Raw genomic sequence first — 130,948 nt, 5'->3', positions numbered from 1 at the left:
GGATAGTGTGTTGCTTTGCCAAGTGCACCACCCAGGTTTGAGCCTGGCCCCCACTGCACTGAAGGAAATTTTGGTGCTGTGATGTCTCTCACACACTCTCTCCCTCTGTGTCTCTCTGCCTTCTCTGTCTATCTAAGCAAAAGTAGAAGAAGAATTCCTGGGGCCCAGGCAGCGACTCACCTAGTTAAGCATACACGCTACCATGTCGAAGGACCCAGGGACCCAGCTTCAAGCTCTTGCTCCCCACCTGCAGGGTGGGTAGCTTCACCAGCAGTGAAGCAGGTCTGCAGGTATCTATCTTTCTCTCTCCTTCTGTAACTCCCTCTCCCTTCTCATTCTCTAATAAAAAATTATATATTAGGGGGGAAGGAAGGGGGAAATGGTGGCTGGGAGCAGTGGCTTCGTAGTACAGACACAAAGTCCCAGTAATAACAAAAGCAAAAAACAGAATACCCCTGGATGAGTTGTCTGGCCCCCATGGGGGCTGTCTGGCTTCCACATTTTGCTAACAGGAAGACTGAGTTGTGCAGGAGATGGGGGTGGTACGGGACCTAACCAAAGTCAGTAGTGTTTCGTGGGGACCTGGGGAGGTTAGCGTGGGCCAATGTCCCTTCCATGCTGGAGCAGGGGCTGGAGACTGTCCCCGTCAGGCCGTTATCCACCTGGGTTCACATCCTGCCTCATGCTTAAAACAGCCTGGCAACCAAGCCTGCCTGGGGGGGGGGGGTTTGCTCTATGTTAGGGACTGCAGTTACCTGTGGTTTTGTGGTGAAGGAGGGAGGGGATGAGTGGCGTGACCCGGGGAGCCCTTGTGCTGAGAAGGCATGTGTGAGCATGCGCAGGAGCAGGCAGGCGCCTACGTGTACAAGCGCTTGAGCTGCTGCATGCCAGCCCCGCCCAGTCACTCACATTCTCTGCTCGCAGAAAAGCAGCGGAGCTCCATACTGGTGGGGGTGGGGTGGGTTGTCAACTGTCGTCTAGCCCCTTAGCTCAATCTCTGGGGCATTGCTTGGCCGAGAGGCCCCCAGCCAAGAACCACCAGTCCAAGTGTGGGTGAGAGGGTGACCTGTGGCAGTAACCACCAGCAGTGTTTGCGTCTGTGAGGTCCCATTCTGACCTGCCCTCATCCCAAGCCTGTAGCACCCAACGGTGGGGCTGCTGCCCACAGTTATTTGCTCCCTCAAGTGCTTGATCCACAAAGGCCACTGCTGCCAATCGAATCCAAGTCAGTGTCAGCGCCATCAGAGTTCCCACTGAGTATTTTGTGGGTACCAAGCACTGTGCTTTATGTACATTCTTTATTTTTCATTTTGTTTTTCAATATATTAATAAGAGAGAAGAAAAGAGAAGGAGAGAGGGAGAGGGAGAGGGAGAGGGAGAGGGAGAGGGAGAGGGAGAGGGAGAGGGAGAGAACACCAAAGCATCACTCCAGCACATGGTGATATCTGGATTTGAACCTAGGACTTCATGCTTGAGAATCCAAGGCTGTATCCATTCTGCCACCTCCCTCCCAAACCTGTGGAGTGTTTTTCTTTTTAAGTATTTCATTGTGGTAATAATGCTAAACATTGGATCTACCCTCTAAATACACCTTTTACAGTTATTTTTATGAAACAGATACAGAAAGACTGAGAAGCCAGAGAGCACTATTCTGCAAGACCTCATGGAAATCTTTTGAAGAACTATTATGCTGTCTTTCCAAATACATTTGCAATCACACAGCATAACATTTGTTCCCTTTGCCCTTACACCCATTGCCCCCATTTTAACAGTGAAGGAAGTGAGGGAGGTTCACAGAGATTAGCATACTTGCTCAAAGCCACTCAGCAGGGAAATGAAAAAAGCAAATCAGCCAGAGGCCTCCAGAGCCTGCTCTCTCACAAAAGGGCAAGTGCTATGGTCCTCGCCATTTCACAGATGAGAAAACTGAAGTTCTTCTGGGACCTTTTAGCTGGTGAGAAGCCCAACTAGCATTCTTCACCCCACCTTGCTTCCCCATGGCTCACCCACCGAGGCCTTAGCTTTTTGCTCCTGGGCTTCTGGAAACAGTGGGGCGCAAGAAGGCCCCAGTGCTTGGCCAAGACCAGCTTGTGGGCCTTTCTGCCCAGGACAGCTCATGTGCTCATCTTGGGTCCCAGCTCTGTCTAGTCTCCTCCCCGTGCTTTGACTGCCCCTCCAGTCTGTCATCCTTGGACTGAGAACCCTGATCTCAGAAGCATGGCTGAGAGGGGACTGCAGCCACTCTAGCTCCTAGACTACACAGGAACCCATTCAGAAATATACAGCAAGGAGCTGGGCATCAGTGCACCAATACAGACCACACACTGCCATAAGCTAGGCTTCAAGTCCCAGTCTCAGCTGCATAAAGAAAGTTTCACAAGCAGTAAAACTATGCTGCAGGTCTCTCTCTCTCTCTCTCTCTCTCTCTCTCTCTCTCTCTCTCTGCCTCTGCCTCTCCCTCTCTTTCCCTTCCTTATCACTTTTCTCTGTTCTTATCAAAAAGAAAAAAGAATAATAAGGAAAAGAAAAAAATGGTTGCCAGGAATGGTAGAATTGTCTTGCAAACACAGGCCCAGCAAAAAAGAGAGGAAAAGAAAAGGAGGAAAGAAAGAAAGAAAGAGGACAAGGAAAAAGGAAAGGAAGATCCTATTTTGCCAAACTCCCTTCCCCACCCGGCCTGCTGATTGCCATAGTACAATGGGTCATTTTGAAAAGAAAAAAGAAAATTCTTCTCCAATGAAGTAAGATTCTGTGCCAGCTGTGCCACTTAAGTTCTCTGATCTTCAGTCATCCTTTCTGGAAACTATGCTTGTACCACCTCCCTCATGAGGTTATAGCAAGAGGCCCTTAAGATCCGGATGTGGCAGCTCTATATAATCCAGGAAGTCACACAAACAAGAAGTTATCATGTGAGTGTTCACCCAGCATGAGTTGAGCCCTTGCCTTACCTTTGGAGTTGCATAAGGAAAAGGTCTGAGGAGCCAATATAACCAAGTGATGAAAACTAAACAGGTTTGGAGTAAGTTTTTTCCAGCTATGCTCCTGAGAGCCTGAGATTCCTCAGAAATGTCACCAGGGAAATAAACTAGCTCCAGGGGGAAAAAACGCCCATAGGGGCTTCCCAGACAACTACTGAAAGAGCTGCCAGGTTAGCTTCCTGGGTGCAGGACCTGTACCGTCACACCAGGTCTTGTTCTTAGCAGAGCCCTGCCACTGCTTTAATGATCTGTTATTATCACCATCTGGGAATTTCTATTTTTTAATATGTATTTATTTATAATTTATTCCCTTTTGTTGCCCTTGTTGTTTTATTGTTGTCGTCGTTGTTGGATAGGACAGAGAGAAATGGAGAGAGGAGGAGAAGACAGAGGGAGAGAAAGACAGACACCTTGCAGACCTGTTTCACCACCTGTGAAGTGACTCCCCTGCAGGTGGGGAGCCGAGGGCTCAAACCAGGATCCTTGCTCTTTGTGCCACCTGCACTTAACCCGTTGCGCTACCGCTCAACTCCCCTCTATTTTTTTAACAAGGGGCTTTGTGTTTACCTTATTTTCTTTTGTTACTGTCTGAGCATCACCACTCTAGGCTAACTTCTTCAGATAGAAAAAGACAGACAGAGGGAGAGAGAGGATAAGACACCAGAGAACCCAAGCTTCCCCCCATGCAGGAGAGGCCAGGCTCAAAGCTGAGTCAAAGACATGGCAGAGCAGCACACTATCCAGGGGGGTTATTTGGCCACTACCTTGGTATTCATTTTACTCCAGGTCCCGTCTACACCTTAGCCAACTCTAGCCAAGAGCTCCCCATCAAATAAGCAAAAAGTAGGCATTCATTGATGCTGCACAAATAGGAGAACTTCACCAGTAGGCCCCCAAAAGAGGAAGGGACTTGTTCAAGGTCCCTGGCACCCTGACTCACTTGGTGCTGCCTCCTCTCTCACTCACTGCTGTTCCCTTACTGTCAGGCTCACAGAGGCCCCCAAAGGAGCTGCTGGAGGACACCACAGTGTGACAGCAGTAGTGACAATGGAACTGAGCTATATTTCCATTCATTTACTTAAGTATTTATGAACCTATTTTAAAGATTTTTAAAATGTTTATTATCTTTATTTATTTATTAGACAGAGACAGCAAGAAATTGGAGGAAAGAGCTTGATAGAGAGGGAGAGAGACAGAGAGACACCTGCAGCACTGCTTCACCACTTGTGAAGCTTTCCCCCTGCAGGTGGGGACCAGGGGCTCAAACCTGTGCCCTTGAATACTATAACTTATACACTCAGCCAGGTGCACCACCACATGGCCCCTTATTTTAAAGATTTTTTAAAAGATATTTATTTAATTTAACAGGACAGAGAGAAATTGAGAGGGGCTGGGAATAGAGAAGGAGGGAGAGGGAGAGGGAGACACCTGCAGCACTGCTTCACTGCTTGTGGAGCTTAACCCCTACAAATTTGGATTGGGGGCTTGAACACCAGTCCTTGCATATGATAAGATGTGCACCTAACCAAGTGTGCCACTGCCCAGCTTATTTATTTATTTATTTACTGCATGAGAGAGAGAGGGGGAGAAAGGAAAGAAGAAGAGAGAGGATAGCAGACAGAGAGATACCACAGCACCATTCCACCATGCATGGCGCATCCTTAGTGCTGTCCATAGGGCTCCCGTGTGTTGCCAAGTCTGAAACCCACACACAGAAAAGCATGTGCACTATGGGATAAGGTATTTCCTAGCCTTCAGTTGCAGGTCTTGTCATTTAAATTCTTTATGCTGAGCCAACAAAATAATTCACTTGTATAGTGTGCGACTTTGCCATGCATGCAACCCAGGCTTGAGTTCTACCCCCGCTGCACTGAAGGAAGTTTTGATGCTATGATCTCTTTCTTCCTTTCTCTCACCTCTCCTTTTCTGTGTCTCTATCTGAAAGTAAATAACTTAATCAATAAGTATCCTTTATGCAACAGGAAAGAGTGAGGGCATGATGACAGGTACACATGTACATATTTACACATGTACATAAGAAATCTAAATAAGACCAGGAAGAGGATTCCATGGTAGAACTCCCACCTCGTGTGTGTGATGCCCTAAGTTCAATCCCCCAGCACCATGAGAGCAAGAAAGACAAAACAAATAGAACTCCGTGGATGGTAAAGCAGTGCTTTGGCTTCTCTCTTACTCTTATAAAATAGTTAACACTGGGCCACGGAGGTAGTTCAGTATTCTAGTGCACAATTCAAAAACATTAAATCCTAGGTTTAATCCAGGCATCACATTTTTGTTTTAAAAGTGTCATGGGGGTGTCAGGTGGTAGCACAGTGGGTTAAGTGCAGGTGGCACAAAGTGCAAGGACCAGGGTAAGGATCCTGGTTTGAGCCCCCCAGCTCCCCACCTGCAGGGGGGTCGCTTTATAAGCGGCAAAGGACGTCTTCAGGTGTTTATCTTTCTCTCCCCCTCTTTTTCTCCCCCTCCTCTCTCCATTTCTCTTTTTCCTATCCAACAACAACATCAATAACAACAAAAATAATAACTCCAACAATAAAACAACAAGGGCAACAAAAGGAAATAAATAAATATTTAAAAATCTTTTAAAAAAAGTGTATGGGGGAGGAGACAGCATAATGGTTCTGAAAAAGACTTTCATGCCTGAGGCTCTGAAGTCCCAGGTTCAATCCCCTGTACCACCATAAACCAGAGCTGAGCAGTGCTCTGGTAAAACAATAACGATAAATAAATAAATAATCTAGATGGTTAATTACTGTTTTATAGTAATTTATGTTTTTTATTTTTTAATATTTATTATTAATGAAAGAGACACAGAAATAAAGAGAAAGAGAGATAAGAGCACTGCTTAGCTCTGGCTTACATTGGTGCTGGGGATTGAACCTAGGGCTTGAAAATCTCAGGCATGAGGGTCACTTGCAGAATCATGCTGACTCTCCAGCCCTAATATTGCTTTTAATTATAGCAAAGTCAGTGTTCTCTTGTTTGTCTGCGGGCTGACTCCAACTCTTCATGGATCAGGGCTCAGGGAGGGGCTTGTGTCAGCTGCACTCCAGCCACCCCCCACTCCCAGCTAAACCCCCTGTCCACTGTTCATTTTACCAGTTCACAGGGCACTTCCTCAAATTAGTGACTCAGTGCCAAAAAATATAAGTAGAAATATGAAAAGATTCAGTATCAAGGGTTTCCTCTCTGCCCATCAGTGCCCTCCACAATTATCTCAGCTGAGAGTAGGGTGGCCTCCCCCAGCCCCGCCCAGCCTGCCCTGCCCTGAGACCTGACCATCTCTACTTCCTCGTTTCTTTGTGAAACAGGAACTGAGAAAGCAGCTTGAGGAGGGTAGGATGGGTGGTTGTGAAAGCCCCAGTGGTCCATGGGGAGACTGCGATGCTGATGGACCTAGGCCCTCTTGTTTGTGACTTTTCCTATGTTCTAGAATATCTTGGGCTGAAAGACCCTGCCTAAGAGACACAGAAGATTTAGATCAGAGAGTCAGAAGAGATCGGGCATTGTTCAGGGTGGTATGGCCATAGACTAGATCCAAGATTCAAATGAGATCCAGGTGAGAACTACAGGGAAATGCTAAGAACAAGAGGAGATGCTCTGGATAGCCCCTGGTGTCAGCTGATATAGTCACCTAGCAGGTACCAAGTTGGGCACTGGGCACAGGGCACACTTTCTAGATGTGTCATCTGGGTAACTGAACACACACACACACACACACACACACACCACTTCTCTCCACAACACTACAGTCATTACTGATTTAATGGAGTTCACTGTCCAGGTAAATGAGAGGTGGTGGTCTGAAACCACTTCTACCTGACTACTTCTAGAAAAGAACATTAGAAGTGCTCACCAATGGCATAGTCATCAGCCTTTGTCTCTGTAACCTTGGGACAGAGCCCTGGGCAAGGCGGCTCCATCCTTCCCAATTACCCTTGTGAGTATGTTTTTACCTGACCCCCAAAGCCCCGCCTCCTTTTCTGGAGTAACCTGTAGCTATTTGTATGTTTGTCTGTTTGTTTTTGGAACCAAGACCTTATCACGAGTTCCCAGCTCAGAGATTCAGAGATGACTATCTTTCCTTCCCATCAGCCCCCTATTGCCCTCTCCTCTGCTCTCCTCCCCCTCCCCCACCCCTGCACTTGTGCACTTCTTGCCCTCTCTGCCCAAAGTCACCACCATGAACTCTGCTAACCAGCTGAGCTACCCAGATGGACTTCACCTTGGAAATGCCCAGGTATTTCCAAGCAAGTGTGTGACCTCTGCTGGAACATTTCCAAAAGAGGCAGGAAGTTCACTTCTTATCAGGGCTGAAGCACTACCACCTGAAGGTAGAAAATGGCAGAGCCAGGTGGTGGAACACACACATTACCATAAACAAAGACTTGGGTTCAAGCCCCTGGCCCCCAACTGCAGGAGGGAAGATTCCTGAGTGAGGGAGCACCCCCTGGTGTCTCTTCTCCTCTTTGTCTCCTGCTCCCTATCTCCTATTTCTCTGCCTTTCATTCTCTAAATAAATAAATAAATAAGAAAAAATGGTTGCTGCAAGCAGTGAAAACATTGTGTAGGCACTGAACCCCCTGACAAACTTCTTGTTGAAAGAGAGAGATATGAAGAAAAAGAAAGGAAGATGGAGGGAGGGGAGATGGGAGGGAGAATAAATGGAGAAAGAAAAAGAAAGAAAGAAAGAAAGAAAGAAAGAAAGAAAGAAAGAAAGAAAGAAAGAAAGGAAGAAAGGAAGGAAGAAAGAAAAAAAAAACATAGTGGTTATTCAGAGACTCTCATGCCTGAAGCTCCAAAGTCCCAGGTTCAATCCCCAAGACCACCATAAGCCAGAGCTGATCAGTGTTCCGGTATAAAAAAAAAAAGATAAAATAAATTAAAAATAAAAGAAAAAGAGTCTCCCTTGACATGAACTTAAGCCCTGTATGTGTCTGTCCCCATCATTCCTGTTCACTAGAGCACATCCCCCTCCTCCACATGACACATTGATGAAGTCAACTTGTTCCCCTAGCCAACCCTCTTAGCCAAGCCAATTATTACAAGTGTTGAATTCCCCCACGTTCACAAGGGCCCCCATACACTTAACCCCCCTTAATTATCCCTAAATTTCCTGCAGTTCTGCATATGATGCAATTATCAGAAGCCCCCACCCCTCAGCTCTCCTCTGAGCACTGGAGCCAGGGTAGGATGTCCAAGTTGTCATTCCCTCACTCAGAACCTCTGAGTCAGGGACATTTGAGCCGGTGGCTACTAGTCTTATACCTGGACTGAGCCCAGACTTGTGTTTAAAGCATTATTCCTAGGGCCAGGTGGTGGTGCTCCTTGTTAAGCACACACTATAGTGTGCTGGGCTAGCAAGGACCCGGGTTCAAGCCCCTGGTCCCCATCTGCTTCACGAGTGATGAGGCAGGGCTGCAGGTGTCTCTTTGTCTCCCTTTCTATCTCCCTCTCCCCTCTCAATTTCTCTGTCTGTATACAATAATAAATAAAAAAAGAAGGTACACTCCTGACATCTTATAAAAATCATTTTTTTAAAAAAACCTTATTCCCACCACTTTCTGGCTGTGTCATCTTGCATGGTTTGCTGAACCCCTCAGAGCCTCAGCTTTGCCTTCAAGAGTTTAAAAAAGGGAGTTGGGTGGTAGCACAGCAGGTTAAGCTCAGGTGGCACAAAACCCAAAGACTGGCGAAAAGATCCCGATTAGAGCCCCCGGCTCCCCACCTGCAGGGGAGTCGCTTCACAAGTGGTGAAGCAGGTCTGCTGGTGTCTATCTTTCTCTCCCCCTCTCTGTCTTCCCCTCCTCTCTCCATTTCTCTCTGTCCTATCTAACAGAGACGACATCAATAACTACAACAACAATGAAAAACAACAAGGGCAACAAAAGGGAAAATTTAAAAGAGAGAGAGAGAGAGTTTAAAAAGGCCCGCAAAATAGCTCATTTGTGTAGTCCCTTGCTTTGACATATATGTGGCCCAGGTTCAAACCCAGCCGCCACCACATTGGAGGAAGCTCCAGTGGTGTACTCTCTTTCACAAAGAGAATACAAAAAACAAAGTTGTAAATCCTACCATACATCACATTATTAACTTCAACTGGGAAAATGAGACTAAGAATCAGCTTGGGGAAAAGGGGGCCATAGGGAGAAGGTGCCCAGAGGTGGCATAATACATAAAGCACTGGATTCTTGGGGATGGTGTCCTAAATTTGATTCCTGTTATCCATGTGTCAGAGTGACACTCTGATGCTCTCTCTCCCCCCCTACCTCTCTCTCAAAATAAATTCATAAATCGTTTTTTTTTTTTTTTTTTTTACTCCACAGTAGGGACAGGAAGGGGATTCAGCAAGTAAAACTCTTGCTGTGTGTGTGTGAGGCCCTGCGTTCAATCCCTGGCACTGTATAAAAGGGCAGAGTGATAATCTGGTCTCTCTATCTCTCCTTGTCTCTCTCTCATGAAAATAACTATTGTTTTTTTCTTTTTCTTTAGAAAGTTTTTCCAACTGCGGATGTCCTTCAGTTATCCAGACTCTTCCTGTCTCAAAGCAGAATTGTCCCCAGGTGCAGAGTGTAAACCACTGTCACCCATCATTACCTGCCAAATTTGAATCTCTTGGTGGAAGAGGGTTGGGAGGGGGCTGCTCTATGACTGTTACCTCTCATGAACTCTGTGTTCCTGATAGCCTTGTGTCTGCCCTCTGATGGCTCAGAAACACCCCATGAGCAGTGGACACCCCCTTCCCACCCTTGGTGTACACACACACACACACACACACACACACACACACACACACACACTCCCTAATACTGGCAATAGTACTGCTAGAGGTCACCCTGGGTATTTATAATGAACACATCTTCATGATATTTATCCCAGATTAAATATCCTTTCTGAGGTTCCTAATGCAGTGCCTGGCATTAAAGAAGTGCTGGTTGGGGTTCGGGCGGTAGCGCAGCGGGTTAAGCGCATGTGGCACAAAGCCCAAGGATCGGCATAAGGATCCTGGTTCCAACCCCCAGCTCCCCACCTGCGGGGGAGTCGCTTCACAGGCGGTGAAGCAGGTCTGCAGGTGTCTGTCTTTCTCTCCCCCTCTCTGTCTTATCCCTCCTATCTCGGTTTCTCTCTGTCCTATCCAACAATGAATTACATCATCAACAACAATAATAACCACAACAAGGCTACAACAACAAGGGCAACAAGAGGGGGGAAAAATAACCTCTAGGAGCAGTGGATTCATGGTGCAAGCACTGAGCCCCAGCAATAACCCTGGAGGCAAAAAAAAAGTGCTGGTCAAATGCCACCCTGCCACCTCATCTAATAGGCAGGCTTCTGAGGACAAAGGGTCTTGGACCACTCTGTATGTCCCCTTCCCATCCCTTCCTTCTGCCAAAGCTGGCTCTTGGGTGTTGTCTGGCAACCCAAGGTCAAGTTCATGGGAACACTGATCAGGATCATGCCTTTAACCTGGGGCTGTCTACCTGGAAGCTATCAGATGGGCACATGTGGCCTTGAAAGAGAACCTTATAAGAATTTTTGGGGGGTCACAGATTGGGTGGTGGCACACCTGGTTGAGTGCACAGGTTACAATGCACAAGAACCCCGGTTCGAGCCCTCTGGTCCCCACCTGCAGGAGGGAAGCTTCATGAGTGGTGAATCAGTGTTGCAGGTGTCTCTCTGTTTCTCTCCCTTTCTATCACCCCCTTCTCTCTCAGTTTCTGGCTGTCTCTATCCAATAAAAAAAGATAATTTAAAAAAATAAAGAATTTTTTTAGTGTCCATCAGCCAGTTATGGCCCCGAACATGAACAAGGGCATCGACTAGGAGAGAAAAATTGGAGGGAGAGGCAAATCCATGTGGGAGAATCCTCCCCTCCCCACAGATCCACCAAAGGACTAGAAGAAAGTTGCCATAAGGCAGGAGCTAAAAACTCTGGCCCCCTTCTGTGCCCAGGCCTGGTGGCTTTTCAGCTGCTCTCTGAGGTTTCCTCTCCACCACCACCCCCATAGTCTTTTCCCAGGCCTCTCTGCGAAGCAGCTGCCCAGCGCCCCGATTTGCTGGCTGCCTTTGAAGACTGCGGTTAGTATGTGAGCTCGGCATGCTGCTGTGGCTGAGCAAACAGGAAGCGGGGTACATCCTGCGCACTCGTCGTGACACAGACCCCAAATGTTCTGTGAGCTACTCTAGTTGGTCAATGGAGCTCAGAAAGTCCTAGATGCCCCAGTCTGGGCAGCTATGTCCTTCAGCCAGCATCCCACAGCACTGCCCTCCTTCCCAGGTTAGCACACTACACCAACTGTGCCCTACATGCCCCATGCTACAGAGAGGCTCCTTCCCATGTATCCCCAGGTGGCTTGGGAGGGGCTTGATAGCAAACTGGAAACGGTGGCCTCCAAGGAAGCAGGTGGGGGCAGAGCAGCTTGTCATGAGTCTGCCTAGCTGACTGAGTAGTAGTAAAAGAAGGAAGGTTTCAGCCCAGAGTGGAAGGGTCTCATCTTTCCTGCACTCACTCCACAGATGGCTGGCCAGAGGGTATGGGGGCCAGGGAGAGGAAGTCACGAGAACATCTTGGGAACAAGGGAGGCCCTGCCCAGGATTTCACAAGTGCCACAGAAGGGGAAAAGCAAAAGAGATACAAACCATTTATCTCCAGAGATCCCCTTCTGGAAGTCAGTCCTGAGGGAATCGCAGAGTATGGACAATTTACCTTAAGGATATTATTCAATGACAGGGAAAGAAGTTGAGTTAGAGCAAGGTCTGCCGGAGGGACCTGGGGGAATGCCAAGAATCCCTCCAGACACCAAGCAAATCTCCTGCACGGAGGACATTTCAGAGTACATGCTCATGGCCTATGTTCAGTGGGGGCAAGCCAGTGCCAGTCGTGTGTGAAGTGGAACTTTCTTTAATTTCAAAAAGTGCAAAGGTAGGCAGCTGAGGAGGTGATTTGGCAGGTGGAACACATTCCTTGTGTGCACAAGACCCTTTGTTTGATCCCCAGCTCTACATATGACCAAATAATGCTCTGGTTCTCATAAAATAAACAGCTCTTAAAATTATGGAGAGATGGGTCTATTTCTTTATAACTGACCTCCAACAGACTGTACATTGTTGAAGTGTATGATTTAAGTTTTTTTTAATTTCTTTATTGGGGAATTAATGTTTTACATTCAACAGTAAATATAATAGTTTGTACATGCATAACATTTCCCAGTTTTCCATATAGCAATACAACCCCCACTAGGTCCTCTGTCATCCTTCTTGGATCTGTATTCTCCCCACCTACCCACCCCAGAGTCTTTTACTTTGGTGCAATATGCCAAATGATTTAAGTTTTTAAAAATGTATTTAGTTCATTTATTTATTTTGGATAGAGACAGAGAAATAGAGAGGGTAGAGAGAGATAGATGATAGATAGATGATAGATAGATAGATAGATAGATAGATAGATAGATAGATAGACTGACTCACAGCACTGCTTTGATGCTTATGAAACTTCCTTCCCTTTTTTATAAGTGGGAGCCAGGGACCTGAACCCAGGTTTTTGTGAATTGTAACGTGAGCTCTACTGGGAGCGCCACTGCGCAGCCCCCAGTTTAAGTTTTGACATATGCATTTACCCATGAAACGGTCACCACACTCAGGATGGGGAGAGTATGCATCACCTCAAAATAAGTACCCTGGCACCCCCCCAACACACACACACACACACACACACACACACACACACACACAACCTGAGCTCTCCTTCCCCTTCCCAAACCACTAATCTTTCCATACAGATTTTTTTTTTCAGAAAGAAAGGCAGAAAAGCAGAGAAAGAGAAGTACCGAAGCTTCCTGTGGAGCTGAGGTTAGAACTTGGATTACGGTGGAGGCTGAGCTTGAACTTGGATTACGCACATGGCAAAGCAACACACTATTGAAGTGAGCTAAATTTCTCCAGGCCAGCAAAATGATTTTTGAGTGCATGTTGATAGAGAGGTAGATAAATGCTCACAACCAGAAGATGCTGATGCGGGGGGTGGGGTAGCTCAATTGATGTCACCTGCCTTGTCATGTACTCAACCCTGTTCAAGTCCCTGTCACCTCATGAGAGGTATAATGGCAGGGGGTGGCCTGGGGGATGGGGTTGAGGTGGGGAGAGGCTCCAGTGCTGTGGTGTTTCTCTTTCTCTCCCCCACCAACCCTCTTTGGTTATCGGAATAAAAAAAGAAACCCAGAGTGGTAAAAATCACACATGTGAGAGACCCCACGAGAAATGGGGGGGAGTAATGTACTTGGTAAAGCACACATATTACAGCACAGAAGGAGCTGGGTTCAAACCCCCTGTCCCCACCTGCACTGAGGAAACTTCATGAGTGATAAAGTGATGTTGTAGGGGTCTCTCTCTCTTTCCCTTTCTATGTCCCTCTTCCCTCTCAGTTCTTCTTATCTGAGTTTGCTAGGTCATATATGATGAATAAAAATGGTTTTTCATAGGTATAAGTCAAGATTTTTTTTAAATACTTGCCACAGCTAAGTCACAAAGGACACACTCTAAACTTAGCCCATGGGCCTTTAGTTAGGAAATGCCGTGGAAGGGGACATTTCCTGGTGGTATGGAATTATTGGTCCATGCCTTCCAACAGTTGTGGTAACAAGTGTACATGTGACTTCATAGTCACTTTTGGTAGGTGGCAGAGTAGGTGACTGAGGGTGTTGAGTGTACAGTGTCTGCTCCATTGAGGCTGTAGTTGGGCTGATAGCAGGGGGGTGGTGGCTGCTGGGTTGACGGTCTCAAGCTATTGGCAGTTGGCTCGAAGGTGTTTGTAGGCCCACAGGCTGTGGAGACCAGAGTTGTAGGCATAAGAGTGTTGTGAGGTTGGCGGACTGGAATGTCCCTAAGAGTGGCGGATGTGAGGAGGGGGACTGTCTGGGCTGTAGCAGCATGGTAGTGGCTGGTGGCATGGGCCGCAGGGTGGCTTTCCTGGCTATAGTGAATGCAAGTGATATGAGGGTACTGAGGACAGCTGCAAGGAGGGAGGTCATCGGGATGGTGACAGCAAGGTGGTGATGGATGACAGCAGTGACAGTGATGGCCCTAATCACACAATGTGACAGGGACCAACAGAGAAAGGGACCCACCTTCTGATTTCTGGTTCAGATGAGAGAAAGAATTTGGGGGAGGGGTGGGGTGGGTTGACTGGCCACCCTCGGGAAGATGGTGCAGAAGGACTAGGGATGAGGGACAGGAGACAGAGCCAGTGGAGTGGAATTACTGGGACTTTTTTTTCCTCTTTGCTTCTTGCACCCTTAGAGCCGTGTGCATCAGAATCTCTGGAGACTGAAGCTGGGACTTCCTTCCTCCCCAGGGGGTGGTGGGGACCGCGATTGCTGTAAACTCAGGTCACGTGGCAGGGCTTCCTGTACGCCACCACCGCTGCTGTAGGGTGTCCATGGCCCACACCCCCAAGCTGCCACTGCAGCATTCAGAGTGGCAGCCTCTAGCTCAGTCCATGCAGTGCCACCTGGGTGGTGCCGGCCAGGCTGAACAAGAGGTCCCCCGCAGCCTGACATCCAGGAAATCAGAGACGGAGTCTCCCTAGGGGGCAGAGGACCATGTTGCGCCGTAAGCCCTCCAATGCCAACGAGAAGGAACCCACGCAGAAGAAAAAGGTAAGGAGCCTCTCTAGGGAGTCTATCAGCCTCCCCTACACACACACACACACACACACACACACACACACACATTGATCCATACCCTTGGAGACACTAAGAAGCGCTAAGAGCCAAATGCATGCTGTTGAGTCTGCAGGCCAGGTGTCTTCTCACATGGGCCAGGGGAGAAGCTACTCAGCTAACGGACAAAATAGATAAGACTTTCCACTATGGAGAAACAGACTCATGGGCTCTTAGAAGTTGAGTGTTATAGAATACAACCCGAGAGGGATGGAAGAGAAGCTCAAACTCAAGGACTAGAATTCTCACTTCCAACTGAAGAACCACTAGAGAGCAGGTCTGCTGGTGAAACCTCGCTGTCTTTCGTTCTCTCTCCTCTGTGTTAGCCCTGTCTATGCACTGTCTTTCAGAAGCCACAGAATGTACTGGAAGGCCTTTCAGGGCAGCCCAGCTGGGAGCCTCTGTATGCTCCCAAGGTTCTAGCTGATCCTGTAACCTGAACTCTTTCCACTGAGCTGGGCATGGGGTCTGAGGTGATTTCCAGGATGGGAAAAAGATTCTGGGAACCTGCAATGGAATTTGAGTATCATTGTTGTGTACAGACTCTGTCCAGGTGGGCAGATTTTATTTGTGAAGAAAGAAGGATGGAACTCATGTATCCGAAGGAGTGAGGACTGAGAAGGAACCAGTTCTGTTAGAGGGAGCCTAAAGGCCAGACAGAAAAACAGCTCTTAAGGACAAACAGAGCAGAGGTCAGACTAGAAGGTTCTCTGGGATCTAAGTTTTCCTAAATGAATTTAAAGGCTTTGAGACTGGATTCTCTCAGGCAAATAGAAAATATACCCCACACTTCCCAATGATTCTAGAACCTTCCCAGAGCAGGACCAAAACAAAAGGGCTCCCAGGCTGACAGCATGCTGTGTGGGTTTCCCCCTGGAACTTGGCCCAGGTGCCCAATGGGGGACTCCCCCCATGTCAGGGGGACAGCTGCCTGACTAGCCAATTGAGAGGCCATGCCTGGGCCACTAGGATATGCATCCTGCCCCATCTCAGGTCCCAGGGTGGCTGTCACTTCCGGTTCTTCTATCCCCACCCTGGCTGCTTCTCTAAGGGTGCCGTGGAAGTGGGTGAGGAGCAGGGAGAGGTCTTCACTCTACACACAGGCTTTGTCACCGTGCTAGGCCCTGGTGGCCTGCCATTGGCTGCCAGGCCTACGTGAGTGGGGCCTACTTCCCCCTTGCTCCCCGGCTGATGCTACTGGGCCCCAAACCACAGGGGAGCTTAGCTGGAGGAAAGAGCCTGAGAAAGAGCTGACACTTTGACTCTGGGGCCTTGTGCCAACTCAGGCAGAGCTGTCCAGGTTCAAGAGAAAGCCAGGAGACCTCTTCCAGTCTACCTTTGATTACCAGGAGTTAGGGTCTACCTGGACTTCTGGGATTTCCCCCAGGCCTCTCCCTAGATGAGCAAGGCTAGTGTGATACCCTGAGGGAAAGTTGGTCTACCTGTCCCTGACAGAGCTGATCGTTGAGTCCATCTCCAGTGCTGCTGACTCCCCAAGCCCAAGAGAGAGCAAGCATCTACCCCAGGCCTGGCTTCGACACTGCTTTCTCAGTAACCTTGAGCTGTCATTTGAGCTAGTCCCTTTGCCTCAGAGACCAAAGGGGGGTGGCAAAAAATCCAGTTGGGGTTCTGCTTTTTTTTTTTTTATTGCCACCAGGGTTATCACTGGCTCTCAGTGCTGGCACCATGAAGCCACTGCTCCAGGTTGAGATTTTTTTCTTTACTTTTTTTTTCATTTCCTTCTATTGTTTTTCATAAGACAGAGACAAATTGAGAGGGGAAGGGAGATAGGAAGAGAAAAAGAGAGATGCATGCAGACCTGCTTTACTGCTCGTGAAGGTGTTTCTCCCCTGTATTTGGGGAGCAGAGGCTTGAACCTCAGTCCTTGTACGTGGTAACATGTGTGCTCAACCAGGTACATCACACCTGGCCCCCAGTCAGGATTCTACCAGCTCCTAACAGTAGAACATTAGACAGTTCATTAACCTTCTCTGATCTTCAATTTTTCTTTCTTTCTTTTACTTCTCCTTCTCCTTCTCCTTCTCCTTCTCCTTCTCCTTCTCCTTCTCCTTCTCCTTCTCCTTCTCCTTCTCCTTCTTCTTCTTCTTCTTCTTCTTCTTCTTCTTCTTCTTCTTCTTCTTCTTCTTCTTCTTCTTCTTCTTCTTTTTACCAGAGCACTGCTCAGCCCTGTTTTATGGTGGTGTGGGGGATTGAACCTGGGACTTCGGAGCCTCAGGCATGAGAGTTTCTTTTCATAACCATTATGCTATCTACCCTCTCCCTCTTTCTTCCTTTTTAAAAGTCTTTTAATTGTTGTTGTTTTATCCTTTACCTGGATAGAGACAACAATGAGAAATTGAGGGGGTAGGAGATAGAGAGGAAGAGAGAAAGAAAGACACTTGCAGACCTGCTTCACCTCTAAAGAAGCTTCCTCCATGCAGGTCAGGACAAGGGGTTTGAACCAGGTCCTTGCACATAGTTAGTTACATGTGTGTTCCACCTGGTGTGCCACCACTCAGGCCTGAACTCTTTGTTTCTTCGCGTGAGAAAACGGACAGTCTTCCCATCTGACTACTCCAAGACATTGCTTAGACCCCCTGGAATGAAGAATGTGACACGCTAAAATGTGAATGATGAATGTGTCACATACACACACACACACACACACACACAGACACACACGTATGTGTGTACGTGTGAACTGGAGAGAAGAACACATAGCAAAGAAGAGTGAGCACTGGCCCCAGCCCAAAGTGGAGGAAATAAGAGTTGGTAGCACTGTGTGAGGGCTCACTGGTACCATGTTACTGGGCCCTGAGCTTTACTCGCCTCTTAAGTCTTTGCCAACCTTGTGAACTAGGAGCAGGTACTGTCTTACTTCCTGGCTGCTACCCAAGGCTCAGAGTGCTGTAGTGACTCACTCAAGGTCATGCAGCAAGGAAGCTACAGAGACCCAAGTTGTGTCCTTCTCCAGAGTCCTAACCCTTTCTCTCTCTACTCCTGTGTCCCATACTCATCTCAAGAGCACTGGCAAGATCTGATGAAGGGGGCAGACATCAGTGGCTGTGAAATGTATAACCTTCCAGGAAGCAGATCAAGGCAGGAACACCCCCCCCCCCCGACGGTGAGGTCAAGATGTGGCATCATAGAGGATTGGGGAGGCCCCTGAGTTGGGACGGGAGGTTGCAGACACACCTCTGGTTGCCTTCAGAGATCTTCACTTTCTTTGGGGTCCCTGTGCACTGCTTTTGATGGGCTGGGATGTAGGAAGTCAAAAGTAGTTTATGTGGATTGGTTCTCACTAACTCTGGTCCTATCCCATCACATCCAAGAACATTCCACCTGGGGAAGTGGAGAGGAATCTGGACTCTCATCCAAGTGCTCATGTCTCCCTTCTTCTGGTTTCTCCCAGATCCTCTCTCACCCACTCCTAATGCTTTGCTTCCTACAATGCCCCTCTAGCTTGGCTACCCCCCAAACGCATACACACACACACACACACACACACACACACACACACACACACACACTAGTGGCCCGTTGTTTCCCACAAGCTAACACCCAAGTTCCTGGCACGGCTGGGGATCCCTCATGGCCTTTTCTGCTCTTCCTGCTACCTACCTACTATTTCACTCGAAAGCTCAGAACATCCCAGATCAACCTGTAGAAATGTGGGCTCCCTTGTATGGACTGATTGAAACATGCCTCCTCCTACATGAAGCCCTCCTGAATCTTGCTCATCCCTGAGCCCACCTTCTCTGATGAAATCCCTAAATATTCCCTGCAGGTGTTATTAGAGGTGAGCCACTTCCATCCTGGATGGGAGAGTGGGTGTGACCACTGAGCAACGTGCATGGGTTAGAACCCCTACTCTTCCCATGGCCAGCTGTGTGACTTGGCCTAGCATCTTTCATTTCTTCAAATATCAGTCTTTTCAACTGGGAGGTGGTTTGTAGTGAGGTCAACAGTGAGCTGAGACCCAGAAAATTCTTGCCATGTGGAGGAGTTCAGCCCTCATTACTAAGTTCCCATACCCTCAAGGGCCAGTGCCTAGACCCAGAGGGTACTGGGGCTATAATCCATACAGGAAGGGGCATAACAGGTGCCATAGAGACATCTGGGCAAAGTCAAAGTTGTTCAGGAAGCAGGCAGAGACGATAACAAGAGAAGTGTGAAATTCTCGGCATGGGGGGTGGCCAGGGGAGGTTTCCTGTAGGAGGTGGTACCTTGGAAACTGGATTTGTAAACAGGCTCTTATTGGGGGGCTGGGTAGTGGTGCACACAGTTGAGTACCCACTCTACCCAGGTTCAAACCCCTGCATCTCACCTGTAAGGGAGATGATTCATGAGAGGTGAAGAAGACTGACAGCGTAGTCTGGGAGGTGGCGCAGTGGATAAAACATTGGGCTCTCATGCATGATGTCTTGAGTTCAATCCCCAGCAGCATGTACCAGGGTGATGTCTGGCTCTTTCTCTCTCTCCGCCTATGTTTCTCATTAATAAATAAATAAAATCGGGAGTCAAGCGGTAGCACAGCGAGTTAAGCACACATGGCACAAAGCACAAGGACCAGCCTAAGGATCCTGGTTCTAGCCCCCGGCTCCCGACCTGCAGGGGAATTGTTTCACAGGCAGTGAAGCAGATCTGCAGGTGTCTATCTTTCTCTCCCCCTCTCTGTCTTCCCCTCCTCTCTCCATTTCTCTCTGTCCTATCCAACAATGACGACATCAATAACAACAATAATAACCAACAATAAAACAAGGACAATGAAAGAAAATAAATAAATAAATAAATAAATAAATAAAATCTTAAAAAAGAAGAAGACCAACAGCTGTTTGTCTGTCTATCTCTTTCTACCTCTCTCAATTTCTCTCTGTCCTATCTAATATGAAAAGGGAAAATAAGCAAAACATTTTTTTAAAGAATCTTTTATTGAAGTGTATTATCTGTATAAAGAAGTGGATGGATATTAAGTATGCCACTCACTGAATTGCCATTAAGTGAACACTTCTGTGTCAGCAGCCCAAATAAAGAGACAGAGCACTTTTTCTAATACTCTAGACACTTCCTTCAGCTCCTTGCCCATCAAAACACAGGCACACACGCCTTTCCTCAAAGATCAGTGTAAGCCTGGCTAACTATAGCACAGGTTAAGTTTACGTAGGTAGCAGGTTTTGAACTTCCCATAGAGAAGCCAGATACATTGATCTTTCAACAGTATGGGGTTAAGGGAGCTAACCCTTGGGCAAGCAAAATAGCTCAACTGGATAGTGTGTCTGCTTTGTCATGTACAGGACCTAGGTTTGTGCCAGACTCCCACTACACTGGAATAAGCTTTGGTGCTGTCGTGTCCTTCCCTCTCTTTCTATGCCTCTTTCTTTCTGTCTGGAAAAAAAAAACTTACATAAAAAAGTCAGCTTGAAGGGGGTCAGGCAGTAGCATAGCGGGTTAAGTGCAGGTGGTACAAAGCCCAAGGACCGGCATAAGGATCCTGATTCAAGCCCCCGGTGAAGAGGTCTGCAGGTGTCTGTCTTTGTCTCCCCCTCTCTGTCTCCCCCCCCTCTCCATTTCTCTCCGTCCTATCCAACAACGATGACATCAATAACAACAACAATAATAACCACAACAATGATAAAAAAAAGTCAGCTTGGAGGTGTGAAACCCTAGCAATGACAAGGGGGGGTGTGTGGTGGATAAAAAAAGGGAGGAAGTACTAACTCTCATGAAAAATAATAAAAATAAAAAATTTGTGTAACTTTGGGTTCATCTAAGCCTTAACTACTAAGATCCTGTTATTGACCCAAAACCTTACCTATAGCATAGTCAATAAACACATATTTTGCATGTGATATGTATTATATTCTTGCAACAAGTAAGCTAGAGAAGCGGACATGCTAGGAAAATTAAAAGAAAGAAAGAAAAGCACAATTGCAGTTCTCTAGTTATCAATCCTGTAAGTCGACACTGTATGTTTACAAGTCAGTCTGAGTGGATGGACACAGTTGAGATTCATGTTGTTCCAGACTCGGCAGTGGTGTGACTGCTTCCTTTGAGGTTACCATGTGTCTGTGAACTTCCTTCCTGCCGTTGGGGAGAGCTGAGCTCTGCTCACTACATTGGTGTACTGGTCCCTGGCTTGATTCTGCTACCCTGTTGGTGCCCATCCCACTGCTGATGGGCATTTGGGATGATTGTAACAAAGCTGAACATGAAAGGGTGGGAGCATGTGTCACAGACACACACACACAGAGAAGAGCAGAGTATAGCAAGTGGAGAATGCCCTGTTTTTGTTTGCTTTTATTTTGTGTGCAGGGGTGTGTGTTTGTTTTTTGTTTTCTGACAGGACAGAGAGAATTTGAGGTGGGAAGAAAAGACAGGAAACCTGAAGCACTGCTTCACTACTCTGGAAGCTTGCCCCCAGCAGGTGGGGAATGGGGGCTCAAACCCAGGTCCTTGTGCCTGATAACCTGCACACTTAACCAGGTGTGCCTGGCCAAAGAATGCTTTAGAACAGAGGCTGGATGAGGGAGGTGGGCTCTGAGAAGAGGTTAGGCTGACAGGACAGCACATGAAGACTGTTGTGTTGGACATTCATTTCTTTCATCTTCGTAACAACCTGGCAAGGTAGGTAGGTGCCTTTGCTGTTACATTGCACAGAGAAATGGAGGGACTCGATCAGCTTGACAAAGCTTGGCACAGCCTGGCACAGCTTGGCACAGCTGGCATCTACATTTACCAGCTGACTCCAAGTGCAGAGACTAGAGTTCAGGATTTTAAAAACCTCATCATAGAATGTACATGTTACCATGTGTGAGGACCCAGGTTCAAGCCCCTGGACAAGACCTGGGGGCACAGGGTTTTGAGAGCAGTGAAACAGTGCTATAGTTATCTCCCTCTTTCCCACTCTGCCACTTTCCATTTCCGTTTCTCTCTGTCTCTATCTAAAATAAATAAATAAAGGGGAGAAAGAAAACACAGTGCAAATCCCTTAACTAAAAATATTTTATAAACTCTGACCCTAAGCCAAAAGCCTTGCCAAAGGACTAGGGAGCTAGCACAATGATCCTGCAAAGACATTCAAGCCCGAGACTCCAAAATCTCAGGTTCAATTACCTGCATCACCATAAGCCATATCTGAGGAGTGCACTGGTTAAAAAATAATATAATCATGAACAACTCAGCAAAGCTCATGCATCCCAGAGTTGAACTCTGCATTGTCTATCACCAGAAAAGTAGCTCTTTGGTCAGTGAAATAGCTTAACTAGATAATGGCTACTTTGCCATGTGTGCGACCCAGGTTCAAGCCAAGCCCACACCTCATTGAAAAAAACTCTGGTGCTGTAGTCTCTTTCATTGTCTCGCTGTGTCTATCTGCCTCTTTATAAGTTAAAGGGAGGGAAAAAGAAGGAAGGAAGGAAGGAAGGAAGGAAGGAAGGGAAGAAGTTAAGAAGAGAAAGAAAGAAAGAAAGAAAGAAAGAAAGAAAGGAAGGAAGGAAGGAAGGAAGGAAGGAAGGAAGGAAGAAAGAAAGAAAGAAAGAAAGAAAGAAAGAAAGAAAGAAAGAAAGAAAGAAAGAAAAAAAGGGATGGATGAAAAGGAAAAAAAAAGAGAAGGGAAGGAACTTTTTCTAAGAAGCCTATATGCTCCCTCTGAAATATGAAAAATGACCCACTGGGTCTGACACCTAGGGAAGTCAATAGAAAATCCAAACAGGCTCAAGGATTTCAGCTTCCATCTGAGGAAGAGGCATTTGCGAGTCTCCAAAAGGCATTCAGGGTAGGTGAGGCTGCCCCTGAGGCTGGAGGTAGGCCAGGAAAAACTATCTGTGCTGCCCTTTCCCTGCTGCTGGGCTGAGATGAGTCAGCTGGTCCAGAGTCATACCCCTCAAGGTCCATTTGGACTTCCTCCTCATGTTTTGGATTCAAGCTGGCACAGAAAGATACCCCCAGACTTGAGTAATAACCAGAAAAACCTTGCCTACTTCCGGCCCCACACTGGCCCTGCGGCCTACTTTGCATACTTGCCTCTCCCTGGGGCTTCAGGCCTAAGGACCAGACTGCAGGCTGGTGAAGAGGAAGGCCACAGTAAGCCCCAGTGACCTATAAATAGCAGCCCAGCCTGCCCTCCTTGGGTCCAGGCCAACGTGCTGCCCACCCTCTCTCTGTTCCCTCTTTTCCAGGCAATCAGAGGAGGAAGTTCACCAGGCAGCTGCATCCTAGCCATTCAAGAGGAGGAAATAAATGGAAGATGGAGGAGAGAATGGGGGAAAGACAAGGAGAGAAAGAGGAAAAAATAGTGGGTGGGAAAAAACAAGCAGAGAAAATGGAGCATGGGAACTAACATGGTCACCCTCAAGGTCATGTGTGTCCCCTCCCGCTCCCTATCCCCATTCATAGCCCCCCACCCCCTTTTCCAGCTGCCCAGTGTAGCACAGAAGAGGTTTTCTGAGGTGCCTGTGGTGGTAACATTTGGTTGACTTGAGGGATAACCTAGTTTCTGGTCAGCAGCTGCATGCCACCTCTAGGTGTGGCCTTGACACAGGTAGCTCACTGACCCTTGGTCCAGACCCACCAAGGGGGCTGAGAAGACAGCTTAATGGTTCTGCAAAAGGTTTTCATGCCTGAGGGCCTGAGTTCCCAGGTTCAATCTCCAGCAACATAGCTGAGCAGGTCTCTGTCTCTCCCTCTCTCAAAAAAAATAAAGAATCTTTTTTAAAGGTTAAGAAAAAAAGACCCACCAAGGGAGTTCAGATGCCCCCACCACAGTGTTCTAGAATTGGGGGTCAGTTATATTTATGTTGGAGGAGGCGGGGGTGGGAGGTTATATTGTCCCTGCCCTGGATGGGGGGGGTGTCACTGTGTCACTAGACTCCCCTTTCTGAGGAAAGAGGATGTGAAACCTTTAGCTCTGCGCAGACTCAGGACTCCGCTTCCTCAAGCCCTTATCTCCGATGCCACTCTATCGGTCTGGCCATCTGCGAACTCCGGTTCCTGTGTGGATCTCTGGTCTGGACTGTTGAGCTTGATTCAGACCTGCCCCCCACTGCTCATGTCTGAGACCTCCTTCCAAACCTTCCCAGCTCTGGCTTCTGACTGTTCTCTTGGCAAGAACACACATGCACTGTTCAGAAAGCTCATTTCCTGAAATAGGTCTCATCAACCCTCAACAATAGTTCAGGCCTCAAAGGCTGAACATGAGCACACATCCACAGGGGCCCGCTCACCCTGGCAACAGTGGAGGTTAAAAGTGGAGATAAAGGGTAAGTGAAATAGTTCAATTGTGTGACCTTGGGTTCAAGTCTGGCCTCTACCACCGAAGGAAACTCTAGTGTTGTGTTCTCTTTCACACAGACACACACACACACAGACACACACACACACACACACACACACACACACACACACACACACACTTAAAATAAAGAAGGTAAAGAAAAAAATGGCAGCTTTCTGTTTTACTGGATTAGCCCCAAGCATTTGCACCTGCAGACTCCTTCTCTGAATTAACTTCTACTATGCTTTTCTAGAGAACATTATTGCTAAAACTTCCTGACTCCTGGGAGGAAGTTGTCCTAACTTCTTGGGACACAGATTCAATAAGGTGATAGCTACCACCATGACTGAAGAGCATATTTGGAACAGACACAAAGGACAGAAACCAAAGCACAGGGTACTCGAAAGGGTTTGCTCTGCCATGTAGGAGTGACAGTTTTGCAGCACTGAGGTATGTTTCTTGTAGCAGATAGGTGGTCTCTTCTGCTTATTTGGGTCTTTGACTCCAGGATTCTGGGACCACACTTCAGGTGCTGGTAGAAATGTGGACTTAGTCTGAAGCTTAACTCAGGTCTGAGGCTCTTCAAGTGAGGGGTTGGCTCTATGTTCAGAGATGGTGGTTCTGCTAAACTGAAAAATGGGAAAAGCCAGGTGTCCCCTGAGGACATTGTATGGAAGCAAAGAATTTCCTCCTACCCTACTAGGTTCCTCTGGCAAGTGGAATAATTGAGTTGGAAGAAGGCAAACTAGTAGGATAAAAAGAAGTTCAATTCATTACACCCAGAGACTACAAGAAGACATGAAGTTCTTCAACAGTTAGGCAAATTGGGCTTATAAGTCATCCAGAGCCAGGGGTAGGGGACCAACCAGACTTAACACAATTGACAGGAAGATGGGAAAAGCAAATATTTGGTATACAAAGGTTTGCAGAAACAACGGGCCATTGAGAGGACTTTTAACAATCTAACATGCTTAGCTTAGATGGGGATGATTGCCTTTCAGGATGGGCAAGTTATCTATCTAAACAGTTACAGGCAGGCCAGTGAAATAGCTCACTTGTATAGTGTGCTACTTTGCCTTGTATGCAACCCAGATTCGAGCTTGGTCTCCAACTCATGGAAGGAAACTTTGTTGTGGTCTATTTGACTCTCTCTGAAGGAAAGGTGTCAAGACCTGTCTGCCTCATTTGTTTCTCACTTTTCTAACACTTTCATTTTAATTTAATGTATTTATTATTGGATAGAGACAGAGAATTTGAGAGGGGGTAGAGAGAGGGAGTGACAGAGAGACACGTACAGCTCTATTTCACCACTTGTGGAAGCTTTTCCCCTAAAGATGGGGTTCTTGCGCACTGTAGTGTGCGCACTTAACCAGGTGTGCCACCACCTGGCCCCTCTAACACTACTTCTCTCTCTCTCTCTCTCTCTCTCTCTCTATATATATATATATATATATATATATATATATATATATATATATATATATATATATGAAAAATAGGGGGAATCGGGCGGTAGCTCAGTGGGTTAAGCACACTTGGCGCAAAGCGCAAGGACCAGCGTAAAGATCCCGGTTAGAGCCCCTGGATCCCCATCTGCAGGGGGGTCGCTTCACAGGCAGTGAAACAGGTCTGCAGGTATCTGTCCTTCTCTCCTCCTCTCTGTCTTCCCCTCCTCTCTCCATTTCTCTCTGTCCTATCCAACAACGATGGCATCAAGAACAACAACAATAACTACAACAATAAAACAACAAAAGTAACAAAAGGGAATAAATAAATATTTTTAAAAGGAAATAAAAATAGAAGTATATGAATGAATGAATGTTTTGAGTCAGTTAAAGAAGAGGTAAAGAAAACATTGAGGTTTTTGTTTTGTTTTGTTTTTTGTTTTAGTAGTCAGCTCCAAATAGTTCTTCCTTTCAGGAGACAAATTTTGTTTCCTCCTGGAACATGATGGCAGAGGAGGACCTAGCGGGAGTTGAAGTGTTATGTGAAAACTGGGGAATGTTATGTATATGCAAACTATTGTGTTTTGCTGTCAACTGTAAATCATTAATCCCCCAATAAAGAAATTAAAAAATATTTCCCCCACAACATCCATGGCCCTCAGTACTGGTCCCTCTGGGCACACACAACCCTGCCCAGGCCTGAGACCTAAGACCTAGGAGTTCCTCTCACTGGGTCAGTCATTTTAGCACCACTGATGGCTTTCCCCACCTCTGTTTCTTCTTTCAGCTTTCACTACAGCGCTCCAGCAGCTTCAAGGACTTTGCCAAATCCAAGCCCAGCTCCCCTGTGGTGAGCGAGAAGGAATTTAATCTGGATGATAATGTGAGTTTTCAGTGTCTCCTCAGGGGATCTGACTGCAGGATGAAGGCGAGAAGGGAAAGTGAGGTGGAAAGAGCAAGAGAGGGAAAAGAAGGTTCTGAAGAGGTTGGTGGCCTATGCTTACTTAAAGCCTAAAAGCCCACCTTTCCTACCCACCAAAATTCTGAACCCCATGAACTCACTGGCATCCTTTTCAATAACAAATTAAGTAATTAAATGACAAATCAATGACAACTGACAGAGGTGGGGGGGGCTGTAGGAGATGGGAACCACTCCGGTGGTGACACCCCTCCAGTCTAGCCCCCAAATCCTAGAGGCCAGCAGGGTTACCAGGGTCCCTGGACATCCTCCTTTGTTGTTACAGATTCCAGAAGATGACTCAGGTGTCCCTACCACGGAAGATGCTGGGAAGAGCAGCAAAAAGCTGGGGAAGAAATGGAGGGCCGTGATTTCCCGGACCATGAACAGGAAGATGGGCAAGATGATGGTGAAGGCCTTGTCAGAGGAGATGGTGAGGCCCAGGGAACCGAGGAGGTCTAGAGGGTGGGGAGGACAGGCAGCACTCTAGCAAGGTGTGTGAGCATGGCTGTCATATGGCCCAAGTGACTACAAAAAGAAAGGTCACACAAAGGAAGTGCTTCCTGTTGGCCACAGGTGTCCCAGCAAAGGATGGTCCACAGGGAACCAGCAGGGAGTTGAAAGGAGAGTGACAGAAGCTTCCTGAGAAGGCAGGCTTGAGGAGACAGGGCAGCAGTGGATGAGGCATCCACCCACACCATGTTTATCTCGGAACTGGCCTCTAGAGTTGAGAAAGCCTGATTCAGAAAATGTCCCCAAGCAAGAATGGAGAGACTGCCTTGGGTCCAGGAGAGGGCAAGATAGACAGAGGTGGGATGATGCACCCTAAGCAGCTGGACAGCACAGAAGCTGCTGAGTCCAGAGCTCTTGTAGGAAAGGCCAAGATAGTGGCATCCTGACTCATTCCAAGCCTGAGGCAATAGTCAGTTAAATTTTCAAGAATTTTCTGTGTCAGGTGTTAAACACAGTTACTATTTTTCAAGTAGTTAGTTAGTTAACCTGTATACTGGTCAGCTCTGGCTTATGGTGGTGCCAGGAATTGAACCTGGGATCTCAGAGCCTCAGGCAGAATCACTGTGTTATCTGCCCAGCCCAATACAACTGGTATTGGAAGTTGAACTTTATGAATATGAGATTAGGTAAATGAAGTTTGGAGACCTAGAAGGTAGTACACACAGTAGAGCACACCCATTATCATGAGTGAGGACCCTGGTCTGAACTCCCAAACACCACACAGGAGCACCCAAAGGAGGGAAGAAAGTTTCACAAGTGGTAGAGTACCACGACTATATCTCTCCTCCTCCTTCTCTCTCTCTCTCTCTCTCTCTCTCTCTCTCTCTCTCTCTCTCTCTCTCTGTCCCCATCTATCCCTCACCCTCTATCTTTAAAATAATAGCTGACAGAAATGATAGAATTGAAAAAAATTTTAAAAAAAGAAAGTTTCAGGGGCTGGGTGGTGGAACACCCAGTAGAGTGTACACATTACCATGTGCGTGGACCTGGGTTCGAGCTGCAGGGTGGAAGCTTTACAAGCGGTGAAGCAGTGCTGCAGGTGTCTCTTTCCTTTCCCTCTCTATTTTCCCCCTCCCCTCTCAATTTTTGTTTTTATCCAAGACATAAATAAAAGATTTAAAGGAAAAAAAAGAAAATGAAGTTTCTTCCGTCTAGTTTCAAAGCTCATCACTTCTTATTTCTCTCAGACTCTTCCATTAGTTTCCCTGCCCTGTGGGTGTGATAGTGAGTAGCATGGGATTGAGCACTTATGGTGATGGTGTCTGAGGTCAGTTAGTGTCTTCTCTCACAGGGACTAGCAGAAGAAGAAAAAAAATCAGTTGTGTAGGTATGGAACATGAACATAAATGAAAATCTTAAAGCAAATGGAATCAAAACTAGGTGACCTGAGGGGCTGGTAGCACACCCAGTTGACACACACACTGCTTTGCACAAGGACCCAGGTTTGAACCTCACTCCCTATCTGTAGGGGGGTTCATGAGCAGTGAAGCAATGCTGCAAGTGTATCTATCTATCTATCTATCTATCTATCTATCTATCTATCTATCTATCTGTCTATCATCTATCTATCTATCTACATATCTCCCCCTTCCCTTTCAATTTCACTCTGTCCTATCAAATATCAGGGGGGAAAAGGAGAAAAAAATAGCCACCAGGAGTGGTGGACTCATTGTGCAAGTTATTGAGCCCCTGCAACAACTCTGGTGACAATAAAATTTTTTTTTTAAAGATTTTATTTATTCATTGATGAGAAAGATAGGAGGAGAGAGAGAAAGAACCAGACATCACTCTGATACATGTGCTGCCGGGGCCCGAACTTAGGACCTCACACTTGAGAGTCAAGCGCTTTATCCATTGCGCCACCTCCCGGACCACGACAATAAAATTTTTTAAAAACAGGTAACTTAAGGTAATGTTTGCCTGCCAGACACACTGACTTCTCTGAAAGAAGAGAAATTTGGAGGTGGGGCAGATAGCTCACATGAGAGCACACATATTTAGTCACACCTGAGAATTCCACCCCTCACTGAACTGTGTTGTCGTGTCATTCCCTCTCACTCTCTCTAGCTCTTTATTTCTGTCTAGAAAAATTAGACCACAGAAGTAAAGCGCCATTGATAATAGAAGAAAATTAAAAGGTTATACAGAGAGATAGTTTAACCTGTGGTGCATCTACTTGGATGCATGAGACCCCAAAGACCACAGGTTCAATCACTGGCACTATCTTGTGCCAAAGATGAGCAGTGATCTGCTCCCCTTCCCCTCTCCCTCCTTTTCTCTTTTATTTATTCTTTATCCCTTACAATAAATGAATAGATAATATGTACTTAATTTTTATCTTTATAGAGACAGAACACAGAGGGGAGGGGATAGAAGAGAGATATCTACAGCATTGCTTCACTGTTCATGAAGCTTCCCTGATGCAGGTGGGGAAATGGGGGCTTGAACCCCGGTCATTGTGCATAGTAAGATGTGCACTCAACTAGGTATGCCACCTCCCAGCCCCATAATTTTTTTAAAGTTAATTATTTATTTATTTTTTATTTTTTACATCAGAGCACCACTCTGCTCTGGCTTATAGTTGCTTTGGGGATTGAAGCTGAGACCAGTAGCTCCTCAGGCATGAAAATATTTTTGCATAACTGTTACCCTCGATTCCCAACCCAAATAACAGGGGTTTTTTGTTTGTTTGTTTGTTTTGTTTGTTTGTTAAAAAAAGATTATTTCTGGGGATAATTCCAAATCGTGATGGTATTCCCCATTTTTTCTTTCTAGGTAGTTAAGGGAGTGAAGAAAATTTTCTCCTGAGCCCGGAGGGTCTTGATTGATATCAGCTCAAAATAATCTGTATGGCAGAGCTACACGCCTTAAAAAGGCCTAGTTTGGACATGCTGGGGAGGCCTGTCCTTCAGTCACTTGCCATTGATCCTAGTGGGGTATGTCTGTAGCTCAGGAATTGGCAACTGCAACATATCATGGCTTTTCTTAAATTTTCATTAGTAATTTAATATTGATATACAAAATTATGAGTTTCAAAGGAGGTCTCGAAACTTTACATCAGGCTCAACCTGACGCTGTTGACTGGCTACGGAAGAAGGGCAAACGCTAGAAGAAGAATGAGTTAACATGAGTTTAATTCCACACTGTTCCCACCACCAGAGCTCTGCATCCACATTCTCTCCGTCGGAAACTGCAGTAGTTCTCCCATAGGTTGACTATTATTTTTATAACTATCTATATTTTTATACATTTGCCCTTTTTTTCTATGGTCCTACCTTCTTTTTCTTTCTAAGTCACTCCTATGCCTGTTAATACTTCCTAATGTCCTTCTTTTTCCCCCTCTTCTCTCTCTGGGTCCTGATGGAGTTCAGAGCCTTCCGGTGGTCTTCCCCTAACATTTCTTCTTCTCTGAGAAATTCTTATTTTTTACTTCTTTTTAAAATTTTATTTATGTGTTTATTTGACAGAGACAGAGAAAAATTGAGGGGGAGATAGAGAGAGACAGCAAGACACCTGCAAACCTGCTTCACCACCCAGGAAACCTCCCCCTGCATGTGAGAACCAGGAATTTGAATCCAGGTCCTTGAGCACTGTAATGTGTGCACTTAACCAGGTGCACGACTTCTTGGCCTCCTGGATAAAAATTGTTTATGGAGTGCAGGAAGTGAAAGGTGTGGCTTCTATAATTACTCTTCTGCTGGACATGGACATTGGTAGGTGGTCCAAACTCCCAGCCTGTTGCTGTCTTTCCCTACTGGGGTAGAGCTCTGGAGAGGTGTGATTTCAGGACACATTGGTGAGGTCATCTACCCAGAGAAGTCAGAATGAAATCATAGTAGCTTCTGCAATTTGGTGACTTGAAAGGCAGTGAGATATAAAACAGGACAAAAAAGTTTACTAAATAGGAACTAACTAAAAAGTAGGCATAAAGCACATGAGAATAGGGATCTTAGGGTGAAGAGATGCTAGGAAAATCTATTTTAGGTATGTTCCTAGGAGCCCATGACTTTAGTAATTTTTGCTTGAGCTTGATAGCTAACATGCAAGTGAACTAAACATATTGTCTTGGAAGATGGTGTCAGAATAGGACTAGAAAGTTGGATTAGGGTAAAGAGTAGCTAAATAGTAGCACCTAAACTTGAAGAAAGTATATAAATACAATTAACTGTTTACTCCATCAATTTGACCCAGGGCCCATACACAGGAGCCTGTGTAACCTCTGAGTCCTCAGCAATCTGAGCCCACAGTCCATAGTCACAGCTAAGAACATTCTAGGCTGTACTCATTTCAGGATCAATCTTCCTCATGTGGCAGGTCAGGCTGACCCAGCCTCCCTTTAGAGAGTGTGGTAGTCCCTACCATTACTACTTTGTAGCTGAGGGCAAGGTCCTGAGCAGGTCCACAAGAGAGCTTATGATAATGTTCCTGATGGAAGTGACCAGTAATGGTGGAGAGAGGGATCTGTTAGAAGCCTAGACCCATATTATCTATGTGGGAATCCAAAGATGCCCTGACTAGGGCACCAGATGATGGAGTGGCCTGATCTTGACCAAAACAAAGCTATCATTAGGTGATCCAGTCTCTTGAAGGGCTTTTATTCCCAATGATCAAACTATGGAATAGTTACCACCTTATACCAAGGAATCGTGAGGCAGAGAAGCTCTGGAGTCAGACAGACTTAAGAGTGTTCTCTGCCAGGCTCCCAGAGGTGCACACCAGCACAGGTCATACAAGACTTCCTGCTTCCCTTGCCCCACAGGGAGACACACCAGAGGAGGGCTCAGCCTCCCCGACATCACCAGACTACAGACTAGACAGTCCAGGCCCTGACAAGATGGCGCTGGCCTTCTCTGAGCAGGATGAGCATGAGCTCCCAGCCTTTAGCCGCCAGACCTCCACTGGTGAGTACGGGGGATACCACCTTCTACCAGGTCTAGAAAAGAGGACCAAGTGAGAGACCTGTAAGGGTGCCCTCAGGGAGGGGAGGGTAAGAAAAATGGACCTTTACAGCTGGCCTGCTGGGAACTTCTCCACCCCTGTCCACACTCCATCTTAACAATCGTCACATTCATTACTGTTTTTTTTTCCCTCATTTCCCCCCTTTTTGGTTGAGATAGAAAGAAATTGGCAGGCAGGGAAAGGGGAGATAGATAGGGAGAGAGAAAGAGAGAATATATGCAGCACTGCTTCACCACTTGTGAAGCTTCCCTCCTGCAGGTGGGAACCAGGGGCTTTGAACTCAGGTCCATGTGCATGGCAATACGCTTGCTCTACTGGGTGCACTGCCACCTGGTCCTTTATTCAGAGGGTTCATAGCTTTCAGTGATCTGCCTATAGCCAGTCTGGACCTAGCTCTGCCTTAAAGGAGCCTCCACTTGCTGTCCCTGGCCCCAAGGGGGACAAGAACAGAGAAGCAGCTCCCACAGACCTCTTGGACCAACCCATTCACACTCAACCCAGGGGAGCCAGAAGCCCAGCTCCCAGAGTGACTGGCATCCAGGCTGGGACCAGGGGTGTGGGGTCTCTGGTTGTGACTGCTCAGCTCCTGGCACCCCGGCCCTCAGCTTGGCAGCTTCCAGAGGCCCACAGGGATGGGCTGGAGGTTTGGGTAACCATTCCTGCAGCAGTAGCTGTGGCTCTGGGCGGCAGGCCCCCCGCACTGCTTTTCTTGCCCCTCCGGCTGGTAGTGCTCAGCTCTGCGCTCTTGCTTGGGCTCCACAGGCCTCTCCCCACTTGCACTGAAACCCCTTTTAGATGCTCCTTCCAGAGCTTCACTGTGATGTTGCAACTAGACAGTGAGACTCACCAATCAGACCATGTAAGATATTCATGCAGGGCATGGCTTCCCAGATCACTGGGGCCAGAGTCAGAAGACCTAGAGTCTAAGGGACCCTGAAGGTCAGAGAAGTGGCCAAATTGGTAAGGAGGGTGCCTTTCCATGCTCTCAGCCCACATTTGAGTCTCAACACTGCTTAAGAGATGCTTTGGCAGGGGGACAAGGCTCCAGTGCTATGGTATCTCTCTGTCTCTCTCCCCAAGTCTCTGAATGGAAACAAGGAAGTCCACAGCAGTGAAACCACACATACATGGGAACCCAGCTCTAAAAAACAATGCTCAAGGACATGGCATAGAGGGTGGAGTGCAGGTCAAGGTTCTGAGTTCAATTTTCTGGAATTTGCATATGCCAGAGATCTCTTTCTCTCGTAAATCAAGAAATAATTTGAGGGGAGCAAGGCAGTGGCACACCCAGTAGAGTACACATGTTACAACCGACAAGGACCCAGGTTCAAGCTAGTGGTCTCTACCTGTAGGGGAAGCTTCACAAGTGGTAAAGTAGTGTGGTAGTTGTCTCTCTTTCTCTCTCCCTCCCTATCTCCTCACCTTCACCTCAATTTTCCTCTGAATCTATCCAAAATAATAAATAAATGTTGACATTTTTATACTGGGGGCTGGGTGGTAGCACACTTGATTAAGCGCACGTTACCATGTGCAAGGACCCAGGTTTGAGTCCCCTCTCCCCACCTGCTGGGGGGAAGCTTCATAAGTGTTTAAGCAAGTATTGCAGGTGTCTCTCTATTCTATTTTCTCTCTATCTTCCCATCCCCCTCTCAATTTTTCTCTGTTCTATCAAATAAAGGATAAAACAGGTGGGTGTGGGGGTTGGGAGGCAATGGCTCCCAGGAGTGGTGGATTCTTCATGCAGGCACTGAGGCCCAGTGAGAACCCTGGTAACAGTAAAATGTATTTGTTTGTTTTAAGAAAACAAGGGGTCCAGAAAACTTTTTATCACAAAGTGTGCAACCTGGGTCAGGTCCCCTGACCTGTCTAGCCTCAGTTTATACCATCTGTGCATTGGGCTGCTGGCACAGTTGGTTTGTGGAGGCCTTGATAGTGTGACCAGTCTTTGATATGTGAGGCACTTCCCCTTCTGTGTTCTACAAGTCTCACACCTGAGCCCCTTGGGGTGAAGTTGCACCCCTGCACTGTGGCCAAGGGCATGGGCCAAGCTTCCTTATTCCTGGAGAGACTTACAGAGTAGTTTTTCTCCCTAGCGAGCACACATCCTTGAGGTTTCTAGGAAGCCACCCCCCCCCCCCGGCACCTACTGGGTACTGACTGCCCCAAATGCCCTAGACTAGGGTGACCCTCTTCCCTGACTATCTCCCACAGGTAGTGAGCTGTGTAGCCCCAGCCCAGGCTCGGGCAGCCTTGGGGAGGAAGCACCTGCTCCCCAGTACACAGGGCCCTTTTGTGGCAGGGCGCGAGTCCACACCGACTTCACCCCCAGCCCCTATGACCGTGACTCTCTGAAACTGCAGGTAAGCTTGGTGCCCTGGCCCCTCCTGAGTCTGGTATGGTACCCTGGATGGACTGAGCTGGGGCAAGAAATGGGTGGTCAAGAAGGGGCAAGGGATGGGGCCAGGTGGTGGCACAACTTGAGCACACAGCTTATTAGGCACAAGGACCTGGGTTTGAACCCCTGCTGCAGGGAATAAGTTGTATAAGTGGTGAAACAGATCTACAGGTGTCTGTCTCTCTCTCCCTTGCTGTCTGCCCCTCCCTTCTCAATTTCTCTGTCCTATCAAATAAAAATAGAAAGAAAAAGAGGGGGGAAGGCCACCAGGAGCAGTGGATTTGTAGTGTTGGCACCAAGCCTCAGCGATATGTGGTGGCAATAAAAATAAATAAATAAATAAGGTAGTGGTGCACCCAGTTAAGTGCACATATCACCAAGCACAAGGACCTAGGTTCAAGCCATGCTCCCCACCTGTAGAGGGAATGCTTCACAAGTGGTGAAGCATGTCTACAGGTGTCTATCTTTATCTTCCTTTCTCTAGCTCCCCTGCATCAGTTCCTCTCTGTCCTATCTAATAAAAATTTTGAAAGGAAAAAAAGGGGGACAAAATGGCCTCCAGGAGTAGTGAATTTGTGGTGCCAGCACTGAGACCCAGTGATATCCCTCATGACAATAAATAATAATAATAATAAATTACTCAGCTTGTGGTCCAGGAGGTGGTGCAGTGGACAAAGCACTGGACTCTCAAGCAGGAGGTCCTGAGTTCAATTCCCAGCAGCACATGTACCAGGGAGATGTATGGTTCTCTCTTTCTCCTCCTATCTTTCTTATTAATAAAAATAAATTTAAAATATTTAATAAAAATTTTAAAATAAAATATTCAGCTATTTAAGAATGATGAATTTGCCCTCTTCACCCCATTTTAGATGGAACTTGAAGGAATCATGTTAAATGAGAGAAGCTAGGTAGAGATGGATGAATATGGAATGATGTCACTCATAGACAGCAATTAAGAACTAAGAACAGAAAGGAGAAACACAAAGTAGAACATGGACTGGGTTTGGTGTATGGCACAAAAGCAAAGGACTCTGGGAGAAGGGGAGGTGCTTTCAGGTCCTGGTGCAGGATGGTAGAGAAAGACCTAGACTGAGGGTTAGTGTTATGCAGAAAACTGAGAAAGTTTACACATGTGCCAACTATTGGGTTTACTGTAAACCATTAATCCCCCCCCAACAAAAAATGAAAGGTAATAATAAGAAAATAAATAAATACAAATGAAATTTTAAAAAGGAGGGTCAAGGGATCACCTTATCCATTAGGGGATAGGCTCAGCACTACTCTTCTCACACAGAAAGGAGATGTGATCCAGATCATTGAAAAGCCCCCAGTGGGGACGTGGCTAGGCCTGCTCAATGGCAAGCTGGGCTCTTTCAAGTTTATCTACGTGGACGTGCTGCCAGAGGAGGCCACCGGGCCTGCCCGGCCCAGTCGCCGCCAGAGCAAGGGCAAGCGGCCCAAGCCCAAGACACTGCACGAGCTGCTGGAGCGCATCGGCCTAGAGGTGGGAGCAGGGACCCTCGACCCTCTCCAGAATCTGGGCACAGGGGTAGGGATAGGGGGGAGCATGCCCTGGGGACCAGGGCTGAGCCCACAGCATCTCCTCTGCCCACAGGAGCACACATCCACTCTGCTGCTCAATGGCTACCAGACACTGGAAGACTTCAAGGAACTTCGGGAGACGCACCTCAACGAGCTAAACATCACCGACCCTCAGCACCGCGCCAAGCTGCTCACAGCTGCTGAGCTGCTACTGGATTATGACAGTGAGTGGGGGTGGGTTGGGGCAGGGTGGGGTGGGGCGAAGGCTGCCAGAGTCATTTCTGTTGGCATTCCAGGAAGAGGATGCCTGGCCTGTCCCCCTGCCCTAGTCACAGGCCCTACTCCATCCAAGTGGGAGGGCCCTAGCCAGAATGGAATGCCAATGTCAGGTTAGGTCTGGAGGTGGTGACAGCAATTATAGGGGTGATGAAGCCCAATTCCTTTTGGGGCTCAGAGTGGACATTTGAGGCCCAAGAAGGTAAGACATTGAACTGGTGCAAGTCTCAAAGCTAGGTGGGTATCAACCCGATTCAGTCCCTGGATAAGGGATGAGGAGGATCCAGGTGGGGATGGATTTTGACCTCCCTGCCCCCACTAGGGGCCTGAACTCCCAAGTTCCCTTTACTCCAGAACTCCCTGACCCCCAAGGACCCAAACCCCCAAATTCCCTTTGCCCCCAGAGCTTCCTCACCCTCAAGGCCTCCAAATTCCCTTTCCCTTCCTTGCCCCTGGTAGCTGGCAGTGAGGAGGCGGAGGAGGGTGCAGAGAGCAGCCAGGAGCCTCCTGCACACACAGTGTCAGAGCCCAAGGTCGACATCCCCCGAGACTCCGGCTGCTTCGAGGGCTCAGAGAGCGGGCGCGACGAGGCAGAGCTGGCAGGCGCAGAGGAGCAGCTGCAGGGCCTCTCCCTGGCTGGGGCGCCTTGAAGCTGGAGCCGAGCAGCACAGTCTACAGCGGGGACAGGCCCAGAGAACTCACCCTGCTCCCCAAGGGTATCCCTCAATACAGGCTGGAGTGGACAAGGAGCCACCAAGGGCACAGCCCACCTGCCCGCCTTGCCCTCCACTGATGGCACCCCCTGTTGGCCACAATGACAGCAAGTGGAGCACCACAGGGCCACCTCACCTATGCCCTTCACCACTGTAGCCCCCCTAAGCCCTTCTTGCATCCATGCCACCTGCCCCTGTCATGCTGCTCCTGAAAAGGGGGGTGGGTCAGCTCTTAGGGTCACCCTCAAAACCCCAAGGAAGGCAGCTCCCTGGTCCTAGATTCAATCCCAGGCACCACCTATACCAGAACAGAGCATTGCTCTGGTTGAAAAGCAAAAAACAAAATATTGAGGGTGGGGGAGACAGACAGCATAATGGTCCTGTGAAAAGACTTTCATGCCAGAAGCTCCAAAGTTCCAGGTTCAATCTACCAGCACCACCATGAACCAGAGCTGAGCAGTGCCCTAGTCTCTCTTTCTCTGTATCTTTCTCTCTGCATCTCTCTCATACTCGTTAAAACAAAACAATGAACATTGTATAAGAAAAACCCCAAAATATTAATATGTCCCTAGTACATTAACAGGAAAAAAAAAGGCAGAGAGGGTGAAGAAAGAAAGAAAGGAAGAGAGAAAGAAAGAAAGAAAGAAAGAAAGAAAGAAAGAAAGAAAGAAAGAAAGAAAGAAAGAAAGAAAGAGAATGGTCACAGAATGTCAACTCTAATACTTTCTGGCATTCCATGTTTGCTCTCCTGTTGTTGGTGGTCCAGGACACCAGTGAGGTTCACAGAGGGGACTGGCAGGATCTTAGCTTCCCAGTGAAATGGTTCTTCCTGCTCACTCATTCCATACCTCCCTACATAGCTCAGGCCAACTTTCAGCTTTGAACAGTGCCCATACCTCATACAATCCACACACTGCCCTACCGTTCCACAACCCCTCCACTTCCACCAAAGCCCACAGGCAGATTAAGTCCAAGCACAGACTTAGCCTCATATGTTAGTCCTTACAAGCAAAGAAACCATGCTACTGGGAATCCACTACCTCAACTTTCCTTTGCTAAAGGTTTTGATGTATCTTGATTCCCAGAAAGGAGGGAGAGTATTTTTTTTGGGTGGGGGAGCAGACTTCCTTTGACCTCAGTGACAAATCTGTACCCCAAATTCCCAGAGAACCCTTCTGTGAGGCCCCTTTGGCCTGGAGACACAGTTCCTACCATGTCTAGGTCTGCCTGCTTAGTGGACACAATTCTGGACCTGCTACAAGGAAATTTGGTAAAAACTAGCTTTGGGGAAGGGTTTGAGTGTAAATATGGGAAGGGGCCAGAAAGATAAAGGTTGGCAGCAATAAACATTTGAACTTGAACTGTCTCAGGTTGTCTTTTGTATGGAGAAGGGGTTGGGGGAGGGACAGACCAATGTTGTTAAAATTCGGAAGGCTCCAGCCGGCCGGGCTAGCTTCATGGGTGGGTAACAGAGACGACCAGAGACGTACGGCTGGGCAGGGAAGCTGTATTTCTTTATTCAGGAACAACGATTCATAAACTAAACCAAACTAATCACCAAACAGAATTCTGCTGTCTCTTTGCGGCGGCGCAAGCACTCTCTCTTACTCTGCAACTCTGGAACTCAGGAACTCTGTCGGGGTTCTTAGGGGCGGGGCCAAGCGGGCCTGCGAAACTAACTGGACTGATCCAATTTTCTTGGCGGGGGAGGGCTAGAACAAACCAATGTAAAGCATACAACAAATGGCGCCCACGTGGACCTGACCTGCGCATCTCTCAGATAAGTAAAGACAATTTGGCTACCTATGCACTATGGCCTTCTCTTCTGCTTGTGAAGAGATCTCCAAAGGCCTCTGCTCTTTCTTCACGAGACTGTTTTGCTGTTTCTGGAACATTTATCTCTGGACCACTCTGTGGTTTCCACTCACTCGGGCGAACTCAGAACAGCCAGCGGGAATAACCAGCGGGCGGGAGGCGAGGCGCAGAGCTGCTGTTTCCACCTGGTTAAACAGCCAGCCAGCCAGCTGCGCCCAGACAACCCCACGCACTGCGCCAGCAGCCCCGCAGCCCGCAGGAGGCTGACTCCAGCCCGCAGGAGCCCGACGCCAGCACGCAGGAGCCCAATGCCAACACGCTGGAGCCCGATGCCACCACGCAGGAGCCCGATGCCAACATGCTGGAGCCCGATGCCAACACGCAGGAACCCGATACCACCACACAGGAGCCCGATGCCAGGACGCTGGAGCCCGATGCCACCACGCAGGACCCCGATGCCACCACACAGGAGCCCGATGCCACCACACAGGAGCCCGATGCCAACACGCTGGAGCCCGATGCCAACACGCAAGAGCCCAAGGCCAGCCCACAGGAGCCGGCTCTCCACCACGTGGCGCAGGGCACTGAACGTGTGATCCCTCCACGCTGCTCGGCCACTGCGAGCAGAGCAGCAGACATGGCAGGGCCATGGGGCAGGGCCGCAGCGGCCTATCATGGCCGCCACCCCTGGGCACCTAGGCCCACGCCTTCTACAAAGCTGGCCCGCCTGCCCTCTTGCTATGAATTCTGGAACAATCCCGGACCTCCTGGACCCCCGGGCTCCCTGCCGAAACTGGGCACATGAGATCTCCAGCTGCCGGTCCGGTCTGAAGGCAGACAAGCTGGAGTACACAGAGATTTGTGCAGAGATCGCAACCTGCAATTCCTAGAAGTGGAGCTGCGCGGGAAGCCACCTCCGGATGGTGAACCCCCCCCAACAACTAAGACAGTACATATCTAAATTCGTGTTTGAAATGACATGTCTTCGTAACAAAGTTTCTCTCCTTGTGTATTAATGACCATGTTTATGTGTATGTTTAAAGTTTGGTAAACAGTAACTTTAAGGCTAAATTCTTACTAGTCAAAGTTAAATGAAAAAGGTTTTCAACGTAATTCTCAAAAAGATAAAATTAACTTACATTTAAAGTCTGAGATAAAAATTAGTTAACAAGCAATATATTTTAACTAAGTTGGTCTAAACAAAAGGTTAAATAGACTTGTTGATGTGTAAAACTCTCAATTACCTTCTCTATTAGAAATGGTAGATCGCACAATGGCTATGCTAATTATTCTCATGCCTGAGGTTTCCTTTCCTGACTCCATCTTGAATGGGTGTAACAAAAGGTTAAAAGACATTGTTGATATGTAAAAGTCTCAAATTCCTTCTCTATTAGAAATATGCTAATAACAAGTTTTGTTTCATAGTAAGTAAATTGCAGCCAGCTGCCTTTGGGACTCTAGGCCGTTCCCCGCCCCCATGCAAATGCCCGTCGAGGCAAGTACGCCCCCCAGAGGCAAGAAAGTACGCCCCCCAGAGGCAAGAAATGTTTTTTAAGCTGATAAAGTTTTGCCCACAGAGGCAAAAATGGCCGCCTCAGGCCTTCCCTTGGCAGCACACTGGTTCTTGTTACTTGCTTACATGTTTCTCCATGTTTGTGCCAGTTTCTTTTTTAAAAATGCCTGTATGATAGAGGTTTCTGTTCACCCCACACCCTTGATACTATAGTCATTTAGTTACAAAGAAAAGGGGGAATTGTTGTATGCTTTACATTGGTTTGTTCTAGCCCTCCCCCGCCAAGAAAATTGGATCAGTCCAGTTAGTTTTGCGGGCCCGCTTGGCCCCGCCCCTAGGAACCCTGACAGAGTTCCAGAGTTGGAGAGTTGGAGAGTTAGGGAGAGTGCTTGCGCCGCCGCAAAGAGACAGCAGAGTTCTGTTTGGTGATTAGTTTGGTTTAGTTTATGAATCGTTGTTCCTGAATAAAGAAATACAGCTTCCCTGCCCAGCCGTATGTCTCCGAGTCTCTGTTACCCGCCTGTGAAGCTAGTCTGGCCGGCTGGAGCCTTCCGAATTTTAACAACAGACCAATCTTCTTCAAAGATGGACTCAGTGAAATGTCCTCTATTGGCCATTCAGAGCCATCTGTCTCTTCCCTGAGGATGCTCAGTGCCCTGTGCCATTGGAACCATGCCATCTCCTGGGGAGAGGGGGGAGGGCAGGATGGAGGCCTCTACCCTTAGCTTTTGTTTCTGCTGCCATTAGAGAGGCAGGCTGGATTGAGAGCTGCCACCAGAGTTAAGTCAAGGTCACACTCAGCTTCCAGGCTTTGTTCTCAGGTGCACTTGACCCACTGTTCTCAGTGACTGTGGGCGTCAGAGGACTGCAAGCATTATCCTCACCAAAGGAATGTAGAGAGGAGCCCAGACATACTCAAAGCCCATTGTCATTAAGAATGCATCACTAGGGTTAGGCAGCAGTGTACCTGGTTGAGCGCACACATTACTATGCTCAAGGATCCAGGTTTGAGCCACCCTCCACCCCTTACTCAGCTGCAAGAGAGACACTTCATGAGCAGTGGAGCAATGCTGTAGGTGTCTCTCTCTCACCCTCACCACACCCTCATCCTCTCTCAGTTTCTTTCTGTCTTATAAAAAATTAGAAAGAAAAATAAATGGAAAGAAAATAGCCACCAGAAGTGGTAGATCATGGTAGAGCATGAAAAAGATAGGTGGCAAAGAAACAGAGGGAGAGAGAGAAAAAGAGAGAGAGAGAGAGAGAGAGAGAGAGGGAGAGAGAGAGAGAGCATCTGCTGACACATATGACAGGTTTCATATACAGCTGAGCCTGGAACAAGGCAGGGGTTAGGGCCACAGTTGAAGACCCTTGTGTAATGTTTGAGTCCCCCAAAAGTTAACCAGAGCTGTGCCTTGGTAACCACAGGAGGTTGGCTATGAGTCCCTCCCAGAACACCCTCCCAATCTGCAGGTTCCACAACTGTACATTTGCTCAGTCAACATCCAAGGTTGGAGCTATGAGTGGAAACCACACTCGGAGCGGAAACCATGTGTGGAACCATCACGGGGTTCAGACTTTGTCCAAGAGTCAACTGCATGTGCTTCTCTTGTTCTCAGTTTCCCCCTGGGGCAGGGTACTGTGGTCCTTCCAGTTTATAGAGGAAACTGAGGCTCAGCCAGGTTGAAGAGGTGGAAATCCAGCAAACTCTCAAGACCCGCTGGTATCTGGAGGGCAACTCTGACCCTCTGTAATGTGCACAGTGTCTGACTCAGCCAATCCCCTTCTGGGATTCCATCTGGAGTTGAGTCACACAGGTGAACAAATACATGAGCAAGGATATTCATAAGAGTTTGCTCTGCAAAACACTGGGGAATGAGTTCAACACATTAGCTGCATTATGGTTCACTCACATAAGACTACACAAAAGTATTAAATAGGTTGTGTTCTAGCAAAGTAATGTCAAGGAGAGATCATCATGATTTTGATTTTGTGTTTAAAGAAATTTCTTATTTGGGGGTCAAGCGATGGTGCACCTGAGTAAGTGCACACATTATAGTGCACAAAGACCCAGGTTCAAGCCCCTGGGAGTAGGTTCTGGGAGGAGCCCACTCTTGTGAGCACATATTCTGTCAGATTATGTTTCCTGCTAGCCTCAGGGTTTGCATACTGTTACTTCCTGGACTGAAACCCCAACTTCCTCACAGCCCATGCCCATGTCAACCTAGTGTCTGCTGAGTATTTTTGTCTCTGAACTTCTAGTCAATAGTTTGATTCAACCTCAGTGTTATATTCTCTGCTAGGCATTTATGACTGCAAACCCCTTTACAATACCCATGCTCACTAAAACATAAGTCCCAAGCTCACATAGTCATGAAGCATCAAGCATACTAAGAAGACAGAGGAAATTATCCAGAGTGGTAGACCAAGACAGCAACTGGATGAAAACTAGTTATTGAAAAGATCTATGTAAATGTCTTAAAGAGAGTGTCAGAGCTATGTCAGACGCTAAGGATCCTCACCTACGTGAGACATTCATTATCCTACTGGATGGGTGGGAAGCTTCACGAGTGGTGAAGTACGGCTACAGGTGCCTCTCTGTCTCTTACCTTCTATAGCTCCCCCTCCTCTCTTAATCTCTCTCAGTCTTTATCCAATAATAAATTAATTTAAAGATAATGAGAAAGAAATTTCTTATTTTAGATCAAGGGGCAGTGAGGGAGGGAGGGAGGGGGAAAGAGAAAGAAGGAGGGGGGGGAGAGAAGGCACCTAAATTTCCTTCAGCATGGTGAGGGCTGGTTACACACATGGCAAAGCAGCACAGTATCCAAGTGAGCTATTTCACTGTCCTTAAATTTTTTTTAATTACATCGAATAACAGAGATTTTCTTCTTGTAAAAGAAGCCCATGCTTTACCATGGAGTGAATGTGAATACTAAAACATTGTTAGAACCAGAGAGATATAATAATGGTTATGCAAAAGATTTTCAGGGGCCTGGTGGTGGTGCAACCTGCTTAAGCACACACATTACCACGCTCAAGGACAGGGGTTCGGGTCCCCGATCCCCATCTGCAGTGGGGACACTACACAAGTGGGGACACTACACACATGGTAAGGCATGTCTGCAGGTGCTTCTCATTCTCTCTCCCTGTCTATCTTGTACTGCCCTCTTAATTTCTCTGTGTCCTACCAAAGAAAAGAAAAAGAAAAAGGTGTGGGATAGTCTCTAGGAGCAGTGGATTCCTACTGATGGCACTGAGACCCGTCAATAACCTTGGTGGCAAAAATTTAAATAAATAAATAAAAACTTTCATGCCTGAGGTTCAATTCCTGGAACCAATATAACCACAGCAGGGCAGTACTTTGGTTTAAAAAAAATGTTGATTGAGTGATTCCAACTTTAGAAAAGGAGAACATCCAGGGTGGGATTAGATAGCATAATGGTTATGCAAAGAAACTCGACTCTCATGCCTGAGGCTCCAAAATCCCAGGTTCAATCCCCCACACCACTATAAACCAGAATTGAGCAGTGCTCTGGTGTAAAGAGAGAGAGAGAGAGAAGAGGGGAGAGGGGAGAGGGGAGAGAGAGAGAGAGAAAGAGAACATCTACATCAAGAATGTGGTCTTATGAGAGACATAGGGTGGGGTTGTGGTGAAAGAAAGAACTCTTCACTTTCCATGTTTTCTCTGAATTCCGAAAGCATTACTTTATATTTATTTAAAGAACAGTACTTCTATTTTAAAAAATATTTTTATTCCCTTTTGTTGCCATTGTTATTTTATTGTTGCAGTTATTATTGATGTCATTGTTGTTGGATAGAACAGAGAGAAATGGAGAGAGGAGGGGAAGACAGAGAGGGAGAGAGAAAGACAGACACCTGCAGACTTGCTTCACTGCTTGTGAAACGACTTCCTTGCAGGTGGGGAGCCTGGGGCTCGAGCCAGGATTCTTCCACCGGTTTTTGTGCTTTGCACCACTTGCGCTTAACCTGCTGAGCTACCACCTGACTCCCAGCACTTCTATTTTTGAAAGTCATTAAACTAAATTTAAAAAATAGGCTCAATCCCCTGGCCTCCAATTTGATCATTATCCCACTCCCTCAAGCATGGGCTTCTGGAAAGATGTCCAGTGTGTGTGTGGGGGGGGGGTGAGTAAATAACATGCAGGGGGCCAGACCCCACTGATCGCACACATCCTTGTGAGCAAAGACCATGTTCTAACCTCTGTTCCCCACTCAAGGGGGATGCTTCACAAGTCATGAAGCAGGGGGCAAGGGTAGATAGCACAGTGGTTATGCAAAAAGACTCTCAAGCCTGAGATTACCAAGTCCCAGGTTCAATCCCCTGCACCACCATAAACCAGAGCTGAGCAGTGCATTGGTAAATAATAATAATAATGTGGTAAGTAGGTCTGCAGGCGTCTCTCTCTTTTTTTGTAAATTTATTTATTTATTCCCTCTTGTTGCCCTTGTTTTATTGTTGTAGTTGTTGTTGTTATTGATGTCATCGTTGTTGGACAGGATAGAAAGAAATGGAGAGAGAAGGGGAAGACAGAAAGGGGGAGAGAAAGAGAAATACCTGAAGACCTGCTTCACTGCTTGTGAAGCGACTCCCCTGCAGGTGGGGAGCCAGGGGCTTGAACCAGGATCCTTACGCCAGTCCTTGCACTTCCTGCCACCTGCGCCTTAACCCTCTGCACTACCGCCCGAATCCCTGCAGGCTTCTCTCTTTCTCTCTCCCTCTCTGTCTACTCCTCCCTTCTCAATTTCTCTCAGTCCTATCCAATAAAATATAAAGAAAAAAAAGGAAAAAAATGGTCACCAGGAGTGGTGGATTTGCAGATTTGCAGTGCCGGCACTAAACCTCAGCAATAACCCTGGAGCAACGACTAAAATTAATTAATTAATTCCACACATACCAAGAAGACCCTCCCAGAGGTGATTCCTTGACCTTTGTAAACCCCTGTGTAATACCTGTTGGTTAGGTCTAAACTGGAGAGAAGAAAATAAGAAAAGAGGAATGACTGAGAAAATAGTGGTTTGCACTTTGCCCTGCCTCAGGCTATGGGGCTCCATTTCAGTCCACAGGCTGACTATGGCCTGCAAGACAACAGGAGCTCAAGGTTTACAGTGATGACAGCACTGGGGGATTTCAGGTGCAGAGGCAAGACCAGGAAATGTAGACTTCTCTCTGGGAAGGGCAGGGCAAAGGACACTTCCTTGATTGTTGCTAACGGATGCACACCATTGGTTTCTAAGCTATATAAATTTCAAGAATAGAGTTTCAAACCTCAGTAAATGTGGATACCACACCACAACCGGCATCACCACCAAAGTTCTTGCACTTGTCATTACTATCCCAACAACCTCCTCTGCCAACTCTTCCCATCCCCTGTCTCACCCTCTCTAGTGGCCACCATTTTGTTTTCAGAGTTTGTTTTTAGCTTTGCTTGGTTTGTTTGTTTTCTTTCTTTACCATCTACAGATGGGTGAAACCATTCGATATTTATCTTTCAGGGCCAGGTGATAGCACAATGATTAGTCCTAAAGACTTTCCTGTTTGAGGCTCCAAGGGCCCAAGTTCAATACACAGCACAGCCATGAAGCAGAGCTGAGGAGTGCTCAGTGAGGAGGAGGCTGAGGGGAGGGATGGTTTCAGGTCCTGGTGCCTAGTGATGCAATGAGACTTAGACTGGGGATGCGTGTTTTGCAGAAAACTGAGGAATTTCACATATGTACCAATAACTGTATCTACTATAAACCATTAATCCCTCGATAAAAATGTATTACCATTATTTTACATAAAATATTTGTCTTTCAGTTCCTGACAGATTTTACTTGGTCCAATCTCTTCCAGTTCCATTCATGTTGTTGAAAAAGGCAAGATTTTGTTTGTTTGTTTTTTAATATCTGAGCAGTTCAGGTTTCAGTGCAGGTGGGGAGAGGCCTGTGGAGCCCAAGCAAGAGCCCAGAGCTGAGCATTACCAGTCTGAGGGAAAAGGAAAGCAGTGCGGGGGCCTGCCACCCAGAGCCACAGTTACTGCTGCAGGCAGGGCTAGCAAAACCTCCAGCACAGCCCTGTAGGCCTCTGGAAGGTGCCAAGCTGAGGGTCAGAGTGCCAGGAGCTGAGCAGTCACAACCAGAGACCCCACACCCCTGGTCCCAGGCTGGATGCCAGTCACTCTGGGAGCTGGGCTTCTGGCTCCCCTGGGTTGAGTGTGGATGGGCTGGTCCAAGAGAACTGTGGGAGCTTCTCCTCTGTCTTTGTCCCCTTTGGGGCCAGGGACAGCAAGTGGAGGCTCCCTTAAGGCAGATGGCCTGGTCAAATCTTGGCTTTGTCATTCACTGGCTGAGTCACCTTAAACAAAAGTCACTTAACTTCCTGGAGCCTCAGTTTCCACATGAATAAACTAAAGACAGCAATTTGGTCAGGTCCTGCTTTTAGTTTCCCTTTCAGATCTTCTTGCTCAACTTCTGTTGATGAGTGGGATCATCCCATACTCATCTTTATCTTTCTGACTTAGCTCACTTAACATAATTCCTTCTAGCTCTGTCCAAGATGGGTCAGAGAAGGTGGGTTCATTGTTCTTGATAGCTGCATAGTATTCCATTGTGTATATATACCACAGCTTTCTCAGCCACTCATCTGTTGTTGGGCACCTGGGTTGCTTCCAGGTTTTAGCTATTATGAATTGTGCTGCTATGAACATAGGAGTACACACCTCTTTTTGGTTGGGTGTTATGGAGTCCTTGGGGTATAACCCCAGGAGAGGAATTACTGGATCACATGGAAGGTCCATGTCTAGCCTTCTGAGAGTTTTCCAGACTGCTCTCCACAGAGGCTGTACCAATTTACATTCCCACCAGCAATGTAAAAGGGTTCCTCTGTCCCCACATCCTCTCCAGCATTTGTTGCTGCTGTCCTTTTTGATGTATGCCATTCTTACAGGAGTGAGGTGGTATCTTAGTGTTGTCTTAATTTGCATTTCTCTGACAATCAGTGACCTAGAGCAGTTTTTCATATGTTTGTTAGCCTTTTGGATCTCCTCTGGAGTGAATGTTTTGTTCATATCCTCTGCCCATTTTTGGATGGGGTCATTTGCTTTTTTGGTGCTAAGTTTGCTGAGCTCTTTATATATTTTGGTGATTAGTTTCTTGTCTGATGTCTGGCATGTGAAGATCTTCTCCCATTCTGTGAGGGGTCTCTCTGTTTGTTTAATAGTTTCTTTGGATGTGCAGAAGCTTTTCAATTTGATGTAGTCCCATTGGTTTGTTTCTGCTTTAGTCTTCCTTGCAATTGGGTTTGATTCATCAAAGATGTCCTTGAGGTGTAAGTAGGGCACCAAAGTAAAAACCCTGTGGTGAGGGGTAGACATGCAGCTTCCTGGGCCAGTGGGGGGTGGGAGTGGGTGGGAGGGATGGGTCACAGTCTTTTGGTGGTGGGAATGGTGTTTATGTACACTCCTAGCAAACTGTAGACATATAAATCAGTAGTTGATTAATATGAGAGGGGGAAAATCAATTGTATGTCTCAAAGTTTTTCAAAACACAAACTGAATCTTTTTTAATATATAGGCTGTGTATTTGATATGCGGACTCTCTCAAAAGCCTAGACGAAGTAGATCAGAAGCATCCAATAGCACAGCTATATACAAGATACTGGATACTGTACAGCAAACCATAACAAAAGGACTTTTCAAAGTTAACCCAATTACCAATTAATGTGATGATAACATTAACTATCGATTGTCTTTTTGAACCCTAAGACAGCAGGAACCTCACATCTCCACTATAGAGCCCCTACTTCCCCCAGTCCTGGAACCCTTGGATAGGGCCCACTTTCCCGTATGCCTCTCCCAATCCATATCAAATAATATTGCATCCGCCGACCACAACCTAACCAACGCAACGATTGCCACCTCAACATGCTTCACCTCAGACTGTGTCCAGAGACTTCACGTGTGAAATGACAACCATTCAGCTTCATTACTCGGGTGAGACCTTTCCATTTATAGTAAACTCTAATTTCATCTCAGGTGGTTCACTTTCTAACGAAGTCCCAAATACACCAGTTTCTGTGAGAGAGAGCTTATGTTCACACATATCCATAAACTACTGCAAAATATATACCTGAAAGCAGAAGTACACTAGAATTTGCAGTGAGTACCTCCCTAACACTTCTCTCCACTATTCCAAGCTTTGGGTCCATGATTGCTCAACTATTTGTTTAGCTTTGTATGTTAACTCTCTTTTCAATCACCAGGTTCCAGATGCCATCAGGATGCTAGCCAGGCTTCTCTGGATTGAAGACCCCACCAATGTGTCCTGGAGCTCAGCTTCCCCAGAGACCCACCCTACTAGGGAAAGAGAGAAGCAGACTGGGAGCATGGACCGACCAGTCAACGCCCATGTTCAGTGGGGAAGCAATTACAGAAGCCAGACCTTCTACCTTCTGCAACCCTCAATGACCCTGGGTCCATGCTCCCAGAAGGATAGAGAATGGGAAAGCTATCGGGGGAGGGGGTGGGATATGGAGATTGGGTGGTGGGAATTGTTTGGAGTTGTACCCCTCCTACCCTATGGTTTTGTTAATTAATCCTTTATTAAATTAAAAAATTAAAAAAAAACTAGAGACAGCAGTACTGTCTGGGGGTTGTCACAAAGCCTGATGAGGTTAGTGTAGTCCTTTTTTAAAAAAAAATTTTTGTTTAATTATTACTTATCAGATAAAGATAGAATTTGAGAGGAAAAGAGAAGACCTGCTCTACATGACCTGAGGGAGGCATGCAAGGTAGACATTGCTTATTCTGTTCTATTCTATTCTATTCTATTCTATTCTATTCTATTCTATTCTATTCTATTCTATTCTATTCTATTCTTATTATCTTTATTTATTTATTGGATAGAGATAGCCAGAAATCAAGAGGGAGGTGGGGGAGGGGGTAAATAGAGAGGAGGAGAGACAGAGAGACACCTGCAGCACTGCTTTACCACTCGTGAAGCTTTCCCCTGCAGGTGGGGACCAGGGACTCGAACCTGGGTCCTTGCGCATTATAACATGTGTGCTCAACCAGGTGCACCACCACCTGGCCTATTCTATTCTATTCTATTCTATTCTATTCTATTCTATTCTATTCTATTCTATTCTATTCTATTCTATTCTATTCTATCCTATCCTATCCTATCCTATTTATTATTTATTTATTTTAGATAGAAACAGAGAGAAACTGAGGGGAGAAGGTAGGATGAGAGAGAGAGATATGCAGCACTATTTCACTGATCATAAAGCTTCCTCCCTCCAGGTGGGGACAAGGGGCTTGAACTCTAGCCCTTAAGCACCATAATGTGGGTGCCCAACCAGGTGCACCACCAACCTGGCCCCTTTTCTTCATTCATTATTTCATTCATTCACATAGACAGAGAGGCAGAGAAGCAAAGAGCCTGAAAGAGATCACAGCACATGATGATGGAGACAGCATAATAGTTTTGCAAAAGACTTTCATGCCTGAGGCTGTGAGGACCCAGGTTCAATCCCCAGCACCACTATGAGCCAGAACTGAGCAGTGCACTCATAATAAAATTGAAAGAAAGGAAGGAAGAAAGAGAGAGAGAAGGAAAGAAGAAATAAAAAGAGAAAAGAGAGGGAAAGGAAAGATAGTGAGGGAGAGAGAGAAAGAGACACTTGAAGCATTGCTTCACTACTCTTGAAGCTTCCTCCCCTTACACCTGGGGACCGGGAGCTTAAACCTGGGTCCTAGCACAATGTAACATGTACTCAATCAGGTGCTCCACCACACTGCTCCACTTTATTCATTATATATATAAAACATGGTTTAATCAAGTAGCACAAAAACATAGCACTGCTGTGGAAGGCTGGTGTGTGGTGCTGAGCAGCTGAAACAGAGGCCATGGGCCGGGGGCAGGGTGGGGGTAGGGAAGTTACCCTTTAAAGAAAAGCGGCCTTTGGGGCATAAATCCAGTAGAGCACTCACCTATGCCATGCAGGGCTCTGAGTCACAGGTGCCACACTCCTAGCACCCACTCAAGGGGCTACTGGCTGGAGTCTGCACATTGAAGGCGACCCTGGGATGTGTGCATCCACTTCCATTCCAGAAGTGACCAGAAACGCTCACTGTGTCCTCACCCCTGACTTCTCTGTGTGCTTCAGAACGGTCTCCCTGTGCCTGGCCCTCAATCCCAGCTTTTGTTCCCTCCCTCAATTTGTCACCTGTCCAATGCCAACCTTCTAGCCAGATTAATGATAATCTCCTTCAAGATCTAAAAAGGCCCTCAGCCACATCCTAGTACTCCAGGATATGGGGGTATCTTCCTGTTCCCCTGACAAGGACTTTGAGGTCTTCATTCCCTTCTCCAGCTCACAACCTTCAACTCATTCAGTTCCATTTCCAACACATGGGACTCGGTGGTGGACTCAGAGAGCATGTCCAGGAGGATGTCCACTTTCAGCCGCAAGACATTGTTCTTGTCCTCCAGCACCTGGTTGCACCTCCGGAGCTGCTGCACCTCCCTTCAGTCCACGCCACCACTAACCCTCATGTCTGCAACCCACCTGCCATTTTCAAACTTCAGGCTCTGACTAGACAGGTTCATCACGGGGATTCCATAGTCGAGGCCCAGCTCCACCTCCCAGATTGAGCAGTGCAAATTACGCAGGTTGGAGAGAGAAGTAGACTTCTGCTGGGGCGTCTTCTTTGAACTGAACATACTCCCTAAAAGAAACATCTCTGGTCTGATGAAGGACAGTCAATACACTCTTCTCCTTATGAGTTCCCAATGCATCTAAGTGCACCCCAAGGCCACCTGGATGCCAGGGACCAGCAACCGTGACACCGGCCTTGACACCCCCCATTATTCTTTTTAACATATTATTTTAATTGCTACTAGGGTTATCACTGGGGCTTGGTTCCTGTACCGTGAATCCACCATCCCAGTGGCCATTTTTGTCCTTTTCAATTTTTTCTATTTGATAGGACTGAGAGAATTTGAGGGAGCAGAGAGAAAGAGAGAGACCTATAGCATTGCTTCACTTCTTATGAAGTGTCCCTCCTGCATGTAGAGACTGGGGGGTCGAACCAAGGACCTTGGACATGGTGATGTGTGTGCACTCAACCGGGTGAGCTACTCTCCAGCCCTGATGCACCTTCTTCCTTCCCATCCCATCATGAGGAACAGCTGGAAACACATTCTTAGCCCACTTGGATACTCCGTCACCTCACCTCACCACTCCCATCCTTCCATAGACTCCCCTTGGGCCACCCCAGCTGGGTTCAGTGCTCCAAATAAAGGCTCTCTGCCCCCCAAATTCTCTAACTTCATGGTCTGACAAGGGCCCTAGTCTCTAGTGCCAACTCTCTCACTCATGAAGACCTCAGCTTGGGTTTTCACACAGGCAAAGGCCACAATGAGGACACCAGAGACCAAGGGTAGCATTAAAACAAAAGATAAAAGACATATTTTCAAAGGGAAAAGGGGAGCACTGATGGCCAAGGTCCTGGTGAACTCCAACACCTTCCGCCTCCCAAGTCAGGAAACTGAGATGAGGTCTGAAGGTTCCCAGCAAGAAAAGAAATGGCTCCCCCCACAACCCTTCACAATAGCATCCACCTTAGCTTCTCACACACCACCAGCCACATTCTATGTACTATTCAGTCCACAACACAATCAAGTGGGAAGGAACTACCTCCCTTCTGTACCCAGCCAAGATTCCTCCTCCAGGAAGGTCCTAAACAAATGGAATTCTATAGCACTTGATATGTAGGCTTCACTTTTTCCTATAACTTCACAGTTACCAATATAGCATTTGTATACCATTACCTCAGGGACTGGCCAGGAACACAGTCAGGAGCTCAGGAGCCATGGTCCTCACAAAAGGAACAGGCGATTTAACTGTGGGAACCCGGCAAAATGATTTCCTGACTTTCTATAGGAAAGAAATCCCACCATAAGTTCAAGCCCAGTGCAAGGGTCTGGATATAGAGTTCAGTCGCCAACAAAAATCCAACAGCCACCTCCATATCAGCCTAACTATATATAGACAGTCTTCAGGATGCCTGAAATGGAAAGGTCATTAGGAAAATTAATCCCAAATGACCAAAAAAGAAACAAAAAAAGATCATGCAATCATTGTTGCCCTGCTCACAAGAGGGAGGACTCCCTAAAGTGAACCCTAGTGTGTGGTCAGTTGTCAACAAGCACAGAACGTAAAGAGAGTGGAAAGCTCGTCTCCATCAGATAAAGACCCCTTTGTCTGTCTACCCCTGGAGTATATTAGAAAGCTCTCTTGGGACTGGGAGGTAGGACTTTTTGGTTCTGGTCTCAGTCCTACTAGTGAATGTCTATATGACCTCACATAAGTGGTTATACTTCTATTTGGAGAAGGAGAGTCACTGTGTTCTGGTCAGTAACATCTTCTATCAGAGTCCAGATGTTTGTTTTTTTTTAATATTTTGTTTTTTTTTTATCAGAGACACATAGAAAAAGACAGACCAGAGCACTGCTCAGCTCTGGCTTATGGTGGTGCTGAAATTGAACCTAGGACCTCCAGAGCCTCAGGCATGAAAGTTGTGCTCTCTCCCCAACCCCAGCTGCCTTTAAAAAAAGATTTAATTATTTGGGGCCTGGTGGCATACCTGGTTAAGTGCACACATTACCATGCATGAGGAACCAGATTCGACCCCTTGCTCCCCCATCTGCATCAGGGGAAGCTTCACAAGTGGGGAAGCAGGTCTGTAGGTGTCTCTCTCTTTCCGCCATCCCTCTTACTTTCTATCTGTCCTACCATATTAAAATAATAAGAAGAATATTTTTTTAGTATATTGCATTATTTATTATGACCGTAATGGATGACCTAAATAAACTTAAAATAAAATAAAGAATAAATAAAAAAGGAAAATGGCAGCCAGGAGCAGTGTATTTGCTGTGCAGGCACTGAACTCCAGTGATAATCTTGGTGGCAAAAAAAAATCATTTATTTGGAGGTGGGTGGTGGTGCACCCAGTTGAGTGCACATTACCATGTATAAGGATGTGAGTTCAAGACCCCAGTCTCTACTTGTAGGAGAAAAGATTCATGAGTGGTGAAGAAATGCTACAAGTCTCTATCTGTCTATCTATCTATCTAACTATCTATCTATCTATTTATCTATCTCTTTCTCTCTCTCTCTCCTTCTCTCTCCATCTTGCCTCTTGATTTCTCTCTGCCTCTATCCAATAAATTGTAAAATATATTTTAACGTATTTATTTATGAAAAGTGAGGGGAGAAAGAGAGCCAGAGCATCACTCCGGCACTTGCCATGCAGAACTTCATGCCTGAGGAAGTCCAAGGTTTTTTTATTTTTTTAATTTATTTTTTATTTATTCCCTTTTGTTGCCCTTGTTGTTTTTTTATTGTTGTAGTTATTATTGTTGTTGTCGTCGTTGTTGGATAGGACAGAGAGAAATGGAGAGAGGAGGGGAAGACAGAGAGGAGGAGAGAAAGACACCTGCAGACCTGCTTCACCGCCTGTGAAGCGACTCCCCTGCAGGTGGGGAGCCGGGGTTCGAACCGGAATCCTTATGCCGGTCCTTGTGCTTTGCGCCACCTGCGCTTAACCCACTGCGCTACAGCCCGACTCCCGAAGTCCAAGGTTTTATCCACTACACCACCTCTTGGGCGACAGAGGTCAGGCTATACGACAAGTAATAAAATCTTTTTCTTTGTCTGGGCTGGGGGTGGGGAAAGCCAATTAAATGTAGGCAATTTGAAAGGTTCTGGAAATACAGAGAGGGACTTCTGTTTCTTTTGGCTTCTGACTCACTGCTTTACTGTGCCCAATGGGAGTGATCAACACCTCCCTCACCTCTCAACCCCCTTCATCAGCCTAGGCGGGCAGAGAGCTGGGTCTGTCCTATGTCTGGTACCTCTCTGGGACCACTGGGGTTGACTCAAGTGGTAACCTAGCAACCTAGCACTCCACATCCCCTATGGATGGATTGTAGACTCTTGAGGTTGGGGCCAAGCTAGGGGAAGATCACCAATGAATCACAGCAAATGGTTTGAGAAATGCAAATTTGCTCCTGCTCCTTGGAGCTACTTACAAAGAGCAATGCTTCCAATAATCCAAAAAGTGTCTGTGATGGCTTGGAGAATACATTCCAGAAATAGCTGGGCATTTTTAGGTGATAGGTTTTGGGAATATTAGCAAAGGCTAAAGTCTGTAAGCCCAGCTCACAGGTAAACCGAGTGATTGTGGATTTCACGTTTTGCAGAGGCTGATTTTAACTCCTACTTCTTTTCCTATTTTTTTTTAAATTTTATTAATCCAAGACATTGATGTAGGTGGGAAATCCTGTGTCGTTATCCAGGCTTGATTATTTTACAAAGACATGCAAACTACGCCTTTACACTTCTGCCATATACACTGAGCTCCTAGGAAAGCATTAGCTGTTTAAATAGGGAGAAGATGGTAATTCCTTTCATTTTGAACGCCTACATGTGTTGTGACTTTTAAATTTTTTTTAAAAATGTATTAATAGTTGGTTACAAGATTGTAAGATTGCAGTGCATAGCTCCACACCACACCCACCACCAAAGTTCTATGTCCCCATCCTCCCGCCTCCCAAAGAGAACCACCAGCGTTCTTATAAGTGTTGTGACTTCTTTAAAAAAGAGAGACAAAGGGAGAGAGTGAACAAGACCACAGCCCTGAAACTTCCTTCAGTGTGAGGGTGCTGGGCTCGAACCTGGGTCACACTGCTGTGACTTTTGAAGAAGCACATCACCAACAGCAATGCCATCCTTAAGTACATTTTTTAAGTTTCCAAGACACCATGCCCATCTGAATCTTCCTCTGCAACAGCTGCAGGCATGGCAACTCTATGCACGGGCTCTCTTATTATAAACCACTTATTTATTTATGTCTCCTTTAAATTGCAGTGTATTATATTGCTATTCTTGATATCATGGGCATAAACAGGTTGGATTAGCTCACATTCATGTCAGAGGGCTCAAGAGACAGCATAATGGTGATGCAAAAAGACTCTCATGCCTGAGGCACCAGTGGTGCCAGGTTCAATTCCCAGCACCATCATAAGCCAGAGCTGAGAAGGGCTCTGGGAATAAAATGAATTAAATAATGAATAAATAAGAAATAAAATCTATGTCATGGTGTATATGGTGTATTGTATATGCTGAGGGAGGATTGGGTTTGATACTTGTGAGAACCACTGAACCAGACTGTCACAAAGGTCCCTTTATACCTGTAAGTATTTTGAGGACTTAGAAAACATAATTCCCCCCACCCCTGCCCCTTGAATGTACTTTATAAATTTCCATAGTAGCACATGGGTGTTATTGAAAGTTTGAAAGTAATGGTTTTTTTTAATTATTATTGTCCATAAACTCATCACCAAGGTATGAAAATTCTTGTCAGTGATTTGGTGTATTTCTTTCTAGTCTTTCATCTGTGCATACCTATTTTATTTGTTTATTATTGCTCCCAGGGTTATCCCTGGGGCTCAGTGTCTGTACTATGAAGCCACTACTCTCAGTGGCCATATTTTTCCTTTTTATTTTATCTTTGGTGCTCTTTTTTTTTTTCCTGTTTAAGAGGTCAAGAGGGTGGGAGACACAGAGGAAAGGAGACAGAGAATAGGAGAGATGTCACAGAACCTCTTGTGTATGGTGCTCCTGAGGACTCAAATAAGGGTCCTTTTGTCCACCTAGTGTACAAGCTGCTAAGCAAGCTCTCTCCCAACTCCTGGGTCAAGCTGTAAATATGGTTTCGTAATCTTGCTTTTAAAATTTTACTTAGTGTTTTCTGTGTCATTAGAAAATACTCAAAAATATCCTTAGAGACACCATCAACAGTGCCTAGCCCTGTATTGTCAGATATTTAAAAGTTTCCAACTATTCGTTATTATAAATAATGCTGTGGGGCTGGGTGGTAACAAACCTCGTAGAGTGAACACATTACCATTTGCAAGGACTTGGGTTCAAGCCCCCAGTCCCCACCTGTAGGGGGTAGGTGGAGGGGGACCTTTATGAGCGGTGAAGAAGCAGTGCTGCAGGTCTGTCTATCTCCCCCTTTCAAGTTCTATCTCTATCCAAAAATAAATATAAGTGATTCTATGATGGACTTCCTGGTCTGTGGGCACATCTGTGATAATCTCCTTAGGGTTGATTCTTAGATATTGAATTACCGACTCAAAGAAAGGCACTTTTCTTTTTCTTTATTAGTGAGTTAATAAATTTAGGGATACAATTCTTCACAATTCCCAGCACCAGAGTTTTGTATTCCATCCTCCTCCACTGGAAGTTTCCCTGTTCTTTACCCCTCTAGGAGTATGGACCAAAGACCTTTATGGGGTGCAGAATGTGGGAGGTCTGACTTCTGTAATTGCTTCTCTGCTGGACAGGTGTGTTGACAGGTTGATCCACACCCCTGTCCTGTTTCTATCTTTCCCCAGTGGGGTAGGACTCTGGGGAGGTAGGGTTCCAGGATGCATTGGTGAGGTTGTCAGCCTAGGATGTCAGGTTGGAGTCATGGTAGCATCTGCAACTTGGTGGCTGGAAAAGCATTAAGTTATGAAGCAGAACAGATTGTTGAATAATCAGGAACCTAACAGTAAGACTATAGCAGATGAGAATTTGGGTTTTCATGTTGGAAGAAGGTAGAAAGTCTATCCTAGGTATATTCGAAGGGGCCCATGACTTTACTAATTTTTGCCTAAGCCTGACACCTAACATGCAGGTGGGCTGAAAGTATTGTCTAGTGGTCATGATGGGGGTCAGAGTTGGGAATAGGACCAGAAAGCTGAATCAGGGCAGAGAGTAGCTCCTAAATATGGGAAAAGTATATAAATGCCGTTAACTGTAAACCCCACCGATCTGACCTAGGGCCCAGGTCTATTCATATTTAGCACAGGAGCCCGTGTAACCTCTGCATCCCTGTCAGTCAGAGCTTGCATTCCATGGTCACAGCTAGAAACATATAATAAAATTACTAGACTGCACTCATTTCAGGACTAGTCTTCCTCAAGGGAAGGGCTCTTTTCAAGGTATTTGATAAAGCAAAAGTACTTTCCAGAAAGACTATCTGTCCCTGTCTATCCAGCCTGCTGTGTGTCTGACAGCATGCTGCAGCGCATCTCACATATTTGGTAATCCCACACTTGAGATTCCACTCCATAAATGGCATGCCAGTATTATTTAATTTCAAGTTCTTTTTTTCTTTCTTTCTTTTCCTTCCAACCCCAAGCTCCATTAATATTTTCCACACCTCCCCTTGGCATGAGGGCTTATTGCCTGTGAATTGGCTATCCAAGTCCTTTGTTTACTTTTCTCCTGGTAGTCGAAGGTTTTCTGCTCCATTAATAAATAAGAGCATAGTGCTCACTCTCCTCTAGGGACCAGGAAACCAAGGAGCCCTTGATTTTCAAGTGGTTTAATGACTCTGGGACATGGTGTAGAATTACCTCACTGATGTTCCTGATCCTTCACTCCCTTTAAGCTTCCCTTAAACTTAGTTGCTATAGGATTAGGACCCACTTCTGCTACTGGGGAAAGAGTGGATGGTTAGATGATAATCTCTACCAGGATTAAGCTGACACAAAGAAATGGCCTCCAAGAACTGGGGAGACAGCATAATGGTTATGCTAAAGACTCTGATGCCTGAGGCTCTGAGGTCCCAGGCTCAGTCCTCATCAGCACCCCTAAAAACCAGATCTGAGCAGTGCAGATCTCTCTCTTTCACTACTCACTCCTTAAAAATTAAGGTCCAGACACTAGTTAAGCACTCACAATACAGTGTGCAAGGACTCAGGTTCAAGCCCCTGGTCCCTACCTGCGGGGGGGTGGGGGGAACTTCATCAGTGGTGAAGCAGGGCTGCAGGTGTCTCTCTGTCTCTCTCCCTCTCTATCTCCCCTCCCCTCTCAATTTCTCTCTGTCTCTATCCAATAATAAATAAGTTAAATAAATAAACAAAAATATTTAAAAAATAATTAATTGAGGGAGTCGGGCTGTAGCGCAGCGGGTTAAGCACAGGTGGCGCAAAGCACAAGGACCGGCATAAGGATCCCGGTTCGAACCCCGGCTCCCCACCTGCTGGGGAGTCGCTTCACAGGCGGTGAAGCAGGTCTGCAGGTATCTATCTTTCTCTCCTCCTCTCTGTCTTCCCCTCCTCTCTCCATTTCTCTCTGTCCTATCCAACAACAACAACAACAATAATAACTACAACAATAAAACAACAAGGGCAACAAAAGGGAATAAATAAATTAAATAAATTTTAAAAATAATAATAATTAATTGAAAGAAAGAAATGGACCCTGAATAACTCACCTCCACCAATCCCCAGAAGTTCTGGGATTTCTGCCAATCATCCTGGCCGGGGGAAGTAGAGTGCTTAGGAATCTGGAGGAATGGGTGCTGGGAAATTGTGCCCATGCAGTCACATCTGCCATGTTGTCCCCTCAAGCTACTGCTAGTTCCCGTGAGAGTTGGGACATTCTCGGAGTGCCTGTTCAGCCATGTTGTGCCCTCAGGGCATTGTCTATATCCCCACGATATTTGGAGTGCTTTGGTTACTCCTCCCCCCTCCCATTCTCACGAGAGTTATTATCCTATCCTGGAGTGCTATGGTTACTCCTCCCCCTTCCCATTCTTGCAAAAGCTACTCCTATAAAAGCCTTCTTCTTCAGCACCTCGTTCTCTTGCCAGCACTTCACTCCGGTGTTCAGACACAGGAAAGGTTACTGCGTGAGGCGGCCATTTTCGCTACCTCCACGTGACCCAACCTGCCTCTCTAACACCCAACTCTGAGGTGCCAGCGCAAATAAAGATTTGTGTTTCCTCTTCGCTCTGGACTCCCTCTCTCTCTTCTCCGCAGCCCGCGCACAACAACAAATGGGGAGGAAGGGCAGTGGTGGGAAAAATGCCTGTCATTGAAAAGGCCAATTCCCCAGGGAAAGGCCAATTGCTCCACATCCCTTCTAATCAGAACTTAGACTAGTGACAGTCCCAGCTGCTGCATGGTATGAATAGGATAGACCTTCAGGTCAAGATCTGAAGTACCAAGGGAAGGGGCCAGGTAGTGGCACACCCAGCTGAGTGCATACCTTACCCTGTGCAAGGATCCAGGTTCAAGCCCTCGCTCCCCTCCTGTGAGGGCGAGGGGAGTTTCATGAGCTGTGAAGCACATCTGCAAGTGTCTCTCTTTCTTTCTCCTCCTTCCTCTTTTAATTTCTATCTGTCCTATCAAATAACAGGAGGTAAAAAAAGAAAAAAATGACTGCTGAGAGTGGTGGATTCATCATGCAGGCATGATGGTAATAAATAAATAAAATAAAAATTAAACAAAAAGTATAATACAAAAGAATTGCCAAGGGGGAAAGGGGGGCAAGGCATGTGCAAATGGGGGAAAATAGTTTTTAAAAATTCACACACTAGAGATAAGGTAATTCTAAGCTGACCTGTCACATCAAGAGAAGGAATTCTCTGGTAATCATGGATTCAATTTGGCCTAATGGTCAGCAACGGAATCAATGAGTTTATTTGAGGAAGGAGAGAAATCCATCCTAACCCAAGAGAGGAGATAGGCTAAAACAGGCTGGGCTGAAAACCAAGTATCAGAAGGGAAATAGCTTCTGACTTCCATACTCTCTGCTTTGGGCCTTACTCTACATGAACAGAAGTTTAACTGCCAGGACAAAATTGAGAGAGCCACAAAAATGGGAAAGCAGATGTGGATAGAAGAAGAATCTGAGTGTCTCTGTCTCTGTCTCTCTCTCCTTTACCAGGAGAAATGAATCAGCTCTGGTTTGTGGTAGCAAGGGGGACTGAACCTGGGACCTTGGAGCCTCAGGCAGAACTATTATGCTATCTCCCCCACTCTCATTCTCTCTTGTTAAACTCGAATCCTGTTACAAAGAAAACAAGATGTAGGAGCAGGCACATTTCATGAATTCTGGTTAGGTGGGAAGAGTAAGATAGGCATTGGTAAGGTACCTTGATTATAGAACATCTTAAAAAGACATAGAAGAGGCTGGGTAGTGGCACATCCAGCTGTTCACAAGGACTGGGGTTGAAGCCCCTGGTCCCTGGTCCATGTCTACAGTGGGGAAGCTTCACGAGTGGTGAAGCTGGTTTGCAGGTGTCTCTCTTCTTCTCTCCCTCTCTATCCCCCCTTTCCCTCTCAATTTCTCTATAACTGTGCTTAAAATAAAAATACATATACTATCACTTGTAAAAGATCACTAATCAATATTGTCTGTAAAGTCATGATAAGTTTGTCTATGCATAAATGCATCATGACTTCCCCAAGAACCCAATATTTCCATGAGGTCCTGATGAGCCTGCTTTATTTTTAATGCTTTATGTAATTTTCTTTTCTTTTTTTCTTAAATTTTTAAAAATTTATTCCCTTTTGTTTCCCTTGTTGTTTTATTGTTGTAGTTATTGTTGTTGTTGTTATTGGTGTCGTTGTTGTTGGATAAGACAGCATAATAGAGAGAGGAGGGGAAGACAGAGAGAGGGAGAGAAAGACAGACACCTGCAGGCCTGCTTCACCGCCTGTGAAGTGACTCCCCTGCAGGTGGGGAGCCAGGGGCTCTAACCGGGATCCTTAAGTCTGTCCTTGCGCTTTGTGCCACCTGAGCTTAACCCGCTGCGCTACTGCCCGACTCCTTATTTAATTTTCTTATATTTGATAGGACAGAGAGAAATGGACAAGGAAGGGGAAGGTAGAAAGACAGAGAGAAAGAGAGGTGACAACTGCAGCACTGCTTCAATGCTTGTGAAGCTTCCCCCTGCAGGTAGGGACCAGGGACTTGAACCCCGGTCCTTGCACATGGTAAAGCGTGTGCTCAACTGGATGTGCCACCGCTCAGCTAGGAGCCAGCCTTAAAAACTGTGACTCATTAGTGATTAACAGCACCCACCTGCATAAAAACAATATGCTAATAAAGAACTCATTGACCTGGGGGGGTAGATAGCATAATGCAAATAGACTCGTGCCTGAAGCTCCAAAGTCTCAGGTTCAATCCCCTGCACCACCATAAACCAGAGTTGAGCAGTGCTCTGGTGAATAAAAAAGTAGAGGAAAAACTCATTGGCCTAAATAAGTACACCTCCCCACCCCTCAGTCTTACTTTACAACAGATAATGCTTTTAAAAGTCCTTCCTTCCTTCATACTGCAGAGTAAGGTAAACTCAGGTCTAGAATGGAGAGTTTGGGAGCTGTCGACCCAAGGGTCTTCTGGAAAATGAAAGTATGAGGACCCAGGTTCAAGTCCCTGGTCCTTTCCTGCAGAGGGAAGTTTCACGAGTGGTGAAGCAGCGCTGTAGGTGTCTCTCTGTCTCTCTCCCTTTCTATCCGCTCCTCCCCTCTCAAGTAAGTGTTCCCTGTCTCTATCCAACATTGAATGAATGAATGAATGAATAAAAAAGACTAAAAAAAAAGAGAAGTTATGTGGGCCCTCCCAGGACCTTGCCCTCACCATAAAGCAGCAGAGGTAGTGATACCTACCCTGCCCTACCACTCAAGGAAGACTGGTCCTGAAATAAGTGCAGCCTGCAATGTTCCCAGCTGTGACCATGAGCTGAGAGCTCAGACCAGTAGGGATTTAAGAGGTTACACAGGCTCCGGTAATATATATATATGCCCTGGATCAGGGGGATGGAGGTAAACAGTTAATTAAAAAAAAAACTTTATATATTTATTTATTCCCTTTTGTTGCCCTTGTTGTTTTATTGTTGTAGTTATTATTATTGTTATTGATGTTGTTGGATAAGACAGAGAAATGGAGAGAGGAGGGGAAGACAGAGAGGGGGAGAGAAAGATAGACACCTGCAGACCTGCTTCACCGCTTCTGAAGCGACTACCCTGCAGGTGGGGAGCCGGGGGCTCAAACTGGGATCCTTATGTCGGTCCTTGCGCTTTGCACCATGTGCGCTTAACCTGCTGTGCTACCGCCCAACTCCCTAAATATTTAATTTTTTTTTTTTTTTATTAATTAACAAAACCATAGGGTAGGAGGGGTACAACTCCACACAATTCCCACCGCCCAATCTCCATATCCCACCCCCTCCCCCGATAGCTTTCCCATTCTCTATCCCTCTGGGAGCATGGACCCAGGGTCATTGAGGGTTGCAGAAGGTAGAAGGTCTGGCTTCTGTAATTGCTTCCTCGCTGAACATGGGCGTTGACTGGTCGGTCCACACTCCCAGTCTGCCTCTCTCTTTCCCTAGTAGGATGGGTCTCTGGGGAAGCTGAGCTCCAGGACACATTGGTGGTGTCTTCAATCCAGGGAAGTCTGGCTGGCATCCTGATGACACCTGGAACCTGGTGACTGAAAAGAGAGTTAACATACAAAGCCAAACAAATTGTTGAGCAATCATGGACCCAAAGCTTGGAAAAGTGGAGAGGAAGTATTAGGGAGGTACTCACTGCAAACTCTAGTATACTTCTGCTTTCTTACTTTGGTGCCATACTCCAAACTCAGTCAATTTCTGCTTTGCGTTTCTACTTCTTCTTCCTTTTTTTGTTTTTTTTACATGCATAACATTCCCCAGATTCCCATTTAGCAATAAAACCCCCACTATTTCATTCGTCATTTTTCATGGACCTGTATTCTCCCCACCCACCCACCCACCCCAGAGTCTTTTACTTTGGTGTAATACTCCAATTCCATTTTAGGTTCGACTTGTGTTTTCTTTTCTAATCTTGTTTTTCAACTACGGCCTGAGAGTGAGATCATCCCATATTCATCCTTCTGTTTCTGACTTATTTCACTCAACATGATTTTTTCAAGGTCCATCCAAGATCGGCTGAAAACGGTGAAGTCACCATTTTTTACAGCTGAGTAGTATTCCATTGTGTATATATACCACAACTTGCTCAGCCACTCATCTGTTGTTGGACACCTGGGTTGCTTCCAGGTTTTGGCTATTACAAATTGTGCTGCCAAGAACATATGTGTACACAGATCTTTTTGGATGGATGTGTTGGGTTCCTTAGGATATATCCCCAGGAGGGGAATTGCAGGGTCATAGGGTAGGTCCATTTCTAGCCTTCTGAGAGTTCTCCAGACTGTTCTCCACAGAGGTTGGACCAATTGACATTCCCACCAGCAGTGCAGGAGGGTTCCTTTGACCCCACACCCTCTCCAGCATTTGCTGCTGTTACCTTTTCTGATGTGTGACATTCTCACAGGAGTGAAGTGATATCTCATTGTTGTCTTGATTTGCATTTCTCTGACAATCAGAGACTTGGAGCATTTTTTCATGTGTTTCTTGGCCTTTTGGATCTCTTCTGTGGTGAATATTCTGTCCAAGTCCTCCCCCCATTTTTGGATGGGGTTATTTGTTGTCTTGTTGTTGAGTCTGGTAAGCTCTTTATATATGTTGGTTATTAAACTCTTATCTGATGTATGGCATGTAAAGATCTTCTCCCATTCTGTGAGGGGTCTCTTGATTTGGGTAGTGGTTTCTTTTGCTGTGAAGAAGCTTTTTAATTTGATGTAGTCCCATAGGTTTATACTTGCCTTAGTCTTCCTTGTAATTGGATTCGTTTCATTGAAAATGTCTTTAAAATTTATGCGGAAAAAAGTTCTTCCAATATTTTCCTCTAAGTATCTGATAGTTTCTGGTCTAACATCCAAGTCCTTGATCCACTTGGAATTTACTTTTGTATTTGGTGAAATACAGTGATTCAGCTTCATTCTTCTGCATGTTTCAACCCATTGTTTCCAACACCATTTGTTGAAGAGACTCTGCTTTCCCCATGTAATAGTCTGAGCCCCTTTGTCAAAGATTAGATGTCCATAGGTGTGGGGCCTCATTTCTGGGCTCTCAATTCTATTCCACTGGTCAGTGTGTCTGTTCATGTTCCAGTACCAAACAGTTTTGATGACAATGGCCCTATAGTATAGTTTGAGATCTGGCAGTGTGATGCCTCCGGTTCTGTTCTTTTTTCTCAAGATTGTTTTGGCAATTCTAGGTCTTTTCTGGTTCCAGATAAACATTTGTAGCATTTGTTCTATTCTCCTAAAAAATGTGCTTGGGATCTTGATGGGGATAGCATTAAATTTGTAGATGGCTCTGGGTAATATATTCATTTTGATGATGTTAATTCTTCCAACCCATGAGCATGGAATATCTTTCCACTTCTTTGTGTCTTTTTCAATTTCTTTGAGTAGTGACTCATAATTTTCAGTATACAAGTCTTTCACTTCTTTGGTTAGGTTTATTCCTAGATATTTTATTGTTTTTGTTGCTATAGAAAAAGGAACTGATTTCTGGATTTCAATTTCTTCTAACTTAGTGTTTGCATACAGGAATGCCACTGACTTTTGAATGTTAATTTTATAGCCTGACACATTACTGTATTGCCTGATGATTTCCAAAAGCTTCTTGCTAGATTCCTTAGGTTTTTCCATGTATACTATCATGTCATCTGCAAATAAGGAGAGTTTGACTTCTTCTCTTCCAATCTGTATGCCTTTAATTCCTTGCTCCTGCCTGATTGCTATGGCAAGAACTTCCAACACTATGTTGAATAGTAATGGTGATAGTGGGCAGCCCTGTCTAGTACCTGATCTGAGGGGAAATGCTTCCAGTTTTTCACCATTGAGTATGATGTTGGCTGTAGGTTTGCTATATATAGACTCCACTATCTTCAGGAATTTTCCATCTATTCCTATTTTTTGTAGTGTTTTGATCATAAAGGGATGTTGTATTTTGTCAAAGGCTTTCTCTGCATCTATTGATATGACCATGTGGTTTTTGGTCTTGCTTTTGTTGATGTGGTGGATCACATTGATTGATTTACGTATATTAAACCAACCTTGCATGCCTGGGATAAACCCCACTTGGTCATGATGAACAATTTTTTTGATATACTGCTGTATCCGGTTGGCTAGAATTTTGTTCAATATTTTCGCATCTATGTTCATTAGAGATATTGGTCTGTAGTTTTCTTTTTTGGTTGTGTCCCTGTCTGCTTTTGGTATCAGGGTGATGTTGGCTTCATAGAAGCTGGCAGGGAGTATTCCAGTGTCTTCAATCTTCTGGAAGACTTTTAAAAGTAGAGGTATTAGTTCTTCTTTGAAGGTTTTGTAGAATTCATTTGTAAAACCATCTGGTCCAGGACTTTTATTTTTGGGAAGATTTTTGATAACTGTTTCAATTTCATTAGCTGTGATGGGCCTGTTCATGTTATCCACTTCCTCTTTACTTAGTTTTGGAAGTTGGTAGGTATCTAGGAAATCATTCATTTCTTGCAGGTTCTCTAGCTTGGTGGCATATAGTTGTTCATAGAAGCCTCGCATGATATGTTGAATTTCTGCAGTGTCTGTTGTGATTTCTCCTCTTTTATTTACTATCCGATTTATTTGGGTCTTCTCCTTTTTTTGTTTTGTGAGTCTGGCTAAAGGTTTGTCGATTTTGTTTACTCTTTCGAAGAACCAACATTTACTTTCATTGATCTTTTGTATGGTTTTCCTATTCTCAATGTTATTTATTTAATATTTAATTTTATCTATAGAATTTATTCCAAGAATCGGAGCTACTCTCCCCCCTAATCCAACTTTCTAGCTCTTTTCTACTCTGACATCATTTTTTTTCCTGGCTTTTTTTAAAAATTATTTCTGGATAGTGACAGAGAGACACCTGCACTCCTGCTTCACCACTAGTGAAGCCTTGCCCCTGCAGGTGGGGACCAGGGACTTGAACCTGGGTCCTTGCGCACTGTAATAGTGTGCGCTTAACCAGGTGCGCCACCGCCTGGCCCCTCTGACACCATTCTTTCAGACAGTATTCTCATCCAACTTCAGACTAGCTACCAAACCCAAGCAAAACTACTATGGTTGTGTACCCCCAGGAACATGCCTAAAACGGACTTCCTAGCTTTCTTCTACCCTAAAATCCCTAATCTCATCTGCTCTCTTCCTAATTTTTGGTTCCTATTCATTAATCATTTTGTCTCAGCTTAGGTCCTGTCACCTTCCAGACATGAAGCCACAGATGCTACCATGATTCCACCCTGACTTCTCTGGACAGATGACCTCACCAATGTGTCCTAGAACCTTGCATCTCCAGAGCTCTGGTTCACTAGGGAAAAATAAATACAGGCTGGGGGTATGGATCAACCTGCCGATGCCCATGCCTAGTGAAGAAGCAATCATAGAAGCCAGAACTCCTACGTTCTGCTCCCCAAAAATAACCTTGATCCATACTCCTAGCGGGGGAGAAGTGATAGGAAGAAGATAAAAGGACTCTGCACTCCAGCTGCATCAGCACCCAGAGAGAGATAGGAGGGAAAGGAGGGGGACAGATGGAGGTAGCTATGATGTTATGAGTGGCTTAGAGGGGAAGAGAGGATTGAATCAGAAAAAGGAACAACTATGTATAAATGTGGACAGATAGTTGTAGAGATGATTGTTGGTCCATGTCTATAACCTCAAGGAAATGGTGGCGGCTTGCAGTGAGGAGACTGAAGATTCAGAACTCTTGTGGTGGGAATGGTGTGGATTTAAACCCGTTTGACATGTAACTTTGTAAAATAAAATAAAGAGTAAAAAAATATATAACAAGAAAAATAAAATGAAAGTATGAGGGATAATAATAAGTCCTTGTCCCATCCCCCTCCTACCCACCCCGCCCCTCACACAAAGTCATTCACACACACTCCAGGGTAGTTTCTTGAGAGGGGAGGAAGGAAGGAGGAGGCAGGCAGTTTGCATTAGACACAGTTTAATCACCTTCAAATAGATTAAAAGTTCTGGTTTACGTCCCCCCTCCCCCTCCCCGTAAGTCATCCAGACAGACCCTGGCTTAGAAAGAGGAAAACACAAGTGCTCTAAGAAATCTAGCCACATGTAATACGTAAATCTTCTTCCCTGAAAGAGAGCAGGTCCTGAGCAGAGCTGACTGGAGTAGGGGAGGCACAGCCCACCCCCAGGGTGAAGCGACTCTGGGACTCTGCCGGTGGAAGTGCTGGAAGAGCGAGGCTTGGAGGATATCCCCCCCATGTGGTTACCAAGCCCAAGGTGGGCCAAGGCCTAGGAGTGGGTTACCCGGGGGAGGGCAGCAGTGCTGGGCTTTCCCTTCTCACTCAGCCAAGGCCTTTGGAAGTACTGGTTTATATATATATATATATATATATATATATATATATATATATATATATATATACATATACATGTACATATACATATACGTATACATATACATATGTTTATTGTTGTTCCTATGCTTGAGGGGATGTTGGAGGGGGGAAGGGAGGAAAGAGGAGAGGAAAGCCTCTCTGTGCCTTGGTTTCCCCATTTGTGCATTCAAGGCCTCTGCAGACCTCACACAGGGCGTCTGAGGGAGTAGTGTTTCAGCGAGCACTCGGGCTTCCTCTGAGGAAAAGGAAACCCCACAGTGCAGACTTTTATTACTGCCATCCGTGCTCCTAATGGGAGCAGAAGTCAAAAGGAAAAAACTGAAAGGGGCTGATGAGAGCACTGAGATGAGACAGAGAGAGAGAGAGAGAGAGAGAGAGAGAAGGAGCTATGCCATTGGCATTTCACAAATCCTTACCGAGAATGGCACGGGCATTAAAAAGTGTCCAGGTAGTCTACGAGAAACGTAAATCGTTACCTCTACAGCCACTACTTACATACAGCTAATTGGAAAAATGCAGGGTGTGGATGTTCAGAGAGCGGAGTGATGGGGAAGGGGTCATAGGAGAAACTACATGAATAAATACAACGAGTGGATGGTAACACACTCTGTTCCTGAAAGGAGGTGCTGGCAAGCTTGGCACTTCGTAGCCAGGAGAATCAATCCTCCAACCCCACTCTCCATTCTCTTCGTTCTGGAGACCCCCGAGAATTTCAGTGAGGATTCGCTGGCCAGAGTTCTCTACGACTGCCTCTGGATTCATGGCATGCAGCGTTTTGAGAGGATCTGAGCCCATCAAGAAACTGGAACCTCAGAAGTGGACTCATGACCCCCAAGCAGGAGAGCTGGGATCTGGAGCAAAAGGGGGAGGTGGTGGTGGTGCCCAAGGAGACTCCATGGCCAGAGAAAAAAAAATAATCAGTGCCAGGTACTCAAAGACCTATTTGTCCAGTTACTGGAAGTGACTGGCATCTTCTGTGACTGCCTTGAGTCCACAGATAAAAAGCCCGCAGCAAGAAAATGCCAGTGTGCAATTGAGTAATAGAGACCAAAGAAAAACAGTACAAGGGACAGCTGACTTGCTCTCTGTCTCAGGTTTATCTTCTCCCCTTAAATATCTCACAGCCCTAATTGAACACAAAAGTCTCTTCCACAGAGAGGCTACTTCTCAGCGTCAGTGGCCTCCTGAGGTGGCTCTGGGGGCTCTGGAGGTGGCATCTCTTCGGGGATGCTGGTGTCCTCTGGCATGTCAGTGGAGCTCAGATGTTCTGTGGGAGCCTGGGAAGAAAGAGATAGGGAAGTCAATGCAAAGCTCTCTCTCGCAAGCCAGTAAATGGTCTACATGGAACTCTTGCCCCAAAGCCATCAACCACTCATCCTATAGATAGGCTGCCACCAACATCACACTCGGAACCAAGACCAGACTACCATCATCTCAGTGGAATGCAGCTGAAGTTTCTTCATGACTTTCTTGTTTCTTTTTAATATTTATTCATTATTTTATTAGATGGGAGATAGAGAAATGGAGAGAGGAAGGGAAAGAGAGACACCTGCAGACCTACTTCACCACAGGTGCGGACTGGGGGCAAAGAGTGGCATTCAAAAATGATGATAATAACATATAACCATGGGTCTGCTTACTCCAAAAAAGAAAAAATTTAATAAAAACTTTTACTACAATACTATGGTAACCAAGACAATGTTGTACTGGCACAAGAATAGACATACTGATCGGTGGAACAGAAAATTAGAATCCAGAAACAAACTCTCACATTTACAGTAATTCATTTTTGACAAATGTGACAAGACACCTGAAGAGAGAAAGAACAGTCTTCAACTAATGGTGCTGGGAGTCGGGCGGTAGCGCAGCGGGTTAAGCGCACGTGGTGCAAAGTGCAAGGACCGGAGTAAGGATCCCGGTTTGAGCCCCTGGCTCTCCACCTGCAGGGGAGTCGCTTCACAGGCGGTGAAGCAGGTCTGCAGGTGTCTATCTTTCTCTCCCCCTCTCTGTCATCCCCTCCTCTCTCCATTTCTCTCTGTCCTATCCAACCACAATGACATCAATAACAACAACAATAAAACAACAAGAGCAACAAAAGGGAATAAGTATATTTTTAAATGGTACTGAAACAGCTAAGTACACACATGCAAAAGAATTTGGACCAACACCATGTGTAATAAATAAATAAATAAATAACTCCAAATGGATCAAAGGAAGAAACATAAGAGCCCAAACTATAAAACTCTTAGAAGAAAATAGAAATAGGGTGGGGGAGATAGCACAGTGGTCATGCAAAAAGACTCTCATGCCTAAGGCTCTAAGGTGCTAGGTTCAGTCTCTTGCACTACCAAAAGCCAAAGCTGAGCAATGCTCTGGAAAAAAAAAAAACACAAAAAATTGGAGTACATCAAAATTTGAGCCTTTGGTACTACAAAAAGACACCATAAAAAAAGTCAAAAGAATTCACAGAACGGGTGAAAATATTTGCAAATCACATATCTGATAAGGAGCTTGTATGCAGAGGGTGTAAAGAATTCTTGCAACACAACACTGAAATTTAAAACTAGACAAAGAATCTAAATAGACACTTTTCCCAAAGAAGGTGTGCATTTATAGCAAACAAGGACATGAATAGATGCTTTGGGAAAACACAAATCAAAACCACAACAAGATACCACTTCGTACCCATTAGGAAATCTAGAAGCAAAATGTCAGCTTATCATAAATGTTATCCAAAAAATGCTCCACTGAACTTTGCTATGTATACTGAAATCAAAAGCCTGCCCTTTGGCAGTCTGACCTTATTGTAGCATAGTCTTCCATTCACTTTCTCTACCACAAACCAGGAAATAGATTAACCAGGGAACAAACAAATGCAATCTGTGTCTACAGTCCATGTATGTGTATTACACCAAAGGGCAACAACCTCAGGAAAGACCTATTTGACACCAAAAGGCCACAGTTAGAAGAATGTGTCCGACTACAGGGAATGGAATAGATCTGAGTTGCCTCAAGCAAAGGACTTCCTAGTTCTCTGAGTACCTGGGGAGCAAGAAGGGAGGATAAACTGCAGCTTTTATACACTAGTGGTAGGAATTTGAAATCAGAGTCAGGAGCCAGGTGGAGGTATAAAAACTCAAGAGCAAACATTAACATGTGCAAGGACCTGGTTTCAAGTCTCCAGTCCCCACCTACAGGGGGGAGGCTTCACAAATAGTGAAGCAGTGCCACAGGTGTTTTTTCTTTCTCCATCTCAATCTCCAGCCTGTTTCTCAATTTCTCTCTTGTTCTATCTAATAAAGACAGAGAGAGACGGGGGGGGGGGTAGAGGGAGAGGGAGAGGGAGAGGGAAGGAAGGAAGGAAATGGTCACTGGAAGCAACTGGATTCATTGCACAGGCACTGAGCCCCTAGTGATAACCTGGGTGGCGGGGGGGGGGGGGAAGGCAGAGGGAGAGGCTGTGGAAAGTACTCTAGCAGTTCCTCAAAAGGTTAAACAGAGCCCCCAGTGATAACCCTGGTGGGGGGGGGGGGAAGGGAGAGGTTGTGAAAAGTACTCTAGCAGTTCCTCAAAAGGTTAAACACTGCTCAACAATTTGTTTGGCTTTGTATGTTAACTCTCTTTTCAGCCACCAGGTTCCATTCCAGATGCCATCAGGATGCCGGCCAGGCTTCCCTGGACTAAAGACCCCACCAATATGTCCTGGAGCGCCGCTTCCCCAGAGACCCACCCTAATAGGGAAAGAGAGAGGCAGACTGGGAGTATGGACCAACCAGTCAACGTCCATGTTCAGTGGGGAAGCAATTACAGAAGCCAGACCTTCCACCTTCTGCAACCCACAGCGACCCTAGGTCCATACTCCCAGAGGGATAGAGAATGGGAAAGCTATCAGGGGAGGGGGTGGGATATGGAGATTGGGTGGTGGGAATTGTGTGGAGTTGTACCCCTCCTACCCTATGGGCTTTGTTAATTTATCCTTTCTTAAATAAAAAATAAATTTTAAAAAAAGGTTAAACACATAGTTACCAGCAGACCCAGCAACTTCACTAGCAGGTGTATTACCAAGAAACATGAAAGTGTGCATTTCTCTGCACATAGCAGCACTATTCATAATATAACCAAAAGGTGGAAACAACCTGAATGTTACCAATTGACAAATGGATACATAAAATGTGGCCTGTCCATATAATGGAATAGTATTCAGTCACATAAAGCGATAATAGACTGCTACATGGGCAAACCTTGAAAACTGTATGTTAAGCGAAAGAAGCCAGTCACAAAAGGCCACACAGTCTACAACTGCATTTGTATAGGTGTAGAGATGGTGCAATGTAGAGCCAAAGAAAGTAGATTTGGAGATACCTAGGGATGGGGGCTAAGGGGAAGAGAAAATGACTGCTAATAGCTATAGGCTTAGACAGAGATATTGAAAGTATTTTTTAAAGTTTTTTTTTAATTTGAGGGCACATCTTTCATACAACAGACTTTATTTAATTAATTATTTAATTAATTTTTTTTATTTATTTATAAGAAAAAGAAAAACAAGGGGCCAGGCAGTGGCATATCTGGCTAAATGTTCACATTACAGTGCACAAGAACAGTAGGTGTCTGTCTCTCTCCCTCTCTATCCCCCCTCCCCTCTCAATTTTTCTCTGTCCTATTAAAATAAAAAATAAAAATAAATATGTGGGGGGCCAGGTGGTGGCACACCTGGTTAATCGCACACATTATAGTGTGCAAGCACCAGGGTTCAAGCCCCTGGTCCCCACCAGCAGGGGGAAAGCTTCACAAGTGGTAAAGCAGGTGTCTCCCTGTCTCTCTCCCTCTCTATCTCCCTCTCCCCTCTCAATTCCTCTCTGTCTCTATCCAATAGTAAATAAATTTTTATAAAGATTAAGAAAAAAAAGAAAAAGAAAATAAGTATGTGGTATGCAAACTATAGTTCAATAAAGCTATTACTTTATTATTATTATTATTATTTTATTATTTTTTTTAACCAGAGCACTGTTCAGCTCTGGCTTATGGTGGGCGGGGGATTGAACCTGGGACTTTGGAGCCTCAGGCATGAGAATCTGTTTACATAACTATTATGCTATCTACCCTCCGCCCAGCTATTACTTTCTTAAAGAAAGTTGAGATAAGAACCCTATAGGAATTACTTTATATAAAGTATTCCTTGAGCAAGACAGCTGGGAGTTTCCACAACACTGGCATATTCCAGTTACCAAGGCGACCAAGCACACCACTAATTCCAACCCACTCCTCTGACCCCTATCTTTGCCTCGACAGCACTTTCTGCTTCCCCCATCGAGTCCATTTTTTTTTCCTCACAATGTCATGCAATGGCCCGTTTTCTCTTCTCTTGTCCTCACTAGATGATGAGCTCCTTGAGAGCTGGGACATCAGTGCTTACGGGTGTGTCACTAACCCCCCCACCCCCCAGCACAGTGTCAGGCACTGAATGTTGAAGAAATGACCCAATCTTCATGTACCTCAAGGGCACACAGATACTAAGGCAAAGTCAAGGGCATCAGCTGAGAAAGGAACCTGGAGTAATTGAACATATGATTGCCTAGCTTTCTCAGGAAGGTGTGAATCTGGCTTATACACTCTATCACTTACTGGGCTCTGTGGCAACAGGCTGCTAGTGGTCTCTTGAGTACTGGGAGGTCGACTTCCGCTCTCCTCCAATGGCAAAATACCCCTCCGATCCAGCACACTGAAGGAGATAGAAGAGTTCATAAAGTGCTTCTCTTTCACCCCTCCATCCCTTCACCCCCCCCCACTGAACCTTGCTTGCTGTGTGTGTTGGAAAACAAAACAAAACAACCACCACCACAACAAAAAAAAAAAAAAAAACATTGCTCTTTGATAGTCTCTGCTTAACCTAACACAAAGCCTCTTATCTTCCAAGAAACTCATTAACTAGAGAACAGATGAGATCTACAAACCATGGTCCACAGAGACACACCACCTAAGGATAACAACCCCTAGGAAGACCTGACACCAAGAGGTCACCATTAGAGGCCACTAGACTACAAGGAGCTGGACTGGGTTTGAGTTGCTCATCCCTGAAGGCCCAGAACCCTCTAGCCCCCCTGAGTACCTGGGGGGCAAGGGACCACAGAGCACTTCGCAGCAGTTCTTCACAATGTTACCATGGCTATAGGGATTCTGGACACGATTCTTCCCTGTCCACGAACCTTTGATCTGTAAGATAAAAGTCCATGCTTACGCTCACCATTGGGCTGAAAAAAGGCATGCAGTAAGGGAAGATGAACTAGATCTGGCGATGGGGAGTGGTGATGCCTGCTCAGCAGTGTGATTGGGCCTAATGCCATTGAATTGCACACTTAAAAATGGTTAAGATGACACATTTTGTGTTATGTGTATTTTACCACAGGAGAGAAAAACACATGCAGAGCCATGGGGAAAAATATCTGTAATTGAGTGAAAGAAGCAGATAACCAAAAGATGTGTGGCATTTGTATTTTAAAATGCATGGTATACTCTCATAAAGAAACGTGAACAAGTCTAGAAGACTATACATCATACCATTAGCAGTGGTCATGTCTAAGAGGTACAGTTACAGGGACTTCCTTGCTATTTTTGTTCACCTGCACTTTTCTACCATGGACATGGATTAACTGGTGACTTTTTAAAAAGCAAGGATTCTACTGACCCTCTCCATTCCAAATCCAGTGGCACCAGTTAACCTTTACGGACCTATGGACAGCTGAAAACTTGGTTCCCACCCAACTGTTCAATCTCTTCTCCTTATTACTTCCTTATGGGCCTTTAGTTCCAAACGAAAGTGTTGAATTTCCCACACTTCTACTTTAACGATCTTTCACATCAGATTTCGGCCTGCCTCCAACGTCTTAAGCCTCGGAGACTCGATTCTCTAGCAGGTATCAAGAAAACAGGCTTTGGGGAAAAGAATATGTGAAGAAGGAAGTTGACTCACGTCTTCATTGGTTGTCTGGTTGAGAGCCACGAGGAAAGTGTGAAATCCAGTCAGTCCCACAACAGACCAGAGTGTGAAGAAGCAAATGAGTACTTCTAGAACAGTGAGGTGGTGTTAAGGATGTTGAAGGAGCCACACCAGGGATCTTGATGCCTCAGCCCATACTCATAGCACCAGCCACACTGTCTACCACTCAGAACATATATCACAAAGGCTAAGTATTCATATATCACAACAGATGAATTCTAAACTCGCTGGATATAACCTATTTGAAAAGATAAAGGGCTCCTATGTATTAGCTAGGAGTAGCTCTCGAACACCCCTCGTATACTTAAGTCCCTGTTTATTCATCATTAGCTCTCTGAAGGGGGAACATTCAGGGCTAAACAATGGCAGCCATCACTGCCAATGGGAAACCTGTCTGTCATAAACTAAACTCTGTGAGTGAAAAATGGGGGGGGGCAGGCAACAGGATGTAATTTAGAGAACTCCTATCTGAATCTTATTAGAAAAGCAACTGCTGTCCAAATGAGTCTCAATGACAAGAGGAATATAGAACTTCCACGGAGTAACAGAAAGGTATATTGAGGCAAAGTACCACCCATTAGAGGAGGTAGGCTTGATCTAGGCATCAAGAAGACCGGGCAGTAGGGGTAGGGGGACATACTAGAGAAGGGGGCAGAGAAAAGGCCTCCCTTCAGATCTTGGTCAGCTTCTGTTCTGGTCGCTACCATGAAGACTATCTTTTCTTTTAAGACTTTGGCACACTCTAATGTCTGAAAAATGAGATGGTGGGAGAACTGCAGTGAGAAAGCATGCCAGGAAATGGTCTAAGGGGGCTTCACAGGGACATACTGCCAAGGGAGGATATGTTCCAGGAGTTTCTTTCAATGTCTCCAGAAAGCCAATTTTCAAGGATTCTGTGAAATTGGGAGGAGAGAAAAAAAAAAGGTGGTGACGTTAGTAACAAATACACACTTATCCTAGTGTCTACTCAATTTCTCTCCGTCTTAATCCTGGTTATACACTGGCAAGAGATAAGTCCTCACTTAGGCAAGGAACTCCATCCTCCATGCCGGATGTCTTCTGACTATGGGATTCATAGATTCCATGTGGGACCAGACACTACTAGAAAGTCCAGCCAATGTATCCAGTCACCTTCCCTTTTCACTAGCCCCCAACTATGGACCTGGAAGTGAATGTTCTTCCATAAATGAAATAAATCATCAATGTACAAGGGAATCTTCTCTCCATCAATCCATAGCCCTTCTTTGTTCAGGATGCAGCTGGTAACTCATCTCTTGCCCCAGGAAGCTGTCTTGATTAAAGGGATTCCTTTGGAGGCTGGGCATTGGTGCACCCAGTTGAGTGCACATATTACTGTGAACAAGCACCCCATTTGAGTCCCTGGTCTCCATCTGCAGGGAGGAGCTTCATAAAACAGGTCTGAAAGGGTCTCTCTGTCTCTCTCCCACCCAGCCTAACCCCCTCCGGTTTCTCTCCTGTTGAATAAAAGAAAAAAACAAAAAAGGACTTCTTTTTTTAAATATTTATTTATTTCCTTTTTGTTTTGTTTTGTTTTTAAATATTTATTTTATTTATTTATTCCCTTTTGTTGCCCTTGTTGTTTTTATTGTTGTAGTTATTATTGTTGTTGTTGGATAGGACAGAGAGAAATGGAGAGAGGAGGGGAAGACAGAGAGAGAGGAGGAGAGAAAGACAGACACCTGCAGACCTGCTTCACCGCCTGTGAAGCTACTCCCCTGCAGGTGGGGAGCCGGGGTTCGAACCGGGATCCTTATGCCGGTCCCTTGCGCCACCTGCGCTTAACCCGCTGCGCTACAGCCGACTCCCTATTTATTTCCTTTTGTTGCCCTTGTTATTTTATTGTTGTAGTGATTGTTGTTGTTGTTGTTGTTATTGATATTGTTGTTGTTGGATAGGACTGAGAGAAATGGAGAGAGGAGGGTTAGACAGAGAGGGGAGAGAAAGATAGACACCTGCAGACCTGCTTCACCGCTGTGAAGCGACTCCCCTACAGGTGGGGAGCTGGGGGCTTGAACTGGGATTCTCACGCCAGTCCTTGCACTTTGCGCCACGTGCATTTAACCCACTACGCTACTGCCCAACTCCCTAAAAAGGACTTCCTTAACTGTATCCTATCTGCCCTTAAGCTGGTGTGTGTGTGTGTGTGTGTGTTGGGCAGTAGGGTATACATACATACATACACATTGGTCTGTATTTTCTTTTTTTAAAAGAACATATTTATTTAATTTTTAATTTTTTTCTTTATTGGGGGATTAATAGTTTACAGTTGACAGTAAAATACAATAGTCTGTACATGTATAACATTTCCACATAACAATACACTCCCCCACTAGGTCCTCCTCTGCCATCATGATCCAGGACCTGAACCCTTCCTCCACCCCAGAGTCTTTTTTTATTATTATCTTTATTTGTTTATTGGATAGAAACAATCAGAAATTAAAAGGAAAGGGGGGGTAAAGAGGGAGGGACAGAGAGACACTCGGAGCTCTGTGTCACCATTTGTGAAGCTTCCCCCCTGCAGGTGGGGACCAGGGGCTCAAACCTGGGTCCTTGCACAATGTAACATGTGCATTCAACCAGTTGCACCACCACCTGGCTCAGAGTCTTTTACTTTGGTGCAGTACACCAACTCCAGTCCAAGTTCTGCTTAGTGTTTTCCCTTCTGATCTTGTTTTTCAGCTTCTGCCTATGAGTGTGATTATGGTCTGTACTTTCTATATTCCATGACCTTCTTTTTTAATTTTTTTGATAGAGACAGAAGTGGAGAGGGGTGGGGGAGATAAAGAATCAGAGAGACACCTGAAAGAAACACTTCCACCAGTTGTGAAGCTTCCCTTCTGTAGGTGGGGACCAGGTGCTTGAACCCAAGTCCCTGTGCATAGTAATGTATGAGCTTAGTCAGGTGCATCACTGCCCAGCCCCTGCCATGACCTTCTAAAAGGCATTTTTCTGGTATAACCCTTTCTACCACTTGCTACATTTATCACTCTGCCATTTGGGATCAACTCAGAAATGCTGAGTATTGTGTGTACAGGTGAGTAATCATAACCCCAGTCCTCAGCAAAGGGTGGGTGAAAAGGCCAACCCACTCAGTGAATACTAATGGATGGAGCTGAGGTTTGCAGCTCACTGAAGAGCAGAAAGCAGTGCTCAGGTCTAACTTGTCGGTCCTAAGGTACCCTCATAATGGAAAAAACCCCACTGGGAAACCCAGTCACTCCCCTAAACCGTCATCAAGTCTCCTCCCACATCCCCCACTCCCCCACCCCACCCCACACCCCCACTCCAACAGACCCAGCCTTGCATACTCACTGAGAGCCACATAAACAATGTTGAAGGCGAAGACATAGATCGTGAGGAGGGAGAGAGAAAGGATGAAAAGGTAGAAGTAGCGGTAGTTCCTCTTCCCAACACAATTTCCCACCCAAGGGCAGTGATGGTCAAAGCGCTCTGTGGAAGACATCAGAGAATCCAACATCAAAGACTCCTCCAAAGGGCACAACCCCACCTACTGTGCACACAATAGCTCATTCAAAGACCATCCCCCAACCACCACCACCTCCAGGCTCATTTCAACTGAAAAAAAAAAAAAACTTTATTTCTTCACTTTTCTGCAACATTTTCATAGCCATGATCCTGCAAGTAGAGCAAAAGAAGATTATCATCATCATCTTCCTCCTCCTCCTCTTCTTCTCCCCCCACACCCCATTTTACAGAAGAGTAAACTGAGGTGCTGAGGTGCTGCTAAGTGATCTGTCTCGCCATTATCAGTTAACAGCAGAGATGATATTTTTTCAAAAGGAAATAATGTAATAGGTGAGTCCATTTAATCCAGGAAGAATAGGTGAAAATAACCAAAGTTGCTTTTCTTTTAGTGAGCACTGTGGTATTTCTTAACCTCCAATTATTAAAATTAAAAATTAAAATTAAATTAAAAATAATACCAAACTATAATATCTAAAACAGCAAGTAACAGTTCAGTAGAATGGAAGGCACCCAGAAACAGACTCTAGAATATGCAAGAAGTTGCAGTTTAATAAGGGCAGCGTTGAGGGCTGGGTGGTGGTGCACGTGGTTGAGAGCACATGTAACCAAGTGAAAGGACATGGGTTCAAGGCCCTAGTGCCCACCTGCAGGGGTGAAGCTTCGTGTGTGGTGAAGCAGTGCTGTCGGTGTCACTCTCCTTCTCTATCTCTCTATCTTCCCTCTCAATTTCTCTCTGCCCTGTCAAATCTAAGAAAAAGAAAAGGGAGTCGGGCGGTAGCACAGCGGGTTAACCATACGTGGCGCAAAGCGCAAGGACCAGGCATGAGGATCCGGCTCCCCACCTGCAGGGGAGTCGCTTCACAAGCAGTGAAGCAGGTCTGCAGGTGTCTATCTTTCTCTCCCCATCTTCCCCTCCTCTCTCCATCTCTCTCTGTCCTATCCAAAAACGATGACAACAATAACAACTACAATAATAAAACAACAAGGGAATAAATATTTTTAAAAAATAAAAAAGCAAAAGATTTTAAAAAAATAAGGGCAACAATACAAAATCAGTGACAGATATTTCTGAGGCAATTGGCTACTCGATGAAAAATCTAAGTCAGATATCTTCTCTTCATATTCTTTGTCAAAATTAATCCAAGGAAGACTAGGAGATAGTTGACACAATAAAACACACACTTTACCAAGATCAAGGACTGCAGTTTGAACCCTTAGTAGCCACATGGGAGCACCCACACAGGATCTTTCACAAGTGGTCCAGCAGTACTGTAGTGTCTCTCCTCCTCTCTGTCTCTTTTTTCTCATTCACCCTCTAGCTTAAAAAATAAAAGTCCGGGAGTTGGGCGGTAGCACAGCGGGTTAAGCTCACGTGGTGCAAAGCGCAAGGATCGACATAAGGATCCCAGTTCGAGCCCCCAGCTCCCCACCTGCAGGGGAGTCGCTTCACAGGTGGTGAAGCAGGTCTGCAGGTGTCTGTCTTTCTCTCCTCCTCTCTGTCTTCCCCTCCTCTCTCCATTTCTCTCTGTCCTATCCAACAACAACGACGTCAATAATAACTACAACAATAAAACAACGAGGACAACAAAAGGGAATAAATAAATAAATATTAAAAAAAATTTTATTTAAAAAAATAAAAGTCCATGGGAAGCAGAGGAATCAGGCAGACAAAAAACCCTGGCAAAAACAAATTAATCCCAGAATAATTAGAGAATTAAATATACAATAAAATGAAACCATTAAATGAAATGAAGAACAGGTGAACATTTATCCCCTGTATTTGGAGAAGGACTTACTAAGCATAAAAGTAATGGAAGAAAATGCAGATGACAAGGACAAATAGATCTCACTTCATAAACTTAAATATTCTGTGAACATTAACAATGCTAAAAAGAAAACTTCAAAGGTGGCTGGGGAGACAGCATAAGGGTTATGCAAATAAATTCTCATGCATGCCTGAGGCTCTAAGGTCCCAGGTTCATCCCCACACCACCATCAATCCGAGCTGAGCAGTACTCAGGTTAAAAAAAAAAGGAGGAGAGAATATTTAGAAGAAACAAGTTCTAGTCTAGCTGCCCCCCCACCTATTGGACCTATTGGGGGGCAGCTTCACCAGAAGTGGAGCAGTACTACAGTCTCTCTCCTCATATCTCTGTCTTTCCTTATCTCTCTCTGCCTCTCACACTTTATTTAAAAGACAGAAAAATGGCCACTGGGAGTGGTGGAATCATGCAGGCCCCAAGCCCTAGCATTAAGTCTGGTGGGGAGAAAAATTCTTAATAGTACTTATACCTCTGACAGAATAAATTGATTTATTCTGTCAAAGATTAATTTTGGTGATTTCTCATAAGGGTAAAGATATGTAAGTGGAAATTTAAATTCAAGAACTGTAAAGTGGTAAAATAAACACAGCATACACATTGCCATTTTAACCATTATAATTATACAATTCAGTGATGTTAATTACACTACACTATCGTTCAATCATCACAATGATCTATTTCTCAAGTCTCAGCACCCTCCAAACTGAAACTCTACACCCACTAAATACTTCCTCTCTATTTCCCCTTTCCCTCAACTTCCACCAATGTCTGACCTTTCTACTCTGTGACTTTTCCAATTCTAGATACTTCCCATCAGTGGGATCATACAATAAATGGTCTTTTGTGGCTGGCTTCTTTTCTTTTTTTTTTTTTTTAAGTTTTTTATATTTATTTATTTTCCCTTTTGTTGCCCTTGTTTTTTTATTGCCGTGGTATTTATTGTTGTTGTTATTGATGTCGTCTTTGTTAGATAGGCCAGAGAGAAATGGAGAGAGGAGGGGAAGACAGAGAGGGGGAGAGAAAGATAGATACCTGCAGACCTGCTTCACCGCTTGTGAAGCTTTCCTCCTGCAGTTGGGGGCCAGGGGCTTGAACCTGGGTCCTTGTGCACTGTAATGTAAGTGCTTAACCAGGTGAGCCACTGCCTGGCCCCGGCTTCTTTTCTTTCTTCTTTCTTTCTTTTTTTTTTTTTTTTTTGCCTCCAAGGTTATCGCTGGGGCTCAATGCCTGCACTACGTACGAATCCACTGCTCCTGGTGGCCATTTTTTCTATTTTGTTGTTGTTATTGTTATTGCTGTTGGTGTGATTGGATAGGACAGAAATTGAGAGAGGAGGTGAACACAGAAGGGGAGAGAAAGACATCTGCAGACCTGCTTCACCACTTATGACGCGACCCCCCTGCAGGTGGTAGGCCAGGGACTCGAACTGGGATCCTTATGCCAGTCTTTGCTTCACGCCATGTGTGCCAGCACACTACCACCTGGCCCCCAGTTCATTTATTTCTTTAAGCACAATGATTCCAAGTGTTAGCAGGCAAGTGTTGGCACACCCAGTTGTATGCACACATTACCAAGCTCAAAGACTCAGGTTCGAACCCCTGCTTCCCATCTGCAGAGAGGACATTTCACAAATGGTGATGCTGATCTGCAGTTATCTGTCTTTCTCTCTCCCTGTATATCCCCTATATTCTCTCAGTCTTATCAAATAAAATATAACAATAATAATAAAGGATAAAATGGCCAGCCGGAGAAGTAGATCTGCAATGCCAGCACCAAACCCCAGCAATAACCCTGGTGGCAATAATTATTTTTTTAAATCAGGGGTCATACGTGTTGGGGTACACATCATCACTCATTCCTCCTTATGGATGAATAATATTCCATTATGGATAAATAACATTTTTATTCATTTATTTGTTGATGGGCTGGTGCTGCTTTGAATAGGGGCACACAACAACTATGCTTGAGAATCATTGTTTTCCTTTTTTGGTTGTTATATATAGAACTGTTTCTTCTCAAGGGCCAAGTGGTGGCACACACATTATAGTGCATAAGGACTCAGGTTCAAGCCCCTTCTCCCCACTTGCCCACCTGCCCGCCTGTCCACGTGCAGGGGGAAGCTTCATGAGTGGTAAAGCAAGTCTGCAGGTGTCTCTCTCCCTCTCTATCTCCCTCACCCCTCTTCATTTCTGTCTCTACCTAATAAATAATTTTTTTAAATAATATAAATAAAAGAGAAACCAGACAAACAATCTAGCAGCCAAATGTACCAAAAGTATGCTGTGTTCATTTCTAGAAGGGGAGTTGTAATTTGTCAATAAACATATAAAAGCACTCAACCCCATTAGTACAGAAAGTGCAGACAGAAATGGCACCTGGTTAAACACACACACTAAGGTGCTCAAGGACCTGGATTCAAGCCCCTGGTCCCCACCTGCAGAGGGAAAGCTTCACAAGTGATGAAGCAGGGCTGCAGTTATCTCACTGTCTCTCTCCCTCTCTATCTCACCCGAACCTCTCAATATCTCTCTCTCTATCCAATAATAAATAAATATTTTTAAATAAATTTAAAAAAAAGAAAGAGAGGCAGCTTATATAAAAGCATACAGAAGATGACCAATCACCTATAAACCTGACAGTAAGGTCTCTCCTGAAATCAACCCCATCTGTACCTTGGTCTGGAACTTTAAGCCCCCAGAATATTCAGGCAATAACTCTGTTGTTTAAGACATGTAATGACTCTCTCTATCTCTATCTGTGTGTGTGTGTGTGTGTGTGTGTGTGTGTGTGTGTGTGTGTGTGTGTGTGTGTGTGTGTTTACAGCAACTCAAGCAGGCTAATTCAAGTATATAGTCAGGAATGAAATTGCTCGTTCATATGATAATTCTATATTTAATTGTCTGAGGAGTTGCCAAACTGGTTTTCCACAGTAGCTTTGCCATTTTGTAGTCCCATTAGAGATATATGAAGGTTCCAATTTCCCCACATCCTTAAGTTTAATCATTTTTGACTGACATATTATAATAACAAATAAAATGGAAGGAGGATGATGTCTAATGTGAAGAGACTGACTAAATGAGCCAGAATACCGTCTTGAGATAGATTATGCAGCTTTAAAAATGGCATCTTCAGCAAGCATGTATCAAAAATGTAGAAGAACACTCTGGATATAATATTAAGTGACAGAGGCAGGATTAAAATTCGATCATGTGTGATCCAATTTCATCAATGAGACCAACAGTGGAAGAAAATACAGCAAAGAGGCAACCCCTGTACTGCCAAACCTTCTACAACGGATATGTAATAGTTTAATGGATGATTTTTTTAAAAAGACCAAGGAAAAAAATTCATCTATAAAGAACAATTAAGCGATGTGCTTTTCAAAAATGAAGACTGTAAGAATGGTACATTTCCCAGTGAAAGGGCTACAATGTAGCTTTTCAGAAACTGGAAAGAAGATGCAGAGAAGAATGACATGCTCCAGTGGTTAGAATAATGCCTGGATCAAGAATTATAGATAGCCTTTCACATCTCTGGTGAGTATCCTGTTCATATCCTCTCCCCATTTTTGTGTGGAGTCATCTGTTGTTGCTTCATTTGGCGAACTTTCTGTATATTTTTGGTTATTAGCCTACTGTCTGATGTCAGAGAAATGCAAATAAAGACAATGATGAGATACTACTTCACTCCTGTAAGAATGTTGTTTTATTGTTATTGTAGTTATTATTGTTGTTATTGTTGATGTCGTCATTGTTGGATAGGACAGAGAGAAATGGAGAGAGGAGGGGGAGAGACAGATAGACACCTGCAGACCTGCTTCACCGCTTGTGAAGCGAATCCCCTACAGGTGGAGAGCCAAGTGCTTGAACCGGGATCCTTATGCCGGTTCTTGTGCTTTGTGCCACCTGCGCTTAACCCACTGCGCTACCGCCCGGCCCCTGAAAACTGAGAAATTTTACACACATACCAACAACTGTACTTACTGTTGACTGTAAACCGTTAATCTCTCCAATAAAAGCAATTTAAAAAGAATTATAGATACTGAGCAGATAATGTAAATAGACATTTTTCTAACGAAGATATGCAAATAATAATTCAAAGGGACATATACACCCCTATGTTCATAACTGAATCATTCATTCACAATAGCCAAAGAATGGAATCAGCCTAAATGCCCATCAGCAGATGACTGGCTAAAGAAGTGATGAGAGCTATACTCCATCGAATACTACTCTGCAATAAAACAGATAGTATTAGTATTGTGTCCTTTGGAACAAAATGGACAGAATAGATAGTGATTATCCTTAGTGAGATAAGAGATGACAAACTATTACCACTGAATGGTTTCACTAATATACATGAACTTCTAAACAAATAAAAACAGAAGCAAGCAGACTATTTCTAAGACTTTCAGAGAATTATGGTGGTTATCACTGGGAGGGTGGGAACACAGAATATAGATGATGGGTACACTGTGGAACTGTACCCTATAATCTTACAATCTTGTAACCCACTATTAATCACAAAAAAGCAAAAAGAAATAAAAGAAAAGAAAAGAAAAAGAAAGAAGATGTATAGGGGTCAGGTGGGTAGCACACTTGGTTGAGCGCACATGTTACTATGTGCAAGGACCCAAGTTCAAGCCCCTGATCCCCACCTGTAGGAGGAAAGATTCACAAGTGGTGAAGCAGTGCTGCAGGGGCTTCTCTTTCTCTCTCCCTATCTCTCCCTCCCTCTAGATTTCTGGCTGTCTCTATCGAATAAAAACAAATAAAGATAATTTAAAATAAAATTTTTAAAGATGTGCATAGGGCCGTGCAGTGGTGCACCAGGTTAAGCACACATAAAAAAAAAAGAGCAAGGGCCCACACAAGGATCCTGGTTGGAGCTCCCAGCTCCCCACCTCTGGGGGTGGGTGTCGCTTCACAAGTGGTGAAGCAGGTCTGCAAGTGTCTCTCTTTCTTTCTCCCTATCTCCCCCTTCTCTCTCAATTTCTCTGTCCTATAAAATAATAATAATGGATAAATGATTGTGGGGGTTGGGTGGTAGCGCACCTGGTTGAGTGCATGTTACAATGCACAAGGACCTAGGTTCAAGCCCCGCTCCCCACCTACAGGGAGAAAGCTTCATAAGTGGTAAAGCAGTGCTGCAGGTGTCTCTCTATCTCTGTCTCTCTCTATTTATTTCCCCCTTCCCTCTCAATTGCTGACTGTCTCTATCTAATAAATAAATTTTATTAAATTAAATTAAAAAAAAGAAAGAAAAATGGTCACCAGGAGCATTGGATTCTAGTGCTAGCATCAAGTCCCAGAGATAACCCAGAAGTCAAAAAAAAAAAAAGATGTGCAGATGGAAAGTAGGCTCCTGAGAAGATTTTCAACACCACTAATCATCAGGGAAATACAGATCAAACCACAATGACAGTTCACCTCACACCTCTCAGAATGGTTGTCCTTAGTGAGACTAGAAATACCGAACTTTTGGCAAGGGTGTGGAGAAAAGGGAATTCTCATGAACTGCTGGTAGGAATATAAATGAGTGCAGTCACTGTGGAAATCCGAAAGCAATATCCTCAAAAAAATAAAAATAGAACTAGCATCTGACCCAAAAATTCTACTTCGAGGCATTTATCTGGAGGAAATAGTCATTATCTAAGATATCTGCACCCCCACGTTTATCGCAATATTATCCACAATAGCCAAGACATGAGATATAAGAAAACACACACACACACACACACACACACACACACACACATGGAGTACTACTCAGCCATTACAAAAGAATACAATTGGTGGAGGGTAGATACCATACTGGTTATGCAAACAGACTCTCATGCCTGAGGCTCCAAAGTCACAGGTTCAATCCCCCGCACCACCATAAGCCAGAGCTGAGCAGTGCTCTGGTTAAAAAAAAAAAAGAAAGAAAGAAAAGAAAAGAAGAAAAAAAGAAATGCAATGAGGAAAAAAATACAATCTTATAATTTGCAATTTGTATGAACTTAGAATCACACTAAGGGGCTAGGAAGATAGCACAATAGTTATACAAAAAGACTTTCATACCTGAGGTAGTAAAAGTCCCAAGTTCAGTTCCCAACACCACCATAAACCAGAGCTGAGCAGTGCTCTAGTTTAAAAAAAAAAAGTCACCTCCATCAGGAATAACATAATGGACCCCTTTGTGGGCCCCTATAGGACCTTACTCTCAATGTGGATCAATAATGGTAGGGATTGTTCCATTCTCCGAAGGGAGGTTGGACAATATACTCTGCCTACTACCCAAGGAAGATGGGTCCTGAAATTAATGCAGCCTGGGATGTTTCTAGCTGTGACCACAGAATGTGATCTCAGACCTACAGGGATGCAGAGGTTACATAGGCTTCTGTGCAGAATATGGGCCCCAGATCAAATTGATGGGGTTTACAGTTAACAATATCTATATACTTTCCCCATATTTGGGAGCTACTCTCTTCCCTGATCCAGTTTTCTCTCTCTCTCATAAAAAATAAGTAAAGGTGAAGAAAACAGATCAGTGAGTAGAGATCATACAAAACCTTTTGAGGCCTAGCATCCTTCCCCAGTACCACCTGGGATGGTAGCCCCATGGATACCATTAGAGTTCCATGGATGGTGGAAGGGTACATTGGTCTCTCCGTCTCTCTCTGCTGACTGTACCTTTTTCCCACCTCTAAGGATATAGAATTTTAAAAATTAGGCTAGGGAGGTCACTCAATAGTATTACTATTGGTCCTTAATTCATTCCCTGCCATTGAATAAGAGAAATGAATCTTAGAGGATTTCCAGGCCAGTAGAATAGGAACTACAGAGGAAGGGACAAAGAATAACCATGGTGGAATATTATAACTCAACTATAAGTTGGCAAAATGGTGCTGAAAAGGACAAATGGAGCGGGTACCACCAAGTTGCAGATGATACCATGACGCCAACCTGATTTCCCTAGGCAGACAACCTCACCAGTGTCCTGGAACTCCACATCCCTAGAGCTCTACCCCACTAAGGAAAGATAGAAACAGCCTGGAAGGGAGTCGGACAGTAGCGCAGTGGGTTAAGCGCACGTGGCACAAAGTGTAAGGATCCTGGTTCGAGCCCCCGGCTCCCCACCTGCAGGGGAGTCACTTCACGGGGCGGTGAAGCAGGTCTGCAGGTGTCTATCTTTCTCTTCCCCTCTCTGTCTTCCCCTCCTCTTTCCATTTCTCTCTGTCCTATCCAACAACGATGACATCAATAACAACAACAACAATAACTACAACAATAAAACAAGGGCTACAAAAGGGAATAAATAAATAAATATTTTAAAAAAGAAAGAAATAGGCTGAGAGTATGGATCAACCTGTCAATACCCATGTCCAGTGGAGAAGCAATTATAGAAGCCAGACCTCCCACCTTCTGCACCCCATAATTATCCTTGGTCCATAATCCCAGAGGGATAAAGATTAAGGCAACTCCCAATGGGGGGGGATGGGATATGGAATTCTAGTGGTGGGAATTGTATGGGATTGTACCCCTCTTATTCTACAGTCTTATCAATCATTATTAAATCATTAATAAAAAAATCAAGATGAATCTTGGGGCCATGCAGTTGTGTACTTGGTAGAGTAGATTTGTAACAATGTGCAAGGACCCAGGTTCAAGCCCTCAGTTCCCACCTACAGGTGAAGTAGTGCTGCAGGTGTCTCTCTTTCTCTCTCTCCCCTCCCCTCTTGATTTCTGTTTCTATCCAGTAAATTAAAAGGGAGAAAACAAAGGACAAATGAATATGATTTCTAAATACTAAAGAGAATGCAAATCTTTCATATAGTACTAAAAGGACCATAAAATGGTTTATGAGAAATTTTGCATTCTATGCAGAATTTGCATATGTGAGTCCTGGCGTTTAGTAGGGATGAAACTTTCCTTCATGCAAATGAACCAACTCTAGTTCCTGTTTTATGCATCATTTGTGTTTATCCTGGGATGTCAGTGCTCTTTTGTCAAGTCAATTTGTATTTGAATACAATATTAATAAAGGGGATTCTTTATTCTTTATGAAAATCTTCACATCAGATATGCTTCCTGGCTCATTTGAAATGAGTTGCAATTCAAAAAATCCTATCTACAAGTAGCTTTTTACAATATAAAGTAAGATACATCTCCTCAGCTTTTACCTAAAGAATATTTGGTTAATCCAAGGAAGACAATATACTCAGGAAACACTCCACGATATACATAAAGAATGCTAGAAGACTGCCTATTAATAATATAAGCAATTGTATGCTTATTCCTATTAATGGGAATATGCACTGTCTCTCTCTGTTTTGTCCCAGGGTTCATCACAAACTAATATATGTGGCCATGTGCACACACACACACACACACACACACACACACACACACACGCACGCGCGCGCACACACCACCACCACCACCACCACCACCCTTGCAACAGAGAAAAAACAATGAGGGTTTCAGAGTCAGACTTGTTCCAGCTTCCTCTCATCTGAATTACATGACTCTATAAAGGGGTTTCACCCATTTCTTTATCTGCAAAATGAGGATAACACTCTCTTTTATGAGGTTCCTCTTGCCTCTCAAGCAAGGAAGGAAAAGCACTTAAAGTAGCGCCTGGTATTTGGTAGGAATTCGATACCAACAACTTTCTTCTTGGCAACACTACTGCTCCATTAGCCCTTCCTTCCCCTGTGCTGCCCTCCAGTGGACGGGTATTCATTCTTCTCCCCACTCCATGCCCCATGTTAGGTGGATGCCAATGCTGGAAACATTTTGTAGAAGGCAATCTACATTTGAAAAACCGAGTTTTGGACTGGGTGATGGGACACTTGGTTGACTACAAATGTTACAATGTACAAGAACCCGAATTCAAGCCCCTGGTCCCTACCTATAGGGAGAAAGCTTCATATTCGGTGAAGCAGTGCTACAGGTGTCTCTCATTCTCTCTCCTTCTACTCCCCCTTCCCTCTCAGTAACTCTATTTCTAGCCAGTAAGTAAATTAATAAAATAACTTTAAAAATAAAGAAAAAATGACTCTGTGTCCCTCTTTACCAAAGAGGCTTTTAGAAGATCTTAGACAAGAAGACATTAGATGACAATTTAATCTTCAGAAGTATAGTTGATTCACAGTTAAGAAATGTGTTCCCTCGCCAGATCTATTGTTTTTTTTTTGTTGTTGTTGTTGTTGTTCCTAGAGTTCGGTGCCTGTACTATGAATCCACCAGTCCCAGTGGTCATTTTTTCCTTTGTTTTTCTTTCTATTTTATTTGATAGGACAGTAAGAAATTGAGAGAGGAGGAGGAGATAGAGAGGGAAATAGACAGAGAGACACCTGACGACCTGCTTCACTGCCTATGAAGCTTCCCCCATGCAGGCTAGGAGCAAGAGCTCAAACCTAGGTCCTTGTGCATGGTGACACGTGTGTGCTCAACTGAGGGCAACACTACCTGGCATTGTGTGTGTGTGTGTGTGTGTGTCTTTTGGATAGAGACAGATAAATTGAGCAGAAAGGGGGAGATAGAGAAGGTGAGAGAGAAAGAGAGAGACCTACAGCACTGCTCCACCACTCATGAAACTTCCCTCTGTAGTTGGGTACCAGGGGGCTTGAACACAGGTCCTTGTGCACTATAATGCATGGGCTCTACAAGATGTACCACCACCCAGACCCCTCTGGTGAGATTTCTCATGACAAAAAAAAAAAAAAAGGCATGGGGGGGGCACAAAACATCTCCCTGAGGAAAAAAAAAGTCACCTTGGTCCATCTTCCCCAACTCAGCCACTCCCCCCCCCAGACAAAGTCCCTTTGATTCTACTCACCCACACAGTTGTCACAGATACTGCAGTGAGAGGCCCGAGGAGGCCGGAAGATCTTGCACGTATAGCAGTACTTCAACTTCACGATCTGGTTGTTTATCTGGAAATTCTTGATGCGAGGGGGTGGTCGCTGGCCCTGGGGCACTGCACCATTGGTAGCTTCTATATACGGATCAGTGAAAGACAATAAACATCACTCCTGGTCACTCATTACTCATTATCTGAGCCCAAAGATCTCACCCCCTTTACAAAAGCGATGGGAAGGGGCTGGGTGGTGAACGAACACATTACAATGCCTAAGGACATGGGTTCAAGGGCCCTGCCTCCACCTGCAGGGAGGATGCTTCACAAGAGGTGAAACAATGCTGCAGGTTTCTCTCTTTCGCTTTCCATCTCTATCTCCACCTTCCCTCTCGATCTTTCTCTGTTTCTATCCAACAAAAATTAATTTAAAAATTATTCTGAGAAAAGCAAGGGCAGGAAGGAAAGGGTTCCTAGGCCAAGTGTCCTCTACCAACTAATATTTCTAGACTAGACTCTCAGAGTATCAGAGTGTGTCTCCCATCTCAGACTTCACTCAATGTCATGTAATTTGGGGGTACATGTGGAAAGGTGTGCGATCACATTTTTGAGGGGGCAAGGGAGCTACCACTGCAGCAGTGAACAGGATTTGCATTCGAGGGCATCCCAAGTTTGATCCCCAACACTGTCAATAACCAGAGTTAATCTGAATGACTATACCGTGCTATATAAGAGAATTCCACCAAAGAAACTTGTAAGTCCATAATGTCTCACATAAACCTTATAACACAGCATAATTGACAACTTTTTTAATGACCAGTCAAGCATTATTGCCTTCTAAGAACATTCTGTAATAAACTCATTTTAAAACTTTAAAAAAATTGCTCTAGTCAAAAACAGGGTTTACAATTAAAAATATTTATTTATTTATTTATTTCTGGAAAGAGACAGAGAAAAATTGAGAGGGAAAGAGGAGACAGAGAGGAAGAAAAAGAGAAAGACCAACATCACTGCTTTAGCACTCATGAAGCTTCCCCAACTGCAGTTGGTGACCGGGGGGGGGGGTGGTTTGAACCTGGGTCCTTGCACACTGTAACATACACACTCTACGAGGTGTGCCACTACTTGGTCCCATAAAGACAAATATTTTTTAATATTTTATTTATTGATTGATGGGAAGGATAGAAGGAGAGAGAGAAAGAACCAGACATCATTCTGGTACATGTGCTGCCGGGGATCGAACTCAGGACTTCATGTTTAAAAGTCTAACACTTTATCCACTGTGCCACCTACCAGGCCACAAACAAATATTTTTTAGAGGATTACACAAACAAATATTCATAAAAAAGAAACAGAAATGGTGAAGGGGCTAGGTGGTGGTGCACCCAGTTAAGTGCAAGGACCCTCGCAAGGATCTGGATTCAAGGTCCCGCTCCCCACCTGCAACAAGGACACTTCATGAGTGGTGAAGGAGGTCTGTATGTGTCTCTCTTTCTCTCCCCTCTCTATCTCCTCTCCCCCTCAATTTCTCTTGGTCCTATTAAATAAAATAGGAAAGAAAGAAACAAAGGAAAATAAAACATCCAACTTCACTAATAACCAAACAAGTTAACACAAAGATACCATTTCATTCACTATATTAGCAAATGCATATTGTTAAAAAGAGGAGCATGGGATAGCTCAGCCAGAATATTTAAGAGGCATTTCCCCGATCTGAGGACCCAGGTTTGAACCCCCAGAACCACATGGGAACACCATGCATGGCACAAGAGGAAGTTCTCTGCACTGTAAAGTGGTGCTGTGATATTTCTTCTCTGTCTCCCTCTTTGTTTTTCTCTCCCTCTCTCCCTACCTCTCCCTGAAATTAAAATGGGAAAAGAAAAACAAAAAACAGAGTCCAAAAATAGAAGATTCATGCAGCAACAAGTCCCTGCTCCCAGTAAAAAAAAAAAAAAAAGAGAGGAGAAAGAAAGAAAAGGGGAACAGGGAGGTGGCTCATCAGTACAACACTAGCTTTGCATGTGTGAAACTGTGAGTTTGATCCCCAGCACAGAATAAAATGGCAGGGTGGTGCTCTGGTGTCTCTCTCTGTCTCCCTCCCCCCACCCCGGTTCCATCCATAATATATTAGAGCACTACAGAAGTAGCCCAGTTGAGCACACACATTAACCATGTGCAAGGACTTGGGTTCAAGCCCCCAACCCCCTCCTACAGAGGGGAAGCTTCACAAGTGGTGAAGCAGGTCAACAAGTGTCTATCTCTCTTCCTCTTTATCTTTCCCTCCCTTCTCAACTTCTTACCATCCTATCTAACAAAAAAAAAAAAAAGAAAAAAAGAAAGAAAAGAATAGAAAGGTGAAGGGAAGGAAAAAATGACCACTAGTAGCAGTGGATTCATATGATTCATAGTGTAGGTGCTGAACCCCAAAGATAACCCTGGTGGCAAAAACACACACCACACACACACACCACAACCACCACCACTACAAAGACAAACATAGGTGGCACTCCACAAATGGTGGAGCAGTGTTCTGGTCAATCTCTCTCTCTCTCTCTGTCTCTCTCTCTCTCTCTCTGCAAAATAAAGTAAGAACTGGACCAGGGAGATGACTCAGCAGTAGTGTCCATGCTTGACTTCCTGGTTTTGATCTTTGACACCTCATAAAAAGTAATCAGAAAGGAAATACATTTAAATATCTATTCATGTATTGAAAATCATTTCTAAAAGGAAAAAGAAAAACCTACTGAAATCTGAATAGTCTCACACGAAGTCATTGTCATTCAAATAGGCAATGAAGTGTGGGGGGTGGGAGGACATAGAACTCTGGTGGTGGATGGAGGGTGGAGTGTGGAATTATGCACTATAATCTTACAATCTTCTAACTCACTATTCATGACAAATAAAAAATGGGAAAAAAATAAAATAGGACCATATTCAAAAGAAAAATGAGACTTGAAAGAAAACAATGCACCAAAAATCTTTCCACAGTTAATTCTGATAAGTCCCTGATCATTTCTTTTCACTAAACCCTGAAAGAAGTGGAATTACTGAGTCAAACCGTAGGAGCCCTTTTTGTATTTGACAAAGGCTAAATTTATTTATTATAATGAAATCACATGTAGATTTTTTCCTTTCAAATATCTATTCATTTTGAACTTTATTATATTTGATAGGACAGAGAGAAATTGAGGAAAGAGGGTTAGAGGAGAGAGGGATACAGAGAGAGAGAGAGAGAGACAGAGACAGAAAAATGCCTGCAGCTCTGCTTCACCAGTCATGAAGCTTTCCTCCTGTAGATGGAGGGGGTGGGCTTGAATTTGGGTTCTTGTTCATGGTAGGTAACATGTGCACTTAATCAGGTGCACCACTAGCCAGCCCCAATCATTATTTTAATGAGAGAAAGATAGAGAGAGAAAGAGTGAGAGAGAGAGAGAGAGAGTGAGAGAGAGAGACACCAGAGCACTGATCAACTATGACATATGGTGGGACTGGGGACTGAACCTGGGACCTCAGTGCCTCAGGCGTGAAAGTCTTTTGCAGAACAATTATGCTATTTCCCCACCCCTATTTAATTTACTTGAATGAGAGAGAGAGAGAGACCCAAAAAAGTAGGAGCCCTTAAAGTCCCCGTTTCTCACTGTCAAATCACTTCCCAGACAGACTATATCAATTTGCACACCCACCCATCTGCAGCATATGAGCCGCACCCTCGCTGTGCAGTATGTTTCTAAAAACAGAATATATTTTTCCTATTTGATTTTTAAATTATCTGCCACGTGGATCTTTTTTCGTTCTCTCTCTCTCTCCCTCTCTCTCTCTCTCTGTCTGTCTCTCTCTTTTGTGGAGGGGAGTGGATTGCTGTGAAATCAAATAATAACAATGTGCCATGAGGATTAAAAAGCTAGGGAGACCCAGACATTGGGGTATTATCCCTGCACCTTAAGCTTCCTTTGCATGTGCTTTCCATGCGGGCGTCCAGGAGACACAGTCTGCGGTTATCCCTCCCCAAGAGGAGCTATGAAGCAAGAGGATCACATGCCTGCTTCTCTCCAGCCACACCAACCCCCAGGCTGAATAGACCTAGCACAGGACTAAATGATCAGCCCAATCTTTCTAACAGTCTACTGAGAAATGTACCAGGCCAGTACAGACACTACCCTGGCCTTTCATTTTTTCCCATGTGTCAACAGGAAGGGGATGAATAACCCAGGTGAAGAAAAGAGAGCATCTGCCATTCTCCCTCCCAATCTTATTCCTAACCTGCAGGCTCTACCAGGTCTCCCTTCCCACACCGCACTCCCAAACTCCAACTGCACCAACACACCCAGCTCTGCTTCTGGCCCACCCTTCCCACCTTCACCTCACCCCTAAGTATTGATAGTTTAAGTCCGGGTGTGCACAAATCTACTTCCCCCACCACCACCTCATCTCCCAAGGGGGGGGGGGGGAGTTCGAAAAGAAAGTCCCAAGGGAGCCACATGGTGGCGCAACAGGTTGAGCAAGGACCCAAATTCAAGGCCCCAGTATTCACCTGCAAGGGGGATGCTTCATGAGTGGTGAAACAGTTCTGCAGGTGTCTCTCTTTATATCTCCCTCTCTAGCTCCCCCTCCCCTCTCGATTTCTCTCTGTCTCTATCAAATAAAAGGGGAAAAAAACATGGCAGCCAGAAGCAGTGGATTTCATCATGCAGGCACCAAGCCCCAGCAATAATCCTGGTGGCAATAAATAACTAAATTAATTAAATTAACATATTTTCATGTTTTAAATTATGTTAGTGATTTAATATTTATTTACAAAATTATGAGATAACAGGGGTATAATTCCACACCATTCCCACCACCAGAATTCCTCCATTGGAAACTGCAGTAGTTCTCCCAAGGTCACAGATATGGGTTGACTGTTATTTCTATAACTATCTATCTATATTTAGATATATTTGTCCCTTTTTTCCCTACAGTCCTGCCTTCTATTCCCCCCTCTCTCTCCCTCCCCCCCCCTCTATATATATGTGTGTGTGTTTATATTTAATTTTCCCTTTTGTTAACCTTGTATTTTTATTGTTGTAGTTATTATTGTTGTTGTTATTGATGTCATTGTTGTTGGGTAGGACAGAGAGAAATGGAGAGAGGAGGGGAAGACAGAGAGGGGGAGGGAAAGATAGACACCTGCAGACCTGCTTCACCGCCTGTGAAGTGACTCCCCTGCAGGTGGGGAGCAGGGGGCTCGAACCGGGATCCTTACGCCACCGGTCCTTGCGCTTTGCGCCATGTGCGCTTAACCTGCTGCACTACCACCCAACTCCCCTTCTCTTCCTTTCTAAGTCACACCTACACCTATTACAACTTCCATATGACCTAACAGAAGAAAGAGTGAAACAAACACCTTGCAATTCTTGTGACACCTGCATTCCCAAATCTACAGGATCATCTGGATCTCAGATTGGGGATCTCAGAAGGGAAAGGCAGCAAGTGGTTGATCATCTGTCGGGACTATTATGATACCATTTCCTTGCTCATTGATCAGCCAGTGCACGGTGTCTTAGCAGCTGGTTGGGAAACCCACCTATCTCCATCTCTATGAATGCTGCTTCATCTGGTAGGGCCCGAGGAATCACTCCAGGGTCACTGAAGCTGGTCCTCAGAAGCGTCGCCATGGAAAAAAGGAAGAGCATGGCGGCAAACACTGGGATGGCAGGAGACAGTTGGACAGCCAGGTAACGGCACCTGCAATACACAGGCAAGTGAACATGTGGTTAAACCTATCCTACGATGACCTTAATGGTTCTCACGCAATCCAACCCATAGCACCAAATCACCAGTACCTCCAGGGCAGTCACCATACTTCTCACGAGATAATCTCTCAAAGTTGTAACATACAATTGGTTCTACACATGGGAGAAGCTCCACAAATAATTGATCAATGTCAAACTGTAACATACGTAGTCTTGGGGACCACCCCTGACCCCAGGCCTTGCCCCTCCCATCAGCCTGCTGGGAACCAAGGCTCTTTTGATGTTGCCAGAAAAGACTAGATCCTACTAAGAACAGGGAAGCAACTGAGCTTGGACTTGTAAGTACCACATATGAGGGCTTTTCATATCCTCTCATCTGGCACTAGGTCTGAACTCGAGAAGATGAGGCAGAGTCCCAGTGTCAGACATGCTCAACATATCTCAATGTCAATGAGAAGCTCCAGGGCTGCTCACGTTTCTATCCCTCTTCTTCTTTTTTTTTTTAAGGTGCTATTTCTTCATTAATGAGAAAGATAGGAAGAGAGAGAGAATGAACCAGACATCACTCTGGTACAAGTGCTGCCGGGGATTGAACTCGGAACCTCATGCTTGAGAGTCCTATGCTTTATCCACTACGCCACCTCCCAGACCACCCTTTTCTTCCCTCAATCGGCTCAGCTAGTGGCTGACTAATGGCCAAGGGAGTAAAAAAATCCTATTCCCTTAGTACCCTTTCCCAGCATCTTGTCCACTCCACTCCTTCCCCATAATCCACCTGGATGCCACCTTCTTCCTCCCTGGTGCCAGAGACATTCATGTCCTCGCTATCATCATCACAAGCATTTAACAACATTCCAGGCACTGCACAAAGCCCTTTATATGCTAGGGTCAGGAAGGTAGCATACTGATCATGCCTGAGGCTCCAAAGTCCCAGGTTCAATCCCCCACATTATCATCAGCCAGAGATGAGCAGTGCTCTGGAGCATCTATCTATTACATCTCTATACTTCTCTCTCTCTCTCTCTCTCTCTCTCTCTCCCTCTCCTTAAAATACACACACACACACACACACACACACACACACACACACACACACTTTTTTCTCCCCATCTACAAATGGTGAAGCAGGTTTGCAATTTGTCTTTCTCTCTCCCTCTCTATATCCCCCTCTACTCTCAATTTCTCTCTGTCCTATCAAATAAAACAAAATAGCTGCTGGGAGCAGTGAATTAGTAGTGCCAGCACCAAACCCAAGCAATAACCATGGTGGCAATAAAAAAAAAGTATCTCACATTAAATTTACAAGGCAGAGTCTATTATGCTCACCTGATAGGTGAAAGATCTGGGCCTCAGAGAGGTCTGGCCTCTTCGAAAAGATCTCTCTTAGTGCCTAGGAGGTGGCTTAGTGATTACAACATTAGACTATCAAGCATGAGGACCTGAATTCAATCCCTGGCATCACATGTACCAGAGAGATTCTCTGGTTATCAATCCCTCACCCTCATATATAAACAAAGACTGTAAATATTAAAAATAAAAGGATTTTCCTTTTAAATATATATTCACTTTTAATTATTTATTTATGTTGTTTTATTAGGACAGAGAGGGCAAAGGAAGCTAGAGATGGGGGGGTCGGAGCACTGCTTCACCTCTCGTAAAGCTCCTACCCTCACCTACCACAGGTGGATACCAGGGGCTTGAACCCAGGTCCTTGGACATGTTGACATGTGTGCTCTACCAGGTGTGCCACTGCCCAGTAAAGGACCTTTCCTAGACAGCACTAGTCTCTTCCTGCTTGAACCCTATGGTCCTCATCACCAGAGCCTTGTACTGTATGGTACTCCTTTCACCTCATCTCCCCCAACTGGCCTTTGCAACAAGAAGAAGCTGGTCTATGGGGGAGCAGGAATGCCTGGCTCCTTGTTGGGTGACTTAGTTAATTTCATCCTTATCTGGGAAGAGGGTAATAGCAGTACTTCATGAGGTTGCTGGATGGACCAAACACACAAATATAAAGTGCTCAGAACTGCACTTGACACACAGTAAAAGCCAAGTTAACGTCAGCCATTCATGTTATCATCATCGTTCCATTGCTTCCAGGGCCCAATTTGAGTAAGGGAACAAAGAAGTGATCAACAACTACTTGTTGAGATGAAAGAATGGCAAGCCAGAGAAGTGGGAATATGTGACCAGGGTTAACAGTGAGCATCTTCCTTCCCCTCCTCCTCCAGAAGCACGTTTTTCTTCTTTAACACAGAAACCTCTTGGAGGCGGGCTATAAGTGGATGAGCAAGAATCACAGAGGGAGGGAGGAGGAAGGAAGAGAGAGTAGAGAAAGTAAACTAAGGAAATGGCTAACCTCATCAGCATGGGGGTTAAGACGGCTGACACTGACAGCAAACAGTTAACCCTGAGTTGTATATTCGCTGCAGTTCTAGAACAATCCCCACACGCACACCTGCACAGAGTTGCAGATCAATTGCAATATTAAGCTGAGCCATTTCTCATGAGGGTGAGCATTCGTAGTGAGCCTGTAGAGGGATTTGGGTGGCTTTCTGTTTACTTGCCTGATTGTTTTTCACAAGACCCTGGATTTTAGCTTGCTTTTGTATGACTGACTTCCTTTTCCTCAAAACCAAGAGTTGGTGAAAAAAAAATTCAGAGAATGGGAGGAGCTGCCTAACTGAGCTCAGGTTAATTAAGGTTCTTGCAATCACTGGCTTGTGGATTAACCTCATTTCCATTGTTCCCCTTTACTGGTACCGATAATCAAGTGAATTCCAAAATGAAGGTCACCTCCACTTATCGAGGACCCAGAGGACACAGGAGAAACACATTTTGTGAGCAAGCCAAGTGAAATTGACACACGAACAGAAAATAGCCATCTTCCCAGTCACCACACATCTCTAAGAAGATTGCTCTTGAAAACAAATAATGCCTCCAGGACTCAAATTGCCCTGGGTGTACAGTCTCCAATCAAAAGCATTCGAAAGGGCAGCTATTTGATTGGTCATCAAAGTCAGTTGAAACTGTTTTACTGCTCGGAAAAGAAAGAGATAGTAGAACCACCACCACCACACACGCACACACAGAGAAATAAATTATTGTTGCTCCTATGCACAGAAGGACCAGTGCTTAACTAAGTCCCATCCCAGCACCTGCTTGTCGACTGGACAAAGGACAAGTTAGATTAGAATTACACTACACCATCAAGGATAAAGGTCTCTGTAATCACTATACAGACTATCTTCTGCACCTGCTAAAACAATCCACTCTTATGTCAACAAGTATACAACAGGCCCATTGTGTTGTTCTCCAGAGATGAGGCTACTGGCAGCCAGTTGTTACTAATGAGTGGGTGTGCCTGGGAAGACAGATGTGGAACCAGCAGGCCTTTCTACACCCAGTAAGAAGAAGTTCAGAGCCAGAGGCAGACTGCTATGAACTACAACCCATCAGAGTCTGGCTTTAATCGTAGTCAGGCTCAAGAATACTGAGGATAGTTCCATAATTGCAGCAAGCTTGAGATGTCTCTGAGAGGACTAAGCTATGTGAAGATTTGGTGGTAATTCCTAATAAGGACCTCCCAAGGCAGGAGGATATTCAAACAGTATTGATTTGAAAGACTGGCTCACAAACATAAGCTTATGTCACTCACAAACATAAGCTAACCATCTTTGAAACCCCCTAGTAGTTTCCATATACAATGCTTCTGGGCATAGTGATATGCTATACACTTTTATTTTTCTCTGACACTCTAATCTGGGAGAGGACAGGGATCTTTTCCCTATTTCTGGTTACCCCTCAAACCTGAGAAAACTTGTACCTCATTTTTATTTTATTTTTATACATTTTAAGTTATTATATTTTAATGAGAGAGAGAGGGGGGGGGAGAGGGGGAAAAAAGAGAGAAAGACCAAAGCACTGTTCAACTCTGTCTTATGGTGGTGCTGGGGATTGAACCTGGGACCTCAGAGCCTCAGGAAGGAAAGTCATTAGCAGAACCACTATGCTGTCTCCCCAACCTTAATCCCATTTCTATATAAAGTGACAGGCACAAGAGGCTCAGTATTAGAGTGCAGGGTTTGCATGCAGTGTAATGGACATAAGTGAGGGTAACCAGAATAAAACTATCTCTATAAGTGACATACCATTAGCTTTTACTCATTTCTATAGCTGTACCATCTCCCTCAACTCTTTTTTTTTTAAGATTTAACTTACGTATTAATGAGAGAGAGAGATCGGAAGGGAGACAAAAAGAGAATCAAACATCTCTCTGGCATATGCAATACCAGGGACTGAACTCAGGTCCTCATGCTTGAGAGCTTGATACTTCATCTACGGTGCCATGTCCCAGACTGCAAAATGGCGTATACTTTATTTACTTAAATCAAATTTATTTATTTTATTGGATAGAAATTGAGAGGGGAGGGGGAAGGAGAGAGAAAGAGAGACACCTGCAGACGTGCTTTACAGCTTATGAAGCATTCCTCCTGCAAGTGGGGACTGGGGGCTTGAACCCAAGTCCTTTCACATTGTAATGTGTGTGCTTAACCAGGTGTACCACCACTCGGCCCCCCCCCATTTACTTTATTTAGTTTTTAACCCAAGCACTGCTCATCTCTAGCTTAGGGTGGTGCAGGAAACTGAGCCTGGGACCTTTGGCGCCTCAGATATTAAAGCCCTTTAGCATAACCATTATACTATCTCCTCAGCCCTCTCCCATGCCCACCCCACCCCCAACTCTTAAAGGTCTTGCAGAACCTGCTGCTAAAGCAATAGCTGCCCAACAAAAATCCATACACTTCTTGAAACAGAACTTTCTTTCATCTTTTAAGTACCAAGAGGTCTAAACCCTTCCAGGGGGGTGAGGAAGTTGCTTTTTTCTCCATAGTGGGTTTTATAAATGCAACCATGTCTACCCCCACTACCTCTTCATTTCTGCATCATGAAGAGACGTCATATTATTATGTCATTTTCTACAAACATCTTGACCGGCCAGGGAGCTTTCATTGCCGGGGTGACACAACGGGACGTACAAGTCCCAAGGTCCACATGGTGGTACTGACCAGCAGTAACCAGCAGTGCCAGGCTGGGCTGGTGTGTCATGTCCCATCCCCCCTCCTTAGCACACTAGTGGAGGGACAATGATAATGACACAAACTTCAATTCACATGCGAAAACTCAAAGGACATTCATGAGAAGAGCTGGCATGGAAGCAATTGGATTCGATGGCTGGGCTGTGCCTCAGTGACCAACAGTGTGAGGCTTCGTGTTCTGTACCATATTCTCCTTTGAAGACTCCCCAGGAGCTTTTGGCTGTGTTTTTTCGTCACTGTCCTTTTACCAGTGCACTATATCAGCCAACAAGTACTTAAGGGTCTAACAAGTGAAGAACAAGAGCAATGGCAGTTAATTTTGTTGGGGGAAACGACTACCACATGAAACAGCTGAAGACTAAGATAAGACCCATAATCAAGTGTTAGGATGGTTATTCAGACTCTAAGGATTATAAGTGGTCAGAGAAGAGCTCTCCTGGGAACCTGGTGGCTACTTGAAACTGTTCCCATAGCAGTCATTAAGGGGGCTTTATGGAGAAAAAAAATGTGCATGGCAGAGCAGAAAGGGCCCAAGGATCAGAGCCCCACAATAGCCCTGGGTCCCACATAAACATGAGTTGTGATACAAGTCCTCTCTGACATGAATGGCTGACTGCCTTTTTAGGTGTTTTTATTTTTATTAGTGATTTAATAATAATTGACAAAATTGTGGGATAAGAGGGGTACACTTCCCACCACCAGAGTTCCATATTCCTTACCCTCCATTGGAAGTTTCCCTATTCTTTATCCCTCCGGGGATATGGAACAAAGATTTTTATGGGGTGCAGAAGGTGAGAGTTGTGGCTTCTATAATTGCTTCTCTGCTGGACATGGGCATTGACAGGTCGATCCATACTCCCAGCCTGTTTCTATCCTCCCCTAGTGGGAGAGGGTTCTGGGGAGGTGAAGTTCCAGGACATATTTATTGGTGAGGTCATTTGCCCAGGGATGTCAGGTTGGCGTCATGGTAGCATCTGCAACTTGGTGGCTGAAAAACATCAAGGCTGTCTGTCTTCTTACATATTGCCTACTTCTAGAGCATAGGAAACCTGTCAACCACCCTTAAGACCAGTGCAAGAAGGGGCTACTGGATGGTGGTGCACTCGGTTAGATGCACAAGGACCTGGGTTCAAATCCCCAGTCTCCACCTACAATGAGGAAGCTTCATGAGTGGTGGAACAGTGTTGTGGGTATCTCTCTGGCTCCCCTTCACTCTCAATTTCTCTCTGTCCTATCAAATTAGAAATAATAAATAAACAGCAGCAACAAATGCTGGAGAGGTTGTGGGGACAGAGGAACCCTTTTACATTGCTGGTGGGAATGTAAATTGGTCCAGCCTCTGTGGAGAGCAGTCTGGAAAACTCTCAGAAGGCTAGACATGGACCTTCCATATGATCCAGTAATTCCTCTCCTGGGGTTATACCCCAAGGACTCCATAACACCCAACCAAAAAGAGGTGTGTACTCCTATGTTCATAGCAGCACAATTCATAATAGCTAAAACCTGGAAGCAACCCAGGTGCCCAACAACAGATGAGTGGCTGAGAAAGCTGTGGTATATATACACAATGGAATACTATGCAGCTATCAAGAACAATGAACCCACCTTCTCTGACCCATCATGGACAGAGCTGAAGGAATTATGTTAAATGAGCTAAGTCAGAAAGATAAATATGAGTATAGGATGATCCCACTTATCAACAGAAGTTGAGTAAGAAGATCTGAAAGGGAAACTAAAAGCAGGACCTGACCAAATTGTAAGTAGGGCACCAAAGTAAAAACTCTGTGGTGAGGGGTAGACATGCAGCTTCCTGGGCCAGTGGGGGGTGGGAGTGGGTGGGAGGGATGGGTCACAGTCTTTTGGTGGTGGGAATGGTGTTTATGTACACCCCTAGTAAAATGTAGTCATATAAATCACTAGTTAATTAATATGAGAGGGGGAAAATTAATTGTATGTCTCGAAGTTTTTAAAAACACAGACTGAATCTTTTTAATATATAGGCTGTGTATTTGATATGCGGACTCTCTCAAAAGCCTAGACCAAGTAGATCAGAAGCAACCAATAGCACAGCTATATACAAGATACTGGGTACTGTACAGCAAACCCTAACAAAAGGACTTTTCAAAGTTAACCCAATTACCAAATAATGTGATGATAACATTAACTATCGATTGTCTTTTTGAACCTTAAGACAGCAGGAACCTCACATCTCCACTATAGAGCCTCTACTTCCCCCAGTCCTGGAACCCTTGGACAGGGCCCACTTTCCCGTATGCCTCTCCCAATCCATATCAAATAATATTGCATCTGCCAATCACAACCTAATCAACGCAACGATTGCCACCTCAACGTGCTTCACTTCAGACTGTGTCCAGAGACTTCACGTGTGGAATGACAGCCCTTCAGCTTCATTACTCGGGTGAGACCTTTCCTTTCATAGTATACTCTAATTCCTTCTCAGGTGGTTTACTTTCTAACAAAGTCCCAAAACCTAGATATACACCAGTTTCTGTGAGAGAGAGCGTATGTTCACACGTATCCATAAACTACTGCAAAATATATACCTGAAAGCAGAAGTACACTAGAGTTTGCAGTGAGTATCCCCCTAACACTTCCTCTCCACTATTCCAACTTTTGGGTCCATGATTGCCCAACAATTTGTTTGGCTTTGTATGTTAACTCTCTTTTCAGTCACCAGGGTCCAGATGTCATCAGGATGCCGGCCAGGCTTCCCTGGACTAAAGACCCCACCAATGTGGCCTGGAGCTCCGCTTCTCCAGAGACCCACCCTACTAGGGAAAGAGAGAGGCAGACTGGGAGTATGGACCGACCAGTCAACGCCCATGTTCAGTGGGGAAGCAATTACAGAAGCCAGACCTTCCACCTTCTGCAACCCACAGCGACCCTGGGTCCATGCTCCCAGAGGGATAGAGAATGGGAAAGCTGTCAGGGGAGGGGGTGGGATATGGAGATTGGGTGGTGGGAATTGTGTGGAGATGTACCCCTTCTACCCTATGGTTTTGTTAATTTATCCTTTCTTAAATAAAAAATAAAATAAAGAAATAATAAATAAATATTAAAAAGAAAAGACTGATACAAGGTTCTTCTGAAGGCACTCAAGCTCTGAAGACAGGGAAACATTTCCTTTGACATTAAAAATAAAATTAAAATCAAGGGAGGACAGGTAGTAGTGCAGGAGGTTAAGCCCCCGGCTCCCCACCTACAGGGGGGTCACTTCACAAGCGGTGAAGCAGGTCTACAGGTGTCTTTCCCACCCCATCTCTGTCTTCCCCTCCTCGCTTGATTTCTCTCTGCCCTATCCAACAACAAAAGCAATAGCAACAACAACCATAATAACAACAACAAGGGCAACAAAAAAAGGTGGGGGGTGGCCTCCAGGAACAGTGGATTCGTAGTACAGGCACTGAGCCCCAGCGATAACCCAGAAGGGGAAAAATGTCTTAAAAAATCAAGGGCAGGGATAGATAGCATAATAGTTATACAAAAGAAACTTTCATGCCTGAGGCTCTGAAGTCCCAAGTTCAGTCCTCCGCACCACCATAAACCAGAGCTGAGCAGTGCTCTGGTAAAAAAAAAATAATAAAATCAGTTACCCAGATTTTACTGTGTGAAGATGAAGACCTCTGTTTTCCTCCATTCACAGTGGGAAAAATTAAACAAACAGACATATTTTTTTTTCATTCTGAGTCCAAGAGTCATTTTCTAGTAAGAACTCAAATCTCTATCCAAGAAAATCCACTAAACAGTTAAAGTCAAATTTCAGTCATTTTTCATATTTCAGTGACAACAACCACAGCAAATTTCAATAGGAATATACTTCTGTATAAATTGAATTAGTGATTTGACACTGTTTTTACAGAATTACCAGGTTTCAGGAGTATTTCCACACCCACACGTAGTGTATGCATGTCATCACGTCTCTCAAAGTTCTGTGCACCCCCAAGCCACACACCCCCAGAACTTAATCAATTCCCTAAAGTCTGTTATATTAAGCCCAAACTCCACAGGCCAGTATTCTGAGGGCCTACATCAGCCAATCTTATCTAATCATCATCATAAGCTTCCTGTCTTCTTATTACCCTGTTCCAGAATCATCCCTTTAATTACCCTGAATTCACCAGCTCCTTGCTGTTGCAAGAGGCATGAGGTGCCTCCTTTGTTCTTAAGGAGGAAGATTTATTTAGGACATCTCCTCTCCCCCTCAATAAACATCTCAACTGATGTCAGCATGCTGGGGGGCATCCTTGCTCTTTGTGCTCGCTTTTCCCAAAATAGAAGATCACTATACGCAATTAAGACTCATTCTCAAAAGCTAGGCGAAGCAGCCAGTGGAGAATAGCAGTGTGCAGCTCATTACCACAAAAGGTAGTCAGTGCAGAAAAACATGCATATCAAGTCTGAAAGACAGAACCGCACAGAACTGTTACAGGAAAGCATGTTGTTCGAGAGACATAGCTCAGCCCTTCTCTGGGGAACAGGCTTCATCAGGAAGTTAAGCTTAGCTAAGTACTGCAACGAACTGATATCAGAGAGGCAACCGTGCCTTTCTAAATCTGTCATTCAAATGGCTAAGTCAGAGACTGAATCTTATTCTAAATGAAACACAGGAATGAACCTCCACAGAGCAACTCTCCAGAGAATGGTCTCTTGGCTACAGATCATGATAAAGTCTTTTTTTTCCTTCCTAATCTCTCCTAAGGAATTTCAGGAACTTAGGCCTTGTCACTCCAAGGCACTGACATTCTGCCATGTCAGCATTTGGTCGAAACCTGGTAACTTTGTGCTGTTAGATCGGCCTCTAATTTGCTGTCTGCAGGAACACAATACCCCTTCCATCAGGACCACCAACGGAGTAATCTAGGAGGGAGTACACAAGGTTTAACCTTTCTCCAAACCATTCTCTTCCTTGTGCTGGAACTAGGAGTGGGCACAGAGATGGCGGCCCCTTGTTAACTCACAAAGCTCCTGACCTTCGAAGTTCACACTCAATAGGCAGGATTGTCAGTTCCTGCAGGACTACCAGAATGTCACACTAAAGTGTTTTCAGTTTTCCACAAAGGTGTCCTCATTTTGCTCAGAGCATAAGCTGGAGAGACCCAAGTAACCTAGGCACTACTCAGGAACACAAACACTCGCTAGCAAGAGACTGGAATACGTGGTCTAGCCTTCGGCACTATGTACAGCTTTAGTCATCCAGATGTCTTCAGAAGTCCATGTTCAAAAGGCAGCGATGAGTTGAACAGAGACACAGACTGACCAGAAAATCTTGATGTAATAACCTTTCTTCTGCACTGGTTTTCTCACCTGCAAAAACACAGGGAGAGTCTCCAAGGCCCCTTCCAGCTCTCCCATCCTAAGATTCTGTGAATAGACACTGTCACATCCTAATTGCATTCAAAATTCACTAAGTCAGCAGGAGTTCTGCTCTACGTAAAACCTAGCTGAGGGCTCTTTGAGACAGATCTAGGGGACAGTGCCTAACTCAAAGTGCAATAAACATAGGGTTTATAAACAGAAGTGCCATATGGTTATGTGTCAAATGAATGGTATGTACAATGAGCCCTAAAAATGCAGAAAGTATAGGAATGGTTTGCACAAAAGAGGACCCAAGAAGGGACTTGAAAGAGAGCTGAGATTTGGAAAGCCTGAAAGTGCAACAGTCACTAAGCAGTGCTACAAAGTCCTGTTCCTATTCATCTTATTTCATGGCTGCCCTGCACATCAAAAAGCACTCACAGAAAAAAAAAAGAAAAGAAAGAAAGAAAGAAAGAAAAAAAGAAATAAAGAAAGAAAGAAAGGAAGAAACAACCATGAAGGTCAGTCCAACAGGGTGTGATAGTGCCTTGATACCCTCTGTCCATGGCCTTTCTACACAGCACAGTGAGGCACGGGAACTGATCAAACAGCAAACTGCATCCACTTCAAGGGACAAGAGTCACCCAGTTATCCTTGCCATACAAGCAGTATGGTGACCTTGATCCCGCTAGCTGTCTGGTCACAATGTCAAAATAAGAAATAGCTTAGAAGCCAATCCCAGAAGACAGTGTGCTTGGTCCTTGCCCTGGGGCCATGTTTTATCAGGAAGTTGAGTTTGACCAAATACCATGACAGTCCTTCCTTCACTGGGTAGCTCACAGGCTGCCAATGTCATTCTGCTCCGGCAGCCTGACATTCCCAGTCAAACTGGTAACTGTGTTTGTCATTTAAACTGGACAGAGTCTGGATGGAAAGGACTTAGAGTCTGTGTGCTCGAGGCTGAAACCAGCACACACACACACACACACACACACACACACACACACGTTTCCTGAGTTCTTCCCTCCCAGAATAAATTAACATTGTAGTTTTCACCCTCCTGATACAGTTTTCTAGCCTCCTGTGTTGTGTGTGTGTGTGTGTGTGTGTGTGTGTGTGTGTGTGTGTGTGTGTGTGAATTTGCATCTTCCAAACAGACACAAGAGCTTCAGAGAATCTCAGATGCTGAGAGTTCTGAAAAGTTTGGTAATAATCTAACCTGATTTCCCATCCAAAGCAGTGGAGTCTCAGAGATAGCAGCCCTGAGTGACAGTCGCCTGGTCTCTTTGAAAACATTTTTAATAACAGAGAGCTAACTAGCTCCTGGATGAGCATATGTTCATTTTATGTAATCAGCTGATACTCTCTGTCCACTGAAAATGGCAGGCCCCTCCTTTGAGAATGTGTAAAGGCAAAATCCAAAAATAAAAAAATATCCGCCAGCACTAATAATGCAGCATGTGTTTCACCAAGGGGCACCCACACGCCTGACCAGACTTCTCTGGCATCTGGTCAACCCAGAGCTGTGCCACTTACAGCCAGAAATGAATTTGCACTTGTTCTTGAGCACCTGCTGTAAGCAGGACCCTATTACCATGATGAAGGTCCAGATGTGCCTCAAGATATGAACTCTCCAAGGCAGAAAATCAGCTATTGGGACCTAGGAAATAGCTCAGCCTGTGAGAGCACCAGCTTGCATACCTCAGACCTAAGAGGTTGCAGGTTCAATCCCTGGTACCACCTTATGCCAGAGGTGAGCAGTGCTTTGATCCTCTCTCTACTTCATTCTCTCATGTTCTCTCTCTCATAATAAATAAATGATTCTGGGGGACGGGGCAGTGGTGCACCCAGTTAAGGGCACACTGTAGTAAGTAAAAGGACCCATGCAAGGACCCGGTTTTGAGCCTCCACTTCCCACCTGCAGGGGATCTGTTTCTCGAGTGGTGAAGCAGGTCTGCAGGTGTCTATCTTTCTCTCTCCCTCTCTATTTCCTCCTCTCTCAATTTCTCTCTTTCCTAGCCAATAAAATGAGAAAAAAAAGAAAAAGAAAAAAGAAAAGCCACCAAGAGCAGTGGATTTGTAGTGCCGGCCAGTGACAGCCCTGGAGGAAATAAATAAATGAATATATAAATAAATAAATATTTCTGGCCTATCACTGGCTAGGCCCAAGGCAGCCACCACTCAGAATGTCTGTGGGTTTGTACACTACACCCAGAGATGCAAGCATTCACAAACACAGATCCTGCCATTCTCACTAAAAATAATCTGTCTCTTCACTGGTCAGATTTCCTCATTCCTCTCCTCAGCTAATGCTCTGACTTCCCTCAACCTTCCCCCTTCCTCCACTCCCTCTCCCAGCCCTACCTTTAAAAAATATTTACTTTATTGCCCAAACAGTTGGAATTCAGGGTGGTTTATAAACAACCTCACCTTTCACATCTAAGGGCAAAGTGCAAGAAGTAAGTAGGAAAAAAAAAAAAGTCATCTTCGCTGAGAACGCAACTTGCCTCCTTCCGTCAAGCAGTAAACTGGCTAATTAGAAGCTTCAACCCCTAGATGGTTTCTTCAGAAGCCTTCCAGGCCTAAGTGGAACAGATTCCGATCAAACTCTGTCTGGCTCCCAGATACAGAAAGGGCCAAATGCCAGTAGCTCTGAGTGTGAAGCTCTCCTGACCTGTCAACCCAAAAGTTCCCTGGGCCCAGAAGTAGCACTTAACCCAGAGTCTGGAAACAAATCTCGTGTGTGTGTGTGTGTGTGTGTGTGTGTGTGTGTGTGTTAATAATTCCAGTCAAAAAGAAAATGCAACCCTGGTTTTACAGAAGGGACTAGTAGTGGCAAGAACAACTAGTGATTCAACAGGGGGTGAGAAAAAGAAGAAGAGTGACAGAGTGTAGAATTCAACTCCACACTTTCAAAAAGCAGCAAGACAGGAATAGAGAGAGGAACAAGAAAACAACAACAACAACAACACCAAAAATCTTAAAGGAAGGGGGCCAGATGGTAACGCACAAGGACCTGCATTCAAGTCCCCAGTTATCACCTGCAGGGAGAAAGCTTCACAAGTGATGAAGCAGTGCTGTAGGTGTTTTTCTTTCTCTGTCCCTCTATAACTCCCCTTCCCCTCAATGTCTCTTCCCTTCCCTCCTCCTCCTCCTTCTCGCCTCTTCTCTTCTTCTCTTCCCTCCTCCTCCTCCGCCTCTTCTTCTTCTTCTTCTTCTTCTTTTTCTTCTTCTTCTTCTTCTTCTTCTTCTTCTTCTCTCTCTCTCTCTCTCTCTCTCTCTCTCTCTCTCTCTCTCTCTCTCCCCCTCCCTCCCTTCCTCCCTCTCTCTCTCTCTCTCCTTCCCTCTCTTCTTCCAGAATCATCACTGGGGTTAGGCGCCAGCACTAGAAATCCATTGCTCCTGGAGGCCATTTTTTCCCTGTTTTATTGGATAAGACAGAGAGAAATTGAGAGGGGTGGGGGATAGAAAGACACCTGCAGACCTGCTTCACTCTTGTGAAGTGACTACCCTGCAGGTGGAGAGCCTGAGGATCAAATTGGGATCCTTGCCTGTGTTGTTACACTTCATACTATGTGTGCTTTACCCAGTGCATCACCACCCAGCCCTCCCCCTCAATTTCTCTTTATCTATATTCAGTAAAATAAATTTTTAAATTAAAAGAAAACTAACTTGGAAGGGGAACAGTGGAGCAATATCTAATAATGCACATGAGACACACACACACACACACTCATGAAACTAGAGTACCACTAAATAATCAACAGTCTGCCTGACTTGACCAAATATTTCACCAAGCCAATGGCAGCAGCAAAAGTGCCTTTACCAGGGAGCCTTTCTGACCTTCAAGGTGCCTGTTACATGCCTCAATTCCTCAAGTCAGCTGTGACCAGCAAAACATCTGGCAAAGCCACACAAACACTCCACTCTCCGATGCACTGAGAAAGCCTGAGGCCCTTACAGAAGAAGGACCCAAATGGGCTCCCCAAAGAGCAGAGCTCAGTTTAATTGCCCAGGAAGGCTGGCCCAGGAGCCCCCACTTTTCCATACCCTGGCCACACCCCATCACAGGAGCTCTATTTCCAGGTTAGCTGTGTCCATCGACTACCTGGCTCACAGCAGGTGTGGCCCACAGCACACACCTCCTGGCTCAAGGCCTTCCTCAGAATAATCCCCAAAGCATCAGCATGGCTATCACCCTGGACTGTACACACAGCATTCTCAAGATGCCCAGTAGTCATATCACACTACCCTAGAATCCAACTGGCCACCTCCCTAGGGTGGTGACCTAGCCAGGCTTCAAACAATGGTTCAAGCACCAGTCATTACATCACAGAAATAAACAAATAATAAATAAATAAATAAATAAATTCTGGGCTGGCATAAGGCATACACACACACACACACACACACACACACACACACACACACACGAGTTGTTTCTGTTGAGATCTTCTGAGTGAAAGAAAGAGCAACTCACATTTCGCACGCAAGCACCTAAGTGCCACACACGCAGCATAGTCGAGGCTGACGCCAATCTGCAGGTTCCTTATTCAATTGGCTTTTCAGTTAAACAGTGAGCTGAAAGTTGGTCTCGAAGGACACAGGGCCCAGAATAACAGGACAGGTGGATGCTGGGCGTAGGGGAGTTGTATGAGCATGAGGGGATGTCTTTAGCCTCATGGAGTGGTGGTGGTGGAGAAGCAATTTGTCACTAAGCACCTAAGAAGATCGCTGAAAATGGGAGGCAAGTAATAAAGGCTAACTCCATTTTTTCCCAAGCATGCCAGAGGGAACCCCAAACTATATTATAAATCTGGTATAAATCTGGGCGGTGGCACACATTGATTGAGCACACATGTTACAGTGGGCAAGGACCCCCACCTGCAGGGGGGAAGCTTTGCAAGCAGTCAGTGAAGCAGTGCTGCAGGTGTCTATCTGTCTCTTTCCCTCTCTCTTTTACATTTTTTAGCTTTATTTTATTGGATAGAGAAAGCCAGAAATCAAGAGGGAAGGGGGAGATAGAGAAGAAGAGAGAAAGAGAGACACCTACAACACTGTTTCACCACTTTCAAAGCTTTCCCCCTGCAGGTAGGGACTAGGGGCTCGAACCTGGGTCTTTGTGTATTAAAACATGTGCACTCATCGCCGTCTCTTCCCTTCTCTATGTTCCCCTTCCCTCTCGATTTCTCTCTATATATATACCCAATAAATAAATAAATATTTTTAAAGATTTAAAGCAGTTTTAATATGGTACCAAAGAGCTTGAACTTTTCAGTAAGAAGCACCTCTTCTGCTATAAACACAAGGCAATGAATTCAGTTGGCATAACCAATAGTGTTCAAGAGAACAAAGACAGACAGCCTCTACAAATTTGCCCAGAAAGAAGGCTCTTCTTCTGAACCCAAAGGAAACACAGGAGATCAACACTAGCCAATAGCAACTCAACTCACTCAAAGGCGAAGAAGAGAGTGCAGGTGCCCAGGATGAGGAAGAGGGTCAAGTAGAAGATGCCCTTTTGCCGAGCCATCATGACGCGGCCATCACAACAGAAGGTATTCCTGCCTGGAAGTTTCTCCCACTTCCGCGTCACCTTCTTTCTTACCACCATCACAGACATGATTGAAATTCCTGGTCCGGACTGGACTCAGTGGCAATTACAGGTAAGGAGCAATATGAGCTGAACCCAGCTTTGATATCACGTCGCCTGCTATGGCTGTTGCTGGGTCATGCATCATCAAAAGTCCCAACTCGAGCCCTAAAAAAAAGCACATGAGAAGAAAATGGTGAGGCAGGAACAAGAAAGTGCTGTTCTTTTTTGGTGTTAGTTTGGTTTATTCTGGATGGAGATAGAGAAACAGTGAAAGAGACCACAGCACCAAAGCATCCTTCAGTGTGGTGGAGGCTGGGCTTGAACTTGGGTCACACACATGGCAAAGCAACACACCAGCCCAAGAAAATTTAGTTCAGTCCTCCTTTCCCAGGGGCAGAAAGATGAATACAGCCTGAAGGGGTACTGGGTGGGGTAACAGAAAAAATTATTTTCAAATTTTACTTGTATTCTAAAAAGGTGAAAAGACGCAGGGGTTATATTGTTATGTGGAAAACTTAGAAGTGTTATGCATGTACAAACTATTGTATTTACTGTCGACTGTAAAACATTAATCCCCCAATGAAGATTTTTTTAAAAAAAAAGTGAAAAAGGCTAAAGTTTTTAGAAAGAAAAAAAAACTCCTACTCCTAGCTTTACAGTGGAAAGCTGATTATTCGATCATCTTAAAATCTTGGCAACAGGAGAGGGATTTTTTTTTTTCTTTTCTTTTTTGGAGGGGGGATTTCTGAGCGATAGCTGCAATTGGTTGGCTTTGGAAATAAGAGAAGACCAGAGAGAGGAAATAACTTATCCAGGGTCACACAGCTGCTGCAAAACTGAGCCAAGAAAACTGAGTCTGCAGACTTTGAGTTCAGGGGTGCTCTCTGTCCACTCTACCACAAGGTCCTCTAATCACCATTAAGAGGCCTCTGAAAATCAGTCCTGAAGGAGCCATTCCCTCTTCTCTCTCCAGTTCTTCACCTTCTTGCTTCAATTAGCCATTCCAGTCTGAATCACGTCAGGGAGCAAATCACCCCTTGGCAGGTCAAAGAAGTGCTGGACACACTGGACATATACACAGCTCCTATTTACTCCAAACAGATTTCCCCTCATCAAACCTCTGTAACTTCCTGACTCCGGGAAAGAAACCAAGCTGCCTGGTCTAGCCTCACATTTGTGGACATCATAATGAAACCACATCACAGACCTGGAAGTGAAAGGCTGACTTGGGCAGCAAAGGTTCTGGAAGGGGTTGGCAGCTGTGGGAGGGGAGGAGGGGCAGGGAGAAGCCGTGAAAATAAAGACCAAAGGTGCTTTCTGGGGCATTTAGGAAATGCCAGCTCTGCTCTGAGCATCCTCGACCTCCAGGTCCTGCCTGGCTGGGCCTCAGCAGCGGTGTCCCTTCCCCTAAGCTCAGGTGTGGGGCTGTGGCTTCTGTTTACTGACAGCACATGCCCCACGCTGCCAAGAGCCAGGCAGAAGCCTGAAGCCCCGCTGGCTCGGAGAAGCCACCAACCTGAAATCCTTCCCGAGGGCAAGGGTCCAAATGGACAACAGGAGATGCGCAGGGGTCTGCCTAGGTGGACAGCAGTGGGGAGCAGAGGACCCCCCCCCACCCCCCAGATGGAGAGAACACTTCCTTTGTGTGGAACTAACCTGGGAAACAGTCTCCTCAGGAGAAACCAGCCCAGCGGGAGCGAACGACACCAGCCAGGGGAAGGCAAACCTGGGAGAACAAAGATTAAAATCCGCCGAGAAGCCTCGACCTGGCCCAGCAGCCCAGGGCTGAGTGTGGGGCCCGGCGGCGGGCGCGGCACTGAGAGGCCCGCCCAGCCTCTGCCACGCAGCCGACCACCGCCCCGGCAGGTTGGGACGCGCGCCACCTCCCCGCGCTCGTACACACGCACACACGCCCTGCCACGTGGAGTCACCCCCGACCGGCCGGGGGCTCGGCAGCTGCCCGTCCGGGCGGGGCTGTGGCCACTTCTGCAGGTTCCCAGGGGCCCTTGGCGGGGTGGGCAGCCCACCACGCGGCCCCCCGCCCCCACCCCCTTGTTACCTGAACCCTCGAGATCCAACTCACCCCAGCACTGACAACGGGAAGAGGACTATCCCAGGGGGTCGAGTGGGCCACCAGATGTGGCAGCTACTTCTCACCAGCCGGGAGGCTGCCTCCTCCTGACAAGGGGCCCCAGGGTTGGGGCCCTAAACCAGCTGTGGCAACCGCCCACCACTGGCCAAATGGAACGCTCCTCACGTCACCAGGTCGTTCCAGTAGTTGCTGGCCCATCATTGGCTGGAAGACCTCGGCATCTCCACCCACCCACCCCTGCCCCGAACAGCCATTGGCTATACCTCCTGCCATTTAGAAATAGCTCCGCCCCTCTCCCCCACCCAGCTCCGGGCTTCTAGCCCACCTGCCAAGAGACTGCCAGCCTCCTTTGAGGGGATCAGAGCGCCAATATGTCAAGAGTCACCTACTGTTAATACAGTCGGACAGAGGAGGAGGTTAAGGGTGATATGGATGGGACGAGACAAGCCTTTCCCACTCCCCCCCCTCCGTATACACACGGTGAGAAGCTGAAGCGATACATTCACAGATCCGGGTGTTCACCCCAAACTAGATCTTCCCTGGGCCTCTCCAATGCTACTTGCACGAAATCCACGGCGATTCAGAATGTTTCTCTTCCTCCAGCCTAAAAGCAAACCCTCTGCCTCCAAAGTCCCATTCACTAGTTAGGAAACCCACCTCTGTCCCATTCTCCCTAGCCTGAATCTCTAAGCCTTTGAAAACAAAACAAACATTAAAAAAATAATTTGAAACAGATAGTTGTTCCCATGAACCTAGAACTATTTCCCCTCTTTTTTTTTTTCTTTTCCTTTTCTTCCCCTCTTTCCCCAATGCCAAAAGCAAATAATTGACAGTAACACCGAGACTGATACTTCCAGGGAGGTAATGATGTAAAGATAGCCCCAAAGGTTGCAGATTACTATTAGCTTTCAGAAGCTTATGATAATTGGGGAATAGCTAGGATCCAAAGCAGAATCCCTACCTACCAATCATAGTGACTCTTTCCTTCTGTCACCCCCTCCTTGCAGTTACTGCTACTGGTCCGAGAGAGGAGCATCCTTTGGAAGTTCAGGATTACAATGAAAGAAATCAGTTGAGAATCATAGCATTGATATTATACAGAGGAGTTTTTCTTTTATCATTTTATTGGGGAATAATGGTTTGCTGTACAGTTGCTGACACATGGGCACAATTTCTCATCTCAGCATCACATGTGTCTGCAATACACTCTCCCCCACACACACACCCAGCTTAGGTCTTTTTCCACCATCATGCACCAGGACCTGAAAGCCCGCCCCCCTCACCCCACCCCCTTCTCTGCCCTCCTCCAGAGTCCTTCGTTTGGTGCCATACAGCAAACCAGTCCAAGTTTTACTTTGTGTTTCCTCTTTCTGTTCTTCTTAAGTTCTTCCTATCATACAGTGGACTTCAAAGGCACTGGGTCTGTTTGCACCAGCATGGATCTTGGCTTCCAAATGGAAGTGGAAATATGAGAAAGAGCTGAAGGTGACCACTGGTGAGGGACAGTGCCTAAGATGCCAGCTCTTTTTCTGAGCTTCATTTAAGTGTCCCCAGAGTATTCAGAATTAACATAGAAGAGACTGCCAAGGCTCATCCTAAGGTAGTCTTTTTGTGTGTGTGCTACTCAAAGGACCATGTCCACAGTCAATGACTATTTCTCATTTAAAATATTTAGGACCCACAAGGCACCATTACCTGCTAATAATTACATCTGACACATTGATGACACCTTTCAATCAAAACATTTAAGAGGATTAAATAGTCACTAGGTGAGTCTCTTAAAGAGAGCTGTGTGTTATAATTAGCTTGTAGAGGAAAGTATGACTTTATAAAGCCTTCATTGTTCCTTGGCTTGCATTCCTTATACACCGTACAGTCAGTATCATGGTCTTCAGTTCTTACCCTTTGAATTCAGCTTAGTGCTTAGTTCTTCGTGTGGAGGGAGGGGATTCTCTCAAGTTCATCAGCCCCTTGGATCCTCAAACCAGTGCACACCAAGTGCCCTTAGGAGTAGCATGATCATTCCAACTCTATTCTCCTGACTGTGGGGCACTCACAACTCAGCCTGCATGCTTTCCAAACATATTTCAAGCAGCACTCTGGTACAGGTGAAGCCCAAGAGTCTTGGAATCAATGTGTCATGGCGACACATTCCTGAGTTCTGCCCCTCCCTACTCTGGGTCACATTCCCTCTGGGATTAAGTGGCTGGATAGGTCAAGCTTGTTTTATTACCATGTATTAGTATTTGTTCTTGCCACTAAGGGGAAAATATTGAAGATTTCAATGGGCAAACATGACAAAGCACTTCCTTTTGTGTAATCATCTCATTTCACATGGCCTTAAAGGGCTCCAGATATAAACACAACTTATTTGTGACAATAAACTGTGATTGCTCTTTCTTTTCTTTTCTGATCACTCCACTGTTCAACACACCTCCCATTCATCCAAGTCAGAGCTAGATCCTTTGAAGGAGTGAGCAGAGGAAACACCACTGAACCCAAAGGGTAGACTCTCATTCTGTGGTGACACACTGTATGGTGAGCATGTCGAGAATCCTCTGTCTCCAAGTTGGCAATTCCATGGGGGCATATGTTTGTGGGCATGTGAAGTGCTATTGGAATGGGCTTCGATCCCGAGTGTCTGGTAGTGTTGCTCCAGGCAGCTCTTCTACAGGTATTCTGAAACCCTCTCAGTCTTGCTTCAAGAGAAGGTTCATGACCTGGGCAGCAAAACATACATGTTACAAGGACCTTGGTTCAAGCTCCCCAGGCACCACCTGCAGGGGGAGAGCTTTGTGAGTGCTGAAGCCATGCTGCAGATGTCTCTCTCTCTCTCTCTCTCTCTCTCTCTCTCTCCTTTGTCTCACCCCCTTTCCTCTCAATTTTTCTGTTTCTATCAAAAAGGGGGGGATGCCTGCCAGGAGCAATGGATTTGTCATGCAGTCACCGAGCCAGTGATAACCCTAGTGACAATAAATGAAAAAAAAAAAAAAAAAGGTCTGGAGCCAAGCAGTGGCACACCTGATTAAGCACATATGTCACCATGTGAAAGGCCTTGTGTTCAAACTCCAGTGCCCACCTGTAGGGGGAAAATTTTGCAAATAGTGAAGCAGTGGTATAGATATCTCTGTCTCTATATCCCCTCCCCATCTCAAGTTATCTCTGTCTCTGTCCAACAAATAAATAAACTATTTTAATATTATATATTACATATAAATAAAATATAATAGTAATTATTATATGTAGGGGGAAAAGGCAGGGGTAGATAGCATAATGGTTATGCAAAAAGACTCTCATGCCTGAGGCTCCAAAGTACCAGACTAAATCCCCTGCACTACCATAAGCCAGAGCTGAGCAATGCTCTGGTATATATATATATATATATATATATATATATATATATATATATATATATATATATATATATATACATAAGCATATGTTGGGGTGGGGAGTGAGAGCAGGTCCAAGACTGAGATACAGCTCAGTGGTGGAATGACTGATTAACATGTATAAGGCCATCAGTCCCATCTTCAGCATCACAAAACAGACAAAAATCCACCTAAAACAGTTCACCCTCATCCAACATCTGAGCCTTGTCCATCTGTTTTCTCCAGCCTCCAGCCTCCCATGACCCTTGCCCTCCTCCCCACAAACATAGCCTTCCCACCTCACCCACCCACCCACCTACTACCAACCAACCTGGCACTCCTCTCCCTGCATTCTGGCTAGAAATACAAACATATGTGTTGAATGAATTTTTGAGTAAAAGAATGAACCACAGACCAGCCAGTCACACGTGACTACCTAGTGTTTGTCAGCAGCGGCTCATTCCCTGGGGCTGTGGCTATGATCACAGACATGAAAGAGACAGGATGATATACACAGCAGATAACACAAGAGCTTCATGGCCAGACAGACCTGGAGTTTAAGTCCTGGCTCTGCTACTTAATAGCCTGTGTAAACTGCAGGGAGTAATTCATCTTTCCTGAGGCTATTTCCTCATTCCTGTTGCCTCTGGTGCAGAGAACGGAATACGGGGCCTTGTCCACACAAACCATGTGCTCTACCACTGAGCTACATCCCTAGCACCTGTTTTCCTCATCTCTCAAAGAGAGTAGGCAAGGGACTGGGTGGTGGCACACTTGGCTGAACACACATGTTACAGTACGCCAAGACCTGGGTTCAAGTCCCCAGTCCTCACCTGCAGGAAGAAAGCTTCACAAGTGGTGTCTCTGTCTCTGTTTCTCTCTCTCTATTTACCCCTTCTATCTCATTTTCTGTCTCCTGCCAATAGGTGAATAAATAAATCAATGTTTATTTTAAATTGTAAAAATAGTGTCAAATTTTTTTAAAAAACTTAAAAGAAAGCAGGCAGGGCTACAGAGATAGCATAATGGTTGTAAAAAAAAAAAGACTTTCTTTTAAAGTTTTATTTATTTTAATAAGATAGGTACAGAAAGAAAGATAAATAGAGACAGAGACCAGAGCATGAGTCAGCTCTGGCTTCTGGTGGTGCTGAGCCTGCAAGAAAAAAAAAAAGTTCATGCCTAAGGCTCCAACTTTCCAGGTCCAATCCCCAGCACCATCATATGCCAAGGCTGAGCAGTTCTCTGGTAAAATAAAATAAAAAATAAAATAAAATAAAATATCAGGCTGGACTAAGTTGGAAAAGATAGTGTTCTACAGACTATTCATGGGGAGATGAGAAATTATACCCATGTATTAATACCTGTACTGTAAGCCTAATGGTTTTACCCCTCCCCCAATAAAAAATGATCAAAAGAAGAAGGAGGAGAAGGAGTAAAAGAAGATGATGACATTGAGTGGCAGAAGTACTCAGCTGGTGGAGCATGCCAAAAGCTTCTGGTTCGATCCCCAGTGCTGTATGTAGTAGAGCAGTGTTCTGCATTTTCTCTCTCTCATAGGAAAGTCTCTATGTCATATGAAAGAAAGAAAGCTTCCTTTTATGCATATAAAAGAAAGCTGACGGGAGTCGGGCAGTAGCACCGCGGGTTAAGCACAGGTGGCTAAGTGCAAGAACCGGCGCAAGGATCCCGGTTGGAGCCTCCAGCTCCCCACCTGAAGGGGAGTCACTTCACAGGTGGTGAAGCAGGTCTGTAGGTGTCTATCTTTCTCTCCCCCTCTCTGTCTCCCCTCCTGTCTCCATTTCTCTCTATCCTATCCAACAACAATGACATCAATAACAACTATAATAATAACTACAGCAATAAAAAATAACTTTAGCAAGAAGCTCAGTCACTCTCTGGAATACTTAATTAAGACAGTTTTTAGAAGAAAAGAAAGCTGACACCTGTTTCTTTCTTGTTTTATTTCTTTATTGGGGGATTGACAGTTTACAGTAGACAGTAAAATACAATAGTCTGTACATCCATAACATTTCCACATAACAATACAACCCCCACTAGGTCCTCCTCTGCCATCATGTTCTAGGACCTCAACCCTCCCCCCCTGCCCCAGAGTCTTTTACTTTGACGCAGTACACCAACTCCAGCCCAAGTTCTGCTTAGCTGACACCTGTTTCTTGCCATTACAAGGGAGATTCGAGGTCAGGTGTGTTGAGTGTATGGCACATGAGGAAATGCCAGCACTGCCATATATTGTGATGGCTTCTATGTGTAACTGTCCTCCCCCATCTCCTCCCTGTGTCTATACTGCAGATTGGGGGATAGAGAGGTAAGAAGAAGGAACAGCCATTCTTTACTTTTTAAAAATTAGTGATTTAGTGGATAGAGACAGAGACAAATTGAGAGGGGAGAGGAGAGAGAATAAGAGAGACTCTGTGGTCCAGGAGGTGGTGCAGTGGATAAAGTGTTGGACTCTCAAGCGTGAGGTCCTGGGTTCGATCCCCACCAAACCATGTACCGGAGTGATATCTAGTTCTTGTTCTCTCTCTCTCTCTCTTTCTCTCTCTTCTTCTTCTTCCAGATTTTCTCATTAATAAATAAATAATATATAAAAAACATTAAAAGAGAGGGGAAAAAAGAAAAAGGAGACACCTGCAGCACTGCTTCATCACTCATGAAGCTTCCTTCCCTCCTGCAGGTGGGGACCAAGGGCTTGAGCCAATCTTTGCACAGGGTAATGTGTATGCTTTACTTGGTGCGCCACCACCTGCCCCTTTCCCCTCCCAGTTCTTCACATTTTGCTTCCATGTCATCCACATTCCACTAGGTTTTGCAGTCTCTAAGTACATCACTGAAACTAATCTTTATCTGACTGGCCTCTTGGGGCCCTATCCCCCAGGGCCCCAGTCCCTGATGGAGAAAAGCTTAGGAAGTGATCTTGTTGTCATCACATGTTTGGTCTAGCACCATCTTCTAAAGTGAGTCCTCCCTACCACCCCCACATTGTCTGCAAGCTAGCTCACCCCCACATTGTCTGAACAGGAGAGAAGGTCATGGAATCTCTTTCTTTGCTTGTCTGCATTCACAGCACTGTGCCGCGGTTCTGAACTCCTGTCAGAGTTGAGAAGCACCTTTCAGATGCCACTGCATGAAAGCTAAACAACCATACAGTCCAGTAAGAAATGCTTAGGTCCCTAATCCAACTTTCTAGTTCTATTCTCAACTTTGACACCATCTTCCCAGACAATATTCTTAGTTCACCTTCATGTTAACTATCAAGCTCAAGCAAAAAGTACTAAGGTCATGGACTCTTAGGAATATGCCTAAAATAGACTTGTTAGCCTCACTCCACCCTAAGATCCCTATTCTCAACTACTCTATTCCTACTTTCTGGTTCCTGTTTATTAAACATTTTGTCCTGCTTCATATCTTTCTTTTTTTTCCTTCTTTTTCCTTATTGGGGATTAATATTTTACAGTCAACAGGAAATACAATAGCTTTCACATGCATAACATTTCTCAGTTTTCCACATAACAATACAACCCCCAGTAGGTCCTCTGCCATCATGTTCCAGGACCTGAACTCTCCCCCCACCCACCCACCTACCCCAGTCTTTTACTTCATTGCAACACATCAACTCCATTCCAAGTTGTGCTTAGTGTTGTCTCTTCTGATCTTGTTTTTTAACTTCTGCCTGTGAGTGAACTCATCCCATATTCATCCTTCTGTTTCTGACTTATTTCACTTAACATGATTTCTTCAAGCTCCATCCAAGAAGGGCTGAAAATGGTGAAATCACCATTTTTAATAGTTGATTAGTACTCCATTGTGTATATAGACCACAACTTGCTCAGTCACTCATTGTTGTTGGACACCTGGGTTGCTTCCAGGTTTTAGATATTATAGATTGTGTTGCTATGAACATAATAAATAATGTTATTACTTTATTTACGTATGTTTTCTTTTTTAATTTTAATCTCTATTTATTTATTGGATAGAGACAGATAGGAAGAGAGAAAGAGAGACACTTTCAACTCTGCTTCACCATTTGTGAAGCTTTCCCCCTGCAGGTGGAGACCAGGATCGTGAACCTGATAACATGTGCACTCAACCAGGTGTGCCACCACCCAGCCCCTGTATGCATGTTTTCCATAAGACAGAGAGAAATCAAGAGGAAAGGAGGATATATATATATATATATATATATATATATATATAGAGAGAGAGAGAGAGAGAGAGAGTGAGAGAGAGAACTATAGCAATATCTCACCACTCGAGAAGCTTTCCCCCTGCAGGTGGGAAGCCAGGGCTTGAACCCAGGTTCCTGCACATTGTAACATATGTGCTCTACCAGGCGTGTCACTGCCTCCCCCATAAATATTTTTTGAAGAGTCCTATGGTAGCAATACAGACCACATCTTGCTGGCCTTCTCTGAGCCAGAGATGAATTGCTACATGCTCTATGTAGATGAGGTACCTAGATTATGGTGCTAAGCACAGGACCATCCCAAAAAGATCCCAGTTCAAGCCCCCACCTCCCCACCTGCAGGGGTGTCGCCTCACAAGTGGTGAAGCAGATCTGCAGGTGTCTATATTTCTCTCGCCCTCTCTTTCTTCCCCATCTCTATCTATTTCTTTCTGTCCTATTCAACAACAATGACAGCAATAACAACTATAATAACAACAACAACAAACAACAAAATGAGGAAAAACCTTTTTAAAAAATTAAATAAAATAAATCCCAAATAGTGCAGAGTGCATTCTCAACTATACTCTGCTGGATCTCCAGCCCTTTTAGGAGAGCACCTCAAAAGGTTATATCCTCTCAAATACTGTTGGTATAATAAACTGGTAAAATCTTCCAGCAGGGCCATTTGTCAGAATCCTTAACATTTCTGCATTTCATAACCATTGGCCCAAAAATCCTACTTCTTATTTTAAAAAAATTCTTAATTGGGGAATTAATGTTTTACATTCGACAGTAAATACAATAGTTTGTACATGCATAACATTTCCCAGTTTTCCATATAACAATACAACCCCCACTAGGTCCTCTGTCATCCTTCTTGAACCTGTATTCTCCCCACCCCCACCCACCCAAGAGTCTTTAAGTTTGGTGCAAGACGTCAATTCCAGTTCAGGTTCTACTGGTGTTTTCTCTTCTGATCTTGATTTTCAACTTCTGCCTGAGAGTGAGATCAAACCATATTCATCCTTCTGTTTCTGACTTATTTCACTTAACATGAATTTTGCAAGGTCCATCCAAGATCGGCTGAAAACAGTGAAGTCATCATTTTTTATAGCTGAGTAGTATTCCATTGTGTGTATATATCCCACAACTTGCTCAGCTACTCATCTGTTGTTGGACACCTGGGTTGCTTCCAGGTTTTGGCTATTACAAATTGTGCTGCCAAGAGCAAATGTGTACACAGATCTTTTGTCCTCTCCCCACTTTTGGATGGGGTTATTTGTTTTCTTGTTGTTGACTTTGGCAAGCTCTTTATTTTGGTTATTAGCCTCTTGTCTGATGTATGACATGTAAAGATCTCCCATTCTGTGAGGGGTCTCTTGGTTTGGGTAGTGGTTTCTTTTGCTGTGCAGAAGCTTTTTAATTTGATGCAGTCCCATAGGTTTATGTTTGCCTTACTCTTCTTTGTAATTGGATTCGTTTCATTGAAAATGTCTTTAAAATTTATGCAGAGAAGAGTTCTGCCAACATTTTCCTCTAAGTATCTAATAGTTTGTGGTCTAACATCCAAGTCCTTGATCCACTTGGAATTTACTTTTGTATTTGGTGAAATAAAGTGGTTCAGTTTCATTCTTCTGCATGTTTCAACCCATTGTTTCCAACACCATTTGTTGAAGAGACTCTACTTTCCCCATTTAATAGTCTGAGCACCTTTGTCAAAGATTAGATGTCCATAGGTGTGGGGGCTTACTTCAGGGCTCTCAATTCTATTCCACTGGTCAATGTGTCTATTAATGTTCCAGTACCAAGCAGTTTTGATGACAGTGGTCCTATAATACAATTTGAAATCTGGGAGTGCGATGCCTCCAGTTCTGTTATTTCTTCTCAAGATTGTTTTGGCAATTCTAGATAAACATTTGTAGCATTTGTTCTATTCTTATAAAAAAATTTGCTTGGGATCTTGATGGGGATAGCATTAAATTTGTAGATGGCTCTAGGTAGTATATTGATTTTGATGATGTTAATCCTACCAACCCATGAACATGGAATATTTTTCCACTTCTTTGTGCCCTTTTCAATTTCCTTGAGTAGTGACTCATAATTTTCAGTATACAAGTCTTTCACTTCTATAGTTAGGTTTACTCCTAGATATTTTATTGTTTTTGTTGCTATAGTAAAAAAGTTGATTTCTGGATTTCAACTTCTTCTAATATAGTGTTTGCATAGAGGAATGCCACTGACTTTTGAATGTTTATTTTTTAGTCTGACACCTTACTGTGTTACCTGGTGATTTCCAAGAGCTTCTTGCTGGATTCCTTAGGTTTTTCTATGTATAATATCATGTCATCTGAAAATAGGGGAATTTGACTTCTTCTCTTCCAAACTGTATCCCTTCAATTCCTTGCTCCCGCCGGATTGCTATTGCAAGAACTTCCAACACTATGTTGAATAGTAATGGTGATAGTGGGCAGCCCTGTCTAGTACCTGATCTGAGGTGAAATGCTTCCAGTTTTTCACCATTGAATATGATGTTGGCTGTAGATTTGCTATATATAGACTCCACTATCTTCAGGAATTTTCCATCTATTCCCCTTTTTTTGTAGTGTTTTGATCAAAAAGGGATGTTGAATTTTGTCAACGGCTTTCTCTGCATCTATTGATATGACCATGTGGTTTTTGGTCTTGCTTTTATTGATGTGGTGGATCACGTTAATTTATTTACATATATAAAACCAACCTTGCATCCCTGGGATAAACCCCACTTGATCATGATGAACAATCTTTTTAATATACTGCTGTATCAGGTTGGCTAAGATTTTGTTCAATATTTTCACATTTATGTTCATCAGAGATATTGGTCTGTAGTTTTCTTTTCTGGCTGTGTCCCTGTCTGCTTTTGGTATCAGGGTGATGTTGGCTTCATAGAAGCTGGCAGGGAGTATTCCAGTGTCTTCAATCTTCTGGAAGACTTTTAAAAGGAGAGGTATTATTTCTTCTTTAAAGGTTTTGTAGAATTCATTTGTAAAACCATCTGGTCCAGAATTTTTATTCTCGGGAAGGTTTTTGATAACTGTTTCAGTTTCATTACCTGTAAATTTCATTGGGTCTGTTCATGTTATATAGTTCCTCTTTACTTAGTTTTGGAAGTTCGTAGGTATCTAGGAAATCGTCCATTTCTTCCAGGTTCTCTAGCTTGGTGGCATATAGTTGTTCATAGAAGCCTCGCATGATATGTTGAATTTCTGCATTGTCTGTTGTGATATCTCCTCTTTCATTTACTATCTGATTTATATGGGTCTCCTCCCTTTTTTGTTTTGTGAGTCTGGCTAAAGGTTTGTCGATTTTGTTCACTCTTTCAAAGAACCAACATTTACTTTCGTTGATCTTTTCTATGGTTTTCTTATTTTCAATGTTATTTATTTTTGCACTAACTTCAGTGATTTCTGTCCTTCTAGTTGCTTTAAGATTCCCTTCTTCTCCTTCTTCTTCTTCTCCTTCTCCTTCTCCTTCTCCTTCTCCTTCTTCTTCTTCTTCTTCTTCTTCTTCTTCTTCTTCTTCTTCTTCTTCTTTAAAAATGTGCAATCAGGTTGTTTATTTGTACCTTTTCTTGTTTCTTAATGTGTGCTTGTATGGCTATGAACTTCCCTCTCAGTACGGCCTTAGCTGTGTCCCAAATTATTTTGATAGCTTGTGTCTTCATTTTCATTGAAGTCTCGAAACATTTTGATTTTTTCCTTTATGTACTCTTTGACCCAGTAGTTGTTCAGTAGTGGATTGTTGAGCTTCCACATTTTGGGACTATTACTAATCTTTTATTGATTGTTAAGTGTTAGTTTAATTCCACTGTGGTCTGAGAAGTGGCTTGGGATTATTTCAATGCTCTTGAATTTGCTGATGCTGTCTTTGTGGCCTAACATATGGTCTATCCTGGAGAATGACCCATGTGGACTTGAGTAAAATGTGTATTCCATATTCTTCTGAAGAATGACTCTGAAAATGTCTAACAGTTCTAGTTTTTCTCCTCATTTAGCTCCCTCATGTCTTTATTGATTTTGTGCCTGGATGATCTGTCAAGGTAAGAAAGTGGGGTGTTGAAGTCCCCTACTATGGCTTTGTTGATATTAATATATTACTGTAGCTCTTTCAGTAGATGTTTGATGTATTTAGATGGCTCCTCATTGGGTGCATAGATGTTAATAATTGTTAAGTCCTCTTGATTGACTGATCCTCTGAGCATTAAGTAGTGTCCATTCCTATCTTTTATAATCTTATCTATTTTAAAGTCTATCATGTCAGATATGAGAATAGCTGATTCTGTCCTCTTTTGTGGGCCACTGGCTTGTATGATAGTTTTCCATCTTTTCACTTTGAGTCCATGTTTGTCTTGTTGAGTTTGGTGGGTTTCCTGTAGATAGCATATTTTTGGTTTGTGTTTTCTGATCCATCTTCCTACTCTGTGCCTTTTAATAGGTGAATTCAGGCCATTGACATTTATTGACACCAAAGATTGAAGATATTTTAACGTCATTCTTGTAGATTTTTAGAGTGTTCTGATATATGGCCTGTTTATGGTGGTCTGAGTGTTTATTGGAGACCTTTCAGAACTTCTTTCAGGGCAGGCTTGGTGATAGTTGATTCTTTCAACTGTTGCTTGTCTGAGAAGGTTTTGATGCCTCCATCTAGTCTGAATGACAGTCTAGCAGGATACAGTAGTCTTGGTTGAAAGCCTTTATCATTGGGTACTCGACAGATATCTTGCCATTGTCTTCTGGCCTGTAGTCTTTGTATGGAGAAGTTTGCTGCTAATCTTATGGGTTTTCCTCTGTAGGTGACTCTTTGTTTTTCTCTTGCAGCCTTCAGGACCCTTTCTTTATCCCTATTCCTTTCCATTTTAAATATGATGTGTCTTGGTGTCTTTAAGTCTGGATTAATTCTGTTTGGGACCCTCTGTGCTTCTTGAACCTTTATGTCTTTGATGTTGTCTAGACTAGAGAAGTTCTCAGCTATTATGTCCTGAAGAATGTTTTCTTCCCCTCGCTCTCTTTCTTCCTCTGGTAAGCCAATAATGCATATATTATTTCTTTTGAAGTCATCCCATAGGTGTCTGTTGTTGTTTTCAGTATCTCTTAATCTCTTTTTGAGATTTCTTACTTCTTTTTTGTTGTCTCTAATTTGTCCTCTATCTTGCTTATTCTGTCTTCAGCGTCATTGATTCTATTCTCTCTGCCCTCTACTGTTTCCTGGAGTTCATCTATTTTGTTACCCTGTTCTGATACTGTTTTAGCTTGTTCAGCTAGTTGTGTTCTTAGCTCAGCTATTTCAGCTTTCAGCTAATGACCTTGAGATCATTAGTGTTTTCTTCCAGAGTCTCATTTATTGTTTCTGCATTTCTGGTGACAATTCTTTCCAATTATTAACTCACTCCTGTAATTATTTCCTTAGCTAGTGTTTGGATGTTGAACTCATTATTTTTTGCTTCAACCTTTCAGGGGGGATTTAGCTGGACTATTGTCCTGGTTCATTTCTCCAATATTTCTTCTTGTTGGTTTAGCCATTTTATATAGTTATGTTATGGAGTCCCTCTCTCGGTACTTTTCAAATTACTGGTCACTCTTGCCTGGATTGACTTGTGTCTGAGTAAGGTAATTAAAGGGTTCATAGTTGTGGAAATTGGCAGTTGTTTCAATAGTATTTAAATCCCTGAGTTGGAGCTCAGTGGTTTCAAAGCCTCTTTTGTTCTTTTTCTTCCCTATAGGCTATGGGAGCCTGAGTGCTTTTAAACTATAAGGTTTCTTAGCTTAATCAGACACCTGAATAAAAGAGAAAGCAGGGTGAGGCAGGAATAAACCAGTGCTTATGCAAAGAGACTCTCACAGCCCCACCACTAGGCCACCTAGGTATAGATATTCTCCTGAGTTTCCTTGTTAGTTCTCTGTCCCCTGGGGTCAGCACAGGGCCTCCTCCCTGCTGCTCCAGATTTTTAGGGCAGTAGCAATGGAGATTCACAGTTGTATTTGGTGAGTGCTCTCCTACTTCAGTTGTCTTTTTTTTTTTGGTGAAACAGACTGGAGGTGGTGTCTCAACTGGTAAACTGCTGGACTGTTACCAGCCACTTAATCTCTCCCTAGGCTCCTCTCTGTCCATGAGCCACACATGTTTGCACTCACCGGTGGCTTGGTGGGTCCCTGAAGTTGTTCTAGTCCTGTCTTGTTGTGGTCCCAGGTGGTCTCCTTTGGTATTCCTAGTTGACCCGGGAGAGGAGAAGAGAGACACACAGCTGCTGCTGTTCCATAACCTCCCCCCAACAATCCTACTTCTATCTAGAAATATTAGCACAAATCTTCACAGACAAATGTTCAAAGATTATTTGTTTAACATTGCTGCCTTTTTTTTCTTCTTTTTTTAGTCCAGATTTCAGCTGAGATACTGTGCCTACATGGCTCTACCATTCCCAGTAAACATATAGCACTGCTTGTAATTACAAACTTAGGGTTAATTGGTTAATGCGCCACTTTGTCATGTGTGTGATACAGCTACAAGTTTGACACCCTCTGCATTGAAGGAAGCTTCAGTGTTGTGGCCTCTTTCATTTTCTGTTTGCTCTACCTCTATTGAAAAACAATTGCAGAAGTAAGCAAGAGTTTTGGTTTTGTTGTTATTCAGTGTCAAAGGGTGAATCAAGAGTCTCACACATGCTGAATGAACTCTCTGGCCCAATGTATTTATCTTGTATTATTTCTGGGACTTTGCACACATAAGGTTCCAACACTTCTTTTTTTTTATAATTTATTTCTTTATTGGGGAATTAATGTTTTACATTCAACAGTAAATACAATAGTTTGTACATGCATAACATTCCCCAGATTCCCATTTAACAATACAACCCCCACTATGTCATTCATCATCCTTCAAGGACCTGTATTCTACCAATCCACCCACCCACCCCAGAGTCTTTTACTTTGGTGCAATACGCCAATTCCATTTCAGGATCTACTTGTGTTTTCTTTTCTAATCTTGTTTTTCAACTTCGGCTTGAGAGTAAGATCATCCCATATTCATTCTGCTGTTTCTGACTTATTTCATTCAACATAATTTTTTCAAGGTCCATCCAAGATCGGCTGAAAACGGTGAAGTCACCATTTTTTACAGCTGAGTAGTATTCCATTGTGTATATATACCACAACTTGCTCAGCCACTCATCTGTTGTTGGACACCTGGGTTGCTTCCAGGTTTTGGCTATTACAAATTGTGCTGCCAAGAACATATGTGTACACAGATCTTTTTGCATGGATGTGTTGGGTTCCTTAGGATATATCCCCAAGAGAGGAATTGCAGGATCATAGGGTAGGTCCATTTCTAGCCTTCTGAGAGTTCTCCAGACTGTTCTCCACAGAGAACAATTTACATTCCCACCAGCAGTGTAGGAGGGTTCCTTTGACCCCACACCCTCTCCAGCATTTGCTGCTGTTACCTTTTCTGATGTATGACATTCTCACAGGAGTGAAGTGGTATCTCATTGTTATCTTTATTTGCATTTCTCTGACAATCAGAGACTTGGAGCATTTTTTCATGTATTTCTCGGCCTTTTGGATCTCTTCTGTGGTGAATATTCTGTCCATGTCCTCGTCCCATTTTTGGATGGGGTTATTTGTTGTCTTGTTGTTGAGTCTGGCAAGCTCTTTATATATGTTGGTTATTAACCTCTTATCTGATGTATGGCATGTAAAGATCTTCTCCCATTCTGTGAGGGGTCTCTTGGTTTGGGTGGTGGTTTCTTTTGCTGTGCAGAAGCTTTTTAATTTGCTGTAGTCCCATAGGTTTATACTTACCTTAGTCTTCTTTGTAATTGGGTTCGTTTCATTGAAAATGTCTTTAAAATTTATGCGGAAAAGAGTTCTGCCAACATTTTCCTCTAAGTATCTGATAGTTTCTGGTCTAACCTCCAAGTCCTTGATCCACTTGGAATTTACTTTTGTATTTGGTGAAATACAGTGATTCAGTTTCATTCTTCTGCATGTTTCAACCCATTGTTTCCAACACCATTTGTTGAAGAGACTCTGCTTTCCCCATGCAATAGTCTGGGCCTCTTTGTCAAAGATTAGATGTCCATAGGTGTGGGGCCTCATTTCTGGGCTCTCAATTCTATTCCACTGGTCAGTGTGTCTGTTCATGTTCCAGTACCAAGAAGTTTTGATGACAATTGCCCTATAATACAGTTTGAGATCTGGGAGTGTGATGCCTCCGGTTCTGTTCTTTATTCTCAAGATTGTTTTGGCAATTCTAGGTCTTTTCTGGTTCCAGATAAACACTTGTAACATTTTTTCTATTCTCCTAAAAATGTGCTTGGGATCTTGATGGGGATAGCATTAAATTTGTAGATGGCTCTGGGTAATATATTCATTTTGATGATGTTAATTCTTCCAACCCATGAACATGGAATATCTTTCCACTTCGTGTCTTTTTCAATTTCTTTGAGTAGTGACTCATAATTTTCAGTATACAAGTCTTTCACTTCCTTCGTTAGGTTTACTCCTAGATATTTTATTGTTTTTGTTGCTATAGTAAAAGGAATTGGTTTCTGGATTTCAATTTCTTCTAACTTAGTGTTTGCATAGAGGAATGCCACTGACTTTTGAATGTTAATTTTATAGCCTGACACCTTACTGTATTGCCTGATGATTTCCAAAAGCTTCTTGCTGGATTCCTTAGGTTTTTCCATGTATACTACCATGTCATCTGCAAATAAGGACAGTTTGACTTCTTGTATTCCAATCTGTATTCCTTTAATTCCTTGCTCCTGCCTGATTGCTATGGCAAGAACTTCCAACACTATGTTGAATAGTAATGGTGATAGTGGGCAGCCCTGTCTAGTACTTGATCTGAGTGGAAATGCTTCCAGTTTTTCACCATTGAGTATGATGTTGGCTGTAGGTTTGCTATATATAGACTCCACTATCTTGAGGAATTTCCCATCTATTCCCATTTTTTGTAGTGTTTTGATCATAAAGGGATGTTGTATTTTGTCAAAGGCTTTCTCTGCATCTATTGATATGACCATGTGGTTTTTGGTCTTGCTTTTGTTGATGTGGTGGAGCACATTGATTGATTTACGTATACTAAACCAACCTTGCATCCCTGGGATAAACCCCACTTGGTCATGATGAACAATCTTTTTGATATAGTGCTGTATCAGGTTGGCTAAAATTTTGTTCAATATTTTCACATTTATGTTCATCAGAGATATTGGTCTGTAGTTTTCTTTTTTGGTTGTGTCCCTGTCTGCTTTTGGTATCAGAGTGATGTTGGCTTCATAGAAGCTGGCAGGGAGTATTCCAGTGTCTTCAATCTTCTGGAAGACTTTTAAAAGTAGAGGTATTAGTTCTTCTTTGAAAGTTTTGTAGAATTCATTTGTAAAACCATCTGGTCCAGGACTTTTATTCTTGGGAAGGTTTTTGATAACTGTTTCAATTTCATTAGCTGTGATGGGCCTGTTCATGTTATCCACTTCCTCTTTACTTAGTTTTGGAAGTTCGTAGGTATCTAGGAAATCATCCATTTCTTCCAGGTTCTCTAGCTTGGTGGCATATAGTTGTTCATAGAAGTCTCGCATGATATGTTGAATTTCTGCGGTGTCTTTTGTGATATCTCCTGTTTCATTTACTATCCGATTTATTTGGGTCTTCTCCCTTTTTTGTTTTGTGAGTCTGGCTAAAGGTTTGTCAATTTTGTTTACTCTTTCGAAGAACACCCATTTACTTTCATTGATCTTTTGTATGGTTTTCCTATTCTCAATGTTATTTATTTCTGCCCTAACTTTAGTGATTTCTGTCCTTCTGGTTGCTTTAGGATTCCTTTGTTGTTCTTCTTCTAGGTCTTTAAGATGTGCAATCAGGCTGTTTATTTGTGCTTTTTCTTGTTTCCTAATGTGTGCTTATATAGCTATGAACTTCCCTCTTAGGACAGCTTTAGCTGTGTCCCAAATATTTTGATAGCTTGTGTCTTCATTTTCATTGAACTCTTGAAACATTTTGACTTCTTCCTTGATTTCCTCTTTGACCCAGAAGTTGTTAAGAAGTGTACTGTTGAGCTTCCACATTTTGAGACTGTTACTAATCTT

The 130,948-nt window shown here is 44.6% G+C and overlaps 2 protein-coding genes and 1 pseudogene across 3 annotated transcripts; 1 reads left to right on the top strand and 2 right to left on the bottom strand.

Moving 5' to 3' along the window:
* Positions 1 to 14,417: 14,417 nt before the first annotated feature.
* On the top strand, positions 14,418 to 38,149 carry SASH3 (SAM and SH3 domain containing 3). Of its 2 annotated transcripts, XR_009547583.1 has the most exons (9): positions 14,418 to 14,653; positions 26,220 to 26,315; positions 26,677 to 26,823; positions 31,663 to 31,804; positions 34,074 to 34,222; positions 35,552 to 35,761; positions 35,873 to 36,023; positions 36,535 to 37,391; positions 37,454 to 38,149. XR_009547583.1 is itself a non-coding variant. In XM_007527637.3 (8 exons), the coding sequence occupies exons 1-8, from the start codon at positions 14,597 to 14,599 to the stop codon at positions 36,723 to 36,725; spliced, it is 1,143 nt and encodes a 380-aa protein (XP_007527699.1). In that variant the 5' UTR covers positions 14,418 to 14,596; the 3' UTR covers positions 36,726 to 38,149. The 2 variants fall into 2 exon arrangements, 1 of the variants encoding a protein (XP_007527699.1); XM_007527637.3 differs by having other exon boundaries at positions 36,535 to 38,149.
* A 12,323-nt stretch (positions 38,150 to 50,472) lies between these two features.
* LOC103117561 (protein chibby homolog 1-like) lies at positions 50,473 to 50,856 on the bottom strand (annotated as a pseudogene).
* Positions 50,857 to 66,843: 15,987 nt separating this feature from the next.
* On the bottom strand, positions 66,844 to 113,022 carry ZDHHC9 (zinc finger DHHC-type palmitoyltransferase 9). Its single transcript, XM_060183061.1, has 10 exons — positions 112,839 to 113,022; positions 111,043 to 111,347; positions 95,006 to 95,166; positions 89,425 to 89,583; positions 77,603 to 77,740; positions 75,116 to 75,162; positions 74,243 to 74,347; positions 73,382 to 73,485; positions 72,898 to 72,994; positions 66,844 to 68,552 (listed from the first exon to the last, which is right to left on the bottom strand). The coding sequence occupies exons 2-10, from the start codon at positions 111,207 to 111,209 to the stop codon at positions 68,436 to 68,438; spliced, it is 1,095 nt and encodes a 364-aa protein (XP_060039044.1). The 5' UTR covers positions 111,210 to 111,347; positions 112,839 to 113,022; the 3' UTR covers positions 66,844 to 68,435.
* Between the last annotated feature and the right edge of the window lie 17,926 nt (positions 113,023 to 130,948).

This window comes from Erinaceus europaeus, chromosome X, assembly GCF_950295315.1.
Source record: "Erinaceus europaeus chromosome X, mEriEur2.1, whole genome shotgun sequence".
Classification (NCBI taxonomy): domain Eukaryota; kingdom Metazoa; phylum Chordata; class Mammalia; order Eulipotyphla; family Erinaceidae; genus Erinaceus; species Erinaceus europaeus.
This window is presented reverse-complemented; position numbering and strand designations above follow the sequence as displayed.

What these genes read in the sequence shown, in the direction of transcription:
- SASH3 (XM_007527637.3), top strand. Translation starts at nt 14,597, where the DNA reads ATGTTGCGCCGTAAGCCCTCCAATGCCAACGAGAAGGAACCCACGCAG. An exon ending in AATTTAATCTGGATGATAAT is followed by an intron (nt 26,316 to 26,676) that starts GTGAGTTTTCAG and finishes TTGTTGTTACAG; the next exon opens with ATTCCAGAAGATGACTCAGG. An exon ending in TAGCCGCCAGACCTCCACTG is followed by an intron (nt 31,805 to 34,073) that starts GTGAGTACGGGG and finishes TATCTCCCACAG; the next exon opens with GTAGTGAGCTGTGTAGCCCC.
- ZDHHC9 (XM_060183061.1), bottom strand. Translation starts at nt 111,209, where the DNA reads ATGTCTGTGATGGTGGTAAGAAAGAAGGTGACGCGGAAGTGGGAGAAA. An exon ending in TATCTGTGACAACTGTGTGG is followed by an intron (nt 77,741 to 89,424) that starts GTGAGTAGAATC and finishes TGTCTTCCACAG; the next exon opens with AGCGCTTTGACCATCACTGC. An exon ending in ACCAGACAACCAATGAAGAC is followed by an intron (nt 73,486 to 74,242) that starts GTGAGTCAACTT and finishes TTTATCTTACAG; the next exon opens with ATCAAAGGTTCGTGGACAGG.